Here is a 108,476-nt window from a genome sequence, read left to right as displayed (position 1 = left end):
ATGATTGGAAGTGAGAGCGTTAATAGCTGGAGAAAAATGGGGAACGTTTGGAAGGAGAGGAATGGAGGCAGGACAGTGTGTTTTGGCTGTTGTGTCAAAGTTTAGATGAAAAGGATCTGAGTGTGACTGTTTGGAGGAAATTGCAATTCTGACACTTCAGCGGCCCGCCGTCACTAGAAAGATCAGAATGTGGGGTCTCGTAAGTCACACCTTCTCAGGTTTCTGCTGCTGGATTGTTGGGGTCTTGGACTCACGGAGAGACCTCTCATGTGACAGCATGTGTGCAAACAGAAAATATTATTAGTGTAGTGTAGAGAGGAGCTGATTGAAAAGCATATGTACTGTACAGTGTATTTAAAAAGTCGACACAGTCCCCAAGCAAATGCTATTTTGTGATATCTAAAAAAAAAATAGACCAAGATAAATCATTTCAAAAACTTTTTTAAGCCATTAAAGTGGCTTAAACCCTGTACAACTCATTTGGACTGAGATAGTGTTGTGCAAGTGTGCACACCATCTTACAGCTGGGGGTGTGGCTGACTTCAAAATGAACCTGTCATGTTAAATAGAGTAAGCACACCTTTCACATTTTAAAGTGCCCCCAATTAACCCAATTACATTTCAGATGTTCTAGTAGGCTTTTCCGGACATTTTTATTTTTTTTATTATTATTTTTTTTTCTTCCTTGCCACAGGGATGTGATTTTTCCGCTAATTCGCGGAATTCCGCTTTTTTTTATCTCCCCCCCCCCCCCAAAAAAAAAATTCCGATTTTTATTTTTTTTTTTTTTTTTGTAGTTCATTGTGTATGCACATGACTCCGACAGATAACATCTTCTGCTATAACAAAGACATTTGTGGTATGCTCTAATATGAGTTACTTTTCATTTGGTCATGCTACAATTATTTGTTCATGAAATTTGAACTCTTCAACATTATTTATGTGTTAACTTAGTATCACATTAGTTAGATATGATGATATTCTCAGTGATAGTTTTTAAAAGCAAAGGCAGTCCAATGTTTTTGAATGTGACTGATTTTGAGTTGACTAAAACTGCCATTTTATATGGGATAGTTCAATATACATTGAAAATTTATGCTGTTGTTTTGTCTATTTCTTTGTCATGTGAGTGCATTGAAAGTACTTAAAAACACGGAAAACCCATGAGCTCCGGGGGGCTTCGGGGGGCTGGACCTAGCTGGGTGCCAGCGGCCCCCAGACCCCCGGCTAAATTTTCAGATAATTTCACTTTGGTCAAATCACATCCCTGTTGCCAAATTGCCCTGAAATTTTCGTGCTAACACTGTTTGTTATTTTGAAATTTCCATGATTCCCTTCATGTTGTCTAAAGCCCCAGTTCCGGCTTGTGAAAAAAATGCCTTAAAGCACGATGCTGCTCCCACCAGACTTCAGTGGTTCTGATGTTCCTTTGATGATGAGCAATGTTGTTTTCTCCAAACACACCTTTTGGAATTATGCCTAAAAAGTTCAACCGAACACGTTAATTACCCCGATGTGTTTGAATGTGATGAAATGATTTGTCATGGTGTCATTTTTTTTACATGACAAAAACCTGGTGTTTGAACAGGGGTGTGTAAACTTTGATAGTTGAAATATCTTTTCCTTCTACAGTGCAACACGTGCTGCTGTTCTGATCTTCAAACCTGCACAGCAAGTTGCACAATCAACAAAGTAATGATGCATCCTACATTCCACGAAGCCCCTAAAGTGACATGGGGGAAAAAACACATTTGAATTGTGTTTCTAATTTGGATGAGAAACGTCTCATTATGATGAGAAACTTTTTCGTTTGAACAAGAAAGTTTCTCATTTGGATGAGAAAGTAGCCCGTTGCATGCTAGCATGGGAAACCCTATATCTACATTCTGGTTTGCATTTCAGATTGAAAATGACAGTGCAGGACCTACTTTGGTTGTATATTCACCTGGGACGTATTATTATTATTATTATTATTTTTTTTTTTTTCTGGAGACGTATTATAAGGACATTGCTGCTTTAGTTGCAAGTTGACACCATCTAAGAGACATTTAAAGCGTCTGAAGTCTTGTAATCTGCTAAACATGCTACCACTTAACGGGTAAAAATGTTTAACGCAGGTAAAGACGTTTCTCATCCTAACGAGAATTTTTTTTTATTAGGACAAGAAGATATCTCGTCCTAAAACATCCTTTTGTTTGTGTGAGTCAGGAAAATTGGATTGGAAGAGATGAAATGTATGCAAATGCATACATACATGCAAAGCTACGTTGAGGAAAGTTTGTCCAATTCTACTTCCAAATTTGCTGAGAAAGTAAGACCCAAACCTAAACAAAATGCACCAGATAATACTCAAAAGTAAAAAAAAAAAAATTAAAAAAAGTTAGTGCGAGTCATGGTTTTTCTATACCTCCAACCGATGTCTGCCACTCCATTTTTGTCTTTCTTTTTCTACCATTCTCCGGGGGCTCAATAGTTTCTCATTAATTAATTAACATTCCTATGTCACTGTGTTTTCTGAGGGACCTTTGTTATGCCCCCACAAAACCTCTTTCAGAGCTGTTCTTCACATAGTCTCTCTCATGCTCGCTCTCTCCCTCTCGCTCTCTCGCTCTTTTCTTCCGCTTTGTAATGGAATGTCTGTTTTGGCTCCCTCTGTCTATTATCATTTTAAATATGTTGTGCGCTGCGGTATCAAGTCATGCTTTATGTGCGCTCTTTTACTGCAAAGCCCTTTGAGCAAATATTCTGACAGTTCAAAGGAAAGAGAGCCTTTGCATACACACGCAAACACACACGGTCCTTACCACTGGCGTGCACACACTTAAACTGCATCCACCTGCATGTTCACCCACTCCCTGCACTCTCCACCTTTCCCCCTTCCTGTTCGCGGAGCTCTGTCATCTTTTAAACGTTATTTAGTTGTCTGGCCTAAGGGGATCTCTTTTTTTTTTTACACACGCTGTAAAGTCTGCATGTCTGGTCTTCTGCCCGCCTCAAGTCTTGCTTGTCTGCCTCGCTCTTATTTTAGCCCCGTTTCTTTCTTTTATGGTTGCTTTCACACCTGCTCAACGTTCTTTCAGTCAAACTTTGCTTCTACTGCTACTCTACAACTCAGTCGATGTGCTGCAGTCGTGGAGCAGATCTAATAAAGTCTGCTATGGTGCTTTGTCACAATATGTTATCTGAAAATGAGTACAACAGATACAATTATAGTTATGAGTTATCACGCAAAGTGTCTGTTTACATGCTGATGTTTGTATTTTAACCCTGGAGAACCCTTTTCTTCTTTGGAAAATTATGAATTATACATTAAATGACTGCTATAAGTTCACTGAACACCAAAATATGTTTTTTCAATTTTAACCCTTTTTTTTTAACGAGCTCAGAGTTGGCAATTTATCAAAATATATATATAAAACATACTCCTAGGCATTCTGCAACATGATATGAAATAGATTAACAAAAAAAAAACAATTTTACCATCTGATGGTTTGCTGAGAAGATGGTTTTGTTTGGATTGATTTCCAGCTCAACAAAACAGCATGTTGCCAGCCATCTTGTCACCACCACTCTGGCTCATGTAAGTGCAATATTCATCCACTAGATGGCCCCATGCAGGGGTCAGAAGTGGCACTCTGGACTTTTGAAGTTAAATTTGTAAAAAAAAAAAAAAAGGTCTTTGTTATTTGAGTAGAAGGATTTATAGGGGCCAAATTTGACCCTGTGGGTTCTCCAGGGTTAAACACATGTCACTTATTTCACTGTCTTCTGCATTTTCAACCCTGAGTCTTATCCTGTTGTCCCTCCAGAAAAAAAGTTAGTAGTGTCCAACGGTGAATAATGATATTCTCAAACCTTTTACACCACGTAAAAAAAAAAAAAAAAACTTGGCTATCCAAGTATCACCAATATTAAAATATAGTGACTTATGAGGCCTGTGGTAGGTAGTGTCCATCAAAAACATGGCAGAGGTTTTACTCCTAAAGAGTCATTTAAAGTCCCAGTAACCGGAAAATAAAATGCCTTAACAAAAGTTGAGAGTGTTGTTAGCAAGCCTGCCAAATCTGAACAAATAATATAAATCACCTGATATATAAAGTCTGGCGTGCCCTCCTCACATTTTTTGATATTGTGGACTTCTCCACTGAATGTACTGAAAACAAGCCGGGTCTACCTTCATTTGTCATGTAAATATTTTTGAGGTGCTGTCTTGCCCGCTAGCTAGCTAGCTTACGTGCTTCCCAACGATGGATACTGCTGGGTTGTCTAATGCAGTAATCCACAAACACCTGTCAGCGGCCCGGGTCCCAGTGCGTGGGCATTTGGTACCAAATGTATTGCATATAAGTTAAATTATATCCATCCATCCATTTTCTTAACCGCTTATTCCTCACAAGGGTCGCGGGGGGCGCTGGGGCCTATCCCAGCTGGCTTCGGGCAGGAGGCGGGGTACACCCTGGACTGATTGCCAGCCAATCCAGGGCACACAGAGACGAACAACCATACTCACAATCACACCTAAGGACAATTTGGAGTGTTCAATTAACCTGCTATGCATGTCTTTGGAATGTAGGAGGAAACCGGAGTACCCGGAGAAAACCCACACAGACACGGGGAGAACATGCAAACTCCACCCAGGAAGGCCGAAGCCCGGACTCGATCTCACGTCCTCTGCACTGGGAGGCGGACGTGCTAACCAGTCAACCCCCATGGTAATTGCAAATTTACCTAAATAAATATTTCAAAGCAAGCAAATCTAAAAGATTCTATGCACATGTATTGTACTTAAAAGTTGAATTTAACTTAACTGTATTGCGCTGTGGTAACCTTACACAGTTTAAATATTTAATTTAGCGAATCTTTTTAGTATCACTCAAGGCAGCATTTTATACCACTAGAGGTATGAGTACCACATTTTGAGAATCACTGTTAAAATACGTGCAGAATATCAGCGTGGAACGAATTCTTGTGAAGATTTAAAAAATTTAATACACTTTCATAGAAATGTTTCTACTGACTACTCCAGTGCTTGTGAGTAAGGTCCGTAAAAACTTGATATGATGTCCGTGATTTAAAAATAACCTGGACTCACATTGGCCTTTCATGGCTGAAGTCAGAGGGCAGCCATCTTGTGTTGCCACTATTACCGAGAACCTCTGTCCAGTTTACACTGAACACTTATCAATGTGTGTTTTACACCAGGATCCTTGTATGGTGCCTCGCAAGATTATCTCAGTATCAGGAATCGTGACTAACAGAGGTTAGGTTTACATTTCACAGCGAAAGCCTCCTATTATTATTAATGTGTGAATAGATCAAATTTGCTGAATTTTCATTGCTTCTTGATTTCATTGTTGATGGTTATGACGCCATTATGCAAATCAATCTTTGAGAAGCACTTGAAGATATAAAAGCCCAATAGAGAAAATTTATAATTGCATTATTGCAGATGAATTCTACATGTACACTCTAAAAAGAGAATTGTTTCCTTTCTTTTCTTTGGTCCTTCCTCGGGTCTCCTGACGGCCTCGCGACTCTGGCTGGAAGTGTTTGGTTTAGGTGAACGGTATGGGATTTTTTAATAGGTTTTAGGTGAACTAATGAATACACTCACACGCACGCACACACGCACATACACATTCTCACCCACATACAATTTTTTATTTTTTTTTTGTAAAATTTACCGAATGAACAATACTGAGCTCTCCAGAAAAAAAAAAAAGAAAAGAATTGTTGACCAATTTAATAGAATTGCTTCAAGTGGTAACACACGATTGAATTAAGTTAATCGAAAGTGATACATCACGTTAATTAAATTAGTCCAAAGTGAATATATTAAGATTAATTAGTTTATTAAACTTAATATATTCACTTTGGATTAATTTAATTTAAGAGTGTAGAGCTTCTCCCAGGCTAATTGATATTAGTACAACCGTATGTCACACACTGTAGCATTTTCAAAGACAGAAAATATTGTGGGAACGTCGCAGGGAAATCAGTTTGTATGCATTCAGGTTTGTTTTTAGACGTATGTGCCTTAAACCCATGCACCAAAGACAAACTTAGATTGGTGCTTGGTCTTCTCTTAGGAAGAACGGGATCAGGATAAGGTTGTCTGTATTAGCGTCCATCTTGTTCCAAGGCATTTCAACGCTTTCCCTTAAAGCTGTATAAAGTTTGATGAGCAAGGGTTTAAAAAAAAAAAGTGCATAGAAATTGAGGCGTGATCGAAAGTTGTTCAGTTTCCTTTCTTTTCTTTGATCCTTCCTCGGGTCTCCTGACGGCCTCACGACTCTGGCTGGAAGTGTTCGGTTTAGGTGAACGGTATGGGATTTTTTTATAGGTTTTAGGTGAACTAATGAGAATACACACACACCTGCACGCACGCACATACACATCCTCACCCACATACAAAAAAAAAGAAAAAGAAAAAAGAAGAGCAATGATGATGACATGTCAAATCGGTAAAATTACCGAATGAACAATACTGAGCTCTCCAGAAAAAGAAAAAAGAAAGCTGTTCACATAATTGCTAGATTTGTTTTATCCATCAATCACCCCATTTTTGTAGACGACAAAAATGTTCATGCTCACATTTACACCAAAGGGCAATTTACTGTATATGCCCAAGTAAATGATTTAAAAGAATGTCGATATTGGCATGTTTATGCTGAATTTCCACTCGTCTCTCAAGTATTCCGCATCTGATCAAAGGCAACAGTCCCTCCCTTTTCCGCTCCTCTTCTGTGCTATGCTTTCTCGACTGTAAACATTATCCAAGCAGCGGCGGCTGCCTTGAAGACGCACGGACAAGTAGCTACCTGACACCTGACACTAACTTGAGAGCGCTCACCGCAGACTGCTACCTGAGAGCTCCTTGCAGCAAGAGGAATCCATTCACTAGGTTGCCACTCAATCGTCGCCTGAGCCACTTCATCCCCTCACCCGTATGCTACCCCTGAACCCCAGAACGCCTCCTTCATCCTATTTCCCTTGCAATTCTTGCACCTTCCAATACTTCCCCAATCTAAGCGTGTATACTGAGGAAAATAAGTATTTCACCCCCTGGTGATTTTGTGAGTTTGACCCTTTACAAAGAAAGGAACGGTCTATAATTTTCATGGTAGGTTCATCTTAACAGTGAGAGACAGAATATTAAAAAAAATCCCAGGAAATCACATTATATTAATTTTAAACATTTATTTGTCTTTTATTGAGGAAAATAAGTATTTCACCCCCTAGCAAAACATGACTCAGTACTTGGTGGAGAAACCCTTGTTGGCAAGCACAGCGGTCAGACGTTTCTTGTAGTTGGTCACCAAGTTTGCGCAGATCCCAGGAGGGATTGTGGCCCACTCCTCTTTGCAGATCCTCTCCAAATCCTGAAGATTTCGAGGCTGTTGCTTGGCAACTCGAAGCTTCAGCTCCCTCCACAAGTTCTCTATAGGATTAAGGTCTGGAGACTGACTAGGCCACTCCATAACCTTAATGTGCTTCTTCTTGAGCCACTCCTTTGTTGCCTTTGCTGTATGTTTTGGGTCATTGTCATGCTGAAACACCCATCCACGACCCATTTTCAATATCCTGGCTGAGGGAAGGAGGTTCTCACCCAAGATTTCCCGGTACATGGCCCCATTCATCCTCCCCTCGATCCGGTGAAGTCGTCCTGTACCCTTAGCAGAGAAACAGCCCCAAAACATAATGTTTCCACCACCATGCTTGACGGTGGGGATGGTGTTCTTGGGGTCAAAGTCAGCTTTTTTCGCCCTCCAAACACGGCGAGTCGAGTTGATGCCAAAGAGCTCGATTTTAGTCTCATCTGACCACAGCACTTTCTCCCAAGCCTCCTCTGAATCATCCAGGTGCTCATTGGCAAACTTCAGACGGGCCTGTACATGTGCCTTCTTGAGCAGGGGGACCTTGCGGGCACTACAGGATTTCAATCCATTACGGCGTAGTGTGTTACCAATGGTCATCTTGGTGACTGTGGTCCCAGCTGCCTTGATATCATCAACAAGCTCCTGCCGTGTAGTTCTGGGTTGTTTCCTCACCTTTCTCATGATCCGGTTCACTCCACGAGGTGAGATCTTGCGTGGAGCACCAGACCGAGGGAGATTGATGGTCAATTGGTGTGTCTTCCATTTTCTAACTATCGCACCAACAGTTGACTCCTTTTCACCCAGCTGCTTGCTAATGGTCTTGTAGCCCATTCCAGCCTTGTGCAGGTCTACAATCTTGTCCCTGACGTCCTTAGACAGCTCTTTGGTCTTGCCCATTGTGGAGAGGTTGGAATCTGATGCATTGATTGATTCTGTGAACAGGTGTGTTTTTATACAGCTAACGGGAACTTAATTAGGAATACCAATTAAGTAAGAGGACTAATGTGTGTGCCTCCTGGTCACATGACCGGTCTGTGGGAGCCAGAATTCTTGCTGGTTGGTAGGGGGTGAAATACTTATTTTCCTCAATAAAAGACAAATAAATGTTTAAAATTAATATAATGTGATTTCCTGGGATTTTTTTTAAATATTCTGTCTCTCACTGTTAAGATGAACCTACCATGAAAATTATAGACCGTTCCTTTCTTTGTAAAGGGTCAAACTCACAAAATCACCAGGGGGTGAAATACTTTTTTTCCTCACTGTATGTCAGTGTTCTTGTGTCTGTATTTGTGCATCCTGGGGTTCTAGTAGTACATTTCCGGCCATTCCTCGTGTATGTGTGGGCTCGGCGGAAGAAAGCAAGACGCTGCGCTTTTCTGGTGGGCGGCAGGTGTGTTCTTTGGCTTTTCATGGGAAACCACCTGAAAGGCAACAAAAGGTTCGTCTCCTGCCATCCTCCCCACCTCCATCTTTACCCTGTCACTCTCTTCCTCTCTGCATCTCACAGTACAAAGGGAATGAATGAATGAAAGAAAGGTGGGGTTTGGGGGGGATGAGGTAAGGGGACAGAGTGGGGGGGTTGGGACAATAGTGGGCCTCTAGAGATGTGATTAGTCACGGAGTTCAGTAAAGCCCTCCATCAGAGGCCAAAAGTGTTGAACTCATCACCTCAGCTGGAGGCCTGTCAAGTTCTGCAATGTGAAACAGCAGAATTATTCTTTTTGGATTTGAATGACTTTCTTTCTGACAGCTCAGTCAGTTATTCCATGACTGAGTACGGCCGGCAGTCAACTTTGTATGTAAATGTCAGCAGCAGGCATCCACATAACACTCATTGCATCAGATTTGCCACTTTCACAACCGTTATTTAACCAAGGCGCTTCACATTCGAATCTTAGACACATCACCAAACAGAAATGTCAAAACAAAATGGTTAATTATGTACTTGTCATCTAATGGAAGAGCATTTAATTGTTGTGTAATAATTGTTTCTAAATAAATAATAATTTTCAGACCAATCAAATGAAATAAGATAATTTCCCGTGACAATCCTAATGATCTCTCATGCGGAACAGTGGCTGGAAATCACCGCTCTAATGAAGCGTCATTCGATTACAGCACTGTGTACCCAAAGTAGGGATGCTTTGGTTTTATGTTTTTTTTTTTTTTTTTTAATGAGGAACGGGAAAGATGATTAGATTTCAGTTTTTCCCTTGTAAATTGTTGAAAAGTTTTTCTCCAATTTCAGGAACTAATTCCCTTTAAAAAAAAAAATCTTCACAATAACGAGTAAAACAATTTTTTTTTTCTTTAGTGAAAGACAGTAATATTTGCAACAAAATTATATTGGGAAATACAGCCGACGGGTCTACGCCTGCACAACACCAAACAGAGATGCTGTATTCTGTTTGATGCTGTTGGACTTGCACCACAGTCAGGGGTGTGTAGTTTTGGCTGACTCTCTCGGTGTAGGCGTACGTGTGTGTTTTTTTTGGTTTTTCCTATAAATTCTACAACTGTAGAAGTTCATTGACCTAGATTGTGCAGAATGATTCTGAGGCTGCATCAGCACCGTCAGCATCATCACATTCTTATCACAAACCGCACGTGTGTGTTTGCGCACTCTTGCGAGGAACTTGCGTGTGCTGTTTTTGTTGCCAGACCCACTTACGCGCGATGCTATCGCCCGTGTCAGAATGGAGGAAGACGGATGAGGAATGTTAACAGTGACTGAAAGTGCCGGGTCGTCTCCATAGAGTTCAACCCATGCAGGACGCGGACGGGGCTTCAAGCAAAGGCAACACAAAAGGGCTACACATTAGAAAACACAGAAAATTCCAATCATCTGACTAATGCCCAGCAGCAGAATCCTTGCAACTACGAACACAAACACACAGAAGAGACCGATAACACTCCCCTCATTAAATGAGAATCAAATCATACATCAACTCGCAACCTCCTTGTTCAGGTTCCAGATCATAAGTCAAAATTAGATGATGAAATGTCGCCATCTTCTGCCAAAAGACAAAACAGCATCACTATCTGTCAAACTCTCCGTGGAGATTGATGTAAATATACAAGCAATCCAATATCACTGATTGTATATCGTGTACAGCGAACTTAATCCTCCAACTATTCATGGGAAAAGTCCAGAAGGACATAAAATTGATTTGTCTTGGAGACTACTGATTCACTTTGAGGCATTTGGCAGCTACAATTTAGATTGGCGGGGCTGTCCTGCTCATATGGTGTTCTCATGAGTGGAAAATATATCAAGTGTGCAAAATAATAAAATAATTAATCCACTGTTCATCAACAAATCACACATTAATTACCTACTGTTTTGTTATTTTGATGTTATTTGACAAGGAATAGACATCATTCTGTGATTTACGCTGTTCAGTCATATATATCAGGGATGTGATTTTTCCGCTAATTCGCGGAATTCCACTTTTTTTATCCCCCCCCAAAAAAAATCTTTTTTTTTTTTTTAGTAGTTCATTGTGTATGCACATGACTCCGACAGATAACATCTTCTGCTATAACAAAGACATTTGTGGTATGCTCTAATATGAGTTACTTTTCATTTGGTCATGATATAATTATTTGGTCATGCTTCCCCCCACCATATATATATATATAATATAGTGCAGATGACATTTAATATCAAAACATGATGAAATTTCACTGATTAGTCATTTATTATTATTAATTTATTTATTTATTTATTTATGAATCCCGCGGTGCCAGCGACATGGCGATAGACAGAGCAATTTAATGCTCTTCCACTAGATGGCAGAAGGTATCATAAACCTCTTTTTATGGCACTTGTCATACAACAGAAGAAGTCACGTCGACTTGAGCGTCATCTTAGTAGTCAATTAAATGGGCTCAGGTTTCATGCTAAGTAAATATGTGAGCATATCGAGACACAATCGTCATTATTTTACGACATTTTGTGGCATTTGTGAGCCATGAGATTTTTCTCATAGAAAAAAAAAAAAGGGCGCCTTGTCCGGATAAATTTTGAGAAACACGAATCTACTGTGATCTGTTTGATTTCACTCCCAAGCTGCGAGTGACCGTCTTTTCCTTATCTTACTGTGAAAACTGATGATTTATGTGCAATCCTTGCACGAGTTTGTGTGTTATTCCGATAAGGCGTACGGGCCAGCGTAGTTTATGAGTGTTTATTGAGACTACAGATTATAGAGCTGCCTACTACTGATGGTCCCAAACAATCTTGCGTGGGAATGCAAAGTCCCGCTAGTTCCCAATCCCATTCCTTATCTCAAACTTTTCCATATGAATGATGTACGCCGACCTCCCATACAAGATCACGTCTACCACTGCTATGCTAATTCTAGCCTGAGTAAATAATTCCAATATTGACCAGGGTAAATCAAAAAACATTGCGTACTCGTTTTGTCTGTCACTGTCAGAGAAGTATTAATTTAACGACATGTTTAGTGCCATGCTTGTAGTTTGTCGTGGTGTTAAACTGTGCGACAGCTGTCTCTCGTATTTTTGAGGTCCGTGCCCGCCAAACGAGCTGATTCCAGGAAGCGCCGTGCAAGTGACGATGATGTTTGGAGGGCCAACCTCAAGTTTTGCATACACATCTGCGCTTCTGATAAGTCAGGACAGTAGCAACGCCACAGCATGACCAACCGTCTCCTCGCACGCGTGCATGCGTATTACCGGCCACCCCTCTTTTAAGACCCCCTTCATCACGCTCGGCATTTTAAGACTTTGCACTTCACGTAAACAAGCACACACAACACAAAAGCCGCAGCGTGCAAGCTCCCTGCTTGGTCTCCGGGGAATTCCCGGTGAGATGCACACATACAGGTGATTTGCTTATGCTCACTAATCTTAGAGGGTTGTGTATAACTGTAAAGCCGCTACACCTGGACACACACACACATAGCCACTTGTTCTTGGACAAGTCGTGTCCATGTTGATAAGCAGGCCTTTCAGGTGCCTCAACGCCTGACACACCAATGGTCAACAATGTGTGTGTGTGTGTGTGTGTGTGTGTGTGGTAATTATGACGCCATTTCACCTGCCAAATGGAGACCGTTAACCTCGAAGTGTCAATAATGCCAGGCAACTGATCGAATCTGTCGCGCTCACAGCAACAACTGTGCATGCTCAGCTGCATGAGAACGATGCAAATGTAGTTATTTGCTGATTTTTTAATGAATTCATTACGAGTTGACTTTACACTGATCTGATTGGCTGCATAGGGATCGGTCCATATTTTTGGTCGACTGAAATGTCTCAATTTGTCTGATCGATCAATGATGTCATTTATTGGCTCTGCGAAATTTATTGATTATTTATGAGCATTTTTTTTTTTTGGAGTTAACACCCCCCCCCACACACACACACACACACACACACACCCCTACCCCCATGCATTTCAATTGCCATAAATTATCGGTGGGTTTTCAGTATTCATGGGCCAGACCAGTCCCTATCCAAAACAACTGGACTGGAGAGTAAATATAAAAGTTGTTTAAATGACATTAGAGAGTTACATTTTTTTTGCGGGGTGTCAGTTACTCCGTTTTTTTTGCTATTTATTACCGGGTTCAGTCCATACTCTGAATTTTTAAGTGAAGAAGGGAGGAGCAGCTCATCAATCATCACTTTGCTGGTTAGAAATCGATTTTTCCAAAAATAGAAAGTCTGTTTTTTATTTGTTCAGACAACAAGAGTCCAATGAAGCTTTGGCTTTATCTTCTTTTAAGCATCCAGGTGCACTCTGTACTATTGAAGCTCTAACCGTCACTCAGTTCACCGTGGTAATCAGGGTTTTTCCAGACAGGTTTTGCCAGTCTTTTAAAACAAAACCAAAAAAAAAAAACATTGACCATAAACACCTTCACCTTCTTTTTTTTTCTTCTTTTTTTTCCTTCTTTTTTTTTCTTCTTTTTTTTTTTTTTTTCTTGGAGAGCTCAGTATTGTTCATTTGGTAATTTTACCGATTTGACATGTCATCATCATTGCTCTCTTTTTTATTTTTTTGTTTTTGTTGTGAACACCTTCACCTTCTATAACTAAAAAGTAGAACTATACCATTAAACATACCTGTCAACTTGTACGTTTTATACGTATTTTATACGTTTTTTTACCATTTCAAATCATGTACGCCGTACACCGACTTTTGTACGGGGGAAAAAAAATGCGCTGACATGCGCATGCGTAGATATACATAGAGTAAATATCGTGGAAGCAAGCATGGAGGAGCCACCTAGTAAGAAACGAAGAACTCAAGGATCGGGTCGACACCAGAAAGAATGGGACTTACTTCAAGGTGAATATGCTGGCTGGATTAAAGCATCGTTAAGAGGCACTCAATTCTCATTCTGTGTCCCTTGCAATAAAGACGTGAAAGTTGCTGCGAGTGGATTTTACGATCTGAAGAGCCACTTTAAAACTGCCGGACACGTGGAGAATGTGAAAAAAACCAATTCACATGTCCCATTAACCAAGCACTTCGTCTCTACCGCAAATCCTGCAGCATCCCACAAAACGACAAATGCGGAAATTCTCTTCTGCCATTTTCTTGCTGAGCACAACATTGCTTTCACAGCTGCGGACCACTTCTCGGATTTGGTGAAAGTTATGTTTCCCGATTCACAGACAGCTAAGGTAATTTATTATTATTATTATTATTATCATTCATATCTACAATGAATCAGCATTTATGGCACCGTGTCAAAAATTAAAATTTTATATTTTAATATTATATTTTTGCAGGAGTTTGCATGTCGGAGGACCAAGGCTACGATGATTGTTAAGGAGACCAAGACACCAATGAGGAGGATGAAATCAGGCAAAGCATCACACCAGCCATGCAAGCAACTTTTTTTTCCTCTGTTCGCTCCTTCTGCGAGGCTGTTGTAACTAAAATGATACAAAAATTTCCATTTGAGAATACAGTACTGAGTGACTTGGTGGTGTTGGACCCAAGAAAGAGAGAGATGTTGGATTACACAAGTATTGTTAAGCTTGCAAACAGGTTTACACCAGACTTTGATCAGGAACAATTAAAAGATGAATGGGAAGACTATCAACTAATACCTGATAATCTTCTCCCTCAGAAAAGTCAGGATGGACAACCAATTCGTCCAGAGACATTTTGGCCTCGTGTTCAAAATGAAAACTGGTTTGGGGCTGGATCGCTTTCCACTGATGAGAAAGATGTATCTAATTTTACTCAGCCTTCCTCACAGTAATGCTGATAGCGAGCGGGTTTTCAGCCATGTGAGGAAAATTCATACAGAGTACAGAAAGACAATGGGAACAGACACTCTTACTTCTTTATTACAGATGAAATTGAACTGTGACAACTGTTGCTCACAAGTGAGACCCTCATTAGAGCAGATAAAGTCTGCTAAATCATGCACATTGGCTTACAATAGGAAGCACTGAAGGCGCAGTTTATTGCATTGTAAACTTTTTAAATTGAATAAAAGACTTTGTATGCAAATTACCTTTGTTATTTCTATTACACTGTCTGGTTACCGCGAGTAAACATGCGGCGTACGGTGTTTGTGAGGTTTTTTTGGGGTTTGTAAGGGGAATCATAATCATTTATAAGGGCAGTTATCGGCAGAGGTTGACAGGTATGATAACTAAAAAGTAGAACTATACCATTAAAGCTAACTGATTATACTGCTGTTTTACTTCATCGCTATACTCTTAACGATTGTCACAAAAATGGAGATTATTTAAAATCACGGAGTTGATTCACATTTCCTTACTATGGTTTAAACCTTGTGACTGAGGCGTACAGACCTACCATGCCCGTTGTACGTACTCTTTGCTTAAGAGTTGTATCTGGGTTGATAATAATTCAGTGTGATGAATTTGTGCACTAAACTCAGATAACTTCAAAACGTAAAATTAGTTATGTCACTGCCTGTTGAGCTTTTATCGTGCTCAGCCTAGGTATAAAAAAGCACTGTGTAAATACCAGCTACCTCTCCCAGTACACTTCATACTGTATATCATCCGTCCATGGACATGATAGCTCGGTTATACACTTCAGGCATCACTCCACAGTCCACACAATGTTAAGAGATGTTCAGACCTATACTGTATGCTGCAATCTGGTCAAAATTTCAAGCAAATCGGCTACTTACGATCTTGTGACTGAACAATGGTGTCCTAAACAAGGTGACAAAATTGTTTGAAAACCATGTAGAGCTCACTAAGTCAGTCCTCAAAACTTTGAAAAAGAAAAAAACAAAACGTTTTTTTTTTATGTCGACTGTTCTTCCTCAACACTCCGGCTCTGTTGACTGTTAATTGCTTGACGCGCCCCCTAGTGGTTGGTTCCTTTAGTAGCCCAGCTTTGTGTCACAGTACAACTTGCATAACAATCAACTTTATTTAGGCACTTTTATAGTATGAGCTATGGTGGAAATGGGGAAGCTTTGGATGAGTTAAAAAAAAAAATGTGGCTTGTGACTGGGTGACCTCAAAGTGCAATTCCTCTGTCCGGGATCTTTAATTGTAAGCAAATTGGGGAAATGCCCAAGTCAACTGGTCTGTAAAAATCCATCCTTCCACAGACATGCAAGCGTCACATTCAGCCATGGACTATTTCAAGTCGTCAGTGATGCTAACGTGCACGATTTGGAGGAAGCTGGAGTACCCAGAAAAAAAAACGTCGCGAACAAGGGGAGAACTCAAATTCTACACAAGAAGGCCTGATCTATCTAATCGAGCAAATGTAATGTCATGTTTTTTTGTTTAGTTTTTTCAAAAATCAAAATTTTAAGAACCGAACACCCACTATTATTTTTTTCATTAATTTAAGTAGTGTATCATTCTGTGGTGTATGTTATAACTTTGCTAACACAGCAGAGAGGTTTTAATTTAGTTTACTTTTTTAGTAATTTAAAAAAATTATTAAAAATGCAATTGATTAGATATTTTATTCAGATTTGTTCTATTGTATTCAGTGTTTATTAAAGTTTTTTTTTTTATCACACTGCATTTGTGTGTTTCAGGGATCCTGTTTGTCAAAGAGGTGATGTTGAATGAACCCCTACAAAATGGCTACCCCTCAAGAGAAGGCGCAACGTGTCTCATGGTTTCTTGAAACAAAATCGGATAGGCAGACTCAGCGAAACGACAGAACTAAGTATGGAAGAAATCCACCATCACGTCCGTCAATTCGTGCATGGCACAAGAAATTTATGGAGACAGGGACAGTGTTAGATAAAGGAAGGAGTGGGCGACCTTTGACCTTTGCCAAACAGGATCCCTGAAACGCACAAATGCAGTGTGATAAAAAAAATAATAATAATAAACACTGAATACAATAGAACAAATTTAAATAAAATATCTAATCAATTGCATTTTTAATACATTTTTGAAATGGTAAAGAGACTTTATGGACACCCTGTATTGTTATAAAGCCAGTGGATTGGATGTGCAGGGTACTTAACATTGTAGTTTTATTATATGTAAAATATTGTAAATAAGATACAACACCCAAGCATTCATTTGACCTCAGTTGTAAATTTAGCGAACATCCTAATTATGACTCCTTAACCTGAACAAGCTCTAATGAGTCAAACCCCTCCCATGTATCCATCTGAATGGGCGAAGTGAAGGAGGACGTGTCTACTGAGGCTTTAAGAGAGGTGCCGCTCAGGTGGCGCATCATACAGGTGGATGTTTACTTTTTCATACGTGAGGGGAACATATCAGAGGACGACATTTCTGTCAGCGTGAAAAGGTATGACTTTTGATGTGATCTCGATGTTGTTGAGCCATCGCAAAATTGATGCAGCAACTTTTGCTCCTCTTTCCAGATTAACCTTACTGGAAATTTTGGTGGCTGAAAAGGAGACGGTGAGTTTTTTTTTTTTTAATACCTATTTTTCTGCATGTCAATTTACGACTAGAAAAAAAAAAAAACAATTTTCTGTAGAGATCATATAACTGGATATAATATTTCAAAAAGCGTCAGTTACAAACACAGTTACCCGAATGTTGCCTGCAATAAACACTTGCATAGATTTGATAGTCAAATTAAAATAAACATGGTTGCAGTGTTTCTGGCTGGCAAATAGCCACTAAGCAAACAAAACTTTGGACCAGGTTGATGAGATGCACGCTCACTGCTGCATATGGACAGAGGTAACAAAAAAAAAAAAAAAAACACAAAACAACAAAGAAATGCATTCTGAAGTGTATACTTGACTACAAAAGTGTATTTTTCATTTTTTTTTTACTGGTAGTTATACTCGGCACCTATTTTCATAACTTGGGACAGAAAAAGGGGTGGGGGGTCGCTGAATTGATTCTTACATAAACTTTCGTAGAACTCATAACAATAAAAAAAATAAAAGAAGCTATCATTGGTTATGCTATCAAAACAATGTGTTTCCATTTAAAATAAACTAAAATAATAATCTGATAAAATATTATCTTTATGCATTTTTTTTCTGATGAACAGAAAACAAATTAAATGCCAAAAGCTGATGGTTTTTAGACTTGACACGAGACCAGTTTTTTCTTCGAATCTGTCAGCGTCATCATTAGTATTGACCGCTGGTTCACAGGCTGCATTATTAAGTCCACGCAACATTAATCAATGGAGATTCCAACCGTGGTAGATTTTTTTACTTTATTTACTTTGCATCATCATCTAAGTAGCAAGCCTATTTTGACAATGTAAGGAGAAAAAAGTATGGTTAAAAAAAAGCTGTCAGATAGAAAAATATGCAAATAAAGTACAGGTATTTGTACTTTGATACTTCCCACCCTAGCATTAAAGTTGCTCGACACTTCATTAAGACCGCTTGATTTAACTCCTCACTTATATTAACGACCACCTGAGGCGAAATGACAATTTCATCGTCCCGCTCTTATCATTGTCAGATGGCTTATGTGACTGAGCTCAGGCTCGGTGGGGGGCGGGGCTCCTGCTGGGGCGGAGCGACGCCCTCATCCTGCCCGGAGGTGGACCTGGAGGTCATCGAGGAGTACCTGCAGGAACATTCTCTGGAGGTCCAGCCTGCGCACACGCACGCCTCGCCTCTGACCAATGTGGTGCAGTATGTTCACTCCCACCACAGCGCCAGGATGATCGGTGAGCCTGCGCCCGACACATGAACAGCATTTTTTTACAGTAACAGTAACAGTGTCAATGTAGCTTCATCTACTTGCCTCTCCGCAGAGAATAATTGGTCGGGTCAGCATGCATACGAGTGGCACTGCGGTGCCCCCATTAGGGAATATGAGGAGCAGGCTCCGCCTCCAGCCTGGCCCTGTTCACATCAGAACCAATGGGTAAGGTGAAAAGTCTCGGACCTCCACTGAGTTTTAAACATTTTGCTCACTGCTGAATAACTTGACGCTGGCAACAAATGCTAAAATGAGGTTAGGTTGTTTTCGGACCAATCTCGAGCTCAAGGGAACGATGTTTAATTAGGTCATACTAATTACATTCTAAAAAGAGAATTGTTGACTAACTTGAAAAAAAAAAAATTTGAATTAAGTTTATCCAAAGTGAATATATTACGTTTAATTAAGTATTTATTATTATTATTATTATTATAAAACCACTGCTTTTCAGAAATATTATACGCTGTCATTAATTAGAACATTACGGACACATCCCAGCCTATTAAAGTCGGTGCTCACGGCCCCCGAAAACCCCCCCAAAAGGCTTTACGACAGTGATAACATCGATTCCAAACATCTTAGAGTCATGATTGACACAATAAACTTAGACTAGACAATGTGATTAGGTGGAAATTGATCTGCAAGCAAACCTACCTCTGTGGCCAATGTGCTCGCGTCTGCAACAAAAGTATTATTAACAGTTACAAAACAGGCCAACTCAAATGTGTTCACGTATTCCCTCATTTTTGTCTGCAAAATATATGAACTTTCCATTATGAGATTGACATAATGCCATGAGGCTCCCGTAATGGAATTAAATGATGGGAGTTAATGAGTAGATAATTGCGGTCAAGCTATATTTTACAGGTTTCTCAAATATATATATATATATATTAGGGGTGTGATTTGACTCGTACCTGGCGATTCGATTCATATCACGATTCATAGGTCACGATTTGATTCAATACAGATTAATCCCGATACGAATCTGTAAATTGATTATTGAGATTTTTATTTTTTTTTTACTCAAATTTTTTAATATACTAATCAGTAAACTTGTACATGCACACTGTAAGATTTGTAAGAAAATGTATTTATTGATCTGAAAATTCAGGCTTATAATAACTGAGCCACTGCATTTAACAAACAGGTTGCAGTCTTGTTTCATGTTTGAACAGCGCTGAAATCCAAATATTAAGGCTTAATGTTCCATTAATATAACATTCTTCCATGCTTAATGTGTAAATCCTAACCCTAAGTAAGACATTTTGTTGAATATTCTCATAAAAAATTGATTTCAAAATCGATTCGGCCGCATATCGAATCGATTCGAAAATTGCACGCTGTAATATCACGATTTTTTTTAACACCCCTTAAATATATATATATTTAATGGCCATCCTTGGTGTATTAGAATTCTCCTTGGTGGAGGTCATTTTAGCCTCTCGTAGTGCAAGCTGTTAATTCTGCCAATGATCTGCTGGTGAGAACAACACACGATTGACTTGTGATTGTGCACGTCCGCTCCAGGATCACGTTGCATATTCAGATAAGGCGATCGTATGCATCGACTCAGACTCGCAGTCCAGTTGCTCCCAGTACCACGAATACCACGATACCCCTTCGCCAACCTCCGATAGCGGAGGCAGAGCCAACAAAGACCCCTCACTTCTTGCTCCTCTCTCAGGTACAAGCGCTTCTCTCGTGCCTTTCTATGCCTCGTCCATTTTTGGTACCAATCCTTCCTTAATTCATCCTCATTGTCGTCCCCTCATGATTGAATGACGTCCCCTTCCTCTTTGACAGGAAAGAGGAAGGAGCGGTTGTTCCAGTTCCTGTTTGAGATGCTGCAAACGCCGTCGATGCGAAGCTGCATCTGGTGGGTCCAGTCCTCTTCGGGCACATTTCAGTTCTCCTCACAAAACAAAGAGCGCCTGGCAGAGATGTGGGGCCGGCGAAAAGGGAACCGCAAGACAATGACATACCAGAAAATGGCGCGGGCATTGAGGAATTACGCCCGCACGGGCGAGATCCAAAAGGTCAAGCGGAAACTCACGTATCGGTTTGATGAGAAGACGCTGAGAGGCCTCCAAGGAGACGCGAATGCGGTGTAGGATGCAAAGTCGACAAGAAGAAGATATGAATACTGAGTATTTGTGAGGCGGAGAAAAGTGTGACACAATGAAACATAATGTAAATCTGATAGGTTGTCGCAAGATATCTACTTTATAAGTAGAACCTTTTAAGCTCCTGATAAACATTGGGTTTCCTTTTGTTGTGGTTCTGTAATACAGATTTGTTTGTCCGAAAAGCTTTTATTTGTGCCTATCATCTCTTGATCATGATATTAAATATTTTTGGAATTGCTTATACATGTTTGTGTTTGTGCAACCCTAACCATGTCTAATGGGGGGCACACAATATATTTGCCTTGACTTCCTCTTTAAAAAAAAAAAAAAAAAAGGCCTATTTTGGCCACAGATGAAACAAATACAATTGTATGCAAACGGTTTGTATCATTGAACTTTCATGTTAATTATTAAAATAAATATCAATAATTTCCTAGCAGTTCATGATCAAAATCGAGTCTCTCCCTGGTGTCTTTTCAACACTTGGTGTGGTGTGTTGTGGCGCCCCCGCCCGTTACGTCCGTAGGGTCATGGAAAGGACAAAGGCCGCTTTGCTCAGCCTGGCCTGCTTTTTGGCACTGGTCCTCTTTTTACATGCCAGATTTTGGATTGGTCTGCTGCCCCGTGTGGCGCCGCTCATCTGGGCACACGAGGGACACCTTGTTTTTCTCACGGAGCTCTTATCAAGGTTAGGGTTTTGTCACACTTTCGTTTTTGTTGTTGTTAGTAGGATCAGGCTATTTATATTGTACATGTCGCTGGCGTCGGACCAAAACCTCATATGTCACAATTTGGTAAAAAAATTCACATAAAAAAAAAACATCGATACAATTGGTCATACCACACAGATGGCTGTTTTATTTTTTATTTATTTATTTATTTATTTTTACTAATTATTTACCAAACGAAAGTGGTGAAAAAGGCTTACTCTCTTTGAGGATGCAATGTTAATGGTTAAACATGCATGCCATTTTTGGGGTCTCCTGAAAAGTGACTATTTTGGAGGTACAAGGTTTCGGTCCGACGTTCATTCTTTTTTTATTTTCTTTTTTTTATCAATAGGCTATATAACATTCTCAGTTGCAGAAATAACAAAAGAATGCACGTCAGTATTTTTTAATAATGTTTTTCACGTGGAAAACGCTTATTAGTAATATATCTCAACTTATTCAAGAATATAGTATATAATGTATATTTTGTTCTTTTTTTTCTTTTTTTTAACATTTACATTTAAAAACACAAACAAATCAACATACGTGTAAACACGAATTAAAGTTTTTCATCTTGGGCCACAATAAACACGACGAGTACCGGTATGTCACATGATTCTACATCTTTTTTTTTATTTATTTTTTATTAACAGAACCGTCAACATGAGGACATGCAAGGAGAGAGTGACCTTTCAAACTTTCTCCACCAGAGGGCGCTCAACACTGCTGTGTCGACAGACGCCACCACAGATAATCCACATCACATATGAGCACTGAATCGTACATCGATGTCACCGCCATGGGGAATTATTATTTTTTTTTTATAAATTCAAGAAGAAAAGAAAGGTGGAGCGAACATGAAGTGGCCTCGTTTATGAGCAGTTTTACCCTCAAAGCAAGAACTCATGAGGTTGGCTTTCTCAAATAAGACTGAACAATGAATGTGAATTATTGAACTGTAACATCGTTTTGCTAATTGAATTTGCTAACATTGTGGCTAACATTATAATTTGGCCCGATGAAACAGGCCACCAAATGCAGAAGGCTTTACTAGTATTTCACTTTGGAATTACTCCGATTGTTGTTGGTTGTTTAACTAACTTTACGTTTCTCGTACCTTGTACTTTTTTTCAAAAACAAAGGGCTGAGGAAGTAGTGGGAAACAGCTGTCAGAAAGTAATACTTCCTTTCCTGTCCTTCTCCAGTGAGTTGAAACGTTTCATCAAGATCAGGTAAATATAAATGTTAGTGTTTTTTTTTTTTATCTAGAAAGCCCACATGTCAGCTACATTTCAGGATCTTCTTACACCGATTCAGTATTCATCATTACAGTGAGTGTTATGTAGCCTAAAGTGGTTTCAACAGTCATGCAATCATTAGAATAGAAAAATAGATGTTTTGTATTTTTGTGCTTATCTAATCCGAAACATCACATGAAATGTTGCATACATTATTTTTGCAGCCTATTTAAAAAATATATATATTAGTATGTTTGTATAAATGAGATTAACTTGGTACACTTTGTAGGTTGGCGTTTATGGAGTACAGTATAATACAATATGTTTACTTAAATTATTCTGCTAATCATGGCAAAGGGCAACCCAATTTAATGAAGCATATACTGTAGCCACACTAGTGTTAATTTCGTCAATAAAAACTAAACAGATATAATTTCGTCAACACACATTTTTCACCGGACTAAAACTTGACTAGAATGGACTAAAACCCTCATTAATACACAATACCTGGGACTAAATCAGAATGTACTTCACCTAATAAAATAAATAAATAACTGGAGTAAAATGTATGGACATTTTAGTTGATTTAAAAAAACGAGACAAAAATTATATGATTTTGTAAAATCTTGTCTCTGCTAATCTGTCATGTCATGTGACCCGCAGTGACCCCCCCCCCCCCACCCCCCTTCAAATCTGCAGCTAGCTAGTGCAACATGCACAAACACATGGGACGTAACATTAATCCAACAGCTATAACGTTCCAACAATAATGTTAATCCGACCGCTAACTAATGCTGGCTAATCTCGTAGCATGGCGCCATAGTAGCCACTTGTTGATGTACTGTAATTGTGTGTGAAAAAAGATGAGAACATTTTATGTGAAATAGTTTTAGATCCAAAATGTTCAACATTATCTGCTGACAGAAAAAAAATATACAGGGGTAAAATGATTGTCCTGACTAGAACTAGAGTAAAACATCGACAGTTTTTGTTGACTAAAACTAGGCGAATAAAATTATGTTTCCTTGGACTAAAATAAAGACTGAAATGCTAGATTTATAGTCGAATAAAAATTGACTAAATCAAAACAAGTAACTGAGTAACTATGATAAAAACTAACAAGCGTGATTGAAACTGAACTAAAAATGAGACTAAATTTAAAAATGGCGAAGAAAATCAACACTAATCCACTCTCACACAGAAGCAAGGTAGGTTGACTCATTTGAAACAACTTTATTGTCATTTACAAACTGGAATTTAATACAGTGGAACCTCGGAGTTTGAACGTCTCGGAACTCGTACAATTCGGACTTCAACCAAAAAATCTCAGTAAAAAAATGTCTCGGAGTTTGAACTCATTTTCGGAGTTTGAACACCCGAGCAAAGCAAGCTAAGACGAGCATACCTTGAAAACGGGTAGCCGAGCGAAGCCAAAGCGAAGCCGAGCGAAGCCGAATGCTCACGTTGCGGTAGTTGTAACTACGGCGACTACTTCTGTAAATACTGGCACGAGGAACCCCCCCTTAGCTGTTGAACAACGTGCCTGACGTTAAACAACGCACGCAAGGACCACTTAGTAGTCTAACAATATGCCTAATGTAAAATACACAAACTCAGCACTGAACTAAAGCTAGCATTAACACAGCATTTATCATCCACTGATGCCATCACACCACAACAACAAAGGTAAGGTATTTTTTATTGTTTAAATACTGTACATGGTATAAATGTAAAAAAAAAACATAAATAGAAATTAACTCTTTGACTGCCAAAAACGTTAAATAACGTTTAGTAAAAGTGTGCCAAAGACATTAAAAGACGTTTGTTTCAAAACAGAGGTGAAACTAACCATTTTCTATTGTTGATTACTCAAAAACGGAATAAGGTAGAAACAAACTTTTTCTTCTGATGAAAGATGAGAGTCCAATCTTTCATTTGGTAGTATGTGTGTTTCCATAGTCCAAACACATAATTTTCTGTGGACCTTGAAAGATCAGTCAAAAGATCAGTCAAAATGCTTAAATCGGCTGGCACCCACGGCATCCCTTTTCGGAAAACGTCTGGCAGTCAAAGAGTTAAAATAGGAATTTTCTGTTTTTGGAGCTTGGGAGCGGATTAATTGCATTTACATTATTTCCGATGGGGAAAAAATGTTTCGGAGGTTGAACAATTCAGACTTTGAACGAATTATGTTCAAACTCCGAGGTGACGCAGTGACGTGAACACTGATCAATGCATATTTCAATACTGTATGTAATCTAGTGGTACCTCATCCACAGTGCATTGAAAGATCAACCGGTGTGCCTTGATTTGACTTAGTTGGTCCTAAAATGATTATTTCTTTACGACAAATAATGTGTCTGTTTTCATCTGTCAATGCCAGCGATGTATATAATAACATGTAAAGCATGAGTGCTTTTCTACTAGAGGGCAAAAGGCCAAATTAACCTGTGTTCTACAGTACTTGTTGTCATTTATACAACAAAAAAGTTTTGTGTTCAAGTAAACAGGCCCAGATTACTTTTTTAAATAATTATTATCATCATAACGGAATATACATTTTGATCTTCGTCGGTGCGCCTCGAGATTTTTCTAACGTGAAATGTGTGACCCAGCTCATTAGCGTTTGGGAATATATTTGCCATATTCAGTCAGTCAGTTGTATGTGAACTTCTCAAGGAAGGCAATAGACTGTATAGTTATCACCTGAGCAGGGTATAGACCCACCCACCAAACTATACAACCTACTACCTCACCCTGACAAAGCCCAGTTCCAATAAACATCCACCTGTCAAGTAACCTAATACACCACTCGGGGAGCACAAACAGAAATGATCACAACAGCCCATGTATGTGCGCTGCCTGCCTCTGATTGGACGGTGCCGTTGTCACCTGGGCGATGATTTGCTGAGTAAGCTGTCTCCTTGGGTAAGACAGTAGATTGTATAGTTATCTCGAAAAGAGGCTACACAACCCTCACAACTATTCAATCTACTACCTCAGGCCCAAGGGCAGCATTCGTGTTGCCTCGCATACTGGAGTCATCAAGGTCACACTTCGTGATTCTACAAGAGAAACAAAAGAGGAGGGTTAGATTTGTGATTTTGCTCAAATGCATTCAGGTTAGAACAATACATTCAATTATGCATTCTTTCTGACTTATGTGATTTGTCAATAATAGTAATAGTATAAAAGTTTATATGAGGAACAAAATGGTGACTTATTCATGCCGAGAAATTTCAACAGAGAAATATCAACATAATATTGATTTAAAGATATCAAACTAATAAGCACACAAACGAGGAGAAATGTGTCAAAGGCAAACAAAGTACACACTCACTGGCTTCCTGAGACTCTAGCATGTAATCGAAAGAGAAAGAAAGAAAAAAAAGCCTCTTTGCCAGGAGCTCATTTCCGTTTTTGCCAAAAACGGAGTTCATTCCAGCGGGCTATCCTGTGCTGCTTCTCAGTTAAAGGTAGACACACACACACACACACACACACCGGCTCACTTGCAAACATGGCTGCCGCCAGCTGCCTCGGCTCGGGTGCAGGGCTGAGATTCTGCCCTCCGAAACAAAACAAGGAAATACAAAATGGCGGCTGGCGCACCGGCCATTTTAAGTCTGCAATAAAACATTGTTTCCATTCTGCTGTCGCCCGATGCTGTTCTGTAACGAGTGATGCAGATTCGAACTTGTGCCAAACGGCGACACAAAGCCAACTCGTTCAGACGACACAATCGCAGAACAAGGTCGGGCAGGTAACGTGGCAGGGAAAAAAACAACTTGCCGAATATTTCAAGTAGAGAAATGTCACAACTCACATAAATTAGCATACAGCCCGACGCAGGTCCAGACCAGCCCGTCATTCGCGTCCATAGACTCTTTTAGTCTGATTTGAGGAGCAGACGGGGGTAAGGCAGAGGTGGGGGTGATGTGTTGGCATGATGCCCATGCCTGCAACAGTGCCAATGGCACATCTACAAGCTATGTTTGGCCAGAAAGAAAACAGCCCCAGACTGGAGTGGACAGTCTAATGTTGAAATGGCAAAGTGACAGCGTAGTTAGAAGCAAATGTGGGTCAAATGGCTGAATACGCTGCTTCTGGGAATTACAGCCCAGAAACGACCAGTCAATAGCACTAAAAGGTGCCTTATTAATATGTGTGATGTATTAAGTAGATGCTGTGCTGTTGCCCCCCACACTTCTTTTTTGTCTTTTTTTTTTTAATTAATGCAAGCAGACAATGTACCTGCCAAACAACAAAATACGACTGTATATGAGCTTGCCGACAGGGTGGACATCAGTGACAAATTGAATGTTTTTGGCTAATGTTAGCATTTTATAAGCACACTTAGCAACATGATTCAGGTAGCAAGCTATATATAGTTTAGCAAATACAATTTGAATTTCTTAATGTTTTTTTTTTTTTTAATATCAGTTGTTTCATTATGACAGGGTGGAAATGTTAGCTTGACAACATCCGATTAAACACATCAAATTACGAAACATAAGTGTAATTATTTATTCTGCAACTGGTTTCAGTCTACACTGAAGAAAGATCCTAATATCCCAGAAAGATGGTATTTTTTTTCAAAGGGGGTGTTACCCCATAATGACAGGGTAGACATCAATTTCAGGGACATGTTCAATATGATTATGAAAATAGAACGTACACGATCAAAATGATTATTTTTCAGCAACCGTGTAAAAATGAAATCACATCCAATTGGTAAAAAGATTGCATAAAATAACTGCGCTATTCATATAAGGACACCCAAAAGGCACTTCCCAGTGATTTTGACCCGACTCCAAACTATTTTTAAAGCTAAAGTCCATCAATCTAGTCATGTGATGTCTTCTGGGTGTAGCATTTGGTGGCCATGCATTTTCGGTAGCATGGGAATGAGTGCATATTCTCGTAAACCCACCCTGGCAAGCTTCAAGATGAGTTTGTGGACAGTTGAAAAAAAAAAATGCCAATCAGCATCCTTTGAGAAGATTCAATTGATAATTATATGTGTGATTTAGAAAGATTTTTTTAAAGGATTTTGACTAACATTTACAATTCTATGCTTCCAATAGTTTGTGGAAGGCCTCTTTCTGTTGCAGCAAAACATTAAGGTTTGTAAATACATGTTTTAATGAGCCTGTTAAGAGAAGGCTGACCTCAACTCGATCAACCACCTTTGGGGTGGACTAGCAAAGAGGTTTTGGATGATTTTTTGTGACATCATCTAATCTACCTGTCGTTGAATCTGGTAAAGTCTCAGGAAGCCACGAAACCCACAATCTGGTGCCTGGTCCTCATTTACCAAACACAAAATCTCCATTCAATGGCTTCAATTAGTTTTCCATAACTTTTTGTGGAAGATCCAAAGCTCGGCCCATGGCCAGCAAATTCACCATTTTAGATCACCGAAGAACCAATACAGTAACAATACAGAGTCTAAATCATGCCAACATCGAAAGCAACAATAATAATAAAGTCAATGGATTAAACTAATATGAATAAATGATTTCAGTTCTGGGTGTGTCATCCATCCATTTGTACAGTAAATCAGAAAACGCCCAAAAAAGCAGCTGATCAAAGGGTGCAGTCAAGGAAATACCCGTCAGTCTTCCCTGTCGGGAAGAATGCTTGGCACAAATACAAAGTGGTCACCAGACGACTGCAAAAGAATGCGTCTCTGTCACTCGTTTGGTCTCGCAGTTTCTCGCCACGTTTGGTCTCGCAGTTTCTCGCCACGTTTGATGCCAAGAATGGGCAGCGTCTGTATTGCCTGGCAGAATTTGAATGAGGGAGGGAGGAGGCGGCTAGGCGGGGTGGGGGGTGGGGGGGGGTGGGGGGTGGGGGGGGGATTTTGGCAGAGGATTATGCCACATAATTGGTTGAATGAAGAATTCCCACAGTTAAGATGAGCAAAAAAAAAACTTTCATCTGGATTTTCTTGTCATGGAGCGGATCAAGAGTCACTTCACTTATTGTACTTTTTCTGGATCCTTTACGTTTGCTATAGAACTGGCGCCGAGCTCCCTCAATGCACTTAATGTTCTATAGCGCCTCATTAGTCTCAAACACAAAAGAAACCACGAGCACACAAATCCATGTTGTCAACCACAGTGACACAGCTGTGTGATCTGAACCGTTTAGCTGATCCTGCCTTACTACATGTTCCTTGCTTTAAACTACACATGATGCTTTGCAGGCTGACAGATATAAAAGGTGGGCAAACGTGAGTGACTCAGATAATGCGGGGGGGGGGGGGGGGCTCCATTGTGTCCTTATCACACTGTCCCACAATCTTTTCAAACATAGATAAGTTTGTATTCCGAAAAAGCTTGTTTAGAATAAGCTTGATTGAGTTGAGCTCGATCCAACAAGTCAACGGCATTGACGTTTAACGCTTGAAGTCGACTACGGTCGTCAATCACATATTTCAGCAATCTTGTTTTCAAATCGGCCAATTTACAGAGGACTGGACTGTCTGCTGCTGTCACCGGACTGTAACGCTCTGTGGAGCAGCGAAATGTCAGGCTGACAAGGTGACGGTTGTCATAGGCCTTCACGGGTCTGAGAGAATGATTAAAGGCTGCTTGTTGATGAGAATAGCAGTTAGCCGGTTAGCCAGTTAGCTATCTATTCTGATTGCCGCTGGTCTCATAATATTCATACCAGCAGGACTGTGTCACTGGCGGCGTTGGAACGAGCGCAGCGCCGTTAAGTTCCTTCTTCGTCACCAAAATCTTGTGTCCAAAAATGTGCGGACAACAACTGTGTGAAAACTTTATTAATATCACAGCACGCATAAGATAGCAAACATGACATCTGTTACTTTTCAACACTCTGTCGTTAACACTTGTCGCGGTATGAGACTGGTATTGTGGTCACGTGAAAAAATATGCAAGGCCATCCTCAAATCCAATAACAGCAAACATGGGAAATACAAACAGTAATGGGGTTTCCATCCAAACGTTTCATAATTTTAAAGCGAATTCAGTGAAAATGCGCAAAACGAAATGTGCCTATTTCCATGTCATTATTTTGCAAATATTGAGAGGAGACTGTGCCATAAGATGATGTCATATGAGAGTGTCTCTCTACCACAAGACACTCAGCTGACTGTCGACAAAAGATTAATGTTCCCTTTTTTTATCAATTCCAGAAATATTTTTATCGTGTGCCGTCATTTTTCATAACTATAATATGTACGTGTGACGTAAAATGCGGTCATAACGGGCAACGTGGTATCCGATCTCGTCATGGTTTACAGTAGACTATTCACAAAACCTGTTTCCATAGCCAACATTCGCATTTTCCTTTTATCGATATGCTAAAGTGTAAAAGCTGGTTTGTGACTTTTAGGCCTTTTTTTGAATTCCCATTCAGTTTTATTTTCGCAATTATTGAAAAATTTGAATAAAAAATTGTTGGATGGAAATCCACCTAGTGAAAAACAGAAATGGTTTATTTCTTTAATACGCATTATCTACGGAACACAAGATGAGACATGCCAACTCATTGAAGAGAAAAACATACACTACACTACATTCAGAATAATGATGAGTTGCATTTTTTAATATTTAGTTATTTTTATGCCGGTGCTGAAAAGCAGTCGGTTAGTTGGCTCAACTCATCATATTGTATTTAGCTACAAATAATCTTTAGTCCTTTCATCCCTAAAACTTGATGAATTAATTTGCAATGTCATTGGTTTTGTATAAGAATTGTTCTTTCTCCTCTGTCGCGCTTTGCTGATTTTCTAATCAGCTGTGTGCTTAACATTCGGGATGAGTTTAATCGATTCGTCGTTACGAGTTCTAGCTGAAAGGAATTGAGGCCAAATGGATCGCACTACTTCGCTTCAACCAGCAGAGGCGCTGTTCATTGAATCTCACGTGTTTGCTGTTGGAAAAAGTCAACATGACTCCCATTAGTGACATCTGCGCTTTGGCTACTTCCTTGGTCAACACGAATCAAAATTCTGAACATGCAGAGAGAAATGATCCAGCCCATTATATTATAATGATGTTTCAAAAATATTTGCTCATGGCTAATGATTGATATTTCTCTGATCACAATCACGTCATCACAAGGACCCAATGTAGGATACGCACTTTCATACAAAGATCTGACATGATTCGGATGAAACAGCTGTGGCTTCCTGTGTGGCACCAGAAACTTCCTGTCGCCTTGCTGCAAACAGCGACAGGTCAGCCCAGATTTCAGCCAGTAAGCTTCAAGCGGGAAGTCAGCCCGATTGCCTCAAGGAGAAACGTCATGACGAAACACACGAAGTTCATCTGAGGATATGCGAGGGGGGTGGGGAGGGAGCTCTGCCACTCCCATCGCTCTTCCTATCTCATGCGCCCGTTGTTGTCTCTCTTATTTCTTATTTCTCTCGTCAATCACTAGAAAAACGAGAGCCTGGTAAAGAATTCATATGCATCCTAGTGCCCAAACGAACGTCTGAACATGTGCTGATATGGCGCAATATCGACAAATTGGCCGAGGAAGCATGGCGCCTGCTCGTGTCTGCTGTTCTTTAACACGTGGCATCAAGGCGCCATCTTAGAAGCAATTGCTATTGAGATATTAACAAAAGGCTAAGAATATGAAGTACAGTCTATAGATTACTGTTAAAAAATTGTCCTAAAGGTAGTAAGAAATCGTCCCAATGGTCACTTTTAGCCTTTGAAACACGCCTGTGTTGTCTAAGACAAACATTCCAGTTGCCACTTTCGAAAGACAGTCACGCTTCTCGATTGCATAAAGCAGAAACGTGTTCGTTCGATAAAAAAAAAAAAAAGTGTTTTCCTCAAAGACAAAAGTGTAAACATTGCATGAGGGGACTAAGAAACACTGTGTTAACTTATCAAAACGCCTCACACTGATAAGAGAGCCACCAAGCACCCCTTTGCCCTGCGTCCGTGATCTTTTGCGAGTTAAACTTCACTTTAAAGCGACGGGAATGTTGACGTTTCGTCACCGCTTTAAAAAGTTAGCGAAAAGGACCTGCACTTGCGCCCGTCGTTAGACGCCGTGACACCTGTTCGTTATGAGAAACCACGGAAAGATTGCTGACTGCTTAGCACGAGAGCAGAGAGGGGAGGGGAAGACGAGCATGAGAGAGGAGAGCCAAGAGAGTTTGAAGGGACGCGAGAGACTGCAGGGAGTCCTGGAGTCCCTCTGAGCTTGACAAAAGTTTCTCCTGCTTTGCCCATCGAGCCAAAATGGTGCCGTGCGGCGTGGCAGCTGACGACGGCCGACACGTTTTCAAGCCCAAGATCATGACCGAGGACGGAGAAAGTAGGAGAGCACATTTATAGGGCAATGAAATCGACAACGAGAGGTGTTTGAGGGGAAAATGGAAAAATACCTGAAGCCTGAATGTGAGCGGCGGCCTGGGCCGGAGGACTGGAGGAGGAGAAGAGGGCCATGATGGCGGGAAGAAGGGAAAAGAGAGGACGAGAGCACACCCTCTGAGAGCAACACCCCTTTTTTTTCCCACAATCCCCTCCTACTGACGTGAGTGCGTCCGTTCATGCACAGGGTGACACACAGCCCTACAAACACACATCCGAAATGAGCGCCGGCGACCCCGGCGTACTCCAGACAATTTCACGATGTCGGGAAAACCGAACGGAGATAACAACGCAACAGACGCAAGTTATAAACATCCGCGTGATCAATTTGCCAGCCTTCGGATCGCACCCTCTGCTCTGGCCTGTGCTGTATTTGCCTGCGTCTGCCTGCCCACTTTGGCACCGCTGCCAAGAGGGAAAGAGAGCGAAGGGAGGGCGGCTGTACAGACACAGAAAGAGGAAGGGAGGGACGGACGTGCTGTCGCGAGAGAGGGCGAACAGAGAGGAGGAGTCGCAGAGGGGAAGCTCGGAAAGAAAGAGTGTTACAGTAAGAAGTCATGAATTGTCGCGAGCAGATGCAGTGACACAAAACAGTGGCAAAGGCAGCAGCTGGGCCGCTCGCGTGTTCATCGGCAGAGACAAAACCACTCGCCTTGTTCTTTCCGGGCGGACAGATGGCAAGAGAAACGAGCTTGCCATATTGTTCACCCTCGCCATGTTTGCTAAATGCTGGAGATGCCTTTACTGCTTTATGGTGAGAAACAGTAAACAGATGGACATTTGCAAACCAGTTTGCCGGGCGCAATAAGATAAACATTCATATTCCCTCAGACGACGTATTCATATATTAAAGAAGTCAAAATTTTGAGTCACTGCCAGTGGATGGGTGACCTCAATGATGAAAACGTACCAACAACCTTCTCTGAGTCGGCCTGTGGGCCAATCATTGGCCACAAATGACACAGGGCCGGCCAATCTGAGCTCACGATGGAGCTGACATCATTTCAAAAAATGCCGAAAACAGGAACGCATTCTTTGTTCCCGAACTTTACACAAGCACCCGAGGACGACACATACTGTTTTACACGACACATGCAGTCCTTGGAACACTCACCCAGGAGATGACAGGGCAAAAAAACAACGGTCCAGGTTCTTTACTTCAACTCCACTTGAGGCTTTTCTTGGAGATATGACACACATACACACAGCTGTACTGTACGAAAACACACATGTGGAAGCACCAATCCAGTTGTTCCGTGGAGGCGCACATTCAGCCAAGAGCTCGGACAGCCCCTCCGACTTGACGTCACGTCTCCTTTGTTGTTTATGAATTTATTTCTCTCCTCAGCTGAACTCTCTGAACCCAAAGTACCCACCCGGCTCCTCCCCTCCTCTACTCCTGTCCTCCAGTCCTACAATTACTCCCTGCCAAAGACGGCAGGCGCGTACAGTAACAAGGGATAACTGCGAAGGCAGGAGGGGAAAAAAGAAAAAGTGACTTTTTTGTACTCTTTTTTTTTTTTTTCTTTTCTCGACGGCTGTCTCGCGTCGCTTCCTGCTGGCTTTGTAAAAGTTTCAGCTGCATGGCGAGCCGGCCTCTTTTGGCGCTTGTCCAACTCCTGACTCTTCTGTCCCTCTGCAAGAAAGAGAAGGCGGCCAGGACAGCAATAGTGACAGCTGGGCTGGTATTGATAGTTGCTCGCAGAAGCTAGTCAGTGTTCCTATTTCGTGCACACACAAAACATAGGGTTTGAGCATTACAGGGGTTAAGCATTGTGTCTTGAGTTGGATGTAAAAGAAGGAAAGTTATATTTGTAGTCATTTCAGTGTACCAATTCCGGACCCTTGGCTGTTCACAGCCAGTTCACACAGGCCATGTCAGATAACATGCAATTCAATCGAGAAAAGAACTAGGTTTTATATGAATAAAACCACTGGCAGTAATAATAGCATTAACATAATAACAACAACAACATAATTAGATTTTCTCAAAATTTGATAATTTTTCATTTCTATTTAAGACTAACAAAAATCAATTTGCTTAACTTAACCATTGCTCCATGACCAATTCAAATGGCAAACGTATAGTGAAGTCAGTGTGCAACAGGAGGACATGATATTTGTACATATATAAAATTGGAACAAATAATTTAATTAATTTTAAAATCAGGCAAAGTTAACACCGTATATAAACCTGATCTCCACTAATGCCTTTAGAGCTCACATAGCGAAAACATTCATAATGTGGTTTTGGCATGAGTCATAATACAATTAAACAGTGCTTATATGTTACTTCTCTACCAGGACATGTAAAACAAATTTAAACCATGGTGTAAATTATTTCTAACCGTCTGCTGTGACTTTTGTTTACTCCAGTTGCCTGACATGACCTGCGCGATACTGCCCCCTTGTGGCCACATTAAAATTCAGCAACTCAAGAGGATGTCAACAGCTTGACCTCTTATCGCTACTGGCTTATCTTCAACAATCTTGTTGTGCTCCTCCCACTGTTTTTTTTTTTTTTTTGCTACCCTTGTCCCAATAGAATTCCATCTGGTTAAAGCATAAGCTCAGTATTAGCCAGCGGTGTGACACTTAAAAATATGTTTGCTTGTGCTGATCTGATTACAGTGAGTACAAATGGGCCAAACTGGAGCAATGACTCCTGCAAGACCAATGAGACTCCAGATAAGATGTCAGGCTATAATCTGCTTCATTTACCTTAGTGCAAATAAGAATGAGGTTAAGCATTTTAAGTCTCTGTGTGAGTTTTCCAACTGGCTGTTACACTTTTGTTTACAATCCAATCCCTGTTGTGGAGGTTTTCCTCATTACCAACGCCTTCCTGTGACTGGCTATGTGATGTAAATCATTAAACAAGGCTGACGCAGGCTCATTTGTTTCATTATCTTGTCTAGTGCAGTTTTATTCTGTGCTGTACATGCTGTGTAGCATGTGTCTACTATTTTTCTTCTAATGTAATAGATGTGATCATGTTTTAATGAAATGCCTGCTGCCTTCAATTGTCAAATCAAACTGCAGCTATTAACAGGAATTATTGTTGTATTGTGATTAAAAAAATAATAATACAAATATGTGTATATAATATCCTACATATAAAGAGAGGTTTTCTATTTGCTTAAGGTCAAAATATGTTTTAATATATTCTATGTGTGGTGCTATCTCCTTGCATGAAGTTATTTGGTGAAATGCTTGGAAGCTATAACTTTATAAATAAAGTGAATTATGAAGGAAGGTTTGCTGGAGGTCAAAATGTTTTGGGATTAACCAAAACAAAAAAAACATTGAGCGGAATCAGTCATCTTTGTTGTTTATGTTTGCCTGGAGCACTTTAAGAAGTTGCGCAATTTGAATGAGATAAATCTGACTTCCCACCTTCCCCGAATGCGGTATAAGACACTCTGATGTCATTTTCAGTGGACGACAAATGGCAAAATGGCCGCGCCATGAGATAGATAAAAATAGTGCAAAAAGACTTTATTTAATTGGGATTAATATTGTGTTTGTGCAATATGAATTAAGCAGCAAAATCCAAAAATGTTTTTGTGAACGTCAGGGGGTGGCCATTTTGCCACTTGTTGTTCACTGAAAATAGCAAATGTGCGTATGTTAAAGTGCACTTGTATATATGACTAGGTTTATACATTTTCTTTTGTTGATAAACATTAACCTTATTGTATCTACATAAAACGAATAAGGGGTAGGACTAGATACGTTTTTAACTTCCTCCTATCCCTTTTGAACATACGTATAAACTCTTTTCTTTCTTACTATTGTTGTTTTTCTTTTTTACTTCAACTTATATTTTATACTTGTAATGAGTTTTGTGTTTTCTTTATGTTTATATGTTCAATAAAACCAAACCAAAATTACATCATCGTTGCTTAAGTCGACCAATCACAGCTCACCTGTTTTCTGAAGCTGAGCCGTGATTGGTTGCTAACCTGAGCAACTGTGATGTCATTTTCAGTTGACAATAAAGTGGCAAAATGGCCGCCCCCTGGCCTGAAAAAAAAAACTGTGGATTTTTAGTTCATATTTCACAAACGCAATATTAATCAGAATGCTGCATTTATATTAGTGGGGACCCATACAACATATTGTTGTTAAGAAACATTTCAGGGGAAAATCAAGTTTAAAAATAAATAATTTTAATTTTATTTGTATCCATCTTTGGGTGGCCATTTTGCCACTTGCTGTCGACTGAAAACGGCATTACACTACTGAAGGTCACATGACCAAACCCAGAAACAAGTGAGCCATGATGGGCAACCAGTCACACTCACATTTAGCTGTCATTGAACGAGAACGGAACCCCAACTGCACTGTAAGACTTTTTTTTTTTTTGAGCAGTCTTAACACATTGTGATTACAATTAAATTATATTGCTAAGTGAACGTTATAATCTAGTCGGGGGGAAATACAAGTAAATAGTACGTGTGCAAGGGATTGTGTGACGTGCTGGGAGGAGTTTGTGCTTTTGGGGCCAGCAAAACTTTAGCATTTGCGCGTGTTCGGGTCGCCACGCCTCTGTCAGTCAGTACGTGCACGGCGCGCTCTCGTTTCACGGCAAACTCCTACTCGGCAATTCCGCCTTTGCTGTCAAATTTGTTGTTTTGCATCTTGTTCTCAGCGACTGCGCTCTTTTTTAAGACGCGAGCGTGGGCCAACCCAGCGGCGGCGGAGCAGCAAAGCCGTCACAAGGTGAGAACTTGTGTCCGGCGAACTTTCTTTGTCTTTGTCGTGCGCTGCAACTTTCACGCCGCGTCTTGCGTCGGCCGATGTGCTCTCGGGAAGTTTTGGGATACTTGGCATACTCGCCGGTGTTTGGATATTTCAGAGCCTCGTATGCGTGTGTTTTGGGGGGGCTTGCTTGGTGTTCTCCCGCCTCCCGGGCGACTTTTCCCCCAGGCGTCTCCCAACTTTACTTGCGGTATTATTAGCACACGAGCTAACCACCTAGCATGTCGGCGCGTTAGCTACCGCTTGTCTTGGATTTATCCGGTTAATTTAAAGCCGTCAAAACCGTGACCGAAACGCTCTCCGAGTGTTGCTGTGATTTCGCTTCTTTTGAGTTGGGCTATTATAAACCCCTGGCCGTTTTTCTAAACTAACCTAAAGCACTCTGTTGGTTCGTCCCCCCCCCCGCCCCCCCCTTCGTGCTAGCAGATGTGACTCCAGTGTGCTAAGTAAGTTTTCACGTTTAGGCGAAAGTTGGTTTCAGGCTTGATTCATTTGAGTGCACTGCTCACTTCTTAGTTTGCAGCTCAAGAAAGCGCCGGTGGATTCCTCGTAAAAACATACACACAAACACAGCACGCAGAACAAAACGTGGATCATCCATTCTGTGAGAGGGCGAGTGCGGTTCTCATTTAAAGCAAGAATCTTGTTGTCACAGTAGTTTGCGTGTGTCTTGTCAGCGTTTGCTGAGCTCATTGCTTTATTTAGCTCCGTGGCAGCTAGCCTGACTCCCCACTGCACTGAACACCTGACCTTTTGGCCACAGGGAGCTACTGTATATAGTATACCGATATTGCAAGAAACATCTACTGTGCAAACGGTTCACAATGTAATGTAATTTCTTTGCAGCATCCAAACACATTCTAGAACAAAACATACTCTTCTGTAGTCTCTAGCACTTTTCTCAACATCATAGTGAAACTTTAGGTCTACCTGCATAATCAAATTCAATTTTGATTCTTTAGGTTGTGATTTCATATTTATTTAAATGTTTTGTTTTTATATTGATTCCGTAAGATAGATGTTGTTACCCTATTTTTGAGGAACAAAACAACTAAACATAGTTATTTTTGTATAGGCCTATGTAGTACTAAAGTATTAAAAAAAAAAAAAAGACTAGGGATGCACGATAATGGTATTTTCAACCGATACCGATAAACCAATAATTTAGAACGTGCGGATGTCGATAACCGATAAGTGAGCTGATAATTGTTTGCAAAATTAACTGATTAACTTAATTAACTTAATACAAATATACTTTCGAGTCCTACTAGGAGTACAAATACATCGAAACATTTGTAACGCACCATGAAGCTGAATTTTGTTGATATCTCTGCTTCAAAGACAACCAGTAACTAATTTTGAGTTTGCCAAAACAAAACAGTCCTGTTTTAAAGATTCAACAAAAAAACTGCCGAGGGTAACATTTTGGGGAAACGCATCTTGAGCCACAACCACAACAGATGGACCAACGCGGCAAGTTTATTATCGGCGGATTTCTTTATTATCTGGTTTATCTGTTTGACGTCAAATTGGTCGGTAATTGCCGATAATTATCGTGCATCCCTAAAAAAAAAAAATACTGTGTAAACCATAGGGCTGCATAATTCTATCCAAAGTTTTCATCCCAACTATTTTGATCAATATGTTAATCATGTTTCTTCATAGGTGGCCAAAACCGACAATACAAGGGCCCATCATTGACAGATGCTCACCTTTCGTTAAGTGCTTTCGCATTTTTGGCAACTGCTTTATGACATGAAGCCTTGTAAAAAAATACACGCAATGAGCACAGACTGAAGTGTACGTCCGTCGACCGGGGTCAGTACAGACGGTCCTGCTCAGCCCGTGTGTTTTTATAAGGCTTTGCATCATAAAGCACTTGGCAAAAATGTGGAAGCACTTGCCAATAGGTGGAAGCTCTTGCCAATAGGTGGGCATCCGTCAACCGATGTTGATGTACTGACGGTTTTGCCTGCTTGTGCGTTTTCTAATCACAGTTCATCATGTTAGTGAAAATGTTTTTACGTTTACTGCACCACTTTTAAACAAACAATATGTGAACAGTTTTCAGTGCAAAATGAATCTATAAAATGAATGATCATTTTGAAATGAGCGATAATAAAAAATGAAACTGAAGAGTTTTTCCATAGGCTAACTAACTACTTGTAAATCACTTATTTTGTCAACTTAATGAAGCCTTAATCATGTGATTGCGCCCCCTGGTGGTTGGCTGACTTTTACTAATGCAGCGCAGCCTGCATTTTTGACTTAAATATCACAGGCGATGAAGTAAAAATTTTTGTGGCAGCCAGTATCGTGATCAGAATTAAATTTGGTTTATTTGTGCAGTCCTGATAAAAAGTGAAAAAGTAATGTGCATGTGTGCATATTAAGTTGTATTTCGAAAAAAAAATTTGAATTATACCTGGCACAGTTAAAATACCTTAATTTGTCTGTTTCGTGTGTTCCGGATTTACATGGTAATCTAAAACGACTTAAAATGTCACATTTAAAAAGTTGAAAGTGCTGGCATCACGCCTCTGCGACTTACTTTTGGTTGCCATTTTGTTTTATATTTTCAATAAAACAGGAATCACACTCAAAACGCCCCCCAGTGGCCAGGAAGAGAATCGATTCAGAGCGTGTGCTGAATTGCTATTAAATGTGGTTGAGGAATACTGCGATGCACAGATGAATTATTTCTGCTCGCCCCAAGATCCAATACAGAAGCTGCGGAGTGAATTCCTGCATAGTTGTAATTGCCTTTCACAGAGTTTGCTATTGGATATACGTTTTTATTAATTATTGATTTTTGTGCTTGAGTTTGATTAAAATACATCTTAATTTATTCTCTTTTTTTTTTAGTGGTCCCTTCTAGCGCAAACTAGTGTTGTCATTCACAAACGATTTGGTCAAAAAATCTTTTGAGTTAACATCCTGTACTGAATGGACTCACCTAATGAACTGATTGGTTTCTTTCTTAGTTTTGTTGATCATTGGTGTGCCGGCTGAGTTGAATTTTCGGGGGGGAAATGCCTCATGGGGAGGGACCGACACCTCAGTGAGCTTGAGTCGCGCTCTCCGTATGAATGACACGCATCTGTCAGTGAACGACACCAGTTTCTGGTTCTGTTTCAGCCTGATGGGAATACTGTTTCACTGGCATCCGTTTCTCCAAGCTAGCAGCTAAGTTTAGTCAATTCACATGAAAACAAACCCACAAGCTCCATCTCCATTATCCCAACAGAGTAATGCAATCATTGGCTACACGTTGAAAGCGGAATCTTGTCAAGAGCAAAGGAGCGATCCGCAACACTTTCCGTGAACAAAGACCTGTCGCCACGGATGTGATTGACAATCACGTACTGTGCTGAAAGCGGCGCTGCTGCATCACTGGTGTTCTGGACACAGAGCTACCACTCAGGGCAGAGTACTTGGTTGACTTTCAGTAAGTGTACTGCTAAAATTAACGTGTTCTTGCTGACATCAGTGTAGCATGTTCAGTCAATGTCCTGTGCCAGGACTCCTGCTCACCATGCGTGCAGTAATTGCAGTGCTTGTACTGTGCTGTGCTCCTTGAACGTGCCGTCCCCTCAGTCAGTTAGTGAACGTGAACCTCACAGTTGAATGACAGGGCACTGAATGATTCTTTTGAAGAAATCATTATAATGACCCGATTCTATGGATTCAGTCAAGTCCAAACGCGGAAGAATTGCCAATGTCACCAGTAGCAGACACAAACCCGGAGGAAATGGCATGTTTCTGCTTTAAGACCTGTTGCATAACAACTTTCAAGTCCGTCACGTACGGAATCCCTCCCCCTGTATATCACAATGTTCTTTAAGACTTTGCTCTCTTCTAACCATGTCACTCCGGGGCCTGCCCGATTTCTATGGCAACAGCACAGCCCCGTCGCCAGTGATTTGAAAATAGGAAAGCCCTGCGCCGCCACCGCAGCAGGGGAAGCTGTGCGACCACACGGATCCCTTCTGTGGCCCGACTGTGGCGCGAACCATGTTGGCCACTCTCTGGAAAAAATTACGCACCAGCCGGGCTTCTATTGCAGATGTCTTGTTCGTGTGTTTCAGGAGACTTGGAACATCCTCAACAATAACACAAGAATGTGTAATTTCCTCATGTGGGCCATGCAGACAAGGGATCAGGCTTTTTTGAAGTTAATATGAGGTCGATTTTGGCTCCGCTAGTTTAACCAGGGCTATTTGCTAAGGACATAAACTAGTATTGGAGCCAGGCTACACATATTAGAACTGATTTTGACACCAGTTATTGGGGAATAAAAGCTGTACATGTTCTGCTTTCCTGGATGCTCTGTAAAATGTATACACACAAAGCTTATTGTTGGTGTGCCCTTGTCCTGTTTTTGAGCCTTCTTAACAAAGGATGACAACCGCCAAATTATTTTATGTCTTAAAAGATTATTTGTGTGCTGTTATCCTGTCGTCTGAGGTAGAGTAGGGGGGTGAATTGCCTAGTACCTTTCGATTCGTATCACGATTCATAGGTCACGATTCGATATGGATTAATCCCGATACAAACCTATAAATTGATTATTCAGATTTTTCTTTTAAACTCTTAACTCATTCACTGCCATTGACAGCAATAGACGTCAAATATTAATTTGAACTGAATTAGTTTAACATTTTTTTCTATTTTTGTTAACAACCGTATCAAAGCCTAGAATTTCTTTTTTGTACAGTTAGAACAGATATAAAATTTGTGATTAATCTTGAGTTAACTAGTGAAGTCATGCGATTAATTACGATTACAAATTTTAATCACCTGATGCCCCTAATTTTTTAAAAATAATATTTTCTTTATTTATTTATAATTTTTTCAAATAATCTTTTTTCTTTTCTTTTTTTTTTAAAGAAAATATTTTAAAAAATTAGGGGCATCAGGTGATTAAAATTTGTAATCGTAATTAATCGCATGACTTCACTAGTTAACACACGATTAATCACAAATTTTATATCTGTTCTAATACAATAAAAAATATTCTAGGTATTCATACTCTTTTTAAACAAAAGTGGGGAAAAATTAGTTCAAATTAATTTTTGACGTCTATTGCCGTCGATGGCAGTGAATGAGTTAATTTAGAAAATACTCATCTGTAAACTTGTACATGTACACTGTAAGATTTGTACGAAAATGTGTTTATTTATCTGAAACTTTAGGCTTATAACTGTGAGCCACTTTATTTAACAAACAATCCGTTGCAATCTGTTTCATGTTTGAACAGCATTGAAATAAAAATATTAAGGCTTAATGTTCCATTAATATAACATTTTTCCGTGCTTAAAGTGTGAACCCTAACCTTAAGTAAGACGTTTTGTTGACTATTCCCATTAAAAAAAAGTTTAAAAATCGATTCAGCAGCATATCAAATCGATTTGAGAATCGCGCGCTGTAATATCGCAATATATTGCCGAATCGATTTTTTTTTTTACCGCCCCTAATTCAGAGTGAATTGGTCCCGATAATAGTGTCCAAAATAAGTCGGGGCCAACATTCTTAAATAACTTAACTTGTTCAATATTTACAGCCAAAAATTGCCGTGTGTGGGGAAAGCAAGCGACTCTCGAGTCATGACTCATGAATTATGACATGAAACGGAATGTAGCCAATCAAGAAGCAACCTGACTGGGGAACAAGGAAGTGAGTCTGTGAAAAAAACTGCGCTACCTGAAACACAAAGGGTAATAACGCCAGACAAAGCTTAATATGTGCACTTGGCTTTAGTTTGTGCAGGAGACTTTCTTCAGCAACTATTAAATGCCAGAAAATGATCATATCCTTCATGTGTCAGGTCTGTAAGCAGAAAATAAAAAGTAGTCTTGTCAGAAACTCTTAAGGCACATACTGTTACTTCCATATTTGTCTCTGCATCAGTCACTCATCAGCGTTGAATAAATGTGGAATCTGAGGAAGGTGATGACCTCCCTGATAACATCATGTACAAACAACAGTGGCAGTTAAATAACATTAACACCGTCATCATTATCATAACAAAACAACATTACCATTGAATGTGGATGTTTTTGTATCGCAAAACTCATTATTGACCTTTTGATGAAAGATCATGTCATGTCTTTTCAAGGTGTGGTTGGAGCCGTCATCATTGCGTCGGAGTGGAGTTGCCGTAGCAGCCCCGACGGGGCGCAGGAGGAGGGCAGTGGCGATGGAGATGCACTTGGTGACGGGGCAGAGCGGGGATTGGACGGCGACCCCGAAGGGGTGTGGAGTCCCGACATTGAGCAGAGCTTTCAGGAAGCTCTGGCCATCTACCCTCCCTGCGGCAGGAGGAAGATTATACTTTCAGATGAGGGCAAGATGTACGGTGAGGAAGAGCTCATTATTTTCACCTTCTTTACAAATTACGTTTGTCAGTTGCCACTCCTGAAATACTGGCTGTGTTAAAGGGACACATACAGGTTGTGTCAGAAAAGATCCAGGGCTGGTGTCATTAAAGATATTTCAAACGTCAAGTGCTGGATTTTTGGGCGTTTGCCTTGTTCAGTGCACAAGAATAGGCGGCAGTTGTTCCAGGACGACTTGTGGCTGCTTCACGATGACACCACGCGAGCTCACGGTGCCCGGAGCATCTGCCTGAGAAGAACTTTGCCATGCTGGAGCAACTTCATCTCGCCTGGCTCTGTGTGATTTATTTTTCACCTCTTTCCCAAGCTGAAGGGGACCAATTTTGAGGAAACGGATGACAGTGACCGATGGAGCTGCGGAGCACCCTGGAAGATTTTTTTTGTTTCTAGGAGTGCATGAATGCGTGACACTGGAGGTTGTGAGACTCACTTAATAGTAGTGATGGCAAAAATGAAGCTTCATGAAGCATTTGCGATACTTTTTGACTCCTCTAGATGGTGCTCTTAGTTTAAAAAATAAAGGCAAGTGCAATAAAAATTGATTACATTTGCATTGCATCTTTGAATCATGAGTGCCATCTTGAGGAGTCAAAAAGTATTGCAAGTGCTTCATGAAGCTTCATTTTGCCATCACTACTTAATAGTGGTGAAATTGTAGTTTGGATTATAAAAAACGATCTTCCGTGAAACCAGTCCTGGAACTTTTCTGACATATCTTGTATAAAAATGTATTGCTGTACTCTGCAACACAATCATCTGAAATGGATGAGAATAAAAAAATGTTTATCGACATCTACTTATACACTGGCTAACAATAATATTGGGAGAGGAGAGTGCATGTCTCCAATAATATCCAATTTGATGCATATCTTGACACATAGGGTGCAGACCGCCCAATACAATTCACAGTGAGTTCATTTTTAAAGCGGAACAATTTGATCATTACGATTCGATCCAATATTGTGCGGTTCTGTTTGAGAGGGTACGATGCGATGTGTTTCTTGTCATTTCACAATATGAATTAACTTAAATGTGGCATTTCTTTCAAAGAAACACCTCCCAATACAAGACAATTCGATAAGTATGTCAATGTGTTTTGGAGTGGAACGATCTTTTTTTTTTTCTATTTGATGCACTCACATCTCAAATCAAAACGGATTTTTCCTATTCAAATTGGTTTGTGTTACATCCTTAATTAATACGATTGTTTTTCTGTGCCTTCTTCTTTGCAAGCCTTTGGTCTCGGCCCAAAATTGCCCAAATTAGGCGCACTCAAGAGCCCTGCGTTAGGTTGGCAATTTTAACTGCTTCCCTTGCTTCTACATTCACGACACTTCCTGTACACCAGTGGTTCTCAACCTTTTTTCAGTGACGTATCCCCTGTGAAATATTATTTCAGCCAAGTACCCCTTAACCTCCGCAATGCATTTATTATTGAAGAAAAAAATCAAACCGGGTGCTGTGCCATCATTGTCTGATTTATTATACTTCTTTGTATTTGTGGTCTCTTGAACTATTTGGAAATCGAGAGATGGCTTATAAGCAAACAAATAAATCATTTTATTATAAATAAAGATTTGTGCAAATACGTATTATTATCAACATGAAGTGTCATCTTTTGGGATCATAGTAAAAAGCTCTGCTCTAAAAAATAAATGGTAAACTAAATTTTAAATGAAGTTTTTTTAAGTGATTGATAGGTGGCATATGATACGTTGGGTCAAACCATTCTAGTATGGGGTAGATGCTGTTTTTTTTAATACAGAAATTGAATAGTCCACTGAATTAAAAAATATTTGTATGAACTTATATTGTTCTGAAATTATTTACTTTTTAAATATATTTTAAAATCTCACGTACCCCCTGGAGTGCCTTCACGTACCCCATTAGAGAACCACCGCTACACACTGTCCATTGAAATGATGCTCCAGTAATTTCTACAAAGCAAAACAAGCAAGGCTCCTTTTGGAGCAGTGACAGACAGTCCTGTTCCGGGAATTGGAGGTGACTGCTGTGTATCTGAGTCATCCTCCTCTGTCGCATTTGAGGTGTTCTTTGCTCTGGTAAACCATCCAAGCTGATATGACTCAGCAACATTTACTTCCCAGAAGAGGAGATAGTAGTGGTGGGCATGATGATGTTAGCGCGTTTGTGCTTTGGCCTGGATTGGATCAGGTCAGTGAGGCTTGATTCAATCACCTTCGTCCCTATCCTGTTGAATGATTGTATTTGCTGCTGTGAGTAGATGAGCAGCTGCTTGGGTGTGGTTGGGATGGAGGGGGAAGGCCGTGTGAGAAATAGCTGACCAGGCAGTTTGTCCCAACCACATTTTGGAAGCCTATTAACTATGATGTCCTCCATTCTGTTTTCTCTCCTTTTTCATTTCATCTCCCATATGGCCCTTCGCCAGCGACAACTGCCAACTTTGATTTCACTTAAAGGGAGTCTCTAAAAGTCCCGCAGCAGTCTAAAGTTAATCCTCCATATGGGTCACGCTATTTTTACTGTCATGTTCATAATTTCATGTTCACTTCCACACACCAATACGGTTTTAACTTCTCGAGTTTGAATATGAATGCATCAGACCACCTGCTGCGTTTTAGTTGACATCTCGGTTGCTACAATATTTCAATTTATGCTGCTTAGAATTTTGAAGTTTGAAAATATTTTTCGGAATCAACAAAAATGGCTTAAACCGATCAGGTGTAATGTGGCAACATGCAGGGATGTGATTTTTCCGCTAATTCGCGGAATTCCGCTTTTTTTTACCCCCCCCCCCCCGAAAAAAAATCAGTTTTTTTTTGTTTGTTTTTTTAGTAGTTCATTGTGTATGCACATGACTCCGACAGATAACATCTTCTGCTATAACAAAGACATTTGTGGTATGCTCTAATATGAGTTATTTTTCATTTGGTCATGATACAATTATTTGTTCATGAAATTTGAACTCTTCAACATTATTTATGTGTTAACTTAGTAATCACATTAGTTAGATATGATGATATTCTCAGTGATAGTTTTAAAAAGCAAAGGCAGTCCAATGTTTTTGAATGTGACTGATTTTGAGTTGACTAAAACTGCCATTTTATATGGGATAGTTCAATATACATTGAAAATTTATGCTGTTGTTTTGTCTATTTCTTTGTCATGTGAGTGCATTGAAAGTACTTAAAAACACGGAAAACCCATGAGCCCCCAGACCCCCGGCTAAATTTTCAGATAATTTCACTTTGGTCAAATCACATCCCTGAACATGGCTCAGTGGTAGAGTGGTTGTGTCTCACCCCGCAGGTTGTGGGTTTGATCCCCAGCCCTTGTGACCATGCCGAAGTGTCTTTGAGCAAGATACTGAACCCCCCCACCCCCCAGTTGCTTATGATGCTGCAGCATCAGTAACTGTGGATGAATGCGAAATCAGTGTCAAATGCTTTGAGGGTGTTAACAAGCGCTACAAGTAAAAGACCGTTTACCAACGACCATTTACTTTCCCCTGGAAATTGGCCGATCATGATCAGTGGACGATTGACGCACCACAAATTTTGAGTCATTTATAATATAAATTACCTCCATTATATACATTTTATATACTCTACCTTTTTTCCCCAAGTAAGAGCCCTAGCCTCAAAAAGAGTGTTTTTTTTTAAAAAAATTTAACAGAACTCCTAAACTTGCCCCTGGTCCTCACAATGCCTGGAAATCGTGCATTTTCATTGAATATTTTGAACTGGTCATAGTTAAAGCTAGTTTGTACCCCACCATAGCTCACTGTGGATAAGGATTTATTTTAGTGTGTGCGCAGCCTGCAGGTTGTTAGTACTGAGACATACTTTTACAGAAATTCTTGCAGTTTGGTAGCCTGACAATTTTTGTATTGACATTGTTTTGTCCAGTTATTGGATCGTGACTGCCGGGCCATTTCCATTTGAAGTTAAACCTCAGCGAATAAAAAGCAACAAATTCTCGCCAAGAACCATAAAAAAATAAAAATTAAAATGGGTGAATGAATTTTGGGGGTTGTGTTTTGGGAAGATGGCATTCAATTTTGTAAGTAGCCCACTGCACAAACAAGTTGTTTCAATTTGACACTATGCGTCATTTAACAATGTGTACTTTTTGGAGTCCCATTGTGATGTCATTTGTCTTTGTCACTTCCAGGTCGAAATGAGCTGATAGCTCGCTATATTAAGCTACGGACAGGAAAGACACGCACACGCAAACAGGTACGGACATCATAACAGTTAACATTTTGCAACCTACTATATGTGTGAACTTTTATTGTAGTTTGGTATCCACCTGAATAAATTTTTTTTTGTTGTTGTTTTTTGAAGTAAATCCATTAATCCTTTGTGAATATGTTATGCGTCTTTCCCAATGTTTACCCTGGCCAATAGGTGTCTAGTCACATTCAGGTTCTGGCCCGCAAGAGGGTGCGTGAATACCAGGCGAGCATCAAGGTGGGCGCCCGCCGGATAAGCGTCCGAGCTTATTTTCTGTCTTCTTTTTCCTTCTCCTCTTCCTCCTATCCTCTTTGCTGCCTTCCTACTTTTGCACCCGCCTTCAGGTCTCTAGTCACCTGCAAGTCTTGGCCAAACGAAAGTCTCGTGAGATTCACTCTAAGCTGAAGGTACACCATGTGCTGCTCGGTGTCGCCGCCGTGCTTCCTGCTCTGCCCTGCATGCCAACCCAATCCGTATTAACCCTCTCAATGAGACAAGGCTGACTGGCATGCCCATATTATGTCATGGAATAACCATCTTTGCTACATTTAACTTGAAATCATTTCTAAAAATGTACCATAAAAGAAAAGAGACGGTACTAACTAGTGCTAGTGCATGAAAGGGGTCTTTGAAACGTCGAATACTATCATTAGAGCTTTGATGTTGATTATAGATGACTGTTAATGGACCTTAATGTTAATAAAATGTAGTAATTATATTTCATGTACTGCTATTCAGTATGTTATGCGTTTGTCCATTGACAGCTGAACAGGCGGAGTGAGTTTTCAATCATCACTACTTTTAGGGTCTGCTGCTTGTTTTCTTTCCACTCTCTTAAGTTGTCACTCTGAATAAACGTTGGTCTTAGGAGGTCTTGTCTGGGACAATTTTTTTTAAAATTATTTTTATAATGCACGACAATAATGCTGGAAGTGCTTTTTGCATGAGATTGAGTTGCTGGCTTGGTTGACCAAAGTGTCACATGACTCAGCATGCATTTGAACAAACGAGTGGGAACATTTTGAATGGGTCTGGTCCGTGCATTCTTGGAACTCTTTCTGCTTTAATGCATTTCTCCATGTCCCTTCAGCCCTTCAGCTCTTCACTGGTTTAAAGTTTTCTTGTGGTTTTATCATGTCCTGTAATGAACTTGTCATCAGCCAAATATATCTAAATACCTGTTAGTGGTCAATTTCTGCTTTAATTTTACACAACACTCTTATCTTGTGATTGTTTTTCAGTTTTGTATTTGTTAGGCAATACTGTATATGTTAAGCGTAGGGCAGGATGGTTACCTTTTTTTGACAAACAGCTTCATCACTCTTAATTGGGACTATGCTGACTTTTTAATTTGACATTTCTTCTTTGCCTTAGGCCATGAACTTGGTAAGTTTTGGCATACTACTACAGTACTCTGCTTTTGTGCTTAATTGTTGGCCTCACAGTTAACACTTGCCCCCAATGCAGTGCAATTTCAAAAAAAAAAAAAAAAAATCTGTTTATATATTTTATTAAAGTGGCTTTAGTACCTTAATGGTGGTGGCTGCAGTTCCCTCTACTAGCACCTCCAGCTTTGGCATCCACTGTACCTGCTTTGCACTCTGCTCTGAATCCCTCGTAGATATTGCATCATGCTGAAGTATTTCATTTGAAGGACATGCATGTTAGGTTATTGGAAGACTGTAAATGACCCTAAAGGTGTGAATGTGACTTTCTTGGCATCAGTCCAAGCTGAGCAATATACATTTTTCATAGGCTTCAAGCTGCATTTTAAAAATAGACGGATGGTGTATTGTGTATGCAGGCTGGCTTGCTGTCAAGAGTAGCCATGAATGTTACCTTTTTGGAATGTTGAGTTGGTGTCTCTGGATTTGTCCAGATGGAACAACTTTTTTTTTTTTTATTCATGTTCAGGACCAGGTTTCCAAAGACAAAGCACTACAGACAGTGGCCAACCTTTCATCAGCTCAGATTGTGTCTGCAAGTGTGATGAAAAGCCAAGCTTCTTTCCCTCCACCAGTCAGGGTAAGACGACACACACCAACATACTCGCACATCTGGATAAGAGACTGTAATAAAGTCTGCTCTTTCCCCCTCTGTGCTGTTTTCTTTGGTCTAGTTTTGGCCCGGCCATGTGCCAGGACAGCCTGGACATTCTCAGGAGTAAGCATCCTTTTTGCATGACATGCTTGCTGAAGTGAAATCAGAGAATCTTGTAAGATGAAATTGCTACAGTTTTTTAATCCGCCATTTTCCTTTAGCATCAAGCCCTTTGCACAGCCGCCATACACAACACTAGCAGCTCCTGTTCCTGCACCCATCAGTAAGTATAGAACTCTTGCGTTTCTTTAGATCAGTATACGATATGGGTGAGCATATAAAATTGGAACTCGGCCAGTAATGTGAAGAGAGAACTATTTTAATGTCCTCATGTGATGTAATATCTTGATGTGCAATAATACTTTGTACCAAAAGTAAATGCCAGCAAAGGCAATTAAGACCCATGGGGTCCCAGTGTAGGTTTAAAAAAAAAAAAACAATAAAAACATTCACTCCTGTACTGTTCTCTTTTTTTTCCCCTTCTACTTCTTACCTATTTATTGCTTATGTTTTCAAATTTACCACAAGATCCACTCTGACGGTGCCTTATTTATGACGGGAAATTTAAGGTTAGCGGCAACCCGTTTCCATCTGTTTGGCAGGCTATGAGTCCCTGCCTCCCCCTCGCCCGGCAGCCATCGCAGCGCCTGTGTGGCAGGACAGAACCATCGCCTCGGCAAAACTACGGCTTCTGGAGTACTCTGCTTTTATGGAGACTCAGAAAGACAGAGAGATGGTACACTTAGTCATCAACGGAATGTTCAGGTCCATCTTTTTGACTTCTCTTCTTACCTTTGCTCGTCTCTTCTTGCAGTACAAGCATCTGTTTGTGCATATTGGCCAATCCAACCCCGGCTACAGCGACCCGGTGCTTGAGTCCATTGATGTCAGGCAGATTTACGATAAATTCTCCGAGAAGAAAGGAGGCCTAAAGGAGCTGTATGAGAAAGGGCCCCACAATGCTTTCTTTCTTGTGAAGTTCTGGGTTAGTAAGCGTAATTACTATAGGATTAAAAAAAATAATAATACAAAATTGGATCTTTATTCATTTCATGCCACGAGAAATTTAATTTTGATGAATTCTGAGGTGATAACCTGCTAATTCACATGGGCGAAGAAAAGTAGCAATTTAACACTAAGGCTTTAGTTAAATTGCACTGCATATGCTGTGTTGTAAAATAGTCTGCATTATAAACGTGCTACATTTTGTTCATGCTTTATTTAGGCAGATCTGAGCAGTGATCTTGAGGAAGGTTCCAGTGCATTCTACGGTGTGAGTAGCCAGTACAGTGGAACGGAGAATATCACAATCAGCGTCTCAACAAAAGTCTGCTCCTTTGGCAAACAAGTGGTGGAGAAAGTCGAAGTAAGCAAAGCAAACCCACACCTGCTTTTTAATGCCAATGACTATCAAACAGCAGGAGGTTTTCAGTGCTTTTCTCACTGCACATTCCAGACGGAATACGCACATACGGAGGGAGGAAAGCACATGTTTCGTATCCATCGATCACCAATGTGCGAATATATGATCAACTTCATCCACAAACTCAAACATCTACCGGAGAAATATATGATGAATAGCGTGTTGGAGAACTTCACTATACTACAGGTTGGTACATTTGGCTGGTGATGTTAAATTCATGCAGGAACTAAAGTCTAACTTTGATGAGAACAAATTTTATACTAGCAGGATTATAAATTGTGGGAACAGCAAGGTTCAGGGATGTGATTTTTTCGCTAATTCGCGGAATTCCGCTTTTTTTATCTCCCCCCCCAGTTCATTGTGTATGCACATGACTCCGACAGATAACATCTTCTGCTATAACAAAGACATTTGTGGTATGCTCTAATATGAGTTACTTTTCATTTGGTCATGATACAATTATTTGTTCATGAAATTTGAACTCTTCAACATTATTTATGTGTTAACTTAGTAATCACATTAGTTAGATATGATGATATTCTCAGTGATAGTTTTTAAAAGCAAAGACAGTCCAATGTTTTTGAATGTGACTGATTTTGAGTTGACTAAATGTTAAAAATAAAAACTAAACTAAAAAATGTTGCCATTTTATATGGGATAGTTCAATATACATTGAAAATTTATGCTGTTGTTTTGTCTATTTCTTTGTCATGTGAGTGCATTGAAAGTACTTAAAAACACGGAAAACCCATGAGCTTCGGGGGGCTTTGCCCCCCGTGTCCCCCCACCAGGGCACTGCCCTGGACCTAGCTGGGTGCCAGCGGCCCCCAGACCCCCGGCTAAATTTTCAGATAATTTCACTTTGGTCAAATCACATCCCTGAAGGTTATTTTAGTTCATTTAAACTAATGGAATAAATAAAATTCAAAAAACATTTTTCGTTAACAAAACGAAAACTACATTTTACATTTTCCAAAACGACCTAAAACTAATTATATTTATAGTAAAAATGTCTTTAGTTCTCGTCTTTGGTAATTAAGTTAATGCATACATGAGGCTTTGGGGTTGATTTGAAATGTGATTTAAGTGTATTGATTTCAATATTAATCGGAATAAGGATGTTTGAAAGTGTGTTGCACGGAAGTGACGTCATCAGACTAGCAGCAGCCAATAGAAAAGCAGCTTAAGATGACGTCTCTCCTAGCTGACAATTTTGTGTGTTTTATTTTTGGCTCCAATGGCTTGCCTTGCCTGCTTTTTCATGTAATTCAGCCCAAACAGTACTTTTTTAATTTTACTATGGTATTGATTAAATCTTGCACACAAATAATACACTTTATAAAAACAAACTAATACTAAAAACTAAATATTTTGTAAATAACTAAAACTAATAAAAACTAACAGACTTGACTTAACAACTTGAAAACGAATTTAAAATACCTAAAAAAAATAAAATTCAAAACAAAAACTAACTATAATTAAAATTCCTAAACTTTAATAACCACTTGCTGATATGAAGGGGGGGGACCAGGATGACTTGTCTGTTTCTAGTAGCATTTAATCTTATTATTTGATAGTAATAGGTACAACTCCCTCTTATTGACTCCATAGTGTTAACATTTTCTTTGTTTTACTGTCATTTGACTTGACAGCTTCCACTGTATGAGTGTAGATTGTAGGGTAGTAGTGAGTGGCGCTTGCAGTTTGTCATGTTCTGACCTGCACTTTCTCCTGCCTTCCACCAGGTGGTGTCCAACAGAGAAACTCAGGAGACTCTGTTGTGTATCGCTTTTGTGTTTGAAGTGTCCACCAGTGAACACGGAGCACAGTACCACGTTTACCGACTAGTTAACGACTAGCGCGCAACGGACACGCAATAGACTGTCTGACCTGCAGTCAGCCATTTTCAGCCCGCTCATGCAGATTGACACCAACACACAAATGGTCTATGTAAGCCTCACCAGCACGGCCCTATCCCTATATTTGAAACACTAAAGTCAAGACGTGTGATCTTTTTTTAAATGTAAATATCCTGTTCATATTCTGTTGTCTGTGTTATATAATTTCACTACTTTTCAGTGTCTTAGATTTAAATACACGAAAAAAATTTTTTAATTTCCCCCAAAGTGCTAACACATTTGAATTGTGAGTCTATCTCAGTGTAGTGATGCATTTTTAGCCCCCTCATTCCCAGCTAAGCCAATGTGTCACTGACAGTGATGACTTTGAATATACAGTAGATACTGTAACACTACACACCCCAGTTCAAATATTTCAAGAGGAGTACAAATAACTGTGATGATGTGGTTGCACAAGTGAACACACCCTCTGATAACTGGGATTTGGCAATGTTCAGATTGAACCAATCACTTTCAAACTAATTTCAAAAATTTGGATGATGGACTTCCGCCGAGAACCCTCTTGAGATGCTGTTGGAAGACGCTCTGCGGTGCTTGTGCTGTAAGACGTGACTACAACCATGTCAGGAAAAACATCATAGAACAGCTGAACTTAATATGGGGGTAATGAGAGGCACTTGAGGTCGAAGTTTTAATGTTATTGGATAATTATGAACACCGGCCACATCCCGAGTTATTCAAAGGTGTGTACACTTAACACAACCACGTTATCTTACTTTTCATTTTTATTTTTCAAAGATTTCATTTAATCAATTTGCTTTATTTAACCAGTATAAGAAAAGAAAAAAAACCTCTTTGAGAGCCCTGACCAAGACGGCAACTAAATTGTTACGCCAAACACACAAGGTAAGATGAATAAAAGATCAAATCTTAATGTGTTAAGGATCACTTTAGTCATTGCCAACAAACTAATTCACACAAAGGCGTCGGCATTCTGAAAGGAAGAACATTTCCTAGACTGCCTTTGCTATACATTATTTCTACCTCTGTGTGAGTTGGGATTCAAATGTGCTTTCATAAAGCCCTGACCTGAGGAGCACTGACGTATAGGATGTGTACACTACATTTTTAATGGTACGTTTTATAAGCCAAAAATGAGCTCAATATACTTTTTTTTTTTTTTGTCAAAGCAAATGTTTTTTTACCAGCAAAGCTTGAGCTAATACTCTTATTTTTTTCTTTTTAAATGTATACCTGCATGGTACAGGTAACAGTCCATGTTACGGTCACCCACAGTGTATTGTGGTAAAGGCCTCTGAACTGACACTTGTTTTGCTCTGTAGAACTTTTTTTTTTTTTTTTTTTTTTAACTCTGTACACTTAACCATTATTAAGCAACACTTGTTAGTTGACTCATCGTACCCTCATTCACTAGTAGGATCATCTGGACGGTGACAAGAAAGTGTGCTTTTGCGACATGAATGTTTTCGCTAAGACATTCACTCTTAAATCACCAATGTGCAACGTGTGGAACCGCGTGTCGCCGTTTTTGGCAAATTCAGTCTCTTTGTATTCACATTTGCTCAGTACTTTGAATATATGCCTTTTAGGCTATGCCAATAAAAGCACACAGTGTTTGCAGGACCCACTGAGTACTGTTTTACTTATTGAAATCACGCTTGGATTGCAAAAGTCCTGAAATCTATCGTTGATTTAATACCATATTTAAAATGTTTGTGTCAACGGGGGATTTTCGTTCCAATTTTGCAGCAAGCAAAACAAGTTGCTTGTAGTAAATGCACAGCGCAGTACAGCTGCTAGGTGGCACTATTACCACATTTACTGTAAGGTTTTTATTTTCTCTACTGTACACAAATCAGCTCACCTGCCAAGCAACTGGCTAAATATGCTACTAGTTACAAACCAAACAGTCACATGGTCAGTTTGACTGCATCAGTGAATCCCTTTGTGATGACATCATCTATACAGTCTTAAATTTTTATAACTTCTATAGTCTGGTCAAATGTTCTGATTGTATCGTTTTTGTACTGCACTGATTCTATTTTGTGTATGTGGAAAAATAATCTCTCCTGCAGAACCCACATACCACAGCATTCAACATCTATCATCGACACCATTAAATGTGTCATGTCATCTTTAAGGACAGTATTCACGCAATTCATGGTTTTAGTATGGCTGTGTGTGATGGCTGCCTCCTATCATGACAAAGTCGTTGAGTGAAATGTAAGTGGCCTATATAATATTTGCAATATGCATAAGATGCATTGAATTACAAAGCTGGAAAATGTGTCTTAAATTTAACATTACACCCCCTATTTTCTTTTGTAAGTTTCTGAGTTACTTCCCCAAATATTAACTCTTTGACTGCCAAAAACGTTAAATAACGTTTAGTAAAATCCTATGGAGGAGTGCCAAAGACGTTAAAAGACGTTTTTTTTTTTCAAAACAGGCAAAACTAACCATTTTCTATTGTTGATTACTGAAAAACGGAATAAGGTAGAAACAAACTTTTTGTTCTGATGAAAGATGAGAGTCCAATCTTTCATTTGGTAGTATGTGTGTTTCCATAGTCCAAACACATAATTTTCTATGGACCTTGAAAGATCAGTCAAAATGCTTAAATCGGCTGGCACCCACGGCATCCCTTTTCTGAAAACGTCTGGCAGTCAAAGAGTTAATTTATTCCAGTTTTAGCACAGAATAACTTTATTTTTTTTTAATGAAGTCTAATTAAAGTATATGTAATATTCTCATAGAACGTTACGCACAGTTTGAACGTCAGCACTATGCTTGAATTACTGTATAGGAAAGTTAAACACCAATTTAAATAATTCAATTAATATGTGTTGCAGAAGTTACATAAAAATTGCACCTAAATGTTTAACCGTTCTTAAAGATAAAATGCAGCTAAAGTTAAATATAACTGAACTGTATTCAGGCATGATTCTTACATGTACCACTAAAGGGAGCCCTTTTACCACGTTTAGTGTACTGTATGTGCCACACCGAGAATCACTGGTGTAGACATTCGGCTTAACAGTTTCTGTGGATTAAAAAAGAAAAGAAAAAAAAGGCAACCACAATGAAACAGTTTAACCTTTGATCGATTGTCAGCATCTACGACGACTGCCCATTTTTAACACTGGAAATTAACAGACATAACATTTGGCTGTTGTGTTGCAGGTGCGAAGGGTGTGGTGGGAAAATTTAGATCTGCATCAACGTAGCCAAAAACAATCCGGTTATGTGCTCACATTACAGTACTTAATTTTCACTCCTCTTCACAATTTTCTTCGGAAGGTTTGCTCATGCCGTGACCTGTTTTGCTCCAACAACTTGCCAACGTGAGCATTAGTCCCACTGTTTTAACAGCATTAATGGTTTGATCCAGACTGAAGCAAGTCAAAGTTGACTGTCTTGACCTTTTCTGGAAAAAAGCACAAACTTTTATCAAGGGAAATTTGGACTGTGATTCATTGTTAGCTCACTACCTAAGCCAGCAAAAATAAAGGGTGGAGAGGACGCTCACAAAGCAGTGAGTCATGATGACCCATCAAAACACCGAACATAACACAGGTCAGCCTAAACACACAATCGCCGTCTGGTTTTTAAATCTTCCAAGCACCTATCCTAACTGAGGCCCAACCCAAACAACTCTCTCATCCAAATATTGTCACATGAACTTAATTCAAAGAAAGTTGCACAGACTCACTATTTCAAGCAGATCTATGCATCATATTTTTCAAGAGACATTTTTTTTTCAAGCAGTTAAATGCAGCAACAAAAGGCAAAAAAAAATAAAAAATTCTCAGTGGTTGAAGGTGTACGTCACCTCACATCTGTCTACCTGCAAGAGTTTTACTCCAAGGGGCATGGAGCAGCAAGCACAAAAATGTTCAGCGTTACAAGTATGGACCAGCAACATTAAGGAAATGTGAGGAATCAGCCTCGAGGCGAAATGATGGCATCGCAGTGGATAAAAAAAAAAAACTTGTCACACTTAGCTCTTATCCAGCTGGAGAAAATATGCCAAATGAGAAAACCAATCATCACACAAACAAATTTTTTTATCTTGAGTCTTGTTAATGTAAAAAAAAATATATATATAATATAATATAATATAATATAATATAATATAATAATAAAAAAATTAATGAGACCAAGGTCTATTTTTTTTTCCCAAAAGTGATCTTACCAAGAAATCAGAGCCAAATGCATGTCATAATAGAATGTCAACATAAAAAGCATATAGTAGCTATACATAAAAACACAGAACAACAAACAGAAAACGATTGTCGATAGTCTACCGTCAACCCAGTATGGAGAACAGTAAATAGTGCTGACTAAAATGAAAACACAAAACAAGTTTAGCGTGTCACAAACAACACAACAAAGATTTACTAAGTCAATTGAAGGCAAAGAAAAATGCTACGCGTCAGAGTAAAAAAGTAGTGTGTATAAATGTTTGTATAGTGCAGTGTGCGCTTGTTTACATGTTTTGCAGTCGTCAACTCATCAGCTCCTCGTCATCGTGTGAACTGTCATCTGCGTTCCCACCTCGACTGGGCGCGGCGCAGGCGCAGCTGGGTGGAGCTCCCGGCCACGCCTCTCGTTTTTTTTTTTGTGCGCACGTCCGCTGCACGCTCCAAGCCAAGCTCAGCGCGCTTTTCCCAAACCCAGGAGCCACCGTGTCCGGACAAGCGAGCGTTTCGATCGAACACCGACCGAGCAGGAGACGATGCTTGCGGAGCCGCTGCGTTCGGCCATCAGGGTCGGGACAACCGAGGACACCTCGCTGGCTGTGCCGGGCGACGCCAGGCTGCACTCCGGGGCGCACCGGGTGCTGGATCAAGTGCAGACCGTCAAGAGGACCAAGTCCAAACACGGCAAGAACGGCACTCCTACAAGTACGGAACTATTTTGTTGCTAATAATCCTTCATGCGCGCGTGTAATACGGAAACCCGTCACAATTATGCCCTGCACAAAAAAAAAAGTAAACATGCGGTTCTTTATTTCTGTAGTTTGGCGTTTACGCATTGGGGAACCGCTTTTTGGTTACAATTTAGCACCCATTAACACCTGCAGGAATGAGTGGCTATACCTTTCTTACTTGCTTATACAATTCTATTATTATATTGGTCATACTCTTGACTGAAAATCATAAATCATCATCGTGTATACAATATTGACCCATGCATTTCAACAACAATTTGGTTTTGACATCAAAAGTCATGGAGGGTGGGGGGGAAACTCTTTAAAAGAATAAGTGGCTTAAAAAAAGAGCTTAAAATATGTAAAAAAAATAAAAAAAAAAAGTGTGGGGGAGGTGCTTGGGGGTGAATGCAATTTGAAATTCCCACAAAATGGTGCGGCAGACCAGATTTCAGTGCCAAATTCATCAATACAGGGATGGCTCCAAAATTAGTTTCTCTTCTGAGGCTAAACGGGGTCTTGATCGACGGAGGGGCTTTAACTGGTGCCCCAGAGAAATTCATTTCCGGCTTAGAGGTGTAAATAAATTCTTTCTTTACTCAACCCAAAATATTTATATAGCAAAATCAGACATTTAAAAAGAGACAGTAGATCTAATGTACATCCATGCCAGCAACATGTAGTGCCAGGTAGACCAATTTACATGCTCCTCCAATAATTAACTTTTTGTGACATTTTTATTTGTTGGTGTGCAGTGCGATTTTTTTTTTTCTGATGTTAAATATATGCCTAGACTAGAAAATTTGGAAATTCAAGACTGTGTGTATAGCAAACGCAACCATACACAACACTACAGTATTGTCCTCAGTTGCCTATAATTCTGACAAACTAAAAGTATGTTAAAAGTCAAAAAGTACAACTTGAGTACACTTAGAGACTAAAACAATAAACAGTCCAGTCCTGTCTTGATATAGTCGTGCTATTGTGCATCGAGAGACAGCACTGCCGTCCAACCGTGTCCTTTTCGTGAATGTAATCTGTGTGTGGCTGCGTCCACTCAAGCACTTGATGTCCAACTTTCCCTTTAGGAGTGTTTTGCTCTCTCCAAGAAAGGAATGCAGCCCAGTGGTATTAAATCCTCACACACACAGAAGCTTTTTTCGGCTTGAGTGCTTGCATGAAAAAAAAAGGAGAAGAAAACGCACAGAGAGAAACTTTGAGCAGTTTCTTTTGTGTTGTTGAGACTGCAAACACAGAAGAGAAGCTGTCAGTGCGATAGCATCGTTTGCATTCACATGTAATGATTTGCTGACACGGTGTGTGAGTGTGAAATGTGGCGCGCAGTCGATAAGGTCACCCGAGGCCCGTCCGAAACTGCCTCTCCTCAAATTAATAGAATATTTTGACACTGACAAAAGTTTGGCACTCATCTCGAGTTAGACTTGATCAACACAGTAAAGTAGGGCAAGTTTTTTTTAACACGCAACACAAGTGCAGAAAGAAAGAGTAAGAGTAATCGCAACAACAAGCAAGCTAATTAATTTGCCATTACCACGTGCTAGCACGTTACTGGTTTATCCAGTAGAAGCTGTTTTATTGCTGTTCAGCCAAAAAAAAAAAAAAAAAGGATCATACCTGATAATGTTGGCAAAGATCATTTCTAGGGTGTATCAATTGAATGAATTATTTCTGATGTTAGGGATTAACTAGTCCTGTAGTTTGTTTTGTTCAGGTTATGGTGACCAGCCGACCTCTTTTGGGAGGACAATTTTCTTACATCCTGTTTGGGCGTCTAGGGTTTTTATAAATTCATGACTAATAGCAGGTGAATTGCACTGTGTAACTGCAACTGGTACCACAATTTCAAGGCAAGTGTCCTCTTTTTTGTTTTTTGAAATGGGAATATGGTCACCCTAGTTCAGGTAGACAAATAGGAACATCCAGCCAGGCGCCCAAATCAGTCTTCAAAAATATCAAATATTCAGCATAGGAGAGTGCCATCCACCAGAGAGAGCTTACAGTACATGTGCATGTCATAGAAATGGACAGGTTCGAGCAGGCAGGGGCAACCTGAAATGCTCAAAGAGCCATTTGAAAAACACCAGAAGCCGCAAATGCCTTCTCATTTTACTTGTGTGTTGTTGTTTTTAATATACGTACAGTAGTAGTAGTGTTAATAAATGGGGTCATTAACTCAATATGATATATTTTGAGTGACCCAGAAAAGGTTTTATTTTCATATTACAAGATTACCATAACACATTTGAAAAGTGTGCAAACTAAAAAAAATATATACAAAAAATCCATATTGACTAAATTATTTTGCAAAGATGGAGAGTGCCACAGCAGAAAGATGTTTTTTGCTTGTATCATTCATTTTGTTGGTTTTTAACATTCAAATATAAGAAAGAGTGGCAGCAAACTTCTAAGAAAAAATACTTAAAGACTGGAAACAGGAAGAAGAACACGGCATAATCCTTTAACGATTTCGTTGGTCTTGGTGCGATGATGACGAGCACGCGTTTATGAATCACGCGTGACAAACAAAACTGCGAAAACACGTTCATGCAGGTGACATGATGTCACGTCTGTTTCACACCCAAGAATCAATGTGGGAAAAGCATGAGACCATTTATTTTAACTGTTTTTTTTTTACTTGATTACTCACTGTGACAAAGGTGGAATCACGACTCCTCTTGAAGACGAGACGAGTTCCCCTAATGGCAACATCCTGTCCTACCTGCCTTTGAGTCTCTTTAAGAGGCTTCACCATCTTTTAAATCCTTCTGTTCATCCAGACAGAACTGTTTGCCAATCGTCCCGTTGGCATGCTGCCCTGCTGTAGCGTCCGTGTGCTTTATTTATTTATTTATTTATTTATTTTCTGTGTCCTCTTTCCACAGGCCCCACTTTGCCGGCCTTGTCCACACTGGATGAGTTTGGAACATTCCAGTTTTTGCCCACCAAAGCTAACGGCACGTTCGGTCGCAGCGTCTCCACCAGGTCGGCAGCGTTCAACAAAACGGTAATTTGTTGCTCTTGTGGAACACTCCCATCGCGACACATGGACAAACTCAAACTCATCTTCTGCTTTGTCTCCTTGCAAGATATTTTTCTGTTAAGTCATTTGTTTTGGAACATTCCCCTAATTAATCATTAATGTATTGGATAAAGGGTTCCTCGCACATTCCGAATGTAACATGCATGTCAGGCGCAGACTCTAATCCATGGGTCACCAACCTTTTTGAAGCTGAGAGCTCCACTCTACTTCTGCTGATTCGTGTGAAGGGCTACCAGTTTGATACACACTTCGAAAATAACAAATGTGCTCAAATTGCATTTAATCCTATTATTATTATTATATTAGGGTTGGAGGGAGGGATGGGGCAATTACAAGAGAAATCGTTAAATGGAAATATTGCTATTCATCCGTTCCAGCCCTCGTGCCCCTCCTGGTGAGCTCAACGTGGCCAACGGGGGGCAGTATAGTACAGTCATACATTACATACACAAACAAAGAAGAGCTTCATAACTGACTCAGTAAGGTGCCGTAATATTGGTCTTTTTCTGTAAACGATAAAGAATATATGCATGTGAGTGTTGATATATTGTCTACATGTGTTGCTGCTATTGAGCCCATTTATGGAATTGTGCATTGTGTGTTAGCATTAACTCATTCACTGCTATAAATTCATTAAAAAAAAAAAGATTGTTAAAAATTAGGGGCAAGAGGCGGTTATTTAAAAAATAATTTAAAAAATCGCATGACTTCACTAGTTAACTCGCGATTAATCACAAATTTCATATCTGTTCTAAATGTACAATAAAAAAATTCTAGGATTTCATATTTTTGTTAACAAAAGTGGAAAAAATGTTAAACTGATAGAAATAGTTGAAATAAATTTTTGACTTTTATAGCCGTCATTGGCGCACATGATGTTGATGATGTTATTTTATCATCATCACTAGTTGTAATTCATTTTGTTTAGTTTGACGGTAAACTTCATGAAAAGCTTGAAGCCTCTTTTTAGCTTAATATTTGACTGTTTGTGCCCAACCGTTGCTTGTTGTGATTGGTTGGGATTTGTCAAAAGTCAGGCACTAGTTTGACGTTATTTCAGCTTTTCTTACAAATTGTTATTGCTACATCTTGTAGAACGATTTTGATTGATTTTAAATGGTATCCATTAAATAAAGATGGTGGACATAGCTGTGTTCAAAGGTCATTTCAGGTTAAACAAGCAAGCATTAGTTAAACGGTAAGTCACATGACTGCCTATCGATTGGCTTGGCAAACACAGGCAGATGTCACCAAGCCAAAGAGTTAGTCATGTGACAATATGCCAGTTTTGTTATGTTCCTGGTTTGTTTAAGGGACATCCACTTGAGCTGTTATGACACAAACATGAACTAATGTGTTTACGCATTGAGCATGCCTTTAGTTATAGTGTATCTTTATGGAGTAGACAACATTTGAAAGAAGCAACACTCCCAGACAGACACTCACAATGCCGAATAGATCCGCAATTAACGTCTGGCCAATTAAATGCAATTCCTCAATCGAAAGGCGTGTCAGTTCAATAGGAAGGCCTCCAAGTCTCTGGTGGCTCATGAATATGAACATGACTTAGTGTTTTCACACATGAAGGGCAGTTATCATCTGCCTTGTTCAACTTGTTTTCTCTCACAATATCAGAAACAAAAATATAATATGCTATATAAGGGTTATAAATAACATACATCTTAGGATCTTGATATGACCCTTTAAGTACAGTATGGAGTGGAATCTTGTACAGTATATAAGCCATTTTGGCTTCATTTCCTCCTTGCACTGTTTTTAAATTGTGCTAAAATAAAAATGTAATTGAATTGAATTAAAGATACCGGTATATTTTGAGCCTTGCTGTTGACACATAAAAAACGAGCAGCAGGCGGCCAATGCCATTTAGGTAACAAGTGATATCGCATTCTGCATGAATCCACTGCACTGATTAATTATGTGACATTTTAGTAAGATGTCAATCAGGCACTCACAGACAAAATAAACCGTTGACGCATCAATATGCAATGAGATGAGACCAAGCCGTTTTAATTGCACTGTGAATTCAGGTTGCGCTAGGGCAGCGCACAAAAGCACTTCTGTGTTCGGCCGCTCATGTCGAGACTCTCCAGTTGCAGATATTATGTTACCTGCTCATGGTCTGTGGGATTGTTCTGTGCTTTTGGAAACAAAAGAGGAGAAGAAAAGCAAAAGCATGCAGCCTTTGCGGAGTCCTCTCTCTTTTAGTTTGCACGAGGAAAAAATAAGCAATTTAACAGGAATCCAGCACTGTTTCTCCAAATTAAACCGTTTTTTTTTTTTTTTCCATCTTGTAGCAACATGTCCAAAAGAGTCGGTCTCTGTCCACAAAAAGCCTGGGAGCAAGGCACCTCAGCTCCAGTGCATGGGAACAACAACTCAATGCTTCCAACTGGCCCCAAAATCCCGTCGGGATGAAATCCAGCCGCAGCGATCCTGCCTTGGAATCTGCAAGCATCAGGGTGACGATCACTTTCTTCTTGTGGCAAGTTTGTTGACATGTTTTGGTCCTTCGCTCCAGTTCATTTGCATTTGTTGTTTTATAGAGAGGCAAAGGTCCGAGCACCCAGAGTCAATTCAAGAGACTCAGCACTCACTCCACCAGCAACGGCTACCACACAGCTACGGGCCAACAACGCTTTTTGGAAGCGCCTCCTGACCAATCTCAGGGCATCAAAACGTCCAAGATTGAACAGTCAGCGTGAGTTTGTTTCTTGTGACGATTTATTATGCAATAGAAGAAATGTGCGCTATTTACTAAACTAAAACAAATGTGCGCATCCGTAGCCTCAACAGTACGCTGAAGGTATCGGACGTGACCCTCAAGGAAGCGGTGGAGTTCTTGTCTCACCCTGAGGAGAAGTTCCAGCAGTGCGGTGCCACCATCATTCAGCAAACCACTTTTAAAGATGATCGTGCTAAACAAGAGGTCAGATCATGCGGCTTTTAACTCATTTGCTCCGCAAAACGTGTGTTTTAACATATGTTCCATTTTAAATATGACCATTCCCACAGACGTATTTATGTTTTTTTTACGCTAGAGCATAGAGAAGGCTTTAATGCAGCCTCTGAACTGAAGAGAATGCTTGAAGCAATGGTAGTTATTACAAAAACGGCCAGCAGGTGTCAGCAGAGTGTAAGTGATCAACCAGGGCCATGTTGCAAAAAGCTCTTCTACTCACAGTTTTAAACAGATTTGTGAATAATGATGAAACTTAGCTATATTCTAATGCTAATTGCTGCAAAACGGAAACAGATTTTCCTGATGAAAGAAGAGACTCTAATTTTATTTTGGTAGGTTCCGTGTTTCCATCCAGTAAAACGGCCGGGAGCAAATGGGGTTGTTTCAGTGAAAATGGCTGGGAGTGAATGAGTTAAGCATCTTTGTTAAAATGAGGATGGTTTTGTCAAGTAATGTCTAAGGAAAACGCCTCAAACAGAACTGAAGCTCTGTAGGGCGACCGTCTGGCCCGGTCAGTTGGTTTGAGATTTAGCAATTGGGGCCGCGCCCATGATTGCGCCTCCAAGAGGACAAAATAGCATGTGTGCTGCAGTGGAATCATTTTTGCAAAAATAATAATAATGTTGAAAATATGTTTGTTGAGGCTATACATAGTATTGTTAGTATATTTGTGTTATTTAAATGTTAGTTTATTCTTCTTAGGTGGGTCTTTGTTAAGTACCTAAAAGGTTTCTACCTCACCTTCACATGAGTTGTATTTATTTGAATTTGTTGCTGCCATATTTGTATTTTTTTTTTAAGATTGTGTAAATAAATGCCAGAAACATACGGGTTTCTTCGAACCACAAAAAGTTAATTGGTAATCGATGACATATCACTGCAACGAGGGCTGCTCGATTATGAAGAAAATATTAATCACAATTAATTTGGTAATAATTGAAATCACAATTAGCCCATTTGTTTTTTGCTACAAAACAAGAAAGTGTTTAAACATGTAAAAATATTTAGGCAAATACATTTCTTTTGAAACACTATAATTAACAAACAAGATTCATGAAATGATTCAATTTTAGAATAAAAAAAGGTGCACAATATATACATTTAAACTACTCAAAATTTGTATTAATAATCTTTTTTTTCTTTATGGGTATGCTGATTTAGTAATTGTAGAGTGTAATAATTGAATTTCCATTCATTGCACAGCTCTAACTGCCACCTAAAATGTACCATTTGACGAGTTGTCCACTTGACAAATGTTTTCTCTCTCAGGTTCTCCAGCTCGGGGGGATCCCCAGCCTGGTGACTCTGCTGCGCAGTCCAAGTCCCGCCGTGAGCCAGGCTGCCGCCGGGGCCTTGAGGAACCTGGTTTTCCAGCACCATAAGAATAAGCTGCAGGTCCAACACTGCGGCGGTATCGCCAAAGCCCTCCAGTTGCTGAAGGAGACGGAATGCAGCGAGACGCAGAAGCAGATCACAGGTGGCGTATTTGAACACGTGCAAAATATCACCGACGGGGGAATGCGAATCGAAGGTTTTCTGCGACACCCGCAGGCCTGCTGTGGAACTTGTCCTCTGCCGACGAGCTGAAGGGGGAACTCATCGCCACGGCGCTGCCCGCCCTGACGGAGAACGTGGTGGTGCCGTTCACCCGCTGGTCGGACGACAGCGCCACCAACAACATCCACTCGGAGGTTTTTTACAACACCACGGGGTGCCTGCGGTGAGAACGATATTATGGGAAGACATTGACGTCCACGTACTAGTACGCTCTTCAACTACGGTGTCATTTTTTGGAGTTCGACTATTGCTCAATTAAAGATTCTCGTCAGGGCAAAAAGCGACACAAGTTCATGGGCTTTAAAGGGAAAGTCAAAACTTAAACATTTCTTGACAATAATATGTTATATGTGACCTTACTAGTCGAAACATGACTGATTAACTGATTCACTGCCATTGACGTCAAAAATTCAATATTAATACTATTTCTATTAGTTTCACATTTTTTTCCACTTTTGTTAACAAGAGTATGAAAACCTAGACTTTCTTTTATTGTACATTTAGAACAGATAAAAATGTTGTGATTCATCATGAGTTAACTATTGAAGTCATGCGATTAATTACAATTAAAAATGTTAATCGCCCGCTGCCCCTAATTTTTAATCATCTTTTCTTTTCTTTATTTAGTGGCATCGGGCGATTACATTTTTTTAATTGTAATTAATCACATGACTTCACTAGTCACGATTAATCACACATTTTATTTCTGTTCTCAACGTACAATAAAAAATGTTTCTCGGTTTTCATAGTCTTGTTAACACAAGTGGAAAAAAATGTGAAAATAATAGAAATAGTTCAATTTTTGACGTCTATAGCCGTCAATGGCAGTGAATGAGTTTGTGGAATATGAGTTATGCAGCAAAATCCACCGTTTTTATCCATCTCAGGGGGCGGCCATTTTGCCACTTGCTGTCGACTGAAGATGACATCAATGATGCTCAGGGCTCAGGCAACGACCAATCACAGCTCATCTGTTTTCTGAAGCTGAGCTGTGATTGGTTGTTACCTGAAACCTAGCAACTGTGATGCCATTTTTACTCGACAGCAAGTGGCAAAATGGCCACCTTCTGATATTGATTAAAAACTGCTGTACTTTGCTGCTTAATTTATATTCCACTAACACAATATGCAGAATACCACATATAGACTAGTGCATAGAATATAATATTGTCCCAATTTTTTTTGAGGGGACTTCCCCTTTAAGCCAGGTGTTGAGGCTTCCATTTTGTACACGTATCGACTCCATACTAAATTCAAAGCTGCCGAGTTCACAAACGAATGTGAAAAAAAACAAGATTGAAATGTTTGCAGCAACTTGAGCTGCGCTCAGCTGAGGGAGAGGACGGCCATGAGAGACTGCCGTGGACTTGTGGACTCGCTCATGTGCTACCTTCAGTCCTGTGTGGCCGACAACAACCCCGATGACAAGGTGAGCACAGCTCAATCTCTGAGTCAGCAATGTCGCCACTTTGAAAAAAGTATCTTATTAGTTACTTTGCTGATTACTTCAATAGAAGTACTTGAAGTAACTAAGTTAGATTAGTAGGCAAAAATTAACATTTAATGTGCATTGTTTGTAAATATAATGATTACATTTGTGGACCTGTGTTTGAATGTGCTGTGTTTTTTTAAATTTGATCATTTTTTTGACGTACTGATATTTATTTAGAAGCTAGATAACACTGTCAACAGCACAGTGTGCAAAGTAATATTTTATTTTAGTTGACTCATTCAAAATAGCGGCTGGATTTCCAAATTGAAACTATAATCCCTCTCCTTACTACATTGTTATTTTCATGTGGTCAAAACGTGACATGTTGCATATATATAAATAAATAAATAATTTGATACAGGTAAAGAATTGTCTCACGCTTTGGAGCAGTATGGTGGCCATAAATATTCCCAATATGATCTAAAGTCAGGGACAAGAAAAACCTTTTTGTCAGGCTGCAATCTTGCAACACTGCTCAAATGTCAATTGACTAAAAAAAAAAAAAACTGCGTATATTCTACAAAATAGAAACTAAGTAAGAATTCTTCATTTGTTATTATGTAAGTATAGTAAAATGCATTTTAAAAAGTTCAGGATCATGTTACATCATTCTAATGATGTGGCCGTCTGACTGGAATTTTCAGTACTGTGAACCGCGCCGGTTAATTCCCAAGCCTCATGTGACTCTCACAGTTTATATAATCAATTGATGCTTCAGATCATTTGCACGCACTTGCAGCTGCTTTGAAATGGGCTGCACTGGCTTTTCCTGTCAATCGAGCCTTTGGCATGAGTACACACGAGTGAGTTTTCCACCTTTTGTAAATGGCTACAATAGACCTTCAAAAGGGAAGCCAGCGTGTGTTTGGTTGCTTGAATGTTTATTCATAATGAAGGGAATTCTTTACAGTGAATCTCATTAAATAGAATCATGTAGAATTCAGTAGTTCAATTCAAAAAGTAAAACTTCTATAATTAACTAGACTGCAATTTCTGTAGAAATTGCATGGGAATGCTAATAGCTGCGGAATAGATGCGGAATGCTAATGAAGTCAATTGAAAGATAAATTATGTGTAAATAACAAATTATTCATTGTAGTTGAATGATAAATGAATAAAAAGAAAACTTGCACTGCAATCTGTCCAAGGTGAGATTTGAAGTCTGTTCCATTGAAATATATATATATATTCACAGGAAGGCGTGAATTTTTGAAACAAGTTGAAATGTCAAAGGTGTAAATTGGATATATTACGTGCGCGGCAAAAAAAAGTGTGGAGAATAAAAAGTACCTGGAATAATAACTAGAAAAATTCCCGCGGAAATTTTGAATGGGACTGCTGACTCTTGCAAGGTGGAAAGACGCATGTAGTACTTGTAGACATAGTAGTAGTAGTAGTATAGTAGTAAAGTAGTAGCAAGTACTTGTAGTAGTAAGTAGTGGTAGTAGTAAGTAGTACTTGTAGTAGTAATATAAGTAGTGCTTGTAGTTGTAGTAATTTTAATAGTAGTCAAATGGCCAAAATGGCCGCCGCCCTGGGTGAGCAGAGTGGCGGGAATCCTGGGCGTACCTAATCAATAAAGGTTAGAAACTACAAAAGTGGTGTCAGCATTCCCATAATGATATTGGTTTTCTTGAACTCTCTCCCCGTCTATGTCCTTTATGTAGTCTGTGGAGAACTGTGCATGCATCCTCCACAATTTGACCTACCAGCTGGAGGCGGAGTCCCCCAAGTGCTTTGCCGACTTCATCCCGATCACAGAGAGCCAATCGGGCAGGAAAAGCCCGACGGTTGGATGCTTCAGCCCCAAGAGCGGCAAGGTTCAAAAGCAGGTACATAGCACCCAAAAAATGAATCCCTGTGGACCATCTTGTCCAAGATGAGCTGATTTTTTTCTACTTTCCTCTTCAGTTTTCATTTGACAGCATTCGAGGAATGTTTGATGAAGACCCGAAAGGCGCCAAGTGGTTGTGCCACCCCAAAGCCATGCAGACGTACTTGTCTCTGCTCAGCTCATCCCAGAAAGATGCCACCTTGGAGGCGTGCTGCGGTGCCCTGCAGAACCTGACCGCCAGCAAAGATCTTGTAAGTCGGCAGCAGCATATGGAACGCGGTGTATAGCAAAAGTCTACACACCCCTCTTGAAATGTCACGTTTTTAAGATATGAAAGAAATGAGACCAAAATGAATCCTTTCAAAAGTTTTTTTTTCTCAATTAATGTGACCTTTCACATGTGTAACTAAAAATTTTTTTTTTCAAACATGGCCCCAGTTCAGTCTGGAAAAAAAATGTTGATTATGCTGCCACCAACAAGCTTCACAGTTTGGTTGTTCTTTTGGTGAGGACATTTTTGCCGATTTTAGATTTTTGGCACTTATAGTCAAAATATTCACCCTTGTTTTCTTCAGACCATAGTACGTTTTCACACATGCGATTGGGAAATCCTTTATCTTGGTCTCATTTTTTTAAATATATATATTGTGAAAACCTGGCAGGAGTGTGTCGACTTTTTGTATCCAGTGTAGGTTTAGCTATTGTTCACATTATTGTTTACATTGTAGAATTAATTTTAAAAAGGGATTTGGTAAAACAAAATGCTTAGCGTTTCACTATCTCTATAGTATTAAAAGTAAAAACAAGTTGCCGTTTTGGTGCCGATTTTAGCCAAACAAACAAACAAACAAATGAAGTAGACGCACATGATTTGCTTTAGCCGGCCACAGAAAATGATGCAGCAGGCCGTATCTGGCCCCGGGGCCTGGAGTGCGACAAAGCAAGAACATGACTTGAAAGGGCCAACAATCACAAAATTGAGTGCCAAATATATTTGAATGGTTTCTGGTTAATTTTTGGGCTACTGAGTCCGATAATGACATGTGTTTTGTTGAATTGGCTCTTTTTTTGGAGAGATCCATATTTTTGACAATTAATTGATTGATAATGAATGTGCTTTGACATTTTAGGAAGTGTACTTTGATTGTTACTAAAAGTAGTGTTTGTGCTTCGATGTCACCCGTTTTTGCATTTAATTTTATTATTATTTTTAAATTAAATTTTTTTTATTAAATGGAATGGACTGCTATTTAAATACTGCTTTTTTAGCTATTACAAGTGCTACTACTAAAAGTTCTACTACTATTACTATTGCTACAAGTACTACACACATGCGTCTTTCCACCTTGAAAGAGTCAGCAGTCCCATTCAAAATTTCCGCGGGAATTTTTCTAGTTACTGCTAATATTGCTTAATATTCTGAATTTTTGCTTCTTGATTTCCACATGAATCATGATTTGCATGTAGAAGGCCCTCTGCAGTAATGATTGGAAGAATACTGTATGACATTACATAAAGTGAATACTAATCGTACTAATATTCAAGTCATGTCATAATTTGCTTATTATTTGCACTTTAAAAAAATGAATATCTCAAAAATTTGAGGTCATTTTGGAAAAAAACCAACAACAATCTGTCATTTCTTTTGATTTAGCGACATTAAACTGTTGAAACTTTCTTAGTACCAAAATGTGTGTTGACCAACATTACCAAGCATCAATAAGGAAAAGTATGATTCATGCGCGTTTTGCATCCGACAGCTGAATGGGAGACTCAACTCGAACTCAGGAATTGTTTGTTTTAGGGGTCCAGCACCATGAGTCAGATTCTGGTCCAGAAGTTGGGGGCTCTGATGCACATTGCCCCTCTGTTGAGGTCACCCAAGCCCAGCCTGCAGAAGGCTGCTGTGTCTCTACTGGGTAACATCGGTCGAACCGGCGGCTTGCAGGCCACCATGGGTGAGAAGCATCACGCGTCACATGTGCTCCCGTCCGCTCGTTTCCAGGCGGCAGCGCTTGACCGTCTCCTGTCTTTTATGCAGCAAAGCAGGTTTTGCCGGAGCTCACCGGCCTCCTCTCCGCCGGCCCCCGAGAGCTGGGCAACTCCGACGAAAGCATTGCTACGGCTTGCAACACGGTGCGCAATCTGATGATGGCGGACACGGAGGTCAACAAGAAGTTTATCGACGGCGATTTGGTGGCATCGCTGGCCGACCTCAGCGGGAATGGGTGAGTTTCAAACAAACATGTCCGAAAGTGACTGAACTGGGTTAATTGCGTTTGTGTTCAAAATTGCAGATTTTGAGAGCTTCTTTTTTTTTTTTTTATTGGCTGTTACAATGATTTTTTTTCTTTCTTTTTTTTCTTGCAGAGCTCAGTATTGTTCATTCGGTAATTTTATCGATTTTGGCATGTCATCATCATTGCTCTCTCTCTTTTTTTATTTTTTTTTATTTTTTTATATTGATGATGTTGTGACATTGACAATATCAGAGAAAAATCATCTTCTTTTTTCCCCCAGGTCTTTTCCCAAAGGTAGCAAAGCGGCCTCAGTGCTCCTCTACCATTTATGGAACGACAAGAACTTGCAAAGCATTATAAAAAAGGTAAATAACAAAAACAGTACAACACAACATGCGCAGTTAAGTGTGTCCACAACCACGCACACAGCATGACCAGCAGCGTGTACGCTATTTGCATGTGCTTCGTTAGCCCGGCTGCACATTCACTTTCTCTGTCGCGCCCCACCCAAGTTGTTGAGTGAATACAGAAACAGTCTGTTTGGAATCCTGGCTGACTGGTTCTCAGCGCTCGCTGGCTGTCTATTGTGGGAGGAGTAGTGGAGGGAAACCGAGAGATTAGAGAAAAGGTCAGGACACTAAAAATCTCAAATGAAGCTCTCAAGAAGAATAGCGCAGTCTGCTACTTTGCATGGAGAGAAAGTTTGACATGCGGAATAGCACGCATGTTCGAGCAATAATACCTAAAAAGGTTTGAATTAAAGAAGGCGAAACATGACAATGTAATACTAGAGTAATTCTTAAAGTATGGTACTGGTGAACACTTTTCAGTACAGTAACCCCCCTGCTATGTTGCGGGTCAAATTTACCTGTTATGAAAAGCTAGAAATAATAATAATAAATAAATAAAAGACTTAGGTTTTATTTTTTAAAACATATTTTAAAAACATTGCATTGCGATATGTGATTATTATAATTTTTTTAGAACAGGTCACATTGACCCATAAACTATGTTAAGAAACAAACAAACAGGAGGTTTAAATATCGTTTATTTTTAAATACTTTTATTTAGCTATCATTTTATTTTGCTTTTATGTGCATGTAAATTCAAAGATTTGTACGTTATGCATGTTTGAAAATAATTGCTGAAAACATGTGCAAAGCCTGAGACACGTGTGGTAATCATTTGTGGAGATACAGCATGAAACTGTTTTTCACAAAATCAGTTTCCCTGATTTTTTGCGGGGTTCGGGTTAGGCATCCAGGGATGCGCTTGAGTCACTCCCCCGCACCCCCACTATATAAGAACTGAGGGCGTTTTCTTGGCATCATAGGCCAGCCGGCACAATTACGAGTTAATTAGTTAAATTACGCCTACTAGCCAGATTTCTACCGCTACGGCGTGTAGTTACAGTCATTTCTGGACTATAAGCCGCGCTAGCTAAATTTGGGGAATACTCGAGTTTGTTATTCATATAATCCACACCCGCAGGTGTTTTAATATTACCGCAACGGGTTCCCGGCTACTTTTTCTTTTCCATAATGAGGGCGCAAATTCTCTCACTCTCGTTCTGTCTCTCCTACTCTATTTGAGCTCACTTGGTTTGTTTTGCTCTTGCGCTTCCTTTATAGTACATCCCCTTGTGATCTGATGCATAAGACGCACCTTTGTATTAGCCGCAGGGTCGAATGCAAGTGAAGAAAGTAGCAGCTTGTAGTCCAGAAATTACTGTAGCTAGCTACACCCTGGAAAATGTATCTTCCCTTGTGCCACAATTTGGTGTCGTTATTTGAATTCCCAAATGTATTGTGTTTTCTTCAGGCTAGCGTAATATGTGGAAACGTAAAACATTGTGTGTACTGTATTTAATTTCACTTCTAGCCAGGGGTGAAAGTGGGCCGGAACTGTGTTCCGGTAAAAAAAATTGTTCCGGTCCGAAAATATAATGGCAACAGTCAAAACCCCATGTTAAATAAACTGCCAGGCTGTAACTCAAAAAGAAAAAAAATCTACTAACGTCAAATTTACATATACGGTGCGGTGCGGCGCTGTGAAACTTTGCATATTCGCCAAAGTTGAAAAATGTGAACTTTCTTCACATTTCACCTCGCGGCCTGAAATATGTGCCACATCGGCTACGTCACACACAGCGTCCTGTTTGTTGTCACCTATGTGCAACAACACGGGCAGCCACTTAATACCCCCCGTAAAAAAATTATGCCCTCCTGCAGGTACAACACATGTTTTTCAATAAATACATAAGAACACACCTGAGGTTTTGTTTGGAAACAAGAAAAAAGAGAAGCAAAAGAAAAGCAAACACTTGCGCTGCATTCACTGACCACCCACGCAGTAGGAAATCTCAGAAATACATGGAAAAATCTCAGACGACTGAATATTACTGTCTTTCAGTTTTTTTCCAGATGTTTTAATATCTGTTTACAAGGAACCTTTTTCGAAGAATCTCTGTGGTAAAAGTTATAATATCCCACGGCAGGTGATGCAATTTTTGTACGGGGGTAAATACTTTTGGTGTGAACATAGCATAAAGTGCTTGTGAATTGTTCCGGTGTGCTTGTGTAGCGTGATCCGTTCCCAACGATATCTATTATCTATCTTTATCCCACGGAGCTGCCGGCTTGCGCTTCGTGTTGTGGCGTGTACGTCTCGGTGGGATCCATTTCCGCCACCGGCTTTAACCGAATATATTTTCACAGCTCATGTAGGCAAAAGAAAGATGCTAGACAAATACATTCATGAAGTATTTGATTGAAAATTGAACGTTGAGTTTGGCGCGTTTTTCTGAGTATTTAGCGGATGTGCCCAGAGAATGTGACGTATTTTGCCGATTGTTTTTATCCATTCAAATTTGACAGGCTTCTTAACTTGTCTGTGGTGTGTCCATTTTTTCGACCACATTTTTGTCTTCACTGTCCAGGGTCTTTAATAATGTTAGTCATGATGTTGGTTGCAGAGCTAAATATTTTCGAGCTTGTGTTTGCTGTCAAAAGTTCGTAAGCACCTAAATGAAAGTCTGGTGGCGGTGCAATTCCTCTAAACGTTCTTGTTTTTGAACTGCTTGATCCACAGCTAGGAATGAGCAAGTCATTATTCGTCAACGACGGCACCACGGCGGCGTACAGGTCCGTGCAGATTATCGAGTGATGGAAGCCGGGGAGCGACGCCACATTTGCCCACAGGTAAACTATTGGAATGCTTTTGTGTGTTCACAGTTGAGGATTTTGCTAAATGCACAGCAGCGGGATTGAAACCTTTTTCTTTCTTTTTGTCTCTGCCTCTTTTCATGCATGTTTGTGTGTGCGTCAAGATGGAAATCAGCATGTTTAGACACTGTTGAGGCCACACCCTCGCAACATGGAGGGTAAAATGACCGCCTTCACAACCGTTGCGTTGAAATAGCTTTTAGCAATTCTAAATGTTATCATTGCTGTGTATATATATATTATGTTGCAAGAAACAAAAACAAAAAAAAGCTTTGAACGTCATCAGTTATCCCGCGGTGTTGTGTGTATTTAATTTGGATTGGTTTGCGTCTGTGTATATAAATGGACACGTGTGTTTTTTGCTTGCTTAACTTGAGTGTGAGCTTTTTTCTTTTTCTTTTTTTTATGGCCTCAGCTGAGTAGTAAATGAATGTAGTGAAAAACGGTTCAATATATCACTTACAATCACATCTTCCTTGTGGCCTTGAGGACTCGGGAGACGACGATGAATGTGAATGAAAGAAAAAAATGGGAATGTGTGTTTTGTTGTTAATTTAATCTCTCGCTCAACAATTGTTACCTTCGCTAAACATTGAGTTACGGGGAAATTGTATTAGCTTACCAAAATGATATTAAAGGAGAAGCCTATCCCATGTTAGCCTAGCCTAGCTTAGCTTAAGTTAGCATCAATCTTTAAACCAGGAGGAGACGCAACTATCTCCTCAAATGATCACTATTTAAAATGTTCTAACACATTGGTATATTTTGAAATATTAAATAGTCTTAAGTATGTCATAGTGTGGAAACGTTTGCAGTGTTTTTGCTTTATTAACCTGCTACTGGCATCGAACTCACCGTGACAGTATATTTACCAATGTGCACAATTAATTTTGAATGTTCCTTTTCTGTTAATGTTACAAACAGGCAAATTAATTGGTTTATATTTTATGTTACACATTGCTTTTTTCTTTTTTTTTTTTTACTTTATTGTCTGTTTTCTGAATAAAATGAGGAGTTCAAAATATAGAATTGGTATTTGGTAATTCTTTGTATTGTATAAAAAACATTTTTTTTGTGTGATAATATTTTGACAGTAAGTTTTTGTTTTTTTTACATTTATACTATTAGGATAACAAAATGAAGATGGTTGAGAATTGCTGAATAGTTCTTCCTTTTCATTAGTAGATTTAATTTGTCTGCTTTGACATTTTGACACGCTGACGTCGTTAAAGTTTTGTGGCATTGTTTAAGAAGCGTATAATTATCAGCATTTGCTGTCACTCAGTCACAGAAAAAAATAACCTGCAATAAATTGCTAATGTATGCCTATTTTTGTACAACAAATGATATAACGATGCGCTGTCAAATCTCCCGACTACAAGTCATCTCTGTCGAAACTAGTTGTGAATGCTTTGTCATAATAGTTGAATTCCAAATGTGTTGTTTTCTCTTATGTGTACTTCCTCCTTTTCTTTATATCTCAAGTAGTCTCTTTATGTTTGTTGTTTTTGTCGATCATTGGTAAAACCCTGCCTGGTGTTTTCATTTTGTTGTTGTTGAGAGCAGCATGGAAACTTGGTTCCTTTATTACCGCCAGTGTTTATACAACAATGCAATCATTTGTCATCCATTCTATTTTATATCCAGATGTAGTCTGATTACTTCCGATGTTTCTTGAGAACTCCCTCACTTCCCCTTATGGATTCATTCAATTACTGTAGTCGCTGCAGATTTAAGAGACGTTTCATCACATTTGCTTTGGATCAGTCCCATCATGTGAATTCATTAGTATAGTATGAGGAGCATCTGAAACAGTCACAGTCAAGTCAGAGCTTGTTTCTAATAAGAAAGCCATCTTATATTTGCTTTGCTTCAGGCTTCTTGGCCTTTTCATGTTTAGTGTTATATAGTGTTTAGTCTGAATGTTCACAAAGTCGAAAGAGAAAAAAAAAAAGCTTTGTCCAAACTGAAATGCTTTATTGAATTCAAATCCATATATCCAGTAGCAGTAAGTAGCGATGGCATCCATCTTACGACAACGCCATCTTATTTCCTCAGGCCTCTCTTGGTCCTCTTGGATCTGCGGAAAGCACAGCTCGCATTAGCAAACAGCCCTCGTTGCTGGCGTTCCCAGCATCCTCCCCTTCCAAAAATAACACGTCAGTTAAGCAGTACGCTGTGTGAAACATTCTGCGCCGGAGGTGTGGACTCTCGACAGCTGCGCCACACCTAACCATGCATCCAGCTCGTCCAGTTAGAGCAATAGTAGCAGGAATGCTTTTAATCGCCGCTTCTCTTTACTCCCTTTTTAGTCATATCGCAGCAGCATCCAACTGGGAGTTTACTCAGTTGAGACATGCACGAGTCAGTGGGGTCCTTTTCTGAATACATGCGAGAGGTTTTGGGTTACAATCAATCAATGCTTGCTGTTCCACTAAACAAAAAGAAAAGCATCATTAGAATGTGACTTTTGGAAGAAAAAAAAACAATGGGTTGCAAGCTGCAGGCAGGATTTGTATGAAAGGAGATGTTGAGTGCAAGTGTACGTTTTCTGGTGGTCGCTGACACGGTTCCTTAGAACATTGATCTGCAATGAAGAAAAGATCAAAGTATGACTCATGCAATTTATAAACTGCATGACAGACTGTGGATTGATAAAAAGTCACCCAGTTCAAACACCCGTTCATTCTGATTTAAAACATGACACCAAAATATATATTTTTTAAAGTAGAACACAATTGATTTTTTTTATCTTTTCGAGAGCGCAAGAAAAAAAAACCACCTACTTTGCAAAGGCACAATTTTGATAAGTGCACTGATATTTTCTGTACCTGTACTTTTATGTATTGAGTATTTATTTTTTGATAATGTATAACTTTCACACCCTATTATTGAAAACTTAGATTTGTACGTTCTACTCCTTTGTCACAAAAAGGTACGTTTTCCAACCACCAAAGCTTCTGGTGTTCAAGAATTTTTCATGTAATCTGAAGAAATTCACAAGTGAGGTGTACTTTTATCTCATTTATTATTTTTAGTCACTCACTTCTCAATGTTAGCATGAAGACGTTGTTTTGAAAGCATGTTTCGCCAACGCTAGCAAGCTAACAACATGCGAGATGATTTTTCTTTTCTTCTTCTCAGCGCCTTTTTAAAAGAAACTTTTGTGTGCTGAGGTTATCAAAATATGTTTTGTATATAATTTATGGTAAAAATTTACTTTTACTTTGTTCTGAAGTAGGGAAGACCGGGGGCTAGTTGTATCACTTTTTATTCTTCTATCTAGTTTTTGGAATCAATACATCATATATAAACAAAATGTATACCAGATGAAAGACCAAAGTCTAAGGTATATTTTTTGTATTCATGTCATTTTCAAACTTTGTGTCAGTGCAGAGATATAAACCATCGAATAGAGGGAGTGAACATGTGCCATGTTACCTCACTAATGGGTAAGTTGTCACACTATATGGAGTAAGATGTCACACTGGATTTTGCAACTAATAAAATAAAAAAAGGATAATTGGCACTCATCTCAGCTCACGATGCACTATTCTCTTAGACAGTACACAATCCCTGACCATTTATACGAAGAAAACTAGTATTCCACGTTTTTGTTGCGCCCTCTAGTGGAGAAGAAAATTGCAATGTGACAACTTACCCGTGATACAACTAGCCCCGGTCTCCCCTACTTCATGAGTCTGTACTTTTGTAATTTTTACTCTAATTTATACTACTTTATTATTATTTTTATTAAAAAAAAAATTAACACAAATAAACTTATATAAAAGAGTGTGAGTACTTTTGCCACTTCATTTTTTGCTCTCATTCAATTGGGCGGGTGCCTAAATTCTTGTATCATTTACAAGGTTTCACACGCACACACACCTCATATTTTCTGCTGGTGATCTGGTATTGCAGCTCAAACTTCTCGGCTTCCAGCTCTTGCATCCACTCCCACAGCTCCTTAGCTTTCGCTCTGTGAGTCACCAAAGTAAACAAACAAACAATGTGCTTTTGTTCTTTTTCGGGATTGGCCCGCATGCAGATAACACAATCTATTTTTTTTTCCACACACTTGAGCTGCTCCTGATTCAAGTGGTCAATATCCAGAGACTTGCGTCTTTCGCTCAGGAATTTCTTTTTCTTCTCCCTCTCCGTCTGCTTCTTGCCGCTGCGTTTCTCTGTCTGCGGGAAAAATCAGGTCCATTTTATTTCTATAGTGCCATTTCACGACGTGTTATCTCGAGGAACTTTTACGCTTATACAGCTTTTTCTGCAAGGGCAACCTCTTTCTCACCAGTTTCTGCATGTAGCCTCCAAAGTGCAAACTGGTCAGAGTTTTCTTCTTCTTGGCGTCCTCCTCGGCTCTTTTCTTGGCCTCCTCTTCTTCTTTACGAGTGCGCTCCTCCTGAACAGACAAGACAGTACGCTTCGTTTTTTTTTGCTACCTTAGACACACAACTGAAATGCACACATTGCTGAAATGCTCTCACACATGCTACTCATTTATTTGCAAATTTTCACACACTAATTAAATGCTCTCACATTCAATATATACTGTATATTTTTTAACTTAGTTACACTGCTGAAACATTCTTAAACACACATTATTGAAATGCTCTCATATACACCACTGAAACACTTTCATACAGATACTACTGAAAAGCTCACATACACACTTTCACACACTTCACTTTTTTTTTGCTACCTTAGACACACAACGGAAACACTCACACACACTGTTGATATGCTCTCACACTGTTACTCATTTTTTTTTACACACTAATTTATTGCTCTCGCATTCAATACTTTAAAACTCAGTTACACTGCAGAAGCACTTTTAAACACACTACTGAAATGCTCTCGTATATACTACTGAAACACTCTCACACATACTACTGAAAAGCTCTCATACACACTTTCACATGCTTTATTTTTTGCTACCTTAGAAACACACCAAAAAATCACAAATACTTCTGAAATGCTCTCACACATGCTACTCAATTATTTTTGCTAATTTCCACACACTATTTAAATGCTCTCGCATGCAATAACTATTTTGTAACTCGCACACTAATTAATTGCTCTCACATGCAATACTTTAAAACCCAGTTACACTGCAGAAGCATTTTTGAACACACTACTGAAATGCTCTTGTATATACTACTGAAACACTCTCACACATACTCCTAAAAAGCTCTCATCCACACTTTCACATACTTCATTTTTTTGCTACCTTAGAAACACAACAAAAGACTCTGAAATGCTCTCACACATGCTACTTAATTATTTTTGCTAATTTCCACACACTATTTAAATGCGCTTACATGCAATTATTATTTTGTAACTCACATACACTGCAAAAACATTCTTAAACACACACTACTGAAATGCTCTCACACACCACTGAAACACATATACAGTACTATTGAAATGCTTTCACACGTGCTACTGAACTTCTTGATACTTAAATTGTAGATTTCATACCCATAAATGAAAGACTCTCACTCTACAACTGCAATGTTGCCATACACACTACTGAAATACTCTCATATAAACTGCAAAATTGCTCTCACACACACTACCAAAATACTGAAATCCAACACAAGTCTTCTCACTGAAATGCGCTGACATGTTTTAGTAGCGTGTATGAGAGTTTCAGTTGTGTATCTGAGAAGTAATCCTGAATTAGGTTCTTGATTTTATCATGTTTACCTCCAAACGTTTCTGTCGCTCCTTCTCTCGCTCGCTGCAGATTCTTTGTTGCTCTGCACGCTCAGAACGGCGCTTCTCCTGCACGCAAAGCAATCCCCTCTTGAGGCATCTTCAACACGCTTGGTTTGTGCGCGACTGGTTTAAGGGGACTCACTATCCTCTCCTTAAGATGGATGATGTCCTCTTCTTCCTTCTTTCTGCTCTCAAAATGAACTTCAATCAAAGTTTGAAGCTCCATCAGGTCCTTCTCCATCCGTTTGCGATGTATGTCCTTATAAGGAAACAATATGGGGACACCCGTTGTTTTTTTTCACGTAGGAGAAGAATGAATACAAAAATCTCTATTTATAAAAAATAAATGAATTAAATAAAAACAAAGTTGTGCTTGTACAAACAAATAATAATACTAACTGAATCAATACATTAGAATTCTTCTATTGTTTATTCATGTTGACACTTTTTTTGTGCAACTCTTGTGCATTTAATCCTAAAATTGTCTGGGTGTACTTAATAGTTGCATAATAAACCCCTCCAGCAGAAATGTATGCACTGCCTAGGCCATAACTCACGTCAAAATCAACTTTCTCGCCATCTGGAATCTTGGGCGGGATGAGGTTAGGCATCATAAACGGCCTAAAGATAAAAACAGATGAAAGTTGTGGTTTTTTTTCTTCCTTTTCCCCTTAAAGTTGTATTGTAGCATCCGATAAAAGGAAATGAAGGTTGCTTACTTGAACTTTGGTTTGTTTTCCTCTGTTGAGAAGCAACAGCATGTAACAAGAGGAAAGACGAGAGTGAGCGTGAACACGTGAGACTCGGCCAAATGTGTTTCCCAGAAAGTTGGTGGAAGAGACAAACGTGAACTCATTGACGGTGTCACTTTTACCTTCTCCTTCGTCCGCATCGCCGTCTGGAAGCAAAGCACAATGCGCGTCAAAACTAAAATGGCCGAGTCAGAGCAAATGAAGAGAAGAGCACACAGACAGTGAGTAACAATTTGCTCGTCTGTGTTGAGGTCACAAAACTAGCTGTTGCGGGGTGGCGGCTAGCTGAAAATGCATCTTTCTTTTGGATAGTCAGCTGGTGTGGCCACTTTAGAGTGCCTCGTTGTTGCGGTGTGGAGAAGGGATTTTTGCTAGAGGGGCAGATTACAAACGTGTCCTCTATTACAGTTGACTCGGCACCTGTAGATTTACTCATTTGCAGATTATTTTGTTTTTACAATTGTAATTTTTTGGGTGTGTGTTTTTTTGTTTTTAGTGAGGGGTTGTTTTTGGGGGTAGATTTGGGTTTGTTTGTTTTTTCATGGAAAATGTTTCTGGAAAGTGTATCAACATATTTTAAATAATTTTGGGGATCTACTTAAAAATAAATCAACTATACAAAGATTTTCTCAATGTTTTCTTGTGTGTGGGGGGGGATTTTGTTTTTTGTTTTTTTGGGGGGCACAAACACCTATTTTTCATGGAAAATGTTTCTGGAGGGTTTATCAGCACATTTTAAATAATTTTGAGGATTTACTAAAAAAAAAAAAATAATAATCAATTATACACAGATTTTCGGTATTCATAAACCAGCCCTGGCCTTATCCTCTGCCAATATTAGGGTTCCACTGTTTATATAACCTGTATATATATATAAAAGCCATTTCTTTCACTAATGTTCGATTTGCTCTTCAGCAGTTTTGTGCTATCCTTGAATTGTAATTCTTATGCATGAGAGCCTTTTGACCATAAAATAAATAAATAAAATCACCATTTCTAGTTATTTGTATGTTAAAAGTTCAAACCATTTGTTGTTGAAGGCTGGATTATTTCATAAATGCATTATACAATGTATAATGAAAAATGAAAGATAATGAAAAAAAACGACATGCATGTATTTTGTCCATATTTAAAATGGCATTTTTGTCAAACATCTGGTTAGGAAGCGTGTCGTAACCACTTTTGAGATTTTATATTTTATACCGGCATTTTTTTTTTAATCATTCAAAATTAAAAACAATCATTTCTGTGATGCGTTCTAATTACAAGATAAAAATCTACATTGCGTAATGTTGAGATTCCTACTTAATTTTTTTTTTTGTCTCTGTAGTTTTTATCAGTTTTATTTTGAGTTTACTTTGAATCTTCTGAAAAGCGCTACAGATAAAATGTGTTCTTATCATTTACATACGTTCCGATCATTTACATGCACAGACTTTAACTTTCCTTTCAGTCTTGGAAGTTGCTTGTTATTCATTTTATATGTCAATAATTTAACTAAATAAATCTTTGGTTATCCAACATCCTGTTTTTTTCTTTTTTGGGAGGCGGCCCCCAAGTGGGTGTTGAAACACCCCTCACTGGCATGATATATAGTCAGCAGATTCGAATGATTAATAGTGACTAAAGTGGAGCCTCGGGGTTGGAAGGTGAGTGCGTGCGTGTGCGCTGACAAGGCGTAGACGCACGCACACACGCTCGTCAAGTCGCTGCGCTCTGTCACATACCAAAGTGATGCCTGGCCGGAATAACTCATGACTTTCTCAGCTACGTTCGGATCCACCAAAACACATGATCCATTTGTCTCATGACTTTTGTTTTATGAGTCCGCATTCATCCTGCACCTGGCGTTTCTCCTCTCATACCTTCTTCCTCTTCATCCTCCTCCTCCTCCTCCTCCTGCTCTTCTTCTGCGGGTTTGTCTGCTAGCAAGACAAAAAAAAAAAAAGTCACATATGAGTGAGAATCAAGGCAGTCGTGGCGTTGTGGAGCCAAAGCTAGCAAGTTTTCAACTGAGATCTTGAGTTGGCTATAATTACGTTTAGCAAGAAGCGAAATGAATTTGTCTTGTTACCGATCTTTTTTGGATTGTATTAGTCGGCTTGTATTAGAAGTTTGAATGTGTTTACAGTTGACTCGGTACCTGTAGATTTACTCATTTGCAGATTATTTTGTTTTTACAATTTTTTATTTTTTTTTGAATGTGTTTTTGTTTTTTATTTTTAGTGATTTCTTGAGGGGTTGTTTTGGGGGGTAGATTTGGGTTTGTTTGTTCTTTCATGGAAAATGTTCCTGGAAAGTGTATCAACATATTTTAAATAATTTTAATAATAATTATTATTAATATAATAATTTTAATAATAATAATAAATAATAATTTAAAAATAAATCAATTATACAAAGATGTTCTCAATGTTTTCTTGTGTGGGGGGTATTAGATTTTTTTTTTTGCGCACAAACACCTATTTTTCATGGAAAATGTCCATGTCCATGTTACCGATGACCAATCCATGTTTTTGGATTGTATTAGTATTGTATTATTATTATTTTTTTGGATTGTGTTTTTGTTTTTTGTTTTTAGTGATTTCTTGAGGGGTGTTTTTTGGGGGTAGATTTGCGTTTGTTTGTTTTTTCATGGAAAATGTTTCTGGAAAGTGTATCAACATATTTTAAATAATTTTAATAATAATTATTATTAATATAATAATTTTAATAATAATAACAATAAATAATTTAAAAATAAATCAATTATACAAAGATGTTCTCAATGTTTTCTTGTGTGGGGGGGATTAGATTTTTTTTTTTTGCGCACAAACACCTATTTTTCATGGAAAATGTCCATGTCCATGTCCATGTCACCGAGCTTTTTTGGATTGTATTAGTATTGTATTATTATTATTTTTTTGGATTGTGTTTTTGTTTTTTATTTTTAGTGATTTCTTGAGGGGTGTTTTTTGGGGGTAGATTTGGGTTTGTTTGTTCTTTCATGGAAAATGTTCCTGGAAAGTGTATCAACATATTTTAAATAATTTTAATAATAATTATTATTAATATAATAATTTTAATAATAATAATAAATAATAATTTAAAAATAAATCAATTATACAAAGATGTTCTCAATGTTTTCTTGTGTGGGGGGTATTAGATTTTTTTTTTTGCGCACAAACACCTATTTTTCATGGAAAATGTCCATGTCCATGTTACCGATGACCAATCCATGTTTTTGGATTGTATTAGTATTGTATTATTATTATTTTTTTGGATTGTGTTTTTGTTTTTTATTTTTAGTGATTTCTTGAGGGGTTGTTTTGGGGGGTAGATTTGGGTTTGTTTGTTCTTTCATGGAAAATGTTCCTGGAAAGTGTATCAACATATTTTAAATAATTTTAATAATAATTATTATTAATATAATAATTTTAATAATAATAATAATAATAATAAATACTTAAAAAATAAATCAATTATACAAAGATGTTCTCAATGTTTTCTTGTGTGGGGGGGATTAGATTTTTTTTTTTTGCGCACAAACACCTATTTTTCATTGAAAATGTCCATGTCCATGTCACCGAGCTTTTTTGGATTGTATTAGTATTGTATTTTTTTTTTTTTTTTGGATTGTGTTTTTGTTTTTTATTTTTAGTGATTTCTTGAGGGGTGTTTTTTGGGGGTACATTTGGGTTTGTTTGTTTTTTCATGGAAAATGTTTCTGGAAAGTGTATCAACATATTTTAAATAATTTTAATAATAATTATTATTAATATAATAATTTTAATAATAATAATAAATAATAATTTAAAAATAAATCAATTATACAAAGATGTTCTCAATGTTTTCTTGTGTGGGGGGTATTAGATTTTTTTTTTTGCGCACAAACACCTATTTTTCATGGAAAATGTCCATGTCCATGTTACCGATGACCAATCCATGTTTTTGGATTGTATTAGTATTGTATTATTATTATTTTTTTGGATTGTGTTTTTGTTTTTTATTTTTAGTGATTTCTTGAGGGGTTGTTTTGGGGGGTAGATTTGGGTTTGTTTGTTCTTTCATGGAAAATGTTCCTGGAAAGTGTATCAACATATTTTAAATAATTTTAATAATAATTATTATTAATATAATAATTTTAATAATAATAATAATAATAATAAATACTTAAAAAATAAATCAATTATACAAAGATGTTCTCAATGTTTTCTTGTGTGGGGGGGATTAGATTTTTTTTTTTTGCGCACAAACACCTATTTTTCATGGAAAATGTCCATGTCACCGAGCTTTTTTGGATTGTATTAGTATTGTATTATTATTATTTTTTTGGATTGTGTTTTTGTTTTTTATTTTTAGTGATTTCTTGAGGGGTGTTTTTTGGGGGTAGATTTGGGTTTGTTTGTTTTTTCATGGAAAATGTTTCTGGAAAGTGTATCAACATATTTTAAATAATTTTAATAATAATTATTATTAATATAATAATTTTAATAATAATAATAATAATAATAATAATAAATACTTAAAAAAATAAATCAATTATACAAAGATGTTCTCAATGTTTTCTTGTGTGGGGGGGATTAGATTTTTTTTTTTTGCGCACAAACACCTATTTTTCATGGAAAATGTCCATGTCCATGTCACCTAGCTTTTTTGGATTGTATTAGTATTGTATTATTTTTTTTTTTTTGGATTGTGTTTTTGTTTTTTATTTTTAGTGATTTCTTGAGGGGTGTTTTTTGGGGGTAGATTTGGGTTTGTTTGTTTTTTCATGGAAAATGTTTCTGGAAAGTGTATCAACATATTTTAAATAATTTTAATAATAATTATTATTAATATAATAATTTTAATAATAATAATAATAATAATAATAAATACTTAAAAAAATAAATCAATTATACAAAGATGTTCTCAATGTTTTCTTGTGTGGGGGGGATTAGATTTTTTTTTTTTGCGCACAAACACCTATTTTTCATGGAAAATGTCCATGTCCATGTCACCGAGCTTTTTTGGATTGTATTAGTATTGTATTATTTTTTTTTTTTTGGATTGTGTTTTTGTTTTTTATTTTTAGTGATTTCTTGAGGGGTGTTTTTTGGGGGTAGATTTGGGTTTGTTTGTTTTTTCATGGAAAATGTTTCTGGAAAGTGTATCAACATATTTTAAATAATTTTAATAATAATTATTATTAATATAATATAATAATTTTAATAATAATAATAAATAATTTAAAAAATAAATCAATTATACAAAGATTTTCTCAATGTTTTCTTGTGTGGGGGGGGATTCGATTTTTTTTTTTTTTTAAGGCACAAACACCTATTTTTCATGGAAAATGTCCATGTCCATGTTACCGAGCCTTTTTGGATTGAAGTCGGCTTGTATTAGAAGTGTGGGGGTGTGTTTATGTTTCTCCATGGAGCCCGGGAAAGAACAAAAAGTTCATCCCAAGGCAAGGTCGTTGGAAGCAGATAACAACAATGAGCTACCCAACTCTGGAATTTAAAGCACACAACACTCACAGCAAGTGATGTGCGTGTAAGCGGGTGCGTGTGTGTGTCAAATAGCTTTTCAAATATTGTCAAATTAATTAATATTTCTGCTCTCTTGACTCAAATGTTTATAAGAAGAAGCCTTATCAAGTCGTATTCATTCAGCCATTTCGGGTCTTCAAAAAAAATGCAAAACAGTACAAATCATTTGCCGTACCTTCCTCCTCCTCCTCTTCCTCCTCTGCTGCCTGCTCTTCCTCTACCTCCTCTTCCTCCTCTGAAGAAAGAACACGTTGACATGAAACTTTAACAACTGTGTTGCAGTTATGAACTCTGTCCATCCATTTTCCGTCAAGCTTATGCTTTTAACTCATTCACCGCCATTGACGACTATAGACGTCAAAAATTCATTTGAACTATTTCTTTTAGTTTCACATTTTTTGGGAGTGTGACAACCTAGATTTTTTTTTATTGTACATTAAAACGGATATAAAATTTGTGATTAATTGTGAGTTAACTATTGAAGATTAATTACAATTAAAAAAAATAATCGTCTGATGCCCCTAATTTTTAATAATCTTTTCTTTTTAATTAGGGGCATCATGCGATAATTTTTTTTAATTATAATTAATCATATGACTTCACTAGTTAACTCAAGTTTAATCATGAATTTTATATCTGTTCTAAATGTACAATGATTTTTTTTCCCCTAGGTTTTCATACTCTTGTTAACAAAAGTGGAAAAAAAATAAGTGAAGCTAATAGAAATAGTTCAAAAGAATTTTTGACGTCTATAGCCGTCAATGGCAGTGAATGAGTTAAACTGCTGGATCAAAAAAACACAGCAAATCTTGTTGCTTGAGTCACAAAGCAACCCAATTATGGGTGTTGTCTTGGACAAATAAAATTGGGTAACCAAGTAAGTTGTCAAGTTGACCCAGTAGGGCTATCAGGTCAATTAGTGAATTTTAAAGCAAAGATGGTGAAGCGCCATTTCGCTGTTGTGCTGCGCACGAATATGGAATAAGCTCCAGAAGTGAAGTCAGCCCAAAATGTCAATGTGTTTCAGTCAACATTTTGTTTTACTTTTAATGCTTTTCAAGAATTTTAAAGTCTGTCGATATGTTTAAATGTTGTCAATGTATGTTCTTTCAATCATTAAGCTACTTTTATGTTCTCTGCTTTGTTTCTGAATGTCGTCGTGTTGTGTTTTTTTGCTTGTTTGAAGCACATTGAGCAGCCTGGTGTATATGAAATGTGCTAGAAATAAAGTGACCTTGCTTTTTGGTAGATAAATGCTTCAATTTCTTGAGACATCAAATTAAAAGTGAGCCTGCAGTGTTTTTCAAATGTAGATTTTTGCGATTCGCCGAATCCTCTGTTTTAGTCATCTTTTATGTAGCATTGGAATTTTTCAGAATTGTGAAATAAATCATCCATGCTCATGAGACAAAGTGAGCGATCACTCTCATCCACTCCTTTGAATAGAGAAAACTTAGTGCATAGTACAGTAGTGTCATGTTACCGTATTAGGCCGTCATGTTTTGGGGAAAGAGTTTGTTTCAACTGCACACGGTTTGTTTTGCCAGCACATCATATTTTCATGATTGACGACGACTTTTCTTACCTTCCACCTCCCTGTGAAAATCAAAACACATTCATCACAGTTACGACGCGCATCCAAATCCGCATCGTGTGCTGTGCAAGCTGTAAATGGATGATGAAAGTACGGTACTTACTCTTCATACTCCTCCACCACCTCCTCGTTGTCCGACATGACCAGCGGTGACCTTGAACACACAAACAACCCCCCCCCCCCCCCCCCTCAGTTTATCCAGAAATGTTCATGTAGTCACAATTAAAAGTGCGACCTCGGCCTCTTTTTTGTAAGTTATGTGGCGTAATGGCGCGTGTGTGACGGCACCTGTGAAGCAGCGAAGCAAAGATCCTGTGAGGGAGCCTCAGGACGAGCACAAAAAGAATCCAAGTGGAAGGCTGCACCAGCTTTTCTTGTGTTATTAATAACTTTTAAGATAGCCGCCATTTTGGCTTTTCAGCATAACCAAATAAGGCGGAGTGTAAATGCAAACACACAATACACACACACACACGCCCTTCTTGGGCAAACCATCTGCTGACAAAACACAGACACAGAACTCTAATCTGCAGAGATAAGAGGTTGGTTAGTATGTCTAAAGTTAGACTGTTTAACTCATTCACTGCCATTGACGGTTATAGACGTCAAAAAATCATTTTAACTATTTCTATCAGTTTAAAAAAAATTCTACTTTTATTAACAAGAGTATGAAAACCTAGCTTTTTTTTTAATTGTACATTTAGAAGAGAAGTGAAGTTGAAATCATGCGATTAATCACTAGTAAAATTTTGAGTCGCCTGACAATTTTTCATTGTAATTAATTGCATGACTTCACTAGTTAACTCACAATTAATCACAAATTTGATATCTGTTCTAAATGTACATTTTCATACTCTTGTTAACAAAAGTGGGGGGAAATGTTAAACTAATAGAAATAGTTCAAATTAATTTTGGACGTTTATAGCCGTCAATGGCAGTAAATGAGTTAATTATAAAGGCTATTAAGAGCTGTGAGGCATTTGTTGTCGTTCATGACATTATAGTGTCTCCCCTAAAATTGGAATATAAATGCAAGCCATTTGATGCTAACAATAACTGTACAGTGCATGTTAGTAAGTAAATTATGATAAAAGGTTCATTTAAACTACTTTGAACACCGGAAAAATAGCATGTCTGTCCTCATTTCCGAAAATTTGACTTTACCATGATATATAATAATTCAAATTTTTCAGAAATGTTGTATTACCTAATTGTAGTATTTCTTATCACAACCACACTTAAGTTTATTTTCTTAAAATAAATAAAAAATGAATAACACAGTGGTGAGCAAACTTGCTGGTTTGGGATGTTTCCCTTCTCCAACAGACCTGATTCATATGATCAGCTTATCAGCAAACTCCTGTTTTGGTGATACCTCTAAAACCTGCAGTTTGTCCACCCCTGCCCTTGAAATTTTGGATTTGGACTTGGAAGTCAAGTTTGACCCCCATCTTAGCTTTGACAACCATATCAATCACATCTGCAAAACGTCCTTCTTTTACCTCCGCAATATTGCCAAACTTCGGCCACCACTCTCCCGTTCTGCTGCTGAGAGGCTTGTCCATGCCTTTGTCTCCTCCAGGTTGGTCTACTGTAACGCACTTCGGGCTCATCGGGATCCCCGGCAAAAGCCTACAAAGGCTTCAATATGTACAAAACAGCGAATACAAAATTCTCGAAACTGTTTTTTTTTTTTTGTGCTTTTGTTTTTATTATTAATTGTGCTGATCACTTTGAGATTTCTTTTAAAAATGTAAATTGCGTTAGTAATATTATTATCTGTGAGTCACGTGCAGCACAGGAAGTTGCATCAATCAGATCTACTGAAAAAAAAAAAAAAGGAAGACCAAAAGTAAGTTTTTTTTATTTTATTTTTTTATTGTGTGCTTTTATTGTTTTTATTATTACTTGTGCTGATCACTTTGAGATTTCTTTTATAAATGTAAATTGCGTTACAAACAAAATATATTATCTGTGAGTCACGTGCTGCACAGGAAGTTGCATCAATCAGATCTACTGAAGGCCATTGGAAGACCAAAAGCACGTTTTTTTTATGTTATTTTTTTATTGTGTGCTTTTATTGTTTTTATTATTACTTGTGCTGATCACTTTGAGATTTCTTTTATAAATGTAAATTGCGTTACAAACAAAATATATTATTATCTGTGAGTCACGTGCTGCACAGGAAGTTGCATCAATCAGATCTACGGAAGGCAATTGGAAAACCAAAAATAAGTTCATTCATTTTCTCTATCGTTGATGTTTTTCAATTATGACTGGTGGAGCGTGGGGCTCATGACACAATCCAATCTTGTGTAGAATCACTGTCATGTGCTTGATGCCAGCATTTGCTTGAATACCACGTGACTATACGTATTTTGATATAGTTGTGCTAATTCTATGCTAACATTTTTTTATTTTGGTCCCGAAATTGTAATGCTGAAAGTGCTGTAGCTTACTGCTACACATTTATGGCAGTTGGGATAAAATAGTGTTCTCTAAATGCATATGCTATTATATTTAGAGTTGGGGAAAACAGATTTAAGCTTAAAATATTTTATTTTACAAATGAGGACTTTATTATTTCACGCACACACACACACACACAGATTGTCAAATTAACTACAGTACCTTGAACTTAACACCGCCACCTGTTTCAAAATGCTTAAATATTGACAAATTGCATTTGTACTTTTAACATTAAACATCAAATAATTTAACTGTGAAAGAAGCACCATCCTATTGCAAAACTTGTTTTAATAATAATAATAAAAATTCCAGGAAGACAAACAGGAGGCAGAAAACAGATGGTTAAAGCAGGGCAAATACAAAAGAATTTATACAATTCATTCATTTTCCATATTTACAAAGTATAATCTGATTCCAAAATGTCTTCGTGCTTTGCCAAATGAATATGACGAAATAATCTTCCTTCTCCTGGTTTTGAAGTTTGTGACGTTTTCATGACTTCTCAAACAAACTCCTCTTGCCGGTGATGTCCACATGTTTGATGTCCTGCAACACAACATTGGAAGATTGTTGGCATCAATTCACTTCTCAACTTATGCTTCAGTACACGGACTCCCTCTAGTGGAGCGTGAAATAATCACTGCCCAGGTACAGTTCAGTTAAGTTACTGTTTATTCTTTTAAAATAGTTTTTAGATTCACTTTTTTAATTAGATTTTTTTTTTTGTCAATCATTCTTTAAGTCGTTTTTTTTAAATTCCTTTCGGTGTCCATGTTCAAACTGCAAAATGTTACAATGGATTAAAATATTAAATATAATTTTAGCAATAAAAACCTGTCAAATGTTTATGTATTTTAATGATGCTCCTGATGGTAGAAAGTTTAACAACCAAGAAATGATTTGCAAACCAGAACTTGCCCCCAAAAAAAGTTGTTGATTGACGTTTACTGTGATTAATGATGTCCGCTATATTTTGTGTCATTTTCTAATATAGGTCTTTATTTAAAAAAAAAAAAAAGTAACACTCCCCCCTAGCTGCCACATGGTAACGTGCGCCAGGTGTAGTGCAGTCAAATATGTTGCAATAGCCGATCTGACCTTGGGACTGGAGGTGGATCCGGTTTGATTGGTCTTGTCAAGCCAGCGGTGGATCCGGTCCGACACTGCTGAAGTGGAGCCCCGAAATTCCTGCAGACATCTCAAGATTGAGGCGCTTGAAAGCAGAGCCGAGCACACGTGAAAACGGCGGGGCTGCGTCCTTACGTGTCTGGGAGGGCTTATTGGGCTGGCTGCTTGCGGCTCCTTCTCAAAGAGGCCCCTCTTCCTGGACACCTCGTCCATCAGGTGCAAGGTACGCCGGCTCACGTCAGGAGATCGACTCGCTTCTGATTTCTGTGCACACGTCAGCTGAAATGATTGCAACTGATTTGTGCCGCTTGATCATTCTGAAGAGCAAGCGGACGATACCGACCTGAGCAGCCTGGGCCAGTCTCTCCATTTTCTCCTGGATGGACCGAGATGAGACTCGTTGCACGGAACTGCACAAAAGTTTGATTCTGATGAGTTAAGCGGGAAACTTTAAGGTATTCATATCAATTATTTCAAAATAGGACTCACTTCCTCTGGAAAGATGGTGCTTTGTCCTCATTGAGGGCTTCATTCTGATCCAAAGCAAAGGACAGTCAACATCATTAACACACCACTTCATCTGTGACTCTTGGACTTTGCATTATGTGGACAAAGGTATTGAGACATCTATCTGCTCATTTCACGGACAGGGAATTTTTGGAACAGCGATTAAAAAATGGCAAACGGTTTCATCTTCCCCCAAGATTTAGTTTAAGGGATTTTTTGGGGACAGCGATGTAAAATGGCAAACGGTTTCGTCTTCCTCCAAGATTTTATGGAGGGACTTTTTGGGGACAGCGATGTAAAATGGCAAATGGTTTCGTCTTCCTCCAAGATTTTCTTGGAGGGACTTTTTGGGGACAGCGATGTAAAATGGCAAACAGTTTCGTCTTCCTCCAAGATTTTATTGGAGGGAATTTTTGGAACAGTGATTAAAAAATGGCAAACGGTTTTATCTTCCTGCAAGATTTTGTTTGAGGGATTTTTTTGGACAGCGATGTAAAATGCCAAATGGTTTCGTGATTTTTTGGGGACAGCGATGTGAAATGGCAAACGGTTTCGTCTTCCTCCAAGATTTTGTTGGAGGGATGTTTTTGGAACAGTGATTAAAAAATAGCAAACGGTTTCATCTTCCCCCAAGATTTTATTGGAGGGAATTTTTGGAACAGCGATTAAAAAATGGCAAACAGTTTCATCTTCCCCCAAGATTTAGTTTAAGGGATTTTTTTGGGGACAGCGATGTAAAATGGCAAACGGTTTCGTCTTCCTCCAAGATTTTGTTTGAGGGATTTTTTTGGACAGCGATGTAAATTGGCAAACGGTTTCGTCTTCCTCCAAGATTTTCTTGGAGGGACTTTTTGGGGACAGCGATTAAAAAATGGCAAACGGTTTCATCTTCCCCCAAGATTTTGTTTGAGGGATTTTTTGGACAGCGATGTAAAATGCCAAACGGTTTCGTGATTTTTTGGGGACAGCGATGTGAAATGGCAAACGGTTTTGTCTTCCTCCAAGATTTTATTGGAGGGATTTTTTGGAACAGCGATTAAAAAATGGCAAACGGTTTCATCTTCCCCCAAGATTTAGTTTAAGGGATTTTTTGGGGACAGCGATGTAAAATGGCAAACGGTTTCGTCTTCCTCCAAGATTTTCTTGGAGGGAATTTTTGGAACAGCGATTAAAAAATGGCAAACGGTTTCATCTTCCCCCAAGATTTAGTTTAAGGGATTTTTTGGGGACAGTGATGTAAAATGGCAAACGGTTTCGTCTTCCTCCAAGATTTCGTTTGAGGGTTTTTTTTGGAACAGTGATTAAAAAATAGCAAACGGTTTCATCTTCCCCCAAGATTTAGTTTGGTTAGTTTTCTCCATTTTTCCAGAAGAACATTAGGTTCCTGATGGTGGATCTATAAGAAGGCTAAGCTCACAATCTGTTCTACCTCATCCTAAAGAAGTTGGATGTTTGTTTTTTTTTTACCTTATTTTTGAGGCAGTCGTGCTGGGACAAAAATGGCCTTTCCAAGCCTGGTCCTACCGTGGAAACATACATTTGTCCAGATTCTTGTCATAAGATCATTTAGGAGCCACTTTATTGCTATGTTCAAGTCCGATTGAATCAAGCATGTCCCAACACCTTTGTGTACTTTCAAGTTGGAATGAAGTACCATGTTGAATTCAGACATTTTGGAGGCCACCCTGACGCTTGCACTAAAATAGACGAACACAAATAATAAACAATCAAAAAGGAGCATTTTACACAAGCTTAAAGTCTGCTCATGAAGTATATCCGAACCTCCTCTGCAATGGCGAGCTCTCCTCATCTTTCTTCTTCATCATCTGTAGACCAAGCATACGGCGTGTTTTAGCAATTGACCTGCTGCAGTGTCATGTCGTGCATGATTGATATTGGAGTGCAAAGACAAATTTTGCATTTACCCTAAAAGATAGTGTCCTGGCACTCTTTCTAATGAAGATGGGTTTTCTCGTCTTCTTGGAGTTATTGCTGGTCGAGCAGCTCATCACGCTGGTCTGAAAAATTGTACAACAAAAGAATTTCACAGCAAATTGGGCACATGATCAGTCAGTATGCTTATTTTTCCAATATATACGTATGCGTATTTTATTTATTTGTCATTTTTAGATAAATTCGTCCTTGTTTCATTCAACACAGATTTGTTTGTATTGTTGTTGTAATCTGATTTATTTCTGATGCACTCTTGTTTGGTAGAACATTTGAAAGACTGCATGTCAAAGTGTTTAGTAAGTTAACTCTATTGTAGTATATAAAAAAAAAATCTTTAATATTGGGGTGCTAATGTTGGAACGCGGCCAGCAGTGGCCGTAAACGGTGTTGATGTGCAAAACCCGGAAGTCCGTGGCATCGCAACGATCCAAAAAAGTCCAATGCATTTCAATGAGCGGAGCACTTCCTTTCTCCAAGTTGACCGCCATTTTGACTTGTGACGTAAACTCGGAATTGTCAATTAGCAAGGTAAAGCGTGTGCCTCCTTGGCTCAGAAAGGTGAGGAAACTCCACCAGTCGAATCTGCCATGTTGACTCTTGACACTAGAGGGAGCTGTTGCTATACATGTAATTTTTGGGTCATAGAGTAGCGACCGCTAACTAGTATTGTGTGTGTGTGTGTACTACCTCTTGTGCGTGTCCAATGGGAATGGGGCTCGTAGGCCCTTGAGGGGAGGGGCTACCACAAGGTGAGGGCCATTGTTCTTGAGGTGACCTGGGGGTCAGCGGCGAGAGGGGGCTGACGGGAGTTGTGTGCCCGCTAGTAGAGGGGCTCTTGAGAGCGATAGAGACAGAGCTACAACAACAGAAACACAAACAGCTGCCTTACATCACTGTGCTTTCTTAAAATATATATATTGTATTTCAAATGTTATGTCACATGTCTCACAAAATATCATTTTATGTTCTCTTAAAAAGGAACTGAATAGCAAATTTCATAGCAAGTTTTTGATCAATGCAAATGAAATTTGAAAGGGTGTCCACTTTTATGCCTTTGTGTGAGTCTTCTAATCTCTCTGTATCTGTTGGAACTTGCTGAAAGCACTACGTCAGTGTTAAGCTCAGCGGTCACAACATCCTGTTTGGATCCTGTTAAAGTGATAAATTGTCAGGTGTCATTATGTCAAAATGGCGTGATGAATTTATTATTATTATTATATTATATTATTAGTATGGGATTTTTTTTAATGGGCTTTATGTGAACTGATGAACACACACACACACACACACACACGCACACACGCACATACACATTATCACCCACATATATATATATATATATATATATGTGTGTATATGTATAGATATATGTATATATATAAAAAAAAATAAAAACATTTATTAAATTTTTTTAATTTATTTGTTTTTTTAAAAAAAAGGAGAGCAATGATGATGTCAAATCGAATGAACAATACTGAGCTCTCCTGGAAAAAAAAAAAATGGCGTGATGAAGATTTTTAAATGCTGATCGGAATTAAATCATAAAACTTATTGGTCGATTGTGAATTTTGCCGTTAAGCTCCTTGTGAGAGAGAAAGTTGCAAATACACAAAAAAATCTAACAGTTGAACATGAAATCAAAAGTTGAAAAATGGTCAAATTATGATCAACTGTAAAGATGAATAGTGCTTTTTAGGTTGATCCGAACATTTCACCTGTAAGCCCACTTTCCCAAACTTTTTTATGAGTGAGATATGTTAATATTTTCCAGTGTGTCTTAAACATATAGAGCTTGTTAACCTGACAAACTTGCGCGTTGTGTTGGATGATTGCCTGGAAACGGATTCTTTCTCCGATGGTTCTCCATTTTCTTGCTAATAAAGACACAAACAGTAGACAGCATCAACATGAGTATAACGCTTGTGTACGTTGCCACCTGATCCACACCTTGCATTACGTAACACCGTAAGGGCAAGGCCTCACTCAATGAGGCGCGTGTTATAAAGTGTTATAAAAAGTTCCTTATATAAATCTAGACGCTGGTCACTTGATTCAGCAAATGCTGATAGAGGGAAATGATACATCTTATGTAAGGTTGTGTTGCATGCGTATCATCAACGACATTACATGCACATGTGCAAGGATTGTTTTTGTTGGTTAAAGTACAACCAACAAAAGCAATCCTTAACTCATTCACTGCCATTGACGGCTATACTGTAGACGTCAACTTTTTTTCCACTTTTGTTAACAAGAGTATGAAAACCTAGGGGGAAAAAAATTATTGTACATTTAGAACAGATATAAAATTTTTGATTATTTGTGAGTTAACTAGTGAAGTCATGCAATTAATTACAATTAAAAATTATAATTGCCTGACGCCCCTAATTTTTAATAATCTTTTTTTTAGGTGATTTTTTTAATTTTTAATTGTAATTAATCGGATGACTTCAATAGTTAAGTCATGATTAATTACAAATTTTATATCTGTTCAAAATATACAATCATTTTTATTTTATTTTTTCTAGGTTTTTGTATTCTCGTTAAAAGTGGGGAAAAATGTAAACTAATAGAACTAGTTCAAATGAATTTTTGACATCTATAGCCATCAATGGCAGTGAATGAGTTCATGATTTAACCAGAGAGTGCGTTAGACGTAGAAAACAATCCAACAGACATATGCGGTCCAGCCCAGAGGAATGGAAGCTGTTGTTTTCGCATTAAGTGTCTCAATATTTTTGCCTTTCTGTGTGCTCCCACGCCTGAGTTGCTGTTCCAAAATGTGGAAGATGATTAACACGACTCTGTGTGGGGCAACAGCTGACTGCAGGCAGCGTGTGGCATTGCTCCAACTCGCCTAGTTGTGTATTTTCAAAAAAAATGTCACCTATTTGCGTTTTTGTGTTCTCCATTGATTAGCCAATTTCTTGCTCGAACTTGAGATACAAGGACTATATTTCTTTGGTGGACCAATACTGCCAAAATTCAAAATAAATAAATGAATAAATGGCTAAAAGTGAAAATAAAAACGTATATAAAAAAATAGATAATTTGAAAATTTGATTCAAAAGGGAAATAAAAACTATATATATATATATATATATATATATATATATATATATATATTTATTTTTTATTTTTTATTATACGTATTTTTTTTAATATGTTTTATTTTCACTTTTAGTCATTTATTTATTTTTAATCTAGTCAGTTTTGGTCCATACTGACAGGACTAAATGTTATTCAAATGAGGCAGCGGTCTTAAGCGTGTCTTGGGTTGGACTCCACCGTTGCAAACTGCCTTTCATTGGTCGAGTGAGCTGCTCGGCGAAGAAGGAAGTCTCGCAGGCTTTGTATCACAGCCCATGTATCGAGATACATATATACTGTATCGAATTTCCTTTTATTGGAGATCTGCAACCTAATGTCAAGATAAAACTATTCTAAATATAAAACATTGTCTTACGTGTCTGTCTGTGGGAGGGCAAGAGGTCACCGGTTTGTCCTGCTCCTCCCTCGATCCGCCCCCTCCTCCACCAAACACCTCGTCATCGTCCATAACCACCTTCTGGCGTCTCAGTGACTCCATATGCCTCAACTTGCGCTTCTCATCCCGGACACGCAATGTCTCCAAAAAGTCCTGCTGCATCTCTTCCACACTGGAAATAAACAACACGTACACAAACGCGGGTAAATGAACCGAATGATGGCTGGCCTTGAGAGACCGTTGATGATAAACACTGTCCATCTCAGCTCCGCTTCATGAAAAGCTCCTTTGATGAAATGTCATTGCTTTTTGACAAATTCCACATTTCCATGCTCGGTGTCCGTTTTAAAAGGTATACAGATGACACATTCCCGTGGGGCAAAGGTGTCAAATCCCCTCCTCTCTATTGTCGCTGGAAAGCCAATCACTATTGTGGCCTACCATCAAAGCTTAGAAATTTTCACCATGGCACCTTGGATGCCAGATGAAGAAAAAAACTGGAGTGAAAACTAGAAAATGGAAAGATGCAGAAGTGGAGTGCATACTAATCGGAAAAAAAAAAAAAAAAGATTTATTATGTGAACTTTAACCTGCTGGAGCCCGGAGAGGTTTCAGGTGGTGAGTCTGACACCTGGTTGCTTGTGGGCGTGTCAACGGGCTCTTCACTAAAGTCGCTCCGCACCCGCCTCCTCCTCTCCCTCTCCACTTCCTCCTCATCCTCCATTGTCCACTGGCGCGTCAAGCTGAGGACAATGCATTTCTTGTAAGGTCATAAAACGGAAATCGCTAGATACTTATCAGTCATAACGTAACAGAATCTATCATAAGGCAATAAATGTATGATCATAGTTGAAAAGGGCCGCTACGGTTTGAGTAACTGTTAGTCCAAACTTGCTTTACGTGCTTCTTAAGGTCTGAGCCGCTTCAGATCAAATGTTAGCTATGGAAAGCCTGCAACCTATTGCAAGGTTCTCTCGATATGCTCATTATTACGATGACATCCGAATTGTGATAAAGCCAAATGCGCCAACATAAACAGCATCAGCATCATGAAGTGCTTTTATTCTGTGAGCAGCAACGAGAATTGCAAACTAAATTCAACTTTTTTTTTTTTGAGCCAACTCACAATCAGCCAACCAACTATAGCTAATATATTTGTTGTCGTTTGGCATCATAATCAATAAACAATCCGTTTGAAAATCCCTGAAAAATAATTTTACATTTCTGTTAAGAGGGAAGTCAACCTTAAACATTCCTTGACAATAATATGTTATATGTGACCTCACTAGTCTAAACATGACATTCTGATGAATATTACATTTGTCGAATAGGAGTTATGAAGCCAAAACCAGCTGGGTTTTTTTCCACCTCAGGAGGGCGGCCATTTTGCCACTGTCTAGTGTCAACTAAAGATGACATCGATGTTGTTCAACAGACCAATCACAGCGCAGCTTCAGAAAACAGGTGAGTTGTGATTGGTCGTTGCCTGAGCACTGAGCATCATTGATGTCATCTTCAGTCGACAGCAAGTGGCAAAATGGCCGCCCCCCTGAGAAGGAGCAGAACGGCTGGCTTTGGCTTCATAACTCATATTTCACAAATGTAATATTAATCAGAATCACATGTTTAGACTAATGAGGTCACATATAACAAATTACTGTTAAAAATGTTTACTTCCATTTTAATTTGAAAAAAAAAAAAAAGCTAATATTAGCTATAGTGGTTGGCTGATTGTGAGTTGGCTCAAATTTTGGCAATTAAAAGTTGAATTCAGAAAGCAGGCGAGCTCTGATTAGTCATTGCCTGAGGCTTGAGCAACATTGATAACAATGATATATAATAATCATTTTATTTATATAGCACCTTTCGAGCAACACAGCACAAGGTGCTTTAAAAACAAACAAAATACAAACACATAAAAGTCATCTTTCGTCGACAGCAAGTGACAAAATGGCATCTCAGGGGGCTGAGATGGATAAAAGCAGCTGGATTTTGCTGCTTAACTTACATTCCACTAAGAGAATACCATATTTAGAATAGTGGGGCTGCATAGAACTTATTGTCAAACAAGTATGTGTTTATAAAGTCACCAACATGGTGACCAGTGATATCATTGGATATTGTGATTTTCTAAGAATTTAGTAGAATCAATCATTGCCTTTTATGTAGGGTTGTACTTTGAAATTTATCTGTTTTCCGACCTTGTTAAACCGTTGGCTATAATTATGAGAAATTGTCATTCAATTAGTAGCTTCAAACATGAATATCTTTCGTTACTGATAATAGCAAATAATTAAAGGTCATTTGATTTGAGCACATTGATTTAACAAGCACGTATCAAAATGGTAACCCTTCACATTGATCAGTATCCAAGTAGTAGCTCTCAGTTTGAATGACCCGAGATATTTCAAAAGTACTTGAGTACGTGTTTACCCCTGGTTTTTGTTTGTTTGTTTTTTTTTTTCAGAAAAATGCTCTCTCTTTCAGAAAGTGCGACTTACCTGGACAAAGCGGACCAATTTCTCCGACTGACGGACATGCTGGACAAACAATGGTGTCCCGGTGTACTTGGCTCAGACGGAAAAGCAACTGACAAGACGCTTGGAGGGCGGTGGCCAGATCGCACCACTAAACGGTCCACCTTTACCCTGTTCACTGCGGTGTCACATGACCACACAGGTGAGCTCTACCCACCTGAGGGAGAGAGAAAGTGTGTGAACGTGTGGTACCCTCTCCTTTTCAGGTGACAAAATTCAACAGTAATAATGGCGGTTGTTGTTCACCAGCTACTTTGCAGTTAAACCATGCATGATTATTTGGAACATAACATTAGCACAATTTTGCATTCAAACCCGTTTCAATACTCTTATGGACACATTAGGCGGGAAATATCCCAAAAAGCTACATGGATTTTTTTTTTTGCGTGTCTGGCTTGTGGCATCACAGTGTTGTTCAGTTTCCTCTGCCTCACTGTCCCTATCTAGTGTAGTCATAGCATTATGTAACTTTCCCATCCTTTATTAAACAATATGTCATATTAGTATTAAAGCGTATAACTGGCTCCATGTCATGTCACGTCATCATATCAGAATTAAAGCGATGTCATATATTAGTGATGTCTCCTGGTGTCCAACATAACTCAGCATTTATTTGACACCTGCTGAATACAGCCGTTAATAAATTACACGCTGAATACTGATGACTAAACATAAAGAAGATATTTGTCCTCACATATGTCGAATAGAAACTTAACCAAATGCAACGTAAGAGTTTGTGTGTCCAGTTGGGTGTGTGAGTCCAAATATTGTTTGCTCTTCTGTTAAAAGGCTCGGCCCATTTTAAAGACTTGTTAATTTGGACTCTGCCCCAAGTCATGCACACCGCCTCACCTTGTTCAGCTTTAAAGTACTTGTTACAACAGGAAGTGTTGTGCTGTCCTGCTGTAGCAATAATTGTTACGATGCGGGTGGCAGATGAAGCATAACCTAAAATGTAAACGACATACATGGAAGATTTTATTTTCGTGGATGGTGCATCTGCGCCGTGGTGCAAACGCCGGCATGTCCTGATTGCCGCGTCAGCACAGGCTCGCTTGGCTGCTAGCTAAATTTATTCCCGCTCAGACTGCTTCTAAATACCGGCACAACTGCAATTTTGGTCAATTTGATGAGGGCACAGACTGACGGATTCCGAACTCATGCGGTGGATGTCGGACGGATTTGATTCAAAAACAACAACAGCGGGCATTAAACACTGTGAATCACAGTACTTTTTTTTAAGCTATCCCACTCAGCACTTTAGCTATTGGATGGGGGTGGCGATGGTGGGGGCACATGAACTTTTGATGAACTAAGTCTAAGCATTGCTCCATGAATTTGAAAGACAAAAGTCCAAACATAATAAAACAAACTCAATTGAAAAATCCAAAACTGTTGTAACCGGGAGGGCGTGGGAGGCTGCGCTTGTCGGGCCGAGGTTGACGGCTCCCTTCTTTGGTGGATCCACCACACCATCAGCTATTAAAACTCAAAAAGACTTTGCTTCTCCCACTTGTCGCTGAATCAGTGGAGGCTGGCGTTTGTGGATGTCCCTCTGCTTCATCTATCTATCCTGTTTTCCCTCCTTCCTTTAGTCTTACCTCTGGTCTCTTGATGCCTCCCTAATCTGTTGCAATCCAGATGTATCTGGGGTTGGTGAAAGATTCTGGATTTGTAACTGTGGGTGGAGGGTGGTGTCTGGTTGGTGTTGGGTTTCACTTTGCTTCATCTTTCTTTCCTTTGATCCTTCCTCTGGTCACCTGAAATCTTCACGACTGGCGGGACTCTGAAGTATCAGGTTAAGGTGAAGGGTCTTGGATTTATAACAGATTTGAGGTGGATTAAAGAGCACAAACTTGCATGCACTTGCACACACATACACGTGCACACAAAAGCGCGATAATGATTACATGTTAACTCGGGAAGGCTGCCGAATAAATAATATTCAGGAAAAAAAAAATGAAGGTAGCACAAAACGTCACAAAGAAACCTGATTGATTTTATTAGGATGCAAGTTTGTTTCTGTTTGTCACAACCCCAAAGTTTTCAAATACATATTCAATAACAATGGGAATACATTAGTCACAAAACCAATAGTCATGTCATAAAATTACAGTTTTGGACAGTTTTGTCTTGAATTAACCGAAGAAGCCGAACTGTATTGCGAGAAAGCTACCACAGGGCCGCGGGAGGAGCTCGTGTCGTGTTGCGGGTTCACTGCGCAGAACCCTTGGCAGCGTCAAACATCTTCTTTCTTCCTTCCATGCCTGACATGGCCTCCACATTTTTCCTCCAGTCACTGTCCTCCGCTGGCCTCTTCTGCGGTAGAGAGAAGATTGATAGATTTCTTTGTGGTGTGTTGAATGTGTCCCTTATGACAACAACTTTATAGGGTTGACAGGACATGAATCAGCAGGCGTACGTACACACGCACACACACTGAACAGTAAGTACAACTGTACACAAAGGCTTCCCTTCTTTGTACAATGGTAACATTGTCTCAGATTTGGTTCCTCCTCTTACACACAAAGTCGCAGCAACTTACAGCTCTGTATCCCGACTACACTTTTGTCACACACATGAACACACTTTTCACCACAAACAAATAAGCATGGGCCAATTACCGGTTTGGCAGTTTAACATGGTCTTAAAAAGTCAAGGTTTCAATAACCGCTAGTAGTCCGTCACCAGTAATGAGCTCCTCTTTTACTTTTTTTGAAGGGGACTTCATAACAGGGCACAATATGATTGGCTGCTTGTGGAGTTGAGCAAACAAACCGCATCTTTGAAGTTAATTGCTTCCACTCATTTTTTCTCTCTTACTCTCTAAGCAGAGCGGAAAGGAGTGAGCAAATGGCATGATGGAGGGAGGTTGGATGAAAGAGACGCATGGTGCCAGTGTGTACTAGTTAGCCCACGGACAGCATGAGTAGCCTGTTGGTCTCTTCTAAAAATAGCTCACCGTTGACACTGACTTGCTAAAATGAATTAAAACAGAAAATTATTTAAAAAAAAAAAAATTGTTTATTCATTTATTTTATCTTAACATGGTACACTTATTTTTAATGTAGCAAATAGTCCATATTTTTGATCAAAAATAAAACTGATTGAAATGCTGGTTTTATGATTATTATTTTTGCTCAGGGATTATTTCAGAATCTAATATCAGACCATTCCTACTGACAACCTGCACACTTGTCTTGCAGTGGCTCTCCGCTAGCGGTCAAGTGCATGAGCTTAGTTTTGAAGCGCACGGTGCACGCACCTTCTCCGTGTCCTCTTTCTTGACAGACTTGAGGTTGGCTCGGAGGTCCATAGAGACCTTATGTTTCGAGCCCAGCAGCGAGCGCAGGATGGCGTCAGCAGACACGCGAACCCGCCGTAGGGCGGGTCTTTTGAATTTCCCCCTCAGGTCCAACACCTTGATGCTCAGATCTTGAATCTGGACCAGGGGTAGCGATTCATATCAGAAATGCGAACATATGTTTTATTTGATGATTTCAAGCAACAAATGGCGGCGCATGTAGCAGGTGATGATGTACCTCTCGTGTGTTGAGCATCACTTTGGCCTCAAAATCATATCGCTCCTCGTCGACCTCGTCGATTTTGGCATGGAGCTCTCTGCACAGATCCTACGTGTAGAAGACACACACGCGCAAATAAATACAACTTGGGATGCTAAATGGTTGGGGAGTCAGAGCACTCTTTCTCATATTGAATGACTCAGCACCTGTAACTGCGCCACACTCATGTGGCTGATGTTGCGGGATGGAGCTCTTTCAGCCAGATACTTTTGCTTCTCCCGCTCTTGATCAAGGATCTCTTGCTCTAGTTCCTCTTTGGCCTTTGCCACCATCAGGCTCTGGAAAAAGGAAAAAAACATGATATCTGCTGCCCACCTGTGGCCAAAACAATGATGACGTTTGTAGTTCTTCTAACCTTCAGCATTAGCTTCCTTGAAGCTGAAATCTTTGGTTTTCTCTGGATGAAGAATGTGACATGATGTAACTGCTGAACTAGTCTTGGCGGTTTTGGTTATAGTTGTATATTTGGAACTGGTGTTCTTGTAAGTCAGATCTTACCTCTGGTCTGGAAGAGACAGATCCGTACGGTCAAGAGGAGAAAACATTTGTTGAAGCTGTGAAAGGTTTCATTTCTGTAATCATATCCTGGCTAAATGTTGAGCTAAAGTTGGTTACAGTGGACCAGCGTTCATGAATATTTAAAGTCTTTGTATAATTGACGCCCATTGAAATGCACTGGTTGGCGGAATAACAATTGTGTAAACCCATAACATTTTAAAAAAAACTGCTGATAAACATCCATCCGCAAATAGGCAAATTCTCAAGGGGTTCACTCTCTATTTTTATTGAAGTCAGTTTAGTTAATTTGGTCCAAAACCAAAATCCACATATAAAAGACCATAAACTGTAGACTGAAACAAAACTTTCTATTGTCTACCTTTTTCACATAATAACAAACTATCAAAACTATATAGAGGTACTGTGTATGTAACCTTATATAACTTAAAAATATTGAGGTAAAGAAAAATCCCTATATTCATGTTTTTGGTGGTAAGTTTTCACCAAATACTAACATATCAAAGAATATCTATTATGTTTTTATAATGCAGGCTTGAGGTTGATTATAGCGGCACATTACGCCTTTTAGAATGGTGCAAATATTATTTTGTCAAACCTGGGATATGGCTACCTTTCAACATTTAACTTTCTTGTGTCATTTGCATGCAGAGGATACACACACACACTAAACTAAACTAATAAATATTCATCTTAAACGGGTGCGGGTATTAATCATTTTAGTCTTAACTGCGTACGTGTTTGTGAGTGAATAATCTATAATAAGAACACATCATCACTCACAAATGCTCAGGCATCCTGGTGATGGAATCCCCCTGGAGGAGAGATGGAAGAGATTAGATGTTCACTAAACAGTCATTTGCAGTTGTTGTGTCACATCATCTTTGCTTGCGTCTCTTTAAGCGCTGCCTCAAAATGAAGCCGTCAGCAGGCCAATTAGGCAACATTTGACCATCCTGCCAATTAACATTCTCTCCGTGTACATTCTACTGAACGTTCTTACAAGAAGAATCACTAAGAGTGTGTACAACATACAGTTTGTTATCAGATATACTACATATGCTTGACACTGTCAGTGAGATCTTAATAAAAATCTTTAAAGGGGAAGTCAATGTTAAACATTTCTTGACAATAATGTTTATATGTGACTTCACTAGTCTGAACATGACATTCTGATTAATATTACATTTGTGGAATATGAGTTATGCAGAAAAATCCAGCAGTTTTTTATCTATCTCATGGAGGCGGCCATTTTGCCACTTGCTGTCGACTTAAGATGACATCACAGTCAGGTTTCAGGCAACAGCCAGTCACAGCTTATCTTCAGAAAACAGGTGAGCTTTGATTGGTCGTTTTTATCCATCTCATGGGGGCGGCCATTTTGCCACTTGCTGTCGACTTAAGATAACATCAATGTTGCTCAGGCAACGACCAATTACAGCTCATGTGTTTTCTGAAGGTAAACTGTGATTGGTTGCTACTTAAGACCTGAGCAACTGTGAAGTCATCTTAAGTCGACAGCAAGTGGCGAAATGGCCGCTTTCTGATGGATAAAAAAAACTGCTGGATTTTGCTGCTTAATTTATATTCCACTAACACAACATTGCCCAAAACACCATATTTAGACTAGTGGGGCTGCATTGAACATATTTTTGTCAAGAATTTTTTTTTTGGGGGTCGGGGGGGCTTTAAAGGCAGAACTCTTTCCTAACATGCCAACTTTAAAGAAACAATCTTACTCTTTCATTTTACATATTTCTTTTAAAATCTAATTAAGTCAATGAATTGCTATAGCAGGGTAAAAAATAATAATTTGTAAAAGGTCTGGGTAAATAAATATCTTATAATTGGTATATAGTTCTCCAAATATTAATTAAAATATTTTGTGATTTAGTTTGCGGTTTACAGCGATGCACTTAATTTTCACAAGAGGAATACCACTGCAAAAAAAAAAAAAAAACACAACAAGAAAAACAGATTCCTCCTGATACTGAATTCCTGTCTTGGATCAGTACACGTGTTTGTGAAAACTTGAGTGCACTCGTCACTTGTTTTCACCTCATCTTCAGTCTCCTCTCCTCACCCTGGGCTGCTCTTTCCCCCTCTCGTCAGACCGCAAGTGCATGACTTACATGACTCGCATGATTTCATCTCTTCGCCATCCCTTGCACTCCACCGAGGCTCACATCACTGATGCAAACCGCGCCCCAACGCACATCCAAGAACCGCTCCGGTGGATTAGGAAGATTCCAAACAGATAGCTGCATGTGCCTCATCCAGTTCTGTCCCCTGTCCCTGTCTTTCTCCATGGGATTATCTCGCCGGAGGAATCTGAATGGCCCGTCTCCCCAAATAGACGCGGGGGGGACATCTGATAGACAGCTGTGGAGGGCCATTTGGCTATGAAGCAGACGGGCCTGGTCCAGGGATTTACCTACAATAACTCATAAGATGCTTGAAAACCTCTGTGGTGGAGCCAACTTTGCAATTTAATAATAAAAAAAAAATGAATACATAAATAAAATAAAAGCCACTAAAGGTGTAGTGCATGGACAGATCTTCTATAGCCTGCAGATTTCGGTCGATAACCCTGAAGATTTTTCAAAGATCGAATTTACAAAAACTATATTAATTTGGAATGAGCCTCTTATTTGATAAACACACCTAATAATATTAGTGTGACCTTGTAGGTTGAAGGTACGTGTTTAACACATTTCAAATATCTGGTTGACATCTCAGTCAACAGCAATGGAAAACATTGCATGCAACTGTCATTATTGGTAGTAGTTGTCGTCAAAGTCGTATTAGTAGTACCTCATCGAGTAGTCGTAGTGACGTACAATCACATAGTGAAAGGATCTTACCAGTGACGGAAGAAGCGACTGCGAAACGATGGACAAAAAATCCGAGATGAGCACAGCAATTTGGTGCCGCTCTATTTAACTGCACCTCCCATCATCTCACTTCTCTCTCTCTTTTGTTAGTGGAGGCTATTATTAGTCTCCCCTATTTGTCTCAGTCCGTAATCTTCGTCTGCCCCCACCAAACCCAGCAACTTCTCCCCCACAGATCCATCTTAAACCCGGGATAGGTTCTGGCCCTGGTCAGCCTCAGTGATGCTGCCAGCTCATGAGTTATTTCACTCAAGTTCTCATTTCGATCTTGGTGAAGAAGTTCAGGGTCAACATTTAAAGTCGGTTCCTTTTGCGGTTGTCCCAGCACTGACAGCGCAATAAACCGGACCTTTGTTTTTAGGGTGCTTCTTGTGCCAGTGGTCTAAAAACACACAATCACAATGGAAAATGAATTCTTGCTTATTGTTAAATGCTAGGCTAAAGTTCAAGCATTCTGGTGGTATTCTGGTTAATATTGCGTTAGTGTAAAATGAGTAAAGCAGCTAAGTCTAGCAGGCTTTATCAATATCAGAAGGCAGCCATTTTGCCACTTGCAAAAAAATGACATCACCGTTGCTCAGGTAACAACCAATCACAGCTCAGCTTCAGAAAACAGTTGAGTCGTGATTGGTATTTGCCTAAGCCCTTAGCATCATTGATGTCATCTTCAGTCGACAGCAAGTGGCAAAATGGCCACCTCCTGTATAGTATATTTTGCTTCAAAACAATATATTCCACAAATGTACAGTAATATTAATCAGAATGTTATGTTTACACTAGTGTGGTCACATATAACATATTGTCAAGAAATGTTTGTTTACTTACCCCTTTAAAGGTGCTTTGTGGATTTTGTCACTTTTTTACTCATGACTGCCACCGCTGGCCTAAAGCGTAACCGCAACCTCTGTGTCAAGCTCATGCATGGTGCGTGTGTGAGTAAGTGCGCTTGAATAAACTCTTTGGTTTTGTTTTGTTTTCAGTTTTCTTGGAGTTTGGGCTGTGCTTGTTTTTTTATATCTTTTTTTTTTCCTACAGTTAGCATCCCAATGGTATCATACGCTAGCTAGCACTTCAAAATACAGTACTGTAATCACAAGCCCGGCACATTCTCATATTTTTGCTTCACAACTTTCCTCATAAATTCACTTACATACATAGGCATACACACATTTAGTTATAGTTTCTACGGTGTAGAAAAAGAAGGTGTTGACTCGAAGTGGACAGATCATATCTGCACTTCATATGCGAATACAGGATGTATTGTTAGTTGGTGATGAAGTGTAGGCCTATGCCTAGAATTATAATACTTGGTTGCTACACAGTGAATTTCGTAGACTAAATTTTACTCAAAAAAAAAAAAAGACTATATTCGGTCCCACTCTAAACAGAGTAAACTTTACACTTGGAAGTAGGGCTAAATAAAATCTTGATTTTTGCAGTCATTCAGGACGATTACGATTTTAAACAACACATTTATTTAAATGTTTTATTTATTCAAAAATAATTCCTGTGCAAAATGTTCAGACGCAACAATAATTTATACAGATTCTAAATCAGTTTTCACTTAACATTCATCATTTGTGTTTAATTAAGTAGTTGGTAGCTGTTATAAACATGTCTTGTAAACCACCCATCCAGCATTCTGCCACTTGTGCAAAATTACAACTCACAAAAACATTTGGATGTAAAAGAGCTTTTATTAGAAAACAAAAAACTTAATTTCAC

At 38.9% G+C, this 108,476-nt stretch overlaps 6 protein-coding genes and 2 long non-coding RNA genes across 21 annotated transcripts; 4 read left to right on the top strand and 4 right to left on the bottom strand.

The window, feature by feature from the left end:
• Positions 1 to 1,662: 1,662 nt before the first annotated feature.
• On the top strand, positions 1,663 to 21,038 carry LOC144064079 (uncharacterized). Of its 6 annotated transcripts, none has more exons than XM_077586334.1 (8): positions 1,663 to 1,692; positions 4,574 to 4,712; positions 17,021 to 17,145; positions 17,222 to 17,261; positions 18,294 to 18,504; positions 18,592 to 18,704; positions 20,070 to 20,226; positions 20,346 to 21,038. In XM_077586334.1, exons 2-8 carry the CDS (start codon positions 4,710 to 4,712, stop codon positions 20,651 to 20,653), a joined length of 957 nt encoding a protein of 318 aa, XP_077442460.1. In that variant the 5' UTR covers positions 1,663 to 1,692; positions 4,574 to 4,709; the 3' UTR covers positions 20,654 to 21,038. The 6 variants fall into 6 exon arrangements, with proteins under 6 accessions (XP_077442460.1, XP_077442442.1, XP_077442450.1 ...); XM_077586324.1 differs by lacking the exons at positions 1,663 to 1,692; positions 4,574 to 4,712 and adding exons at positions 15,975 to 16,131; positions 16,412 to 16,545 and having other exon boundaries at positions 17,016 to 17,145; XM_077586316.1 differs by lacking the exon at positions 1,663 to 1,692 and having other exon boundaries at positions 4,701 to 4,712; positions 16,412 to 17,145.
• A 1,047-nt stretch (positions 21,039 to 22,085) lies between these two features.
• On the top strand, positions 22,086 to 35,077 carry LOC144039379 (uncharacterized). Its single transcript, XR_013289425.1, has 3 exons — positions 22,086 to 22,288; positions 22,521 to 22,610; positions 34,361 to 35,077. It is a non-coding gene; the product is annotated as an uncharacterized LOC144039379 (long non-coding RNA).
• LOC144039383 (uncharacterized) lies at positions 23,835 to 32,530 on the bottom strand. Its single transcript, XR_013289428.1, has 2 exons — positions 31,999 to 32,530; positions 23,835 to 25,681 (listed from the first exon to the last, which is right to left on the bottom strand). It is a non-coding gene; the product is annotated as an uncharacterized LOC144039383 (long non-coding RNA).
• Positions 35,078 to 36,269: 1,192 nt separating the features above from the next.
• Positions 36,270 to 54,389, top strand: tead3a (TEA domain family member 3 a). Its single transcript, XM_077576986.1, is given in 16 exon segments — positions 36,270 to 36,332; positions 36,452 to 36,508; positions 36,510 to 36,709; positions 40,126 to 40,178; positions 42,867 to 43,106; positions 47,302 to 47,366; positions 47,538 to 47,600; positions 48,738 to 48,749; positions 49,278 to 49,388; positions 49,483 to 49,526; positions 49,625 to 49,686; positions 50,066 to 50,199; positions 50,278 to 50,448; positions 50,689 to 50,829; positions 50,920 to 51,072; positions 52,632 to 54,389. Coding segments are annotated over 16 exon segments (1,683 nt in total). The 3' UTR covers positions 52,746 to 54,389.
• Positions 54,390 to 57,354: 2,965 nt separating this feature from the next.
• pkp1a (plakophilin 1a) lies at positions 57,355 to 76,538 on the top strand. Its single transcript, XM_077568096.1, has 15 exons — positions 57,355 to 57,673; positions 60,603 to 60,724; positions 63,076 to 63,240; positions 63,325 to 63,479; positions 63,566 to 63,707; positions 65,010 to 65,217; positions 65,292 to 65,460; positions 66,609 to 66,726; positions 68,457 to 68,621; positions 68,701 to 68,874; positions 70,428 to 70,581; positions 70,665 to 70,851; positions 71,144 to 71,228; positions 73,954 to 74,063; positions 74,192 to 76,538. The coding sequence occupies exons 1-14, from the start codon at positions 57,505 to 57,507 to the stop codon at positions 74,026 to 74,028; spliced, it is 2,088 nt and encodes a 695-aa protein (XP_077424222.1). The 5' UTR covers positions 57,355 to 57,504; the 3' UTR covers positions 74,029 to 74,063; positions 74,192 to 76,538.
• Positions 76,043 to 89,481, bottom strand: tnnt2a (troponin T type 2a (cardiac)). 8 transcript variants are annotated; one of them, XM_077568129.1, is made up of 13 exons: positions 87,968 to 89,481; positions 87,783 to 87,833; positions 86,261 to 86,320; positions 82,435 to 82,494; positions 80,692 to 80,715; positions 80,537 to 80,558; positions 80,375 to 80,438; positions 79,960 to 80,076; positions 79,806 to 79,883; positions 78,388 to 78,498; positions 78,166 to 78,275; positions 77,976 to 78,066; positions 76,043 to 76,674 (listed from the first exon to the last, which is right to left on the bottom strand). In XM_077568129.1, exons 2-13 carry the CDS (start codon positions 87,787 to 87,789, stop codon positions 76,522 to 76,524), a joined length of 897 nt encoding a protein of 298 aa, XP_077424255.1. In that variant the 5' UTR covers positions 87,790 to 87,833; positions 87,968 to 89,481; the 3' UTR covers positions 76,043 to 76,521. The 8 variants fall into 8 exon arrangements, with proteins under 8 accessions (XP_077424255.1, XP_077424246.1, XP_077424263.1 ...); XM_077568120.1 differs by having other exon boundaries at positions 89,182 to 89,481; XM_077568137.1 differs by having other exon boundaries at positions 82,435 to 82,491; positions 89,182 to 89,481.
• Positions 89,482 to 90,465: 984 nt separating this feature from the next.
• lad1 (ladinin) lies at positions 90,466 to 99,864 on the bottom strand. Its single transcript, XM_077567948.1, has 13 exons — positions 99,722 to 99,864; positions 97,811 to 97,963; positions 97,200 to 97,392; positions 95,537 to 95,610; positions 94,424 to 94,592; positions 93,709 to 93,801; positions 93,566 to 93,609; positions 93,438 to 93,480; positions 91,766 to 91,809; positions 91,620 to 91,686; positions 91,412 to 91,540; positions 91,247 to 91,336; positions 90,466 to 90,694 (listed from the first exon to the last, which is right to left on the bottom strand). Exons 1-13 carry the CDS (start codon positions 99,757 to 99,759, stop codon positions 90,641 to 90,643), a joined length of 1,191 nt encoding a protein of 396 aa, XP_077424074.1. The 5' UTR covers positions 99,760 to 99,864; the 3' UTR covers positions 90,466 to 90,640.
• Positions 99,865 to 101,735: 1,871 nt separating this feature from the next.
• On the bottom strand, positions 101,736 to 106,827 carry tnni1a (troponin I type 1a (skeletal, slow)). 2 transcript variants are annotated; one of them, XM_077567970.1, is made up of 7 exons: positions 106,722 to 106,827; positions 104,641 to 104,672; positions 103,697 to 103,846; positions 103,488 to 103,619; positions 103,300 to 103,389; positions 103,023 to 103,199; positions 101,736 to 102,076 (listed from the first exon to the last, which is right to left on the bottom strand). In XM_077567970.1, exons 3-7 carry the CDS (start codon positions 103,703 to 103,705, stop codon positions 101,972 to 101,974), a joined length of 513 nt encoding a protein of 170 aa, XP_077424096.1. In that variant the 5' UTR covers positions 103,706 to 103,846; positions 104,641 to 104,672; positions 106,722 to 106,827; the 3' UTR covers positions 101,736 to 101,971. The 2 variants fall into 2 exon arrangements, with proteins under 2 accessions (XP_077424096.1, XP_077424087.1); XM_077567961.1 differs by lacking the exon at positions 106,722 to 106,827 and having other exon boundaries at positions 104,641 to 105,376.
• Positions 106,828 to 108,476: the final 1,649 nt, after the last annotated feature.

The sequence above is a fragment of the Vanacampus margaritifer genome, chromosome 1 (genome assembly GCF_051991255.1).
Source record: "Vanacampus margaritifer isolate UIUO_Vmar chromosome 1, RoL_Vmar_1.0, whole genome shotgun sequence".
In the NCBI taxonomy this organism is placed as follows: Eukaryota; Metazoa; Chordata; class Actinopteri; order Syngnathiformes; family Syngnathidae; genus Vanacampus; species Vanacampus margaritifer.
Note: the sequence above shows the minus strand (reverse complement) of the source record. Positions and strands in the feature narration are given on the sequence as shown.

Excerpts from the sequence above, each read along its gene's own strand:
- pkp1a (XM_077568096.1), top strand. The coding sequence starts at position 57,505 with ATGCTTGCGGAGCCGCTGCGTTCGGCCATCAGGGTCGGGACAACCGAG. Across the intron at positions 65,218-65,291 it reads GACGCAGAAGCAGATCACAG|GCCTGCTGTGGAACTTGTCC; the intron begins GTGGCGTATTTG and ends CGACACCCGCAG. Across the intron at positions 70,852-71,143 it reads GCCGACCTCAGCGGGAATGG|GTCTTTTCCCAAAGGTAGCA; the intron begins GTGAGTTTCAAA and ends TTTTTCCCCCAG.
- lad1 (XM_077567948.1), bottom strand. The coding sequence starts at position 99,759 with ATGTCCGTCAGTCGGAGAAATTGGTCCGCTTTGTCCAG. Across the intron at positions 94,593-95,536 it reads ACAACGCGCAAGTTTGTCAG|CTCTGTCTCTATCGCTCTCA; the intron begins GTTAACAAGCTC and ends CTGTTGTTGTAG. Across the intron at positions 93,481-93,565 it reads AGCTCGCCATTGCAGAGGAG|TGCAAGCGTCAGGGTGGCCT; the intron begins GTTCGGATATAC and ends CGTCTATTTTAG.
- tnni1a (XM_077567970.1), bottom strand. Across the intron at positions 103,200-103,299 it reads TGATGCTCAACACACGAGAG|ATTCAAGATCTGAGCATCAA; the intron begins GTACATCATCAC and ends CCCCTGGTCCAG. Across the intron at positions 102,077-103,022 it reads AGAAAGAGGACACGGAGAAG|AAGAGGCCAGCGGAGGACAG; the intron begins GTGCGTGCACCG and ends TCTCTACCGCAG.
- tnnt2a (XM_077568111.1), bottom strand. The coding sequence starts at position 86,384 with ATGGACAGAGTTCATAACTGCAACACAGTTGTTAAAGTTTCATGTCAA. Across the intron at positions 80,559-80,691 it reads CGATGCGGACGAAGGAGAAG|AGGAAAACAAACCAAAGTTC; the intron begins GTAAAAGTGACA and ends GCTTCTCAACAG. Across the intron at positions 80,439-80,536 it reads GAAAACAAACCAAAGTTCAA|GCCGTTTATGATGCCTAACC; the intron begins GTAAGCAACCTT and ends TTTTATCTTTAG.
- LOC144064079 (XM_077586316.1), top strand. The coding sequence starts at position 17,006 with ATGGGCGAAGTGAAGGAGGACGTGTCTACTGAGGCTTTAAGAGAGGTG. Across the intron at positions 17,146-17,221 it reads ATTTCTGTCAGCGTGAAAAG|ATTAACCTTACTGGAAATTT; the intron begins GTATGACTTTTG and ends TCCTCTTTCCAG. Across the intron at positions 20,227-20,345 it reads ACTTCTTGCTCCTCTCTCAG|GAAAGAGGAAGGAGCGGTTG; the intron begins GTACAAGCGCTT and ends CCTCTTTGACAG.